At 40.3% G+C, this 144,179-nt stretch overlaps 2 protein-coding genes and 4 non-coding genes across 7 annotated transcripts; 2 read left to right on the top strand and 4 right to left on the bottom strand.

Annotated features, from left to right (window-relative positions):
* Positions 1–14,678: 14,678 nt before the first annotated feature.
* On the bottom strand, positions 14,679–23,800 carry LOC139285738 (T-lymphocyte activation antigen CD86). 2 transcript variants are annotated; one of them, XM_070906378.1, is made up of 8 exons: positions 23,797–23,800; positions 21,053–21,078; positions 19,882–19,946; positions 18,466–18,765; positions 17,715–17,990; positions 16,756–16,881; positions 16,562–16,613; positions 14,679–15,791 (listed from the first exon to the last, which is right to left on the bottom strand). In XM_070906378.1, the coding sequence occupies exons 1-8, from the start codon at positions 23,797–23,799 to the stop codon at positions 15,743–15,745; spliced, it is 897 nt and encodes a 298-aa protein (XP_070762479.1). In that variant the 5' UTR covers position 23,800; the 3' UTR covers positions 14,679–15,742. The 2 variants fall into 2 exon arrangements, with proteins under 2 accessions (XP_070762479.1, XP_070762480.1); XM_070906379.1 differs by lacking the exon at positions 16,562–16,613 and having other exon boundaries at positions 15,723–15,791.
* Positions 23,801–28,276: 4,476 nt separating this feature from the next.
* On the top strand, positions 28,277–130,433 carry dync2h1 (dynein cytoplasmic 2 heavy chain 1). The gene is made up of 94 exons (XM_070905187.1): positions 28,277–28,459; positions 28,623–28,796; positions 29,190–29,325; positions 29,695–29,813; positions 30,220–30,364; positions 31,124–31,269; positions 31,482–31,568; positions 32,321–32,455; positions 32,644–32,757; positions 32,866–32,977; positions 33,324–33,448; positions 33,736–33,911; positions 34,221–34,416; positions 34,529–34,624; positions 34,934–35,095; positions 35,279–35,377; positions 35,657–35,796; positions 36,142–36,370; positions 37,177–37,304; positions 37,942–38,057; positions 38,256–38,383; positions 38,766–38,915; positions 39,137–39,342; positions 39,723–39,878; positions 40,007–40,121; positions 40,460–40,630; positions 41,113–41,271; positions 42,946–43,014; positions 43,252–43,406; positions 43,874–44,006; positions 44,109–44,226; positions 44,342–44,454; positions 44,668–44,781; positions 44,987–45,137; positions 48,164–48,369; positions 49,528–49,710; positions 49,909–50,091; positions 50,465–50,688; positions 51,057–51,172; positions 54,079–54,278; positions 54,482–54,613; positions 55,075–55,207; positions 55,355–55,562; positions 55,684–55,813; positions 55,955–56,110; positions 56,383–56,642; positions 57,738–57,984; positions 58,260–58,411; positions 58,571–58,715; positions 59,764–59,890; positions 62,222–62,368; positions 63,982–64,106; positions 64,417–64,665; positions 64,985–65,093; positions 65,708–65,821; positions 66,287–66,429; positions 66,885–66,966; positions 67,358–67,518; positions 67,916–68,053; positions 70,721–70,834; positions 71,002–71,162; positions 72,198–72,321; positions 72,468–72,589; positions 72,723–72,809; positions 73,862–73,988; positions 75,123–75,264; positions 76,099–76,208; positions 77,274–77,372; positions 78,130–78,253; positions 79,379–79,542; positions 79,976–80,095; positions 81,541–81,675; positions 83,001–83,144; positions 86,212–86,301; positions 90,571–90,636; positions 90,745–90,927; positions 91,214–91,345; positions 92,022–92,094; positions 98,430–98,590; positions 99,614–99,739; positions 103,035–103,145; positions 105,754–105,823; positions 106,342–106,427; positions 111,550–111,625; positions 111,926–112,152; positions 112,981–113,085; positions 117,396–117,512; positions 119,362–119,469; positions 120,057–120,158; positions 125,020–125,109; positions 127,985–128,094; positions 128,174–128,255; positions 129,386–129,502; positions 129,855–130,433. The coding sequence occupies exons 1-94, from the start codon at positions 28,277–28,279 to the stop codon at positions 130,014–130,016; spliced, it is 12,993 nt and encodes a 4,330-aa protein (XP_070761288.1). The 3' UTR covers positions 130,017–130,433.
* trnam-cau (transfer RNA methionine (anticodon CAU)) lies at positions 94,220–94,292 on the bottom strand. The gene has a single exon. It is a non-coding gene; the product is annotated as a tRNA-Met (tRNA).
* trnam-cau (transfer RNA methionine (anticodon CAU)) lies at positions 94,987–95,059 on the bottom strand. The gene has a single exon. It is a non-coding gene; the product is annotated as a tRNA-Met (tRNA).
* trnam-cau (transfer RNA methionine (anticodon CAU)) lies at positions 96,450–96,522 on the bottom strand. The gene has a single exon. It is a non-coding gene; the product is annotated as a tRNA-Met (tRNA).
* trnat-agu (transfer RNA threonine (anticodon AGU)) lies at positions 105,561–105,634 on the top strand. Its single transcript has one exon. It is a non-coding gene; the product is annotated as a tRNA-Thr (tRNA).
* Positions 130,434–144,179: the final 13,746 nt, after the last annotated feature.

Genomic DNA, 144,179 nt, shown 5'->3' with positions numbered 1-144,179 from the left:
ACCAAACTATGATACAAGTCATAATAAATTGGAATTAGTCATGACGTGACATCACAAGTTGAGATGCAACAAAAGGGGTCTGACTTTACAGATACTGTGACAGCGCCCTGGGGGATGTTCCACATATATATGGGTCACATTATGAATCAGAAATAGCCTCATGGGTTGTTCAAATTTATTGCGACTGTTGCTGTGCGGTGACCCAACAAGGCCTATGTTAAATTTGACATCTGGACTCAGAGTCGAAAAGAAACTGAAGGTTTGAAACAAAGAGAGACAAAAAGAGACAGACAGAGAGACTTCAATAGCGAGCTACTTGTTTGATCAGCCAAGGGGAACAGTGGTTCAAAAGTGAGGCAGATGAATGTGCGTATTGGATAAAAGCAGGAAAGAGAAAGTGAAGGAGAAAGAGAAAGAAACTGATGGAGGTAGAGAAAGGTGAGAGGAGTGGAGAGTCATCTGTGGTTCCCATGGTCCAGAGAATGAGCTGTTTGTGCTCACATTTGTGTGTGTGTGTGTGTGTGTGTGTGTGTGTGTGTGTGTGTGTGTGTGTGTGTGTGTGTGTCATTAGAGTCCCCCAGAGCGCTGAGACCAAAGGGGTCTCACCGTGACACCTATTATCCCCCCGAAACATGACACACCACCAGGGAGAGAGACAGAAAGAGAGAACGTGGGTGGAGCCCTCGTTTCACTTGTTTCCGTTATAGTGGCTGCTTGCCTGTGCATCTGTGTATGTGTGTGAATGTTTCTGCACTTACCAGCATCTGCTGTGTGTGTTAATGTGCACACACACACACACTGTCTGAAACTGAGACTGTACTGTAGTTTGAGTTTATGTCTGTGCGTATGAACTCCCCGTGTGCATATTTCTGTGGTAGGAGGTGAAATGTAGCAGATCACTGCACTGTGCCAGGTGTTTGCCTTGGCCACACTTCTAAGGCCCTGACACACATTTTACAGAGTCCACGGGGAAATAGTGTAAGAGTTTTGGGGGTTATGTGTTTTGTATGAGGAGTGAGAACAGTTTAAAGGAAGGGAACGGGTTCTTTACTCTTATTTTTTTTTCCACTCTCACTTGAGAGACGTCCTAAAGTCACGAAGCTGTATGCTAAAGCCTTGATTTCTGCACTCCTTGTAATTTCAATGATCCAGGAGCTAGATTTGATTCTACTTTTGCCTTCAGTCACAAATAGGTGACACTGTACTTCAACCAGGGACTTGTTTGTTTGTGTTATTATTTTTAAGGTTTTACACAGCATATTTAAGGGTCTGTTCACCCAAATTACAAAAAATAGATTCTTGCTCAGTAGTATCTAGCTACCCTATCTACCGAAGAAAAAGTGCCTATAAAAGATTTTGTCAGTGTGGCCTTGCAAGGGGTAAATGAGAAAACCTGTTTTCATGTTGCCTATTTTGGGACCTGTAACATGGAAACCATTTTACTTGGGTGTTTTATTACCACATACACGATACTTCTATCCATGCTTCTGCTTTGCATCTGATTGACTCTGTGCCCTTTGTTGACGCAAACACCAGTAACCAGAGCACACTGAATGCACGACAAGAGTAATTCAAAACACTGACACATAACCCAGTTTGCTTAATCAAGTTATGGTTACTGTCATTGTGACCATGAAGCAAGTGAGATAACTTGGTTAAGGTGTTTACATGGCATTAATCAGTGTATTTACAATAAGCAGAGAACTGCCTTACTCAAATTATAATCAAATTATTACGCAGAATGTAAACACACTAACTGTAATTCGCTCTGGATAAGAGTGTCAGCTAAATGCCTGAATGTAGATAGCATGTAAAAGAAAGGGAGAGCGGCTTGTTTGGGGTTTTCAACAGGCTGTGAGGTTGGCTGGAGAGGATGCTGAGGATGGAGGAGTGTTACTTTAAGAGTGTGTGTATGTGGGCCTGGAGTCTGGAGCTGGGAACAGTGGTTGGAAAAAACCCGGTGTAGTTGTGGCAGAGATGCTGTAGAAGTTTACCGGAGATAGAGGTGGAGGGTGCTTCGGGTCTCAGGGTGCTGGAAGGCTGGTTGGGGGGAATGTGTGTGCGTGTGTGTGTTTGGGTGGGGTGGGTGTACGGTTGATATAAGTGGAGGCTGTTTGGAGGGGGTGAGACATTTTAAACCCTGGCTCCTCTCTTTCTATAGGCCTTATCAGGTTTCCAAAAGGCTGCCAGCAACGAAGCAATACAGAGCCAAAAAGTCGAAGGGGTGTAGAGTGGTTGCAGGGGTAAGAGTAAAGAGGGGTAAAGTGAGTTCGGAGGGAGAGAGGAGAGGAGAAGAAGGGGGGAGGAAAGAAAAGGGCATGGGGAGTAGGAGGGGGTGAGAGCGGAGACGGTGGAGGAAAATAAGTGAGGAGGGAGGAATGCTTAAAAGGAGGGAAAAGTAGAAAAAAGAGGAGGAAAGGGTTAAAGAGGGGCAGATGAAGGAGAGATAAAGGGAGGAAGTAGGAAGAGGAAGGCAAGGAAGAAGGACAGAAGAGGGAAGATGGAGATAGAAAAAAATTGGGGCCCATGTCTGAAAGTCAAAGTAACCCCCGTCTCTTTGTCTCTCTCTCTTTCTTTCTCTGGGAGCCGTCAAAATAATGGATTGTCACGCTAAATGGCCGGATACAAGAGGGCAAAGGGGTTGCCTGGGCGGGGGAGCAGGGAAGGAGGGGGTAATTGTAGGAGGCGGGGGGAGGAGGGCAGTTTGGATAGACAGGGGGGCGGACAGACTGACGAGTCGGGTATGCTTCCAAGTCAATTTATTCCTCATTATTAAGGAGCACCGCCAAAAAAAACAACATGAAAGGCCGATTATCATTCTGAGATCAGGTTTTCATCAGTTTTGCTTTCCAGCTCATGTGCTCCCTTTAGAAGAAGTGAAATGACTTTTAGAAACACACTGGTAACCCACAGAAACCTCACATTGACTGTTCAGGGTTTGGTAAAAACACATTTGTTTTCCGATTGACGGCAATGTATTTTTGATATTTGACAATGCTTTTTCAGTGGTCTGGCTCAGACCCCAGGTCGCACAACCTTCTCATTATGTTACAGTTTAAAGAAATGGCATAAATGGAGACACAAGGTTTTTGCAAAACACCAAGACAGCCTTTGGTTTCTTTCAGTATTCTGGACGGGCGCTTTGTTCTTATGAATATAATTTGGCAGCCGCCTGTAATATTTCTGAACGTGTAAAAATGTGTCTTGGCTGTTGTAGTATTTTGAGCAGAGTTTTCCGGGCCCAGCAGTACACTTGCCATTTTGTGGAAGCGTTTGGGTAAGATTGGCTTTGAGTCAAAAATAGTGACGAGCTACACAACACATGCTCTCCCCATCAGAAACAAATTAATGTCTGTGTTTAATAGACAAACTCTGTCTTCTCCACATGAACTACTCAGCTGTCTATTCTGGGTTCATTTCTATTTATTTTATACAGTGTGTTTTTATCTGTTAGTGTTCTTATCTGTTTAATGCCAGTTAGTTCACAATCTGGCTCTTTGGGCACTTATGTTTGCCAAGCAGAGCTCCCCTGCCCATAATAAGAGCATGTGGTTATAAAAATTGCACCGTTTAAAGACTCCATTGTCTTCCATTGGACATTTTTGAACAAAGCACTCCTCCAAAAATGCTCGCCAGAGCACCAAGACAACATATCACAACAAAAAACAACATGGCACAAAGCTAGGATGTTGCACTCTGAGGTTTTCAAGGATGCTTTTTCTGGTCAATTATGCATGTGTTTGTGTGTAAAGTTTTAATTTATTGCACCCACAGTGGCTGCAGTGCTAGAAGCAGTATATGGATCATGCTAAAAAATGGCTCACACGTCTTTTTTTTCTCCCTCTGTCTCCCTTGCAAGTCTTGGAATCAATGTGGCCCTTTGATGTATATTTGATGTATCTCAATATCCAAACGTCAAGATATCTCTATTGTTATTCCTTCTGACAACCCAGGATCAATACCTGACAACAGACTGATGGCCTCAAGGAGAGAAAGTTGCTTCCAGTGTGTGTGAGTGTGGGGAGCAGGAGAAAGAAATTCACGAACAAAAGATAGTCATAACACACAGTGAAGGGATACTACAGTAGATGACAGCAAAAATGTAAAATCTAAATAAAATGTGTCTATGTAGTGCTTTTGTAATATGCTTACTATTATTAACACTCATCCAGCGGTCTGTCTGTAAGACAAAAAATAATAATTTTTGGCCAACCCAGGCCAATAGAGATGTTGGCCTCATAATCACTCAACATTGGATTTGGTGGAAAGGTATGCAGTTCATATTTTTCATTTCCCCAACCTCCCCTCGCACATGAAAAGAATGAAAACAAAGGGGGAAGCTGGGGGAAGGAGGAAAAATACAATAAAATAATACAGAAAAATGTAGTAAAGGACAGTGTACATATTTTAAAAGACAATTTTACAAAAGCAGGCAACACCAGTTTGAACAGGCTTAAAGACCTACATAGATAGATAGAGTTAGTTAGATACTTTTACTGCAGTACAAACTGGGCTATAAACTCCAGACACTATCACTGAACTTGGACATTTTGAGTTTTGTTTATAACTAAGATAATAATTTCTACTGTCTGTCCAGGATCGTAGTGCTGGCACTGATAACAGTCTTGTTAAACATACATAGCAGAGGCACGGCACACCCAATGTGAACAGGCCTGTTATACCAAAAACCTTTGACACAGTATTGCAGCCCAGTATTATTTAGAATCTGACTGCAAATTTGTCTCACTCCCAGTTCTGGCTTCCTGTTATATTGCTTTCCACTCATGAAACCTGCTTGCATATTACATATTCACACTATGAATCCATAAATTGAAAGTTATTATTATATACAATTAATTTTCTTCATCTCTGTGACCCTGGCCGCCCAGACTCTACAGAAACACATTCACTGGGATGTAAAGAAGTAATGTTGAATATTTAGTTTCTACCTTTTGTTTTGAGAGACTTGTTCATATTCACAGACGTGGATGGAAACGTCTCACCGGAACAACAAAAAAGTCTGATTTAGAGTAGCCACAAATGTGGATATTCCCCACTCTCTTGTTATAAATTCTCTGTTTCGATCACAATCTTCCTCCCCATCCTCAGGGCTTCTGATTTCCCCTGGTCTGTTTGCATATCTCATGCCTGTGATTTACACCCAGTCCCTTGTGAGTGTGTGTGTTCAGTGTTTGTTTTTTCCTCCGGCCTCAGAGTGAATGCCTGCATGTTTGGGTGCGTTTGTCTCTGTGAACGTACGACTTTCTCAGCTATTTTCTGGGTTGTGAAACAGGAAGGTGAGCCTGACCGTGTCCCATGGTGATGTACTTTAACAACGTCTATTCTGCTTCCAGAGATTTGTCTCACTGGAACTGTTGGGAGGATCAGCCAAGTATGACCCCCCCACCCCACCCACGCCTCCTCCAATGCTCTGTTCTGCTCTGAGGAAGATGAGGTGCTGCAATACCTTTATAATGGATTGATGGCGCCTGAGGGCTTCTCAGCGTTTTGAAATGCAACCAAACATAGTCTCTGTGCGAAGTTTCAAAGAATGATGCTCCTTTTGTTCTGGGCATTTATTCAAACAAGCATTCAACTTTTCTGTGTAACAGCTCCAAAGAAGACCAAAGTCCTCATCAAGCAAAGGTTAACTCCGACAAACACCATGTTTGGTTGAAACCCTGTGCCGAACAACTCACAGAGGAAGCATCAATCTAATGAGAGCTTGTTCTTCTCTCTCTGACATTGCCCCGGACCTTGTATCTAGTGTAACACCTGCTGACTTGTTGCCATGCACAATTTACTTCTGTTGCTTTGCGCAGATTAGGAACCTGCCCAAGAGCATCATTTTAAGCAGAGACTGCCAGCACAAAAAAGATTCCCATGATTGCACTTCAAACATATTCAGTCTTTTTCAACAGTCCCGCTTGTGTATGCCAGTGACAACATGGTCTACTCACAGGTCAGGAGGGCTGAGTGAAGGCTTTGTTCATTTGATATGTCTTACTGTTTGAACATTATATTCTCATATATACAGTGCATCCGGAAAGTATTCACAGCGCTTCACTTTTTCCACATTTTGTTATGTTGCAGCCTTATACCAAAATGGATTAAATTCATTTTTTTCCTCAAAATTCTACACACAACACCTCATAATGACAACGTGAAAAAAGTTTTTTTGAGATTTTTGCAAATTTATTAAAAATAAAAAACCTGAGAAATCACATGTACATAAGTATTCACAGCCTTTGCTCAATACTTTGTTGATGCACCTTTGGCAGCAATTACAGCCTCAAGTCTTTTTGAATATGATGCCACAAGCTTGGCACACCTATCTTTGGGCAGTTTCACCCATTCCTCTTTGCAGCACCTCTCAAGCTCCATCAGGTTGGATGGGAAGCATCGGTGCACAGCCATTTTCAGATCTCTCTAGAGATGTTCAATCGGATTCAAGTCTGGGCTCTGGCTGGGCCACTCAAGGACATTCACAGAGTTGTCCTGAAGCCACTCCTTTGATATCTTGGCTGTGTACTTAGGGTCGTTGTCCTGCTGAAAGATAAACCGTCGCCCCAGTCTGAGGTCAAGAGCGCTCTGGAGCAGGTTTTCATCCAGGATGTCTCTGTACTTTGCTGCATTCATCTTTCCCTCTATCCTGACTAGTCTCCCAGTTCCTGCCGCTGAAAAACATCCCCACAGCATGATGCTGCCACCACCATGCTTCACTGTAGGGATGGTATTGGCCTGGTGATGAGCGGTGCCTGGTTTCCTCCAAACGTGACGCCTGGCATTCACACCAAAGAGTTCAATCTTTGTCTCATCAGACCAGAGAATTTTGTTTCTCATGGTCTGAGAGTCCTTCAGGTGCCTTTTGGCAAACTCCAGGCGGGCTGCTATGTGCCTTTTACTAAGGAGTGGCTTCCGTCTGGCCACTCTACCATACAGGCCTGATTGGTGGATTGCTGCAGAGATGGTTGTCCTTCTGGAAGGTTCTCCTCTCTCCACAGAGGAACTCTGGAGCTCTGACAGAGTGACCATCGGGTTCTTGGTCACCTCCCTGACTAAGGCCCTTCTCCCCCGATTACTCAGTTTAGATGGCCGGCCAGCTCTAGGAAGAGTCCTGGTGGTTCCGAACTTCTTCCACTTACGGATGATGGAGGCCACTGTGCTCATTGGGACCTTCAAAGCAGCAGAAATTTTTCTGTAACCTTCCCCAGATTTGTGCCTCGAGACAATCCTGTCTCGGAGGTCTACAGACAATTCCTTTGACTTCGTGCTTGGTTTGTGCTCTGACATGCACTGTCAACTGTGGGACCTTATATAGACAGGTGTGTGCCTTTCCAAATCATGTCCAATCAACTGAATTTACCACAGGTGGACTCCAATTAAGCTGCAGAAACATCTCAAGGATGATCAGTGGAAACAGGATGCACCTGAGCTCAATTTTGAGCTTCATGGCAAAGGCTGTGAATACTTATGTACATGTGATTTCTTAGTTTTTTATTTTTAATAAATTTGCAAAAATTTCAAAAAAACTTTTTTCACATTGTCATTATGGGGTGTTGTGTGTAGAATTTTGAGGAAAAAAATTAATTTAATCCATTTTGGAATAAGGGTGTAACATAACAAAATGTGGAAAAAGTGAAGCGCCGTGAATACTTTCCGGATGCACTGTATTTCTTTTGCATGCAGTAGCTACAAGGTAATTAGGTTGTACTTTAAAGGCTCCAAATATAATAACAGGAGGGGTGTGTGACTAAAAGTCAGACACTTTTGCTTTACTCACACTGAACACTGAGACAAAAATAGTAAACTTTGTAGGCTAAATTAAAAGGGCTTATCCTCTGTACAGTGGCCATTTTAGGGACAATGTTTACATGCATGTTATCAAGTACATTGGAAGGAGCTGGAAGGAGTTAGATTTCTTGATGGTGGTAGCAAGCAGAGATGTCGTGCAGAACAGTTTGTGTGTGTGTGTGTGTGTGTGTGTGTGTGTGTGTGTGTGTGTGTGTCTGTGTGTCTGTCTGTCTGTCTGTCTGTCTGTCTGTCTGTCTGTGTGAAGGAAGGATAAGAGAGTGTATGAAACGTGACGATAAAACAATGTCTGTCTGAACATGTATGAAGATCCATTCCAGAGAAAATCTATGGATGTAATTATCAAGTATAAATTGCCTCAAAAAGAAACACATCATCACTATCATCACTACACTACTACACTTGGAAAGATCATTTTCAGACTTTGATGTTTTAACTAAATGATGTCATCTGTCATGTCAATGTTCCCATTCACTTCAATTGTCTTGTGAGTGCTGCTGCATGTTCACAGAAAACTGGTCACAAAAAGGGACTTTTTTCTGAAGGAAGGAGTCATTTCTGCAACAAGAAGCTTTGCCTGCTGGGTGGTTTTCTTTTACTATGATTGCTGCCCTGCATGGTGAGTCATTTCCCATCTACATGTGTGCTGCTTTATAGGCAAATTAAATACTTTAAGGCTCTCCTCAAACTCTGCACTGAATGAATACTTGCCTTATAAGGACTGCTGAAGTCATAATTCAATAAACACAGAACAGGGCATCTCTTTCCACATCATCTACTGCTGCTCCTTGTAAACCTGTTCACCGTGCAAACTTACCATGCTACACCTCATTAAAAAGCCACAGTCAGTGAGATATATATTGATCAGCAGCTTTATGGTATGTATGTAACTGTGCCATTCGAAATAACTATGGATATGGATAGTTATGGATATTATTCTTCAGTTTTGGATTTTGAGTTTGCATCTGGGGCATGCATGAAGGTAAACATACACTCACAAAAACACACAAAAACATCTCTGTATCTCTCTCCGTAAACCCATACACATTTTATAGTATAGTATGTATTATTTTGGGGCCCACACCTGTTGAGAAAGACACCGTTCTTTAACACGTGTTTGGTTGCATCTGTGTGTGTGTGCGTGTGTTTGCAAGTGTGCATGTAAGCAGTGTGTAAAAATGTGGTCTGCAGCTCTCAGAAGCTGATCTGAGTCTCCAGCTAGAATTTATTGTTTTGACAACTATAAGAATTTAAACCACGATCACACCTCTCAGCACTGGCATGACTGCACACATAAACACACACACACACACACACACACTGTCCCCGCACGCATTTGCATGCATGCGCAGGAATACATTCACACAGCAGATGCAAGCAGTGCCAAACAAAGGTATGGGTGCTAATGCATTAGTGCAGTCATGCAAACACAGGCTTGTGCACTACAAACAAGTGTGGATTCCCTGTCAGTCTGTTGGGCTAGCACTATCCCTTGGACACACACACACACACTCACATAAAGAGGGAGAGTTTGTGCCCATCCCGTCCTCTCTGGTCTATTTCTGAGGCGACGAGAAAATGATCAAAGCTATGTGACCAGACTCCAGGAATGACCTTCTAACTGTCTCAGGTGTCTCTTATTACAAACACGCAAATACACACACACACACACACACACACACACCTTCATTTACATAGTCAAACTCTTACACATGCAAGCCCATACACAGGTCTTTGCACTGATAGATACAGGGAGAAAACATACACAAAAAATGTCCCTACATAAACTGCCTTGTATTTCAGCTACATTAGTCTCTGTACACTGTGTCCCTCCTCAAATCCCTCACCATGTCTAGGGTGTAGAGATAAATTTAAGTGGAGGTTGCTGCAGGGACCTGTTGGTGTCAAGTATCCCCAGCTTGCACAGCATGTCAGCCATTTTTCTTCACCTCTTTTCTCAGTTTCAGTTGTGTCCCCTTCACCTACAGCTCTTTAGTCCAAACACACAACATACTTAAACTTTTTTTTTTTAATTTCCCATCTTTTCATCCCTCGTTCTTCCTGCAGCAATCGATAAGCAGAAGATAAACTGTTGGATAATATATATAATAATTGGATAAATGTCACACAGCTGTTGCAACAGCCATTCCCAGAGGAGATTCCATGCATCCACAAACACACACAGACACCAAACAGCTTGATCATCTTTCAGTGCCATAACTTACATATTCGTAGTTATTAAAATAGGTTAATCTGCACATCTGCTAACATAGTTTGTCTACACTAATTGAGGAGGTTGATTTTTCATCAGAAAAGACTAAATAATTAATTAGCAATTTGTAATTTCATCCAAACAATATGATGTCTTGACTCTGATATAGCAGAGGAAAAAACATCCCAAATAAGGGTTTTAGTTGTGGCCTATTGTTGTACACTGGAGTAATTAAATGAAATAGTAAATGGTAAATTATCTCACTTATATAGCGCTTTTCAACCTTCATGGTTCCCAAAGCGCTTTATAGCTAAGTCTCATTCACCCATTCACTCACATATTTACACACCGATGGTGACTGAACTGCCATTCAAGGTGCTGGTCTCCATCAGGAGCAACTTAGGGTTCAGTGTCTTGCTCAAGGACACTTGAGGATATGACGGATGGAGCCGGGGATCGAACCCCCAACCCGCGCTAACCAGCTTTACCACCAGCTAACCACTGCTCCACCATGCCGCCAAACTCCATTTTCATTGTCTGGTCTCCAATAAACCCTACTGTCTCTTAAATCTGCACTGGCTTCCTTAATCATGTGCATGAAGAAAAAAGCAAACAAGACTCTTCTAATTTATGACTGTGCAGTTGCCTGTAGTGCAATAGAAAATGCCCCAGTAACCAAATAAGGTCAAAGTAGTGGAATCTTCACAGTAAGAGGCTGTAAAATGGAAACATCCATCCTTGGGTATAACACAGCAACACAGAAAAGTACTGTGGAACAGCACGTAGCAGACATCATGTTGTATTATGATGTCGCTTAACGGTCTTTCACAATGGACATTACAAATACTTTGGATGGTCTCTAATGTTCAGCCTCTGCAGAAACATGAAGCTGCCAGCCGTCTGCAGCCAACTGGGCATCTCACCCACCAATCCCTCATACTGGCCTCTGTTCTACTCGTTGGCTTCCCTCATACGATCCTCCCACAGGACAGTTGGCTTCAGTATGATCACCTGTCTGAGTGTTTCAGGCAGCAGAACAATGTCTACTGTACAGATAGATAGATGTATAAAGCGTTCTCTGAGTATGTCTGTGTGCAAAAGTAAAGGTCACATCTTAAGCAGTTCTATAAATATTCAAAGGAGATGTGACTCCAGTCAATGCCTGCTCAGATTTCGCTCATCTACACACACACACACACAACTTTAGATATCAGGTCATAGTCTGGTCGAAAAGGCCTTGGCCGGGAACTCCTTTGGTGTATCACCATTACAGAGAGGTGTTAATAGTTCTATTGGGCTCCAAGCCAGCACACATCCCTCTTTCCCAGGTTGTTTCAAGCTCTTTCAAGTCTCTGCTGATGGCTTTTGGCTCACCCAAACCGAGACCACACATATACTCCGGCAATGTTTTCATCTTCTGACCAAGAGAAATATTGTCATTGATGCACACTCATGAAGTCCATATTGGTTTCCAACAGTTGCATAAACCAGCGAAACTCATCTCATGAACAATGTAATAAACCGTTCTAGTTTACAAATTTCATATAACAAATAATTATTGTCGCATTGGTCACCCCTTCCCCTGTGCCTTTCTTTATCTTCTCCCTCCTTCCCTCTCGTGTGTCTTTTCCCTATCTCAGGCCTCAGGTCATGGGTCAGAAAGCACCGAGGTGATAAATGCTTCCAGGTCACCTCTCCTGTCTCTGGGGGTCAGGGAGAGGGTTTCTGCAGTGACAGCAACAACATGATCACTCAGCTGAAGCACCAGAGCTCTGAACCTCCTGACCTGCTCGGTCCCTCACCGTCTCTGCTCCATCAGCCTCATTGTGTTTCTTCCAACTACACCATCTACAAAAGGTATCTACTAAAATGTGCACGCACCACTAAAATTCAAAGACTGGAACCTACCAGCTGGTCTTGTAATTCAGGGAAAAACATTAGACAACAATTAAATCTAGGTTATTAATGTTTTCTGATGCTTCTGAATATTTGAAAACCCAGCAGGAAAACATGACTATATTCTCAGTTATGATCAGTTGACAAACACTAAAAATGCTTTATTTTTTTGTCTCCATTTAGATGAATTGTGTATATGATTTACATTATTTTATATGGTCTGTCTTCAATCCAGTTTTCACAATTGGGAGACAAAATCATTATATTTAAATGAGTAGCTCAGTGCAAAATGAATAAAATGCAATGAGATTTTAGTATTTCAAAAAAATATTTATATTGTGTATACACAATACAAAACATGTTCACATATATGCAAGCACACACTTATCTGATTCAGATATCAGATAGTGAAATGCCTAGTGTTATTTAGAGAATGTAAACAGCCCAATCGCCCTCATGCTGATCAGCTCCCCTCTCCCGCTGTGAATCGATGCCTTGTGCTCCGGCCCCTGCACACTAAAACTAATCTAGTTGACTTTCATAACTAGTATAATCTGATTATAAATCCCCTGGTATGGACGCCACACAGAACAGTGTGGCAGAGGTCACACGCCTCTTGCTGAGAAATGCCACAGGACTGAAAAGGTTCTCCATTAAGCAGGAGATTACACACTCTGTTGCGTCACTGGAAAACAGAACAGTCTGCTTTGATTGTTCATAATTATTAGATCAACTGTCTTTGCCTGGACTCCTAATGTGTCTATAAAAACTTAAGTTCTTACATGCTTAATTCCATTTGGAAACAAAATGGGAGCTGAAGTTCAGACCTCAGTGTTTCTTTCCACTAAGATGTTTATTTTTAATCTCACAATAGATTTTATTCATATATAAAATTAGTTTGCAGCATCAATGGTATTCATCAAAGAATTCAAATTAAATTCAAGGCTCTCCTCGTAGTAAAAGGTCTAAAAAAGCTTTTTTTGTGCAAAGCAAAATTTTGTAGGCTTTGTAGGTTTTTAACTTGAACAAACCAATCGAAAATGGCTTTTTATTGTTTTTCTATGGAGTCCATTGGTTTTAGTCTTTCTTTGATGCAGTTGCCCCATTCCAAAAAATATACATTTGCCAATATACACCAAAGTATGCTGTTCTCTGCTGTGATGTTTGTGTATACAGTGGTACGTTTTAGAATTAAGATTTCCTAATGGTAGCCCTTTCTCATGTTGAACTTAAGCGCCTCATATCCTTTTCCAGTACCTCAAATTGACTAATGTTTATGTTTAAACCAAGTCTGACATGTGGTGTGTTTCTCCTGCAGCCACCACAGAGGAAAGTCCTCCCTGGTTTGTTTGGGTTAGACAGCAGAGGAATGAAGGAGGGAGGACAGAGAGATGGGGAGAAGTGGGAGGTGACGGGATGATGACAGGGGAATGGGGGGTGTGAGTGAGCTCGGACAATGCGCTCTGAATTTTAAAGAGGGGATAGAAAAAGGCGATGGGAGAAGGGGAGTGGAGGTTCAGAGGAGAGAAAGGAGAAAGGGTGGGTAAGAAAAGAGTGGCAGAAGGAGAGGAAGGGATCTCACGAAGGGATGGGGGTTGATGGGGCAGAGGGGAGGATAATTAGAGGGAGGAGAGGAGCGGAAGAAGGGAAATGACGGAATAAGGAACAGAAGGAAAGTGAGGAGAAGGGGAAGGAGTGAATCTGTGCAATGAGGGAATAAAGGAGTGCAAGAAAAGCGGTGGGGAGTGGGGAAAAGAGGAGGAGGAGGGCAGGGACCTTGGGGGTTACATTCCTGAAGTGCAACCAGCCTGGTGCTGCTCTGCTGCCCAATGTAAACACACAGCAGAGAGGTGGACTGACAGCCTGTCACAGTGACTCATGAGACAGAGAGAAAGCAAGCGAGGAAGAGAAGTGGAGGTGTGTTTTGAAAGAATAAAATGTGTGAAGAAGGAGAAAGAGAGTGGGAGCAAGAGAGGTATAAAGAAGAGTGGTGAACAGTTTGAGACGTATATACAGAAAGGTTAATGTGAAGTGTATATCTATAATGTTAACAATATTCTATGTTTTCCTTGATATTCTATCTTCTTCTCTCTGCTCTCATAGACTCAATAGGTTCATGTGAGCAAAGGGCCTTACATCTCTTCTCCTCCCCTTGATGTTTTCTCACATCCAGCCTACAATCCTCTCTTCTTTCCAGCTCTTATTTCTTTGCTGTACTCCTTCCTTCCTTCCTCTGGCAGGTGACCACATATTGAGGTCAGAGAGACATTATGTATCCCGGTTTAAAGGGATTGTGCTCACATTGCTTTGATTACACTTCATGTGCTGAATGCATAAACATTGTGTTATTCCCCGAGGAGGTGGAGACTAAGTTGCTTTTGCAGGCTAGCTGACAAATGTGATCGGGCTCACGGATGTGGTTCTTCACAGTAATATTCTGATGTTATAGTATACCAACCACCACACCAATCAGCCTTGACAGCAGGAGACTCGTCTTGTCTCTGTGGTGCTAGTACTACATCTAGTGGCAATGAAAATGCATTGCAACTGAAAAGAAAAACTGTTGGGATAAAGATCTACAATATTTATCAATCTACTGCAGAAGTTCAAATAGCATGTTTTGACCATATAGTGAAATGAGTGAAAAGTAATTCTTCCCGCAACACGATAAAGATTAAATTAGTTTAATTGATTTTACATCACAATACCAAAGAAAAATGAGATCCCAGACAGGATTGTGATGTGAAATGACAAACAAACAAACAAACAAACAAACAAACAAACAAACAAACAAACAAACAAGACAAAGTTACAACAGCAAGACGGTTGTTTTGTACAAATTTAGGAAATGAGAGCAGCCGAGTTCTCCTTACTCAAAATAACGTAAACAAGTTAAACAATGTTCAGTTTGATGTCGAGAAAGAAAAACATTGAAATAAATAAATAGTAACACATCATTCAAAAAGGTTATTTCACATGAGAACAGTTGCTTGAAACAATATGTCAGAGTTGTGAAGAAGACCAAAATATTACTCGTGAGGGTAACGGTAATTTATTTTAAAAAGAAAAAACCCTTTTGCTTTGTATTTAATATTGCACCTGATAGGGGAACACTGGAATCTACTGTAGAACACTTTGATGAAACAGCAAAATGCAGAAAACTCTTTTTCACAGCTTCTGCTACTGATAATTTCTGACAAAACTAAATAAAGAGTAAAACCCTGGACACAAATTAGGCACCATAGTGCCTTTCGATCACTTTCAAACTAACATTGACTGTTCTATTGTGTGCTTCAATAAAAAAAAGAAAATCCATAAAGGGCAATTTTAAAGTGCAAAAACAACATAATTAACTTTAAAAAGTGACACTTATAGCTAACAGATCCCACTTCTCCCCATAGAGGTCAGTGTTACAACAAGACAATTATTTCTTCGAACTTTAAGTGCAGTCTTTTGTGCTTTTGATTTCACTGCTCACAGTGCTGAGAAGTGTTTCCCTTAGAGACTGTTGCCCAGTATACAACAACAATCTCACCACAAACCAGTGGAAAAGTCCTTTTTCTCAGAAGTAACCTGTAACCTGTCAATCTAATGACACACTGTGCTGTGCAGTGAAGGGATACTGATAAAGAATACTTCCTCAAACACTGTCCCAGTCAGTTACTGACACCCCCAGTCGCTGGTCACTCCTGGCTTCTATGTTGCTGTCAGTCACAAATGTAATGTACACTTGAGTGACATACAGTTTCAGTTCTAGATTCTAGACACGTAAGATTTTTGGCCTGAGTAGAAATTGGATAATCTTCTTCACCAATTCAGCACTCAAGATGCCTCTTCCCCTCCTTCTTGTTCATTGAGGGATATTACCTCCCTGGAGAAAATGAAAAATAGAAAGGAAAGACGGGCTAAGGTTAGTGGTTACAAGATTGTAATCATAAACGAGAATTATCGCCCTCCACCAACCAGTCAAGTTGCAGTTTACATCCATATCTGTCCAGACTCATAATATATGTAGATAATATATGTGAATACTTGGAAAGACCTGAATAAAAAGGTATGAAGTGTATTTTTTGGCTAAATGGAAGCTATCACCATATTATACTATATATTATATATTATATATTAAATGTACTGGCTAAACAGGTACACATGTACTTGATTACAATGTAAAGATGGATTCTCATAGCGTATAACTAAACAAAATGTGGTGCTTTCGTTTTCTCCTGGCATTTCAGGTGTAGGTGAAACTCACTCACTGACTCACAGGATCACGATTAGCTAGGCGTGCTCCAATATGTTGTTTGTAGTCAGGTGATTCCCATGACGCTCGCAATTAAAAACGAAACAGGAAGTGAAAGGCAGAATGGACGAGATGGAGGAAAGCCAGTACTGCGCTAGTTACTGTGTAACATCTGGAATTCAATCTTAAATTATGGCTAAAAAAACTATTTTGATGTCACAGTAATCTTTGAAAATGTTGAGGCAACTGGGACTTGTGTCAACAATCATGAATAGCAGCATTTCGTCATCACAGTCGTGCCTCATGGAACTCTTCACCAGCTTAAATGTTACATTACTTATGAATGAAATCAAAGTATTGTGACCTTTGTGGGTAATTGTGTCAAATAAACGTCCACTTACTCCTCCCATCCATTTACTCCCATCTCTTGCCTCACATCTACTGCTGCTGCTCCTGGAAACCAGCATAGAAACTGCTGTGAGTTTTTGCCCATTACTGTAGAGTCATTCATACTGGCATCTTTGAATTCTTACAAACAGAAATGCAAGTGTGTGTAGAACAGCTACACTGTGACAAACCTAATCTTTATCCTTACCTTTCTGTCCTTTCCTGCATTTCCAACACAGCAGCAATATCACCATAATGAAACTGATAACCACCACTGCACACATGGCTGCTACTATCACATTATCCTTTAGTTCCTCGGGATCCAGGGGTGTACCTTCAGATGAGAACAAAACGTCAAAAACGTCAAGTCAAAAACATCACAGAACATTTTTCTCATTGTCAACAAATCCCATTAAGAAAACAAAACTGACAATGTGTTAGTTTGTCCTCCTCTCAATATTTTCACTACCCTATCTGTGAGCCCCAAACCCATTTGTTCCTACTGAATAAGTCAATCAACACGTCACAAATGTATAGTTTCTATTGCATTTTTTATATATATATATATATATATATATATATATATATATATATATATATATATGTATATTGACCCACTAGTCAGTATTTAAAAATACTTGTTAGTAGGATCAGTTCATTGTTGGTTTTATTCTGTTATATTTGTTGAAAAAATATAAATCTGGACAGATTGACATGAAATTATGTACAGATATTCATGGTCCCCAGACGATTAATTAGAACGAATTTGCTAATTAGCAAATGTTGGCATGCTAACATGCTAAACTAAGATGGTGAACATGGTAAACATTATACCTGCTAAACATCCGCATGTTAGCATTTTCATTGTGAGTATGTTGTCAATGCTAGCATTAGCATTTAAGCTTAAAGCACCACTGTGCCTACTTACATCCTCACAGAGCAGCTAGCTTGTTTGAGCTTAAAAGTCTCTTCACTGAAACACTCTAAACTCTTCTTGACAGAACGTAAAAGTAAATTTCCCTCACACATTCCGAGTAGTAATCAAAGGGGATCTATGTCGAGCAGTTTCCTATGCCTTTCACACTTCCCAAAACTTGCCCAGGGGCTGAAAGCATAAAACAGATTTTGGAGTAGAAACCATTATGTCTTTTTTAGTTTAGTACTCACAGACTGAGAACATGTTTGAGGTGACGTCGCCCACAAAGCAGCTGAACTTCAGCTCTCCATTGGAGCAGTTGAAGTTTGCAGTGCTGGAGCTGTTGACCATCATGGTGTATGGATCGTTCATTTCACTGCGGTTCACAACTTTCCAACTTTCATCTTTCTGACTCCCAGTTACGTTCCACATCATCTTGTCGCCTGGGTACCCATGTGAAGCACACGTCACCGTGCAACTAAGTCCATCTCTACAGTCCATTGTGGCTTTAGGTTTGCTGTAGCTCGCTAGAAGACAGAGAGAAAAAAGAGCACTGTCAGGTGGTGGTTTGTATCTCCAGCATGGCGTTGACTTTGTCCTTTGTCATCCCAGTTGTTAAAATCTCTGCAGCACTATAGCTCAAACGTCTGTGCTGTTTGATAAGCGGTAACCCACACAAGGATTTTGTTGATGATGTACTTCTAACTCTTTATTTCTAGCTTTTGAAACAGGTCTTCCAGAAGAACAAAAAAAAAAAAAGATTTCCATAATCTTTCAATTTGACAGATTTTCACATATACATGTTCTGCCTACATCTAATCAATTTCAGGTGGAAAGACTATTTGTCACCCACAGTGTTAGAAAGGCGCTAGAGAAGTGCATAATTCAGAATACTATACAGTATTATTCCATCACAGTGTTGTAAAGTGTTAGAAACTCCTATCAACCCATAACTTAAACAATCAAACACATATTTGAATGTTAATTGTGACACACTCATACCTGTGACAGTGAGGTGTATGACAGTTGCAGGTTGAGTGTGACTGTCACTGATGATATGACATTGATAGTCACCACTATGCGAGATGTTCAAACTGTTCATGTGCACAGTTGTTTTGTTGCGATCCAATTTGGTGTTCTCCCATGCCTTGTCTTCTATATTTTTTGATGCATAGTATCCATTAACGAAGACCTGGCCCTTCTGAAGGTAGAACAATTTAATTGGCGTTGGTTTGGCAACAGGGCAGCGGAAGGTCACATTTCCACCAACCTCCCCTGTGAGCTGAATCTGAGCAGCAACTTCTGGAAAAGATAAGTAAGCCGGAGAAAAGGATCAGAGCATGCTGGGAGACCTCTCATGAAACAGAATGAAATTGTCTTAAGGGAGAAATTAATGCGAGACCTGGTGTAAAATCAGAAACAAATAGTTTCACAGGAAGCCTATTTCCAGCAATGAATATCATAAAAATATTCTGAATGTCTGCGTTGGTAGTATTTTTGTTAAGTACATTATACAAATAATGCACCATGAATGTCTAGTTGCCTAAATGGAAGTGTGGATGGAAAAAAATTAATATATGTAGTGTAATATGAAAAGCAGAAAGGAAATTAAGCGGGGGGGGGGGGGGGGGGGGCAAAGCTGTTTGGAGTATTACTGAGTCAAGCTAAAACACTGATTTGTTATGTTGCATGTCAAAAACAAAATGGTTTGCCATTTTTATGATTTGAAACTTGAAATCAACAAAAGCAATATTCAGTGACCTGGTCTTCCTTTAGACTGTGGGTGGATGTGAAGGTCAGGGGTTTTTGTTTTGAGAGCTCCACTTTATGACGTAGTAGACTCGTCTCAGTTCCTCTTCAGCCTTTTTGCCCTTTCTTATTTGTGTAAATTACTTAGCTAGTAGTGTCCCTTTCATGTTTTACGTGATCTAAAGGTCACAATATTGAAAGTTACAGTCAGCTAAAGGTTTTACTGTTAATTTTTCAACTTGAGTGTGGGTGTTTTTGGTCACCTCATGAACTCTTTAGCTCTGTTTTGATTGATTCCTGAGAAAAAAGCCTTTAGCTTGCCAGATATTCCACTTTCTTCACCAACTAGTGAAGGTGAAGGTGAATTTATTCCTTTAAATTATTCCTTCAAAACCAAAACAATGAGCTAAAAGTTGCAGAGTTGGATGATAATTCTTAGCGTGTTCATCTCTGCCGGCGAACCTCTCACATTATATGTAGTTATTTCATTTATTTGGAGCTTCAACACTGCTGGTTTGTATTACAATACATTTGGTGTTGCTTCATTCATGTGTGACCATGCATACTGCTGTGATATCACTAGTCATCATGAGTTATTATTTAGATAAACCACTGTAAAACCGAGATGCAGGTGTGTTGTTGATGCAGTGATATGACAGAACTGCTCACCTGTGACAGAGGAGTGCCACATCATATTCAAAACAGCCAGCAGTCGGAGGGAAAGCTTTAGGTTTCTTTGAAGACAGGAGGAAGAATTATTAATTGTTTACATGGTTACCCAGGCAACACAAAGAGATACATACACACAATAAAAAAAACTGTGTCCTCACAGCACAATCAATACTTTCAAATTTCCCTGGCCCTCTGCCCAGACATACTGTGAGCGTGTGGTTCAGTTCACAAATCTGACTGAACTCGCTCTCCTCTGTCACCAACCGTCATTCTTTCTAAAGCTAAAATGACTGTGCCACCTCTCCCTTTACAAAAACAAGCAAACACTCAGGGATGTAATGAAGGTGAAGTCCCCACAGACCCAGCTCCAGCAGTATGAATATGCGAGTAAGTTTCTCTGTGGATTCATAAGGTGCTTCATATCAATTGTTTGTCCTAGAGTTTACTTCAATTTCGAGTAAAACACCTAAAACGTCATTTTAAGGGTTTAAGAGTTCTCAGTATCCATGCTCTTTGAGTGTCTATGTTGCTGACATACATTTTTAGCACCTGGGATTCAGATGATGACCCTTGACACAGGCAGCAATAGTCCCACTGAGTGAGGCAGGGTCACAAACTGATTGTGTTATTGTCAGGTTTACAGCTTTACATTGGAGTTATGTTGTAAACATCTGGATTACTTCAGTAGCAGTACAATTTAAGACTTTATCACAACAGCAACAAAGCAACATTGAGTCTTAGAATTCTCAGCAGAAACTAGTTATCTCTGTAATAATAAAACTTGTATGTTTCAGTTAGTTGTTTCCTGGCAAATCTTTTGTGGTCTGCTGCCAGCATTTTGAATGGAGAGTGTGTTTGAAACAGAAAGTATTCACTGTCTTGACAGTGACACCCACATGGACCACAGTAATGCTGATTTCCATGACTACATCACTGGCTGTTCTATAGGAAGCCTCCAAGGCACCCCACCCAAACAAAAATACAAAAGTGCTGATGAGAGTTAAAGTTCAGGTCATGCTGTTTCCTGATTCTCCAACGCTGTGAACATGGAAGATGCCAGGGCGCAGACTATTTCAAAATAGTTTACAAGTGTGTCACAGCATTGTATCATCCACTGCTGACTTTTAAAAACCATAATGACGTAATAAGAGATGGCAGGGGTACTTACAGGAACTGCGGGTTGCAGCGTGGTGCCTGTCAAAAAGACAAACAAGTTGATCACTGTGTTAGGATTGATTATCGTTTCATTTAATACATTATCTTTTAAATCAGTACATAGTATCATTAAACAGGCAGGAATCCACTGAAAAGGCAAGTTTGTGAGTGTTCATGCAAAAATCAAACTTGTGTTTTCTGTATCAGATAAGGCCAGTGGGTCATTTGCTCTAAATTAGCAGGTGACTGACTGATTTTCATAAATCTACCACCCCAGCCCCAGAAAATTGATTTTGATTTCTTTAAATGTACATCCATTGAAAATGATTATTGAAAATGGTCTTGTAGGTGGAATCTGTGTTTAGTGAGAAAACATACCATGAACACTTCAATCTAAACACAAACAAAAAGGAGTCTTATCTGAAATATATGACTGGCCCTTCACAATCAGTGATGAGGAAGGAACATGATTTCTGTCCTCCTGAAAGAACACATTCACAAGTGTTTTCAACAGGCAGCAAACTAAAGGAAAGTCCCAGAGAGAAGTATCAGAGAAAGCCTGTTTATGTTGATGTGCAGAGGGGTGTATTCCTGTACCTGCTGGGGGAATCTGCCTTCACACTTAAGGCAGTGCCTTCTACTTTTCTATTATTTTGTATGTAGTATTATAGAAACCAAGTGCATTTAGTTCATATTTCTGTGTGGTAGTGTGTAAAGGGTTTTCCCTCAAGGAGAAACACTGTTTTTATAAGCTTGTAGCCACCAAGACCCCAAATCTCAGGAAAGCCCCAGGTGGCAAACAATATATGAATTGTTTTAGTTGTAGGTTATGGTGTAACAGATTGACATACTGTGTCTTGGTCTCTCCTTACTCATACTGTACATACTGTACATACTGTACTGTACAGTCTACATAGGCTCCTCTAACTCTGTTTTGAGAAAAGTTCTTTGTATTGAAAGTTTGCATTAAAAACACAAATTCATTGAATATTGAGTACTTATAAAAGTAACCTTTATACACAAAGAGGATTTCCATGGGAAACACCTTAAAGCAGCAGTCTCTGTCCTCACCAGAAACCACATCTGAGGGAATTCCCAAGGGCCATATGATTACCTCAAGTACTGGACATGGTGTCTTTAGTTTCAGGAAAAGTGATACCAGATTGTGAAAGGGATTATATATTAATAACTATGGAATTCTTGATTCATCATGAGGCAGATGAACAGGCATCATTCATCATTCTTCTACGGTATTAATTGAGGTTTAGTTTTCCCCAATATCCTTGACTTTTATTTGTTACACCAGCATCTATTATATAGTAATTATCCAACCTAATGTAATATCTCTACATTAAGTACTGCATTTGTGAGAGCTTATGTTGATTTTCTTTGTTGAGATTGTGTCAGAGAGGTGTTGAGCGAATTCTATGGCATTTTTTGAGGCTACAGTTTGTGGTTTTAATATATCGTACTGCATTATATTGAAAAGTTTTTCTAATTGTTTGTCCTCCTAACTTATGTATGGGGGTGACAGGTCTTCCTTGGTAATATGGCATTATAGTTAATGTACTGTTACATCAAATGATTTACATCTTTTTGTGGTCATGGTAATGGCACACCTACATGCGTTAATAACAATACAATATACAATATATACAAGTAAGTAAACTTAAGATAGCAATGGCAAAGCAAAGAGCATTGTGTTGTGACTGACTGTGTGTTATGAATCAGCCTATGTAAAGCTGTGTTTACTATTACAATCACTACAACAGTTATAGTAGTAATCAAATGTTTAAACAGTGAGGTTTTATTAGTATGGGGATTCCCACATGACGTAACAAACGCATGCCTGCCATTGGGTTTTGGCTGTCAGATACGCTGCCAGAGTCACTCACATGAGTTTCATGTCTTTTTAATGTGGAAGCAGTGTGATACTTCATGTGGGTAAAAAATAGAAAGGAGTTATCCGGGTAAAACTGGTTAAATTAAGGTGAAACACTTGTGGCAGGTGAGGTTTATTTATTTAGCTGCTATTGCTTCACAGCTTAAGCTTCTCTTATCACTTTCAAGAAAGACAAAACACAAGCTTACTTTCTATTTCCTTTCTTATTTTCAACCATTTAGGACTCCACAAATGATATACTGGATAGATAACTGTTTCATGATCAATTCCCATTCCTGTAGTATACATATCCTCCCTCACCTTTCTGTCTTTGCTGCTGTGACATGTAAATTTCCCCGCTGTGGGATTAAAAAAAATCTCACTAAACCAGTCATGTATGAAATCAGCAAATACATGTCTTCAAAGTAGCATTGATTGACACTGTGAACACGCACTTCACTCTCTGTCTTTGTCCCAAATATTGTTGAATAAACAAAGCTGAGTAACTGTCCAGATTCTTTTAGTCAAGGAGCAAATATTTGCACATACCATTCATTCTGTAAGATAGTCAATCTCGCAGAGCCCAGAAAGATTTTCTGACATGCATGCAGATGTTAGTTTACTAAAACATATTTTATTGTTGTGTTTACTACTTCTGCTGCCTGCTACAATACACACACACACACACACATACACATGCACATAGTATTCACGGGTTTCTGCTCAATGGTGTTTCTAGTATTTCTTTCATACAGAAAACTATGTTAATGCATAGTTAGTCTGAAAGTCCTCCTTTCAACATTACAGATAATAATAGCCTTACTCACAAAAATAAAAATCAGAAGAGACATGAAAGAGGAAAAACAAGCTCTTACCATGTTGCCGTCTTGTGTTGTCTGTGTATCTGAGAGACAGAGTGTGAGCCACTTCCTCCTCATACTGGCAAGTAAGCTTGATGGGTGGAGCTGTATGAACTTTTGGAACTTTTAATCCTTTTTATTGAAACCACATACAGTCAGCAATCTAGGATGAACAATGTAAACCTTAACCAAACCTAAAGCTTTCCCTCAACCTCAACACAGTCCTTTTTTAGTTGTACAGAACTTGTTGTATCTTTAATGCAACATAATAGTAACAAATGATACTAGTAATAATATAGTAATACTGCATGTAGCTGATGTTTGTTTTGCTGAGATTTTACTTGAATATATAACTTACTGTTGAGCAGCTTGAAGAGGGCTTCCACAGAATTGTGTGTGTGTGTGTATGCGCTCACTTCATTTATGATGCGGCACAGAAGACATAAGGAAGCTGAACAACTTCCCTGTATGCTCATTAAATCAGTTTCACCTGGTCATGTGACATGCATTCTTTGGAAGAGATCACAAACATTTACTAAGACAAAAACAAGAGTGTTGCATCCATATAATTCTGCTGCTGTCTTTGTTTTTTGACATGATGTGTTTTTGAATGTGTCACAATTGATATAACTGCGTAACTCGTAAAGACTGCTCAGTGAGAGGGAAGACTTTGGACGTGACTTATCTTGCTGTAAAATAAGCCACAAGGAAACACTCTCTACTCACTACAAGTAAAATAGTCTTCACTGGTTAAAATGTGACTCAGACATAACAGGCAGCTGGAAGAGAAATGTTTTACTTGTACAGCTGATCGAAGCTGTTATAAAGACAAATAATCTTATAGAGTGTGTTTGCTCATGAGAAAAGACATGAAGATCAGTGTTGTGTGAGTTTTTGTGTGTTTGAGTGTACAATGGATTACTGTGAACTGTGGCTTTTGGGTTGAAGTGGCCTGTCTTTGATATTTTGTTTCTCGAAACAGGTGGTGCGCTATTTTCTCAAAAATGGTATACTCCCACAGCGTAACACCTCTGTCGCTAACCACAGTTTCATATTCAAATTTTGTTCTTTGTTCTTTTCCCACATTTGAAAGAACAGCTTTTCATCTGTATTTCAATTGCTTTGTTATAGCACCATGTCTAATGACAAATGCTGGAATAAGTATAGTCGATCCATTTATATTACCCACTTAATTGCCATTAAAAAAGTCTACAATTTGTAAGGTTCCCAGCTAACTGAACTAACCTGGATGTAAGAACTGGACAGAATCTCTAATGTATCAACTATTTTAATCAAACAATAAAGTGTTTCTGACCCACAATGCATGTTTAGTCACCCATGTTAGCTCAGTGAGATTCTCTTTGCACTCTGGTAGTCTTTTCTTAGCTCTCTGTAAGTTCTCCTTTACAGCTTTCATTGACCTCATGATACTTTCCACTGAAGTCAAGGAAAAGTGGTTTTAAAACAAAACCGTATGTTTCGAGATTAGACACCCGTGGCTACAGTTGGGAAGGGGTCTAACCCAGCTGGGTGCAAAGCAGGGTCAACAGTCTCTAACAGGGACAAGCAGTTATTGGTACACACATTTCCATAAACAAGTCTATTGCACCTGGCCAACATGCCTTTGGACTGCAGAAAAAAGGATAGAGGATAATAAGAACATAAATCAAATGTTTGGGGGGAAATGCTAGTACCATTCCTGAAAATTACATAGTTTAGGGAAGAAATGGTAAGCAAGGAATTCCTGGGGTTTTCCATGTGTGTCCCTGATACATTTGAGAAAACTACCCAGAGAGAGCCTCCTCCTCATTCGCCCATGACTCAACCCAATTATTACTATTAAGCCATTTAACACTTTTTAGTGTCCTTTTGAGTCATTAGACTGCAAATATTATCAGTTCTTATCAGAGGGGAAATTATCATTCAGTCACTCTAGAAAACACAACAAAATCAAAATATAAATATAAATCAATCGCATGCATATGTATTACAAAACAGATTAAAAGGCATTATAGAAGATCTTCTGTATACCACAATGTAGACTCATAAACACCCTCGGGCTAGTGAACAGGAATGTGTTGGCCAGTGGGCAATATGTGGGAGGAAAGACTCTGAGATTGTAACCACATCCCCGAAATAGATAATAAACAAATCAGTTCTCATCATTCAGGGGGATTTTGAAAGTCAAGATTAATCTCATTTTAACAACTACCAGCTTTCTGCTGTAACTTCCCATCTGAAAAGTGCTCCCCTTAATTGAAGCAAATGCACAAAATCTCTGTTAAAGAATAATTTTACAAGAAAATATGAAACTCTGTATGATGCTGCAAAGTCTGCAGTTGGTAACTGTCTATCAGCTATCTGCTTGTCTCTCTAAAGCAGTCTAAATGTGTTTGTGCTCCAGAAATAGTAAAAATTATTATGATTTGTCAAAGTCAGTCGCTTTTTATGGCCTAGTAGAGCATATCACTACTTTAGTAAATATGGGAAGCTTGGATTGCACACAAAATTGGATCGTAACCAACTGATAGATCACAGGGCTGTTTTGCGAAATGTATAAGAGGAGATATTGTTACCAGTGTTATTGTTAATCCTACTGGTCAACAATGAAGATAAAGGCCATACTGACCCCACTAATCTCCCAGAACTTTAAATATTCTGGAAACGTGCAGTTGGGTGTGAGGACACAGCGTGACAACAGAGTTTCCTTCCATCTATATAAGGTCAGTGACAGAAATGAAACTCTACTTACACGTCAAGGAATCCCTAAATATTTTTAGCGTGTGTGTGACTATGCATACTTCATGGACTATGCAGTTTTTTAATGATTTCTGGATGAATGTTTTGCTATTTTTTACATAGGCTTTGATTAATCTTAGTTCTTGATCTTAAAGTTCCTGACACAAGATTGAGAATTGTGCAGTTTAACCTAGGGATTAATCCCAAATAATTATATGCATGCAACTAAATACTAATAATACACACACATAGCATTCATAGGCTGCCGCTCAATGGCGTTTCAAGTATTTCTTTCTGTTTTGTGGCAATTTGATCAATTTTATCTTGTTTGCAATATTGGAAGATTTATTTACAAAGCAACTGACACGATAAAGGCCTTAAGGTAGGTCCTTCTTTATTATCTGACACTGAAGCCCTGTCTTGAAGAGGGGCCCAATATCAAATTCAAGTTAAGACCGTTGTTTCTTACATGGACCATATTCCTAAATTAAATTGTGTTAAAATAAATGACCCCACAGCAAACCTAGGGCCAGGTAATCCAGTATAGTAAACAATGCACACAGACGCCAGGGCCCTCGCAGTAGGTTAACATGATTACAGAGGAGACAGTCAATTCTGTGCTATCAATTGTGAATGGACGTACTTTTAGCCCTTTCAGACATTTTGACATGTCACATTGTGAAAAACACAGGTATAAATAATATGATTAATGACTCGCTGTCACGGCTTATACTTAGACACTTAAATTGAAGTTTAGATACGGCTGAAGCGATCGAAAGAACAGAAGCTACCTGGCTCGGCTCTGCACCCGTCTAAGTAAATTGCGTAAGTAAATTGCGTAGGTTTCAAATTCCGCTGTACCATGAATCGTAGTTGCTACCTGGTAACCGCGCAAGCATAATCCTGGAGAACACACAGACACGAGCAACAGATTGCTACAGCTTCACTCCATTAATGAAGTTACCAAAAGCTCTGAAGAGTAGAACATTTGGTGGCAAAACGGTATGAAACCAAGGTTTCTATTAGTTCGCTAGTGGGCTGAAGTCCGTCCAGTTAGCTAAAATGCTTAACTTAAATCAACAGAGGCTGTGAGCTAATGTTAGCTGCTAGCTAGCTGATGTTATTCACCATCCTATAGTATTTCCTTAGCTATAGTGCTGCACCATAACATCAGCGTTGTTTTATTTTAGCATGCAAATAGAAGAAGCTGCTTAAACATGCTGAACGCATGTTGCTTTTATAAGCTAACGTTGTTTCAACACTAGCACATTTAAGATATTAGCTAACCGTTTAGCAACGATATCAGCACTGATAGCACTGCTCTGACGCATCACCACAAAGACGCTACGTGTTACTTAGCCTTTAAGGCAAGGCAATTAGTTATAGTTGCATTGACAGTGAACCGGGAAACTTGAACTGTCATGTGGTTTGACGAAAGTTTGACTGTCTCTAAGTGTCTTGGTCGGCAGAATACAAAGTTATAATATGTATTAAGTGTTAGGTTAAAACGTAACTAACGCTAGGTTTAACTGAAATTAGAACCTGATATGCAACAATAACTAGCCTCGAAGATGCTAACACTTAAAATGAGTACGGTTTGAAAAACGGATTAGTCTGTGAGACTTTGTAAAGTATCTGTTTTACACAGTAGGTTAGCTACCATTAAGCCATAACCATCCCATAGTGTGGTCCTTTACCATATTGTTTTTTGTATACTTCATCTTCCTCAGCATTAGTACATTATTGCAGCTGAAAGATGCCCCACGGTTCAGATGATGCTCGCAAGAGGTTTATCCTGACCACAACTGGAAACTTCTATGGGACGAAGCCTTCGTCGTCCCTAGCTGACAGCCCAGTGCTCAATAACTTCTTGGACGATGGAAATGAATTTGTCCTGTGTGTCAGCAGACCTGACAATGACCTTCACTTGTCAAATAAGGTAACACAAATGCTTAAACCATTATTACAATGTTTAAGTTTCCTTGAGTGGAGCAACATATCCATGTGAAAAGATTTGCCTCAGGGCTCTTTAGGCAAAAATCCTAACCTTAAACTAATGTTTATTAATTGTCTTTTTCAAACATTATGTCTTCCTTTGTCAGATTGAAGCATCGGGGGAAAGCAGAGACAAGGTGTTGGTGTTCTTCAAGCTGCATCCCACAGTGATTACAGAAGACAACCTTCATCAGAGCCTCCTTGTGTCGTCCATGCTGGAGTCTCCCATCAACACTCTCTACCAGGCTGTAAGACAAGTCTTTGCACCTGTACTGCTGAAGGTGAGCCCATCCCTGTGTATTAAAGAATTCCATAGATGCTTTTTGAAAGATGCAGGCTTTGGTAGTAACATCAACCACAGTGGAAGCAAATGTGAGGCTACAGCATTTCTGAAGCAACTGTTTGGAACATATTTCAAGTTAGAATTAGTCAAAACATTTCCTACATTTGTAGTCAAGTACACTCTACTTCACCATTGAAACTGAAAAGGAAGAAAAACCTGAAAGAATCGAAAACTAATTATTGTAAATAAATATTACACCACCACTATGATAGATACATAAATTACTTTAAAGTGTTTTCCCCTACAGCTTTTAATAAGGGATTTGGGGGAGCAGAGAACAAGACTATTTAGTAAAAAATGTGAAAATGTTCTCCCTTTCACTTCTCTCAAGAATGAGCGGTGGCGTTCAGCATTTGACCCTAAGCTGGCAGGCCTGCTGAGTGAACTGGAGCTTGGCCTGGGCTCAGTGGTTCGCCAGTCTGGAGCACAACACAACAAGAAGGGCCGCACGGAGGAAGATGTCCTTGGTATGCATAAATATATTTTTGTGGAAAGAAATACACAGGTCAGGTCATCTTGCTAATATGCATAAAAGGAAAGTGTTTACCATACTTATATATTATTTTGATGTGTTAATCCATACTGCTGGAACCTGTAGTGACATGCTCTATCAGCTAAACTTAACTTAACCCTTTGTCTTAAGACTATATATTGTACTAAGACTGATATATGCATACAAATATAATTTGTATGCATATATCAGGAAGAGTGTATTGCTAAACATGATTTGCATTTCATAAAAGAAGTTGCCTTGTAAAAATACAAACAAATTCTTAACTGAATCTGATAAGAACCAGGACCATTATGGTTTCCATATTTTTTTCCACTCTATGCAGGCATCCTGAATCCCAGTGATGAGTTTCAGTACTGGGACGATCTCTCTGAGTCTGCGGAGAAGAACAGTGTGAGAGAACGGGCTACACATTTCACTGAGCAATTTAAACCCATACAAAAGGTATGCTTGTGAACCTTGTAATGTATCAGGACTGGCTATATTAAACAATGAAAATTAAAGTTATTACATTTACTACTTATTGTTTGTATATGTTTACAGAGTGGTTGTTAACTGAATTACAATTATTGAGATGTGAACTATAATCAGTAACTTTTTAAAGCAATGATTCCACAGATATGTTGGTAAAAGAAAGCCCTTACATCTTGGTATATTTAGTTTTTTTTCAAGTTTGAAAACCTTATAATTGTGAGTCTTAACATTAATATTATTTCACATACTGTTTTGAACAGTGTTTAACATTATTTTCTAGAAGCTGATATTTAAATTTCCTGTGAACTAACTGGAGGAAAACTAAAATCTGAACCTAACTAACACACCAAACCATGTCTCTTTGTGTTTCCACCAGGAGTATGGTGGTCTTGATGGCTTGTCTATGTCTGATGTTGTGGATCTGGTGGAACAGAGCAGAGACATTCTGGATGATGTTTGGAGGCAGACTGATTTTGAGCCTTATCCAGAAACACGCATGGTCCGACTCATGGATGTTATCGGTAAAGTAAAGTGATCTAACTTATATAAAGTGATCTAACTTATATAGCGCTTTTCAACCTTCACGGTTCCCAAAGCGCTTTACAGCTAAGTCTCATTCACCCATTCACTCACACATTCACACACCGATGGCGACCGAGCTGCCATGCAAGGTGCTTGTCTTCATCGGGAGCAACCCAGTGTCTTGCTCAAGGACACTTAGACATGACAGGGGCAGCCGGGGATCGAACCCCCAACCCCCTCTAAACAGCTTTTTTTGTATATGTGGGACTCACATGTACTCAAACCAAAACCAGGAAATGAAAACAAATATTTGCTGATGTTGTTTTTAAGATACAATGTGCGTCAAGACTTCTATGTCACGAAGATCATTTAGCTACTCTGGCTGTTGATGAAATCTGATCTTTTGAGAAATGAAACTGACTTTGTTTTCCTCGGAACTCCTCAGTGAACACCTACTGTATGGCTTGAATGACAGAACATGGCTTGTCAGTAATTAAATATTGAAATGCTTATTTATTAACAATGTTAACTCAGTGTTAAGGACATTTACTACGTTTACTCTAACTTGTAAGAAACATTGCTTTGCCTTCAACTAAAATGTGACAAGTGGTTTGGCCATCCTAGAGTAACAGCGTGTGCATGTGTGTAATTTTTCTGTGTTTATTTCTTTGCATGTGTGTCACTGTGTGTGGGTGCTTCTGTACATGGCAATTTTGTCGTCTTCTGTTTTTGTGGTTGTTTGTTTATACATGTACAAGGTGGAGCCTTGGGAAGGTATGTGCAGAGGAAGCTGAGCGGTCTTAAAATATTTGAGGAGCCATTTGTATCGGTGAGAGAGAACCTGAGAACGGGCGTTGCCATCTGTGAACAGTGGGTGGTAGCCTGTGAGCATCTGACTGGACAGGTAAGGAAGAGATAAAAAATGGGGGAAAAGTATGCATGAAATGGTTCCAAAAATCAAAAACTTTACCATTTCTCTCACAATTCAGCTGGAAAGAATACATTTAAACATAAACTCTGACTGTAAATCTATCGTGTAAAATAACAGCAAGACGCACATCATCTGTTTGATTGTGGTAAACACTGGAAACATGTTTGATTGCATTTTTTTCTCAGGTGTGGAAGAGACATGCTCCCCATCCCTGGAAGGGAAACAAGCACTGCCCACAAACCCTTCATTGCCTTGCAAAAAGATTGGACGAGGTAAGATAGGAAATGCTTTCTGTAGAATAGAAACACCTTCTGTAGAATAGACATTATTTAATAGTGCATATTTCTCCTTTTTCACATGACATTGTGGCACAAATCAGTACGGATATATTTGCAAATATCCATTTAGTTGTCTGTTCAATGTTTCTGCTGGTTTGTAAAGGAGATGTCACATTTAAGTGGAATTTCCACTTCATGTTTATTTTGAAACCAGAACAATCTTTCCATTGCCACCTCTTTAGACTACTGCTTTACTGTGGTACAGACCTATGATACTGTTATGACCTTACTTGACCTGGCATTTTATGTAATATGGTCCAGACCAGAGGTTTTCAAACTGTGTGGCACGAGTCACAGTGTGTGGGTGGGCTGCCACGGAATTGGTCCAGAGACATGTAGCCACTGTGACATACATACAGATGCCTCTTTCCTCTTTACAACAAATTGGATAATTTCCCGTTTCCAGAATGTTAAGTGTGGGAGCTATCTAACATCTGCCCTGTTAGCATTTTCCATTGAAAGTCTGACATGGACGTTTGTCAGTTTAGCACACTTATGGACATATCTTTATTTTAGAATGTCCTACAATTAAATGTAGAGCCTAGGTGCCTCCCCCCCCTCACGTGAATAAGTCAGTCACAAGTAAGTGATGATGTTGATGCCTGTGAGCCTGATAACCACACACATAAATACAACAGTGGACATAGATAACATGTGAATACACTCTCCCTGTTTATGTCTACAAGGTTGTGACGCTGCGTATGGTTCATGAGAAACTGCTGCGTCTGCTGCCAGGGGGGAAGCAGCAGGCTCTGACTTCAGATCGTGTGTTTGAACCTTTCTCTGGACTCAACCCTCTGCATTACAACCCCTACACTGAGGTTAGTTGTGGGAATCTCTGGGAGTGCGCATGAGTATGTGTGTGTGAGACTTCTGAATTACCTTGATTGAGCCTTCCTCATGCCTGTACTTTATTTCAGTGACTCCATGCAGGCACAATATGGCACAGGTGCAGGTGAAACATCCCTCTTTATCCCGTGTATGACTGTTTGTTGTGTGTTTTCTGTAGCCACTTTGGAGAGCGGCAGTGGCTCAGTTTGAGCGCCTAATGGCTCCGTCAGAGCAGGAGGTTGCTGGCAGACTAAAGAGCTACATTGCTGATGTGCAGGACAACCCGCAACAGGTAGTGAAACATACTACTTCAACTCAGGTTGTAAAATATTGTGTGTGGGTGTGTTGATGTGGGATCTTACCCTATGTGCTTGTGCGTGGGTGTTTTTTTCTTGTCTAGCTTTTGCAGGTGTTTCAAAAGCACAAGGAGTTGATCAGACGTCCCACCATCTGCAAAGAGCTGCAGTCTGAGAGAGAGACCCTACTGGCCAGAATACTGGACTACAACAAGGGTACACAGTTCTGCCTCAAAGCACCTATGTCTGTTTCTGTGTCAGAGATAGTGCGAGAGTTATTGTGTCTACACAGGCGAGCAAAATACATCAAATCTGAAAAACCAAGTCCTTTAGTTTAAATGGGGCAGTAAGATCTCCTAGTAGTTGGAGTGAATGTCCTGTCTCGGAAAGGCTCTGTTCCTAAAATAGCAATATATTCTTTAGCTGAAGCACTAGCTGCACACTCATAGTAAGTGACTTGGAATAAAAGTGCAATGCTAAATGTAAAAATGATGTGTGTGATGTAGGGAAAGTCAGTGTTGCTCCTCATCTTTGACCCCTCTCTGCTGTCTGATTTTCTTAGGCCTCAAGACTGACTTTGAGAGTCGTTGCCATGGAGGCCTTGGAGACAAGTCTGGGCCTCTTATTGGCAGGAACCTCCCTGAGGTGGTCAACAAAATTGTCTGGGTCCGACAGCTCATACACAAGGTAAATGTGTGTGTGTGTCTGTGGATGTTCACATGTGCACTTATACTGTACTGTATGTGGCCACCAAAAGCATTGACTTTTCAGTTTATCAATGATTTCCTTGTGTGAGAAATGAGCTTTCACCAGATAATTAGACAGATAGTGATGATATGAAAACAACTGACCTACATAGAACTACAACTTTTTTTCTGATGTTACAAATACAAATGATTCCTATCACGATGAAAAGAATAGTGTGTACTGATTCCCTTTTCTTTTATATTCCTGTGATTCCATTCTTACATCAGGTTGAGGACTCTGTCCGCATAGCTGAGGCACTGCTTTCCGACTTGTCTGGGTTCAAAGGGTTCCTGCATTTTTGTGATGATCTGCTGGAAGTTCTGAGGGCATATGAACAGGAGCAGTTCGAGGACTGGTCAAGAGACATACTATCTGGACTGGCTGACCCAAAGTCAGGGATCAGGTTGGAAACACTGCACACTGTGACCTCAACTAACAAGACACTGAACTTGTTGTTTGAAAAAGTTCAAAACACTGAATTTCATTTGCCACTGATAGCATTTAGATCAGTTTATGAAACAGTGTCTTAGACAGCAACATGCATACATCTCCTCAATAAACTCTCATTTGTGAATGAATACTGCTGTTTTTTTCCATGTTCATCACCTCATTTAGCACATTGATCAGCTGAGCACTTCAGCTGGAATGGGTGCTGGTTTGAGTGGATCTTACATTCTGTATTTCTCCAATCTAATTCTGTCCCTCTGTATAGTCTCCAGGCCAGTAACCGCGTGATGGACCTGGACCATGTGGACGGCAGGCTGAAGATCCAGTATTCAGACAGACTGGTCAGTCTGCTCAGGGAGGTCAGGCAGCTCTCTGCCCTGGGCTTTCCCATCCCAGCCAAGATACAACAGGCTGCTAATACTGCAGATAAATTCTACAGACAAGCGATTGTACTAAAACAGGTGAGACACACACACAGTTTCTTTCCTCATTTATTTTTTTTATTTCAGCCTCATTATTTATCTTTTAGCTTGTCTCAAGCTCATATTGTAATCGAGTGTCACTGTGTTGCAGGTGGCCCATTTCTACAACACCATTGACCAGCAGATGATTCCCTCTCAGAGACCTATGATGCTTGGTCTTGCCCTGGCCTTTGAACAGGTCATCAAGGTACTGCAGATGAAGATGTTGTTATATGAAGATATTGTTATAATCATTATGTTTTTTTAAAGTCTAATGGAATTGGAAGCTGATGACTTACCAATGCCTAATTTTTATTGTGAGCATGAATCATACAAAAAAAGATGATGATCCTTTCTATATTTTAACTTTTTTGTACCTTGCAGAGATTTATAGGAAATACAGTTCCTTAACACTACAACATATTTTAAACAAAAAACGTACTTGTCAGCTAAATTCTGCCTGGCATTGATTTTTGTATCTTGGGCTGGAGATAATCTCTCTGCTTTTATTTGTCAGAATCCTCGCTCTCAGTCAAAGGAATCAGGTGGTAAACTGCAGATCACCTGGGACAACCCCAACGAGTTGGAAGTCTACATTACCAAGCTGCAGTCTGCAGCTGAGAAACTCTCCACCGAGAACAGGAAGTTACGCAAATGGCACACTGACTTCATTGACAAGGTTGTAGCATGCTGTTATATTTTGACCTCAGTTATTTTACTAAATGATTGAATACAGAGGCAGTTAGTACTAATTTGAATTATTTGTTGCAAGCACATTTCTTCTGAACCACGATCTGAGATTAGTAACTAACGTCTTGCTCTTCTGTGTGTTTGTTTACACACCTCTGGGTACATTTCTCAGGTGGTGACACTGATGAATGTGGACCTACTGAGACATCAGCAGCGGTGGAAGGATGGCCTTCAGGACCTCCGTACTGGCTTTGCCACTCTGGAGGCTCAGGTATCAATTACAGTCAGACGTATGCGTGTCTTTGCTGCTGGCCTTCATGTAATTTTATCAACATATTTTTACTGATTAAATTATTTCTATATTCACGACTATAAACACTTAGAGAAAACAAGAAAGTGCACCAGGGAGCTCTGTGGTTACTGTAACTATCAATGTAAATAAGCATGATTCAAAATGATTTTGGTACTCATTACAAAGATTTTCATTGGGCATACACAACCTGTACAACACATGTCCTTGGAAAGCTAATGCATGTATGTGTGTGTAAAGGGCTTCAGGTCTGATGACATGCGGGCATGGCGTCAGCACTGGAACCATCAGCTGTACAAGGCTCTTGAACACCAGTACCAGACAGGACTGGAGGCTCTGAACAAAAACCTGCCTGAAATACACATAGACCTCACTTTCAAGTCAGTACACACACTTTTACTCAGTTGTCCAACTTTCTGTCTCACTCTTTGTGTCTATTCTTATACTGCCATCTGTCTCTCTGCTTTGTAACTCTTTTTTTTGTGGGTTGTCATCTTTTTCTTGTTCTCTCACATGTACAGTATTTTCCTCTTATCTTGAACCACTAGCAGCAACTTCTGACTTTCTTTCCCCACCCCCTAATTCTCACACTTGGCCATGTCACCATTTCTCTCTTTGCACATCTTTCTCTTTCTTTCTCTCCTACAAAGGCGTTATTGATTAGTGTTGATTAAAGACAAAAACATATCTTTTTTTTTCATTTTTCCTCTCCTTCCTGTGAATAGGCAGGGCCGTTTGCAGTTCCGTCCTCCGTTTGAGGAGGTGCGAGCACGCTATTTCAGGGAGATGAAGCGGTTCATCTCAATCCCAAACCAGTTCAAGGGGGTCAGTGCCCAGGGGGAGGAGCTCATCTTCAGCGTCATGATTGATAGAAATGCCTCTGGGTTCCTCACCATCTTCAGCAAGGCCGAGGACCTCTTTAGCCGCCTGCAAGCTATACAACTCAAGTTCAAGGTGCCTGAACAACAGATGATTTTGACATTAAAAGTGATTATGACTACATTATTAGTCAACTGTCATGTGAAAAAGCAGCTGTGTTGTGCCAAGAGAAGTATGACAAGGGTTTTTATTTGTAGGGTAATTATCACTATACAAAATGCATTCATTCAGTGCATTACATTCTGTTGCCTGCTGTTCTTTGTATATACACTAAAGAGAGTTTAGCCTGACATCAGAGGTCAAAGTTGATAGTACCTAAGAATACAGTAGAATACAATTTGATCAATAGTTTCTTCTGGTAGTTAAAAATTTGTTTTTTTAAACACTTCTTATGGCTCTGCTATGATGCTGTAATGCAAGATTGATTCATGTATTTTACACAAATGTTAAATGATGAACCCTTTTTTTCACCTTTTACTCATTGAAGCATTGCATTGAGCTGTTGCTGTGATGTTTTCTTTGAAAGAGGACAACCTGGATTAGTCATGCCTCTCTATTTATGTACTGAAGCTCTTGTTTTCATTGTCAGCATTTTCCCCCTTTGTACTACCCTGATTGAACAGAGAGCACATTATGCTATCTTTTCTCTTCTCTCTGCAGTCATGCATATCTAAATTGTAGGGGGAAGCCCTCAGCCACAACAGACTTCTCTTTTATCCCCCCTTTAGTTCTGTTTTTATTTAGTCATCTATGTGTTGTTACATGTAGCTTCTGTCACCTTTGACACAGACACATTCAAAATTGGGAAATGTGCACTGCACCAAACCACTGTGTGTGTGTGTGTGTGTGTGTGTGTGTGTGTGTGTGTGTGTGTGTTGTAGGAGTGGGTGGTGCTGGGCCAGGTTGATTTAGAGAAGTTAGTGGAGAAGCATCTCAACTCAGTGCAAGACTGGGAGAGAAACTTCAAGGCCCTGAAAGCCCGGGGGAAAGAGTCAGAACGTCTGCCCAGGTACACTTAATAAACACAAGTGCATATAACAAAGTTATACCTACTCAATAGAAAACAAACACAACCAAAATATAACACTTTTTTCAAAAACAGTGTTACTTTTATCAAAAAAACATATTGGAAAAACATTGCAAAATTGGGTGAAAACCACAACATTATCACACTATCATCTATTTTGATACCTAAAGGCAGATCACTTTTTAAGAGTGAATGATTAATAAAGCCTGATCATATTTTGTTATCAGTACAAGTTGAAACAGATGACAATGCAACAGCATGGGAAGGTTTGTTTAATCATAGCACTGAAGACCAGACATCAAACTTGGCATTTAATTTTTTTTTTAAGCTCACTGATTGCTCATTTCCAATGGTTTATTATCATTTTCAAATCCCTTTTCTTTTTAGCTAACTCATCGTCTTAATCTTGATTCTGAAAAGTCTTTGTTCAACTACTAAGAAAAGACCCATATCTCATTTTTAGTTCTACTGTACTGTACTGTACCCGTAGCAGGATTAAATTCACTTATTTGATTCAGTTCTTAAGGTGAAAGGTCACATGGTGACGCCACAATTACAGGAAATATACACCCCAACAATTGTGTTACAGACACTGACCCTTTCCTTCTTCCTCTGTCAGTCAGGAGAAGGTAGACTGTATCACAGTCAACTGTGAGCCAGTAAAATCCGTCATCGATGACCTGATCCAGAGGCTGTTTGACATGCTGCTCTTATCACTCAGGAAGTCCATACAAGGTAAACACAGACAACTCGATTGTGTTTTTCCTTTCTACAGTCTTTACAGCATCATAATTGCATTTTCATATGAAGTCTTTCTCTGTTCTTGTTTATTTCGATTTAGTTTTTCATTCTTTTGGCTCATTTGGACATCCCCTTTGCTCTCACTTTCTTTTTCCTTTTCTGTTTCCTTACCTTATCTTCTCTTGTTTTCAGGCCACACACAGGCCATAGACAGTTTTGTTTCAGAGTCAATGGAGGCCTTGTCCACTCGACCAGAGAGCATGGAGGAGATTGGTGCGGCCAGTGGCAAATATAGCCAGATACTAGCCCGCAAACCTGAAGTAAGACAATCACACTTCGAAACTCTGGCTAGGAACTTTCTATCATGATAGTACTAATGCTTGAGGTTTGTGCAAATAGGTTTCTCCTACTCCCTCATTCATTTAGAAATACAGGTTAATTTTTGCTACCTGTCAAATACATTTAAAATAAAGTATTTGAAATTGTTGTGCAATTACTTTTGTCTTTTGTGACTTTTCAATGAGTGAGTCTTTTCATGTCAGTATGTAAACTATGTTAGCCACTACTGTCAATAACATTCATGGATTCTTAAGTAAATGGGCATTTATGCTGCATGTCTTGTTATATTTCTGATGTTTGATATATAACAGTGTCATGTAATTCCATGTGGGATGGGCCAAATTTAACTCTATGTATGTATAGATCCTACCTCAGTTCCAGTGTGCTGAGGAGAAGAACCGCTTGCTGCGAGCAGTGGCTGGGGCCGGCCTGGACTCGCTGTCCTCACTGAGAGCCAAGTGGGACAAACTGGAGCTTGTCATGGAGAGCCACCAGCTCATGATCAAAGAACAGGTTATACAAACTCACACATGTTGGATCATGGTTTAAAATCTTTCCTTAAATCTTCTGTAACCGCAGCTTTCTGCTACCACTTATATATCGAAAATATTTCAGCTCTTCGTTTCTCCTTTTGTCTTTCTTTTCCTTTGTCCATTTATCCCAATCGCCCTTCCTTTCTGTCTCTTCCTGTGTTCTTGTGCTACTTGCTTCCTCTTGCTCTGTTCCTCCCTCAGGTGGAGGTGATGCGAAGTAATGCCACTGGTCGTATTGCCGCCTACAGGGTGGATCTGGAGCGGTTTAAGGCCCGCTGGGACCAGCTGAAGCCTAAAGATGAGATGCTTGAGACTGGTGATCATGCTTCACTTCTTGCATGTCTCCAGACCATCAGGGACAAGCAACAAGAGTTCCAGGAGCTAGAGCTTGTGCGCAGTAAACTACTGTAAGTTTGTTCTGAATTTATAGTTTTTTCTTTACTGAAAGAGTCAGCTGATAAGATGTTTAATGCCCTCGTCTTTTTACAAAATGCAGTGGTTAGATAAAATATGGTTATGTTGTGGCCAGAGAATAGCTTATATACATCCTTTCTCTGTTAATAGGGTTGTTAAGTGTAACTATACTAAATCTGATGTGATCAGATTTGCCATTTAGATTATAGCCACAGAGCTATTGTGCAACTTCTATAAAAACCTACTTCTAAGTCTCCCGTTCTACCTACAAGACCAAGTTTTAGTGCCTTGTATGTCAGGTCTTGACACAGTCATTATTGAACTTACTCTTAGTTCAATAATAACATCCTCTCCTCTCCTCTCCTCTCGTCAGTGAGGACTGTGTCTATTTTGACCTGGAGGCTCCAGATTTCTCTCTGGCAGAAGAGACAAAGCGAGACATGGAGGAGTACAGTCAGATGTGGGGTCTGTATGAGGAGTGGCAGCAAGGCTTCACAGAAAAGGCCCAGGAGGACTGGATCACATTCAGGTAGGGGGTTATGTTTAGGCCTGCTGTTGATGGATCTCAATCTTCTTAGTTTGGAACTATTCTTAAGGTTTTTGTCACTAGTCTGTTTTCAATTGTGTGTTAATATGAAGGTTTCTGTTGTTTTACAGGAGTAAGACATATGTGTTTGAGGAGTTTCTGTTTACATGGCAGGACAGACTTAGGAAGCTGGAGCAGCCTACTGCCATGTCTGTCAAACTGCAAGGAGAAGTGGACAAATACAAGGTAGACAGTAGTACAGTTGATGGATTCACCTTGAGTATGGTTGTTATAGAGGAATAAGGTTACAAGTATTGTGCAAGACCCTCGAGCAGGGCTTAGAGGCTACAATGTTTATTACACTCAACAATGTGAAAGGTTTGGACAATATACTGACAATTCAGCTATTTTTAGCATCTGCAAGGGTGTTAAAATTTTAGGTTAGTTGTGGAATCACCAAATTCAAAAGGGTTCTTCTTTTCATGGCAAATAAATACTTTTTTTGTAATTTTGATCTTTGAATAGTTTTTAGAATTTTTTTGTAGTTTGTTTTCACACTTTTCCATCATATGCTGCATATCTAGAACATGGTCCCAGTACTGAAGTATGTGCGTGGGGAGCACCTGTCCCAGGACCATTGGTTGGACATGTTCCGTTTGCTTGGCCTTCCAAGAGGGACGACTTTAGAGAGACTCACCTTTAATGACCTCCTTGGTGTGGCAAATACCATTATAGAAAAGGCCTTGGAGCTCAAGGTATGCACACACACACTCATGCAAATACATATATATACTGGATGGAAGCACACACTTAGGGACTGTAGGACACACACCTCTAAATTATTCAGATTTTGTTTGGTCTTTATAGGTATGGGACAATGATTGATAAAAAATATAAATCGTTATGGTTACCAACATCACCACAATAAGTGGCGAGGGACACTAGGGGGCAGCAGCAAGTAAGAAATTGCACATGTATTGATACTGGAAATGCGCATGTACTGTAGGTTTACTGACACATTCACATACAGTATAGAATTAAGAGTTTGGCATGAAATATAAGCATCTTTTGTGTTTTTGAACAAATCCTAATTACAATTTAAGACTGTTTTTACCTCTCCTCTTACAAATACATTAATATTTAGATATTAAATGTATATAGTGAGAGTGAACACAAATGATCTACCTGTGTGTGTGTATGTGTGTATGTGTGTGTTTGTGTGTGTGGGTGTATTTAGGACCTGAACAGTCGTGCTCAGGCAGAGGTGACAATCAGAGAAGCTCTGAGGGAGCTGGATTTGTGGGGAGCTGCAGCTACCTTCAACCTCACTGAGTATACAGACAGCAGTAGGCGCACTCTCACCCTCATCAAGGACTGGAAGGATATAGTCAACCAGGTGGGCACACAGAAATAAACAAATATGGAGTGAATATGAACAAAACACATTTGGTGGATAATGTCACACTGAGTCAGGGTTAGTCTTAAGCAGTCACTAAACCTTAATCAGTAAAGTAAATTACAGTTTATCGTAACTGGTTATAGTTTTATTGGCCATACGTTGACCATAACCAACCTTCACAAAGAAGATGGCATCCACCCAAATGAGAAGGGCGTGTTACTGTTTTCGTTAATTCTACATCCCCACTAACTCTAGCTCTCAGCCTGACTGACATGCCTGCAACCAAGGCATTCCTCAGCATCTGTCTTTTTTGAGTAACTTCCAAACACTATCTTTTAGCTTTTTACACCAAACTCTAGTTCCTAATATCCCTGTCATCTGTAGTAACAGGTCACATGATTACCTTCCTGCACACAAGCACTCTGTAATAAGAAATCATTTCATCCATATTCAGCAGGATGACTGCTTCACATTTTCTCCATCAAGATTTTATTGTTTCAAATAAACTTTCTTTCTTTATTACTGAAGCTGGGCTGGCCCCCTAGATATAATTGACGTACATTATATGCTGGGAGAGTGTGAGCCAGGATGTGACTGCTTCAATGTTCTTTATTCTGGCTGACTTGACCGACTTGCTCCTCATAGGATGGGGAAGCTGAAAAATATGTCTCTGCCTTGGTTAATTAAGAGAATGCCGTAACGTTGAATGCAGACTGAGAAAAACTAATTTAAATGTTCACGTTGATAACTAAAAGGTTTATTAATCGGTTTAACACAGCAGGTCAAATGTGAGGGCTCAAAATTTTCATGATTTTATTGGAAAAAACAAAAATAACTCTGAAGTGCTTCTCAGTTTTAAGCGCTGTAAAAGTGGTTACAATTCGTCACACAACTGAGTCATATTGTCACACGTTAAGTTATTTTACTGATAAAGTTCTTACAACAAGAAAACCCCATTTCTCCACAGTCCTTGATGGAGACCATGGCCAAGGTGAAGCACATTCTCCCAACCACATACCTTTAGGAAGTCTTTGCAAAAATATTAGTAGTTTATGTTCTTGCTTAATTTAAATATGCAGTTGTTGAACCCATTTTGAAGAAAACAGTCCTGAATTAGCTGTTCTGTTTAGCACATTAGCACGTATCATACTGACTTTCCTATCTTTACACTCGCTACCTTTGAGTTTTAGATTTTAAGATGCTACTGAACACTTCTAAAGCACATCTGTGCCTGGTCCCTGAATATAGTTAAACGTTTTCTACCCCTTACTAAACAGGTTTAAGTGTGTGGGTATCTTGTGGACCACAACATGGTCTGATATGATAAAATGTAAAATAATGATACTGATGATATCCTGATTGCAGAATGGTTTACTGTCATTTTCCAATAGGATGCCTTTTACATGTCGTGTTATATATTTTTATATAAATGTATATAAAGTTGTCTCTAACCCTTTACCTTTTCTGCCTCTGATAAAGGTGTGAGCCTTCAACTGTTGTTGTCCGTATTTACATTGTCGGAATTCTTTTCAGTCAATTAAAGAAGCTAATTCTAGTGACTACTTTGTAGATAGAAGGCACGAAAACAACTTTAGGAAAATGCAGGCATATCTACTGGCACCATTAAATGAAATCTTAAGGATTAGCAAACATTGGTTTGTGCTCATTCAGGTGGGAGATAACCGCTGTCTGCTGCAGTCTCTGAAAGACTCTCCCTACTACCGCAGCTTCCAAGACAAGGTCAGGTCAAAGGCTTGAATCTATGAATACACTTTTATAATCTTTAAGTGCTTCATTTTTATTTATGGAAAAAGTAAATCTCCCCTGTTTATTAAAGATACAACATGTGTTAACTTAATCAAATGAATTGCTGTAGTCTTGTGTTGTTGGTGTATGGTTTTTGTTATTCGTGGTTCACCCATATGGTTTATAAATCCTTAATGAAGCAGCACTAACCAATGTTACATATATATCCAGGTCAGTCTGTGGGAGGTTCGTCTGTCAGACTTAGACGAGTACCTGCTGAGTCTGAATGCCATCCAGAGGCGTTGGGTTTATCTGGAGCCTATATTTGGACGAGGAGCATTGCCCCGAGAGGAGGCCCGCTTCAAACGGGTTGATGAAGACTTCAGGTACTCTGTGTTTGTGTGTGGCTGTATCACATCTAGAGCTTTTTCTTTATATTGCAAATTGGTTGTCAGCTAAAGTAATGTAGGTCAAACTTTGATCTGTTCAATTTGACCAAAAGACAGCAAGAGCACTGCCCACTCCCAGAAATTCCCAGTCTGAAATTAAGCACTATTCATTAGATGTGAATGTAAACACCTCAAATTTAAGCTCAAAGTTGGCATCTAAGCATCTGTCATTTTTTAATTCCATATCCTCTGTCAAATTTTATACCTATATATCCTATACTCATGGTAAAGTTGTTTTTTGCTGCATAGCACATATATTTTAGGTTTATTTTTGTTGATATTCAGTATAACATGAGGATGGTGTGTCTTTTGCTGGGAGAAATGGACAAATAGAATTTGTATTACAGACATAATGTGTTTTATGCACACTCAATAACAAAACACTTTCTCCATATGTGTAACAGGTCTATAATGTCCGACATTCAGAGAGACAACAGAGTTGTTTCTCTGAGCTCAAGGGCTGGCATCAGAAACTCCCTGGTCACCATACTGGATCAGCTGCAGCGCTGCCAAAAGTCGCTCAATGAGTTCCTGGAGGTACACACACACACGCCTTTTTTTTGTGCAAACACTACATATGTGTAACGTGGGTAAGCATCACGACTCCTTCTTCTTCTATTGTGTGTGTGGTTGTCACAGGAGAAGCGTTCTGCCTTCCCGCGGTTCTATTTCATAGGAGATGATGATCTGTTAGAGATTCTTGGTCAGGCAACCAACCCAACTGTCATCCAGTCACACCTCAAGAAACTCTTTGCAGGTCAGAAACTCTCTGTTTTCTTCTCTTCTCCTCTCTTCCTGGTATCCCTTCCTGGTATAACATAGCATATTTTGTTAGACAGTGAAGGTAATCTGTGCGTGTATTATCTGTGCAGGCATCCACAGTGTTGTGTTTGATGAGCAGTGCCAGCACATTGTTGCCATGTGTTCCTTGGAGGGAGAAATAGTATTGCTCAGAAACCTCATACGTATCTCCAGCCTCGTGGAGGTAAAGCTGTTGTGCAGAGTTTTGTGTGAATGTATATAGTGTATGTTCTGTGTTGTATGTACAGTATATTTGGTTGGACGTTTGAAGCTTTGAATGTGTGTGTTTGTTTCAGTGTGTTTGAAATGGAGCACATTGTATTATTATTAAAGACTGATCACAACAAACATTTATTTTATATTACTTAATCTATAAGTTTTGTGTTCTTCTTTCTAGGTGTGGCTAAGTGAGCTGTCTGTGGAAATGAAGGAGACTCTGAAGCATCTGCTGTATGAATGTTTGTCAGCAGGGAAGAAAGGGGAGGTGGACCCCTCACGCTTCCCATCACAGGTACACACACACTTTTTATACAATCCATTTGTATTTTTAAGATAAAATTTCTATTTTATATTTGAGGTAGCAGAATGTTTCTTCAATGGCAGATCCAAGACCACATATGTCAGTAATTTATGACCCAGGATGTGAAATAACAGCATTTTTCGGTAAGAGCATCTTATTATTCTGAAATGTCTGAACTTTCTTATTTCTGGTGTAGATTTTGTGTCTGGCTGAGCAAATCCAATTTACTGAAGATGTGGAAAGAGCTCTAAAAGAGCAAAATTTGCAGCAGCTGGAGCTGGAGCTCAATGCCAAATTAGAACACTACACTACAGTGGATACCAGCTCCGATGATCAAGCCAACACAGGTAGTTCTGTCTGTGTTTGTGTGCATGCATTGGTGAATATATGTGTGTCCTTTCAGACTGGTGTAACTTCTCCCAGAGCTGCTCCAAAGGTGAAGTTATAATATTATTTTTAACCAACAGCTGCAGTTTAGGGACATGGTTCACCTGAAAACTTTGCTGAGATAAACCTCAAGTGGTTGTTTTTTTAACTCAAAGCTTCACTCCCACTTACGCCTTACTTTGTTTGTAGGAAATGATCACAGACAGCAAAAATACTTCAGAGGTCAAATTCAAATAGCCAATGTACTGACTTAAAGACATTAGTTGTAGCTGTTAGCCAACTAGCAACATGCACGCTGACTGTGTAAAAGAGCAGGACATCTCAATTTGCGCAAGTAAGAGAGAATCTGCATGTTTGTGTCAACTCCCATTTTCTCAGTGACTTTGTATGTGATCACACTGCCTCTAAAAGTTGGTTCACGTTCAGTCTCAACACCTCATAACTAGGCAATAGTTTGCTAACTTGTTAACCGTAGCAACTTTTTAAGCTGATAATATGTCGGGGCTGTGTGAGTTTTTCTGACCACTAGTGATCAAAATAGATTTATGCAGTTTTAATCATGCACAGCTGACCAAATGGCCTGGATGCATTTCATGCATGTTGAATATAAATAGCTGAATGAAAATTGTGTGTGTAGGTTGTGTGGGTTAAATATATACACACCAGGTTATTGTCTGACTGATTGTCATAACCTCTGTCTGTCTGTCTGTCTGTCTCTCCCTCTCCCTAGTTTAGTTTTAGTGCATACAAAACCCTCTTACCTCATCCTTAAATGTATTCAGCCATATACTGTATCTGTTTGTGCTGATAATGACTAAACTCTGATCGTAATCTGGGATGTCATTCAACATTTAGAGGATGACACAAGCTCTGATGTGAGACTAAATCAAAGAACAGAAGGAGCTGGGAGAAACAGTACCATACGCTGTGTGATGTTGTTTGTCAAGAGGTCATTCAACGTTTAGATATATTTGTAGCATGCTAAATGATGCTCAGGATGTTGTCCTGCTCTTTTACCCCTATTTAGTTCTTCTGCAGTGTTCCCTTTTTCTCCTGCTTTTTTAGTTGCTTATCATATTCCTGATCATTTTAACCTCTCCAAATTGCTGTGCTGTCCTTATAAACAGTTGCTACTTGACATTTGCTTTTTGTTCCACTATGAGATTCCCTCCTGTGTTGTTAATGATTGAACTCTGATCAAAGTCTTGGGTTGTTAGTTACGACTGAGAGATTAATGCCGAATGACTGCTCTTGTGTGAATCTCTTGATAGCCAGTCATACACAAGAGGCTGCAAAGGGGCAGTACCCTTTAAAGCTGCCGATGCAGTAGCTGGCAGGCTAATTTAATGACTCGGGGCTGAATATATGGCTACATAAAGCATGACAGAGGAGTTTTTTCACAGAACTTGAATTTGTAAAAAGGACTTTAAAATTTAAATGAAGGTTTCTTATTCATGCATGAGATGAAAAGCTCCTTCATAACCCTGGTGGTGGCATCATTTCACGGGACATTGCTGCCAAATTCCAAATTCCAAATTTCTGTGCCATATGAAAATGTATCTATGAAAGCAATTCTTGTTTCACAGCGTTACTGGGGCCAAATTTTCTTTGTCAGTTACTTAGACTTATGACTTTTTGACATAGTTGGAGAATACCAGACATTTCAGCATGGCACTATGATGGAGGCTATTAGATGTGAAGATAATATGGTTCATTTTGTGACTGTTTTGCATCTAAAACTCTACCAACCATACTTGAAATAGCACTCATTTCCATGATAACGTCTCATTAAATTACTGGCCCTCTTTAAACAACCAGGTAGACTGAAGAGGCTTCGGAGTGGCAGTGCTGATTAAAGCAGCCAAAGTAATGGCAAGAAGGATAATCTAATTACCCAGTCTACATAAATGGGCCATAAACCCAGACGGGGAGTGGGAGCTTTCTCCCCTTTGGCACAGAGACGAGACAGAATAGTGTACATTTGGCAAGGTACTTTCTACACTTCTGGGGCTAGGCTGACATCACTGATGCATTCCTACTCACAAGGCATTCAAAGCATCTACCTAACACATAACAGTTGAACCCACTATAATTTATAATATGAAATCCCAACTCCAGAAATGTAAAAAAAAAGCAATCCAAAGAGATGATTTCTGATTCAAAGATGGACTGGAGTTTTGCAGTTGTTGCTGGAGTTTGGCAGTAAAATGAAACTCTGTTCCTGGAGCGTGACGGGAATGTGTTTGCTCAGCTGTGACACTGCTCTCTTTGCAAACTACAGAGGGTACTGAATAATTAGGACTGTCAGACAAGTTAGTAACAATGACACTGTTTCCAAAGTCCATTTTGTGTAGTCATTTGACGGTTAAGCCAGTAGTGGTTGGTGATATTGATTTTCAAGAATATCAGTGTGGCAGTGTTCATGTCTGACAAAATTTCCCTTTCTAAATTGTTACCTGAGATGTTGATGTTGGGTTTGTTTACACAGTGAGTGGTCCCATTTATTCTTCTCACCAATCGATACAATTTTTAAGTTTTATGGTAACATAAAAAACAAATGCCATTCTGTCTGCTTACAATAAAAGCCCACCATCTATTCACAGCAATGCAGCAAAAAGAGCGCCTGGTGTGGTTAACTAATGGCCATGAGTTAATATTAAGCCCAGAACACTAAGTAAAGTAGAAATTAATTCACAGTTTTTAATGTAAATGTTCAGAAGATTCTTACATATTTAATGTAATTCAAAAAGGCAGAGAAAATTAGATTACAGAGATCAGCACAGTGTATAATATTCAATAATACAAAAGTTAGTGTTTACTTCTTTGCATACGTATCCTTTTTTTTTACAAATGCCAAATAGGTTTGGCCTTGTTGAGTACTGTGTATGACATTTACAAAAATAATCCTCTTTGATGATCAAGTTTGTTGTTTGCGTAACTTTACCAATTCTGCCATCCCGATATTCATGCACGTCTTCCTGCACAGATTCCAGTGTCCTGCAGCTGAAGTTAAAGGCCTTGATCCTGGACATTATTCACAACATCAGTGTGGTGAAGCAACTTAATCAGGAAGGAGTTACCAGCCCTGACGCCTGGGCCTGGAAGAAGCAGCTTCGCTTCTACATGGGAACAGACAAATGCTGCCTCATACACATGGTGGATGCACAGTTCAGCTATACATACGAATACCAGGTGTGTAAGCATGTAGATATATGTTGGATACAATTGACCAAATGAACACTCCAAAACACGGACTGATGTTTCTTGGGCTGCAGTTATCCCATATTATAGTTTTTTTAATGATCATTCAGAACATAAAAACAACTCTGTAAGTTACCACAGTCCAAAGTGTTGAATCTGCTTAGTTTGCACTCATTTTACAATGACTTGGAAAGAAGGAAAGCAACAAACATTTCCAAGTCATTTATGAGGCAACTAATTTGCCCGATGAACTGAACTGAATTGGATTAGCTAATTCTTTGGAAACTGACTTACTATTTGTTGACTCACATTTCAGCTACCTGCAACGTTTTCTATATAATCAATCTGTGCATGCAATTTGTATTTTCTTAATGCAATTCTTCAACAAATACATATTGATGATATTGAGTGCTCATATATGCACAGTCTATTTTGCCAAACTATGATAAATAGACATACATACATACATACATACCTTAGTCACTTAACACAATGTACTATCAGACACCCGTACATATTCGTACATGCTATAGATAGTTGCATATCTTTGTGTCTCTTTTGTGTAATTTCCCCCCGGGGATCAATAAAGTATTTCTGATTCTGATTTGGATTCTGATCTGGGCATCAGTGTGGTATTGTAAATATACAGGTTATGTGCCTTTTCAAGAATCTTCACTGATGCCACCACAATCCCTAAAATACACAGAGAATTTTAATGGAACAGGATCTTGAATGCTATGAGAAATTACCATCTTGTTATTCAGTCAGGGTCTTTTTTTATGTTCCAGGAACATACTTGAACCTTCAGTTTTTTACCTTTTGGGGGCACTGTTTATGCAGAGATGAGGAGCACTGAAGATACTGTGCTTTATTCCCCCTCTGCAGTTCCTTTAAAAAACACAAGCTAGTCTCAGTCTCACTCATTTTCTTTGCCCGTCCTTCATTTGTTTTTCATTCCTTCCTTTCCATCATCTGTCTGTTTGTCTCCATCCTCTGCTGGCTTCTTCCCCCCTCTCTTGTGCCCCTCTCCTTCCCTCACTCCACATACTGTATCTTTACTTCTGTCTGGTCATCTCACTCTGTTTCTGTATGTTTCTTTCTCACTTTATTGCTCACTTTCTTCTCCATCCTAACTCTCCTGTCTCTCAGGGGAATGCGGCTAAGCTGGTGCACACTCCACTGACTGATAAGTGCTACCTGACTCTGACCCAGGCTATGAAGATGGGACTTGGGGGGAACCCCTATGGGCCCGCTGGCACAGGCAAGACCGAGTCGGTTAAAGCACTGGGGGGGCTGTTCGGACGCCAAGTGCTGGTGTTCAACTGTGATGAGGTATAAAGATTCTCCTAGAGAGTATGTGACAGGTTTAACTTTATATTTGTGATCATTATTCTGAGAGCATCACACATACGCATTGAACATATAACTGGCCAACTTGTGACCATACACACAAGCACACACAAAACAAGGCTGGTAATTGAGAACAGATGAGAAGATCTTTTTTCTGGTTTGCATCTGTCTTTTTTTCAGGGTATCGATGTGAAGTCAATGGGACGAATCTTTGTGGGCTTGGTGAAGTGTGGAGCATGGGGCTGCTTTGATGAGTTTAACCGCTTAGAGGAAGCAGTGTTGTCTGCAGTTTCCATGCAGATTCAGGCCATTCAAGACTCCCTTAAACATCACAAGAACACATGTGATCTGCTGGGGAAGGAGGTCAGAAAATAAGAATAGATGCAGACAAACACATTAATGTTTCTAAGTACTGATGCCAAAAAACAATTTCTTCCTATTTCTCAAGCCCACTTTCTGTCTTTTTCAGCTCTTTCTCAATTATTATATCTTTCTGTTTAATTCACATGCTTCTATATACACACATAATTAAACACACATAGTGCAAGTTTGTTACCTTTAAACTTCAGTTCTGTCAAATCAACATGTCAATAAATCAATCAGATATTTATTCATCCGTTGTGGAGGAGTTGGTTGGGTCATTAATCATCAAGCAATCAATCAGTCTATATTCATGCCAGAATGACACACATATTATTAATGACAATAACTTTGACTTCTTCTCTTCATCGTCCAGGTGGAATTGGACCCAAACTCTGGGGTGTTCATCACACTGAACCCAGCAGGAAAAGGCTACGGAGGCAGACAGAAGCTTCCAGACAACCTAAAGCAGCTGTTCAGGCCTGTGGCCATGAGCAGGCCTGACAATGAGCTCATTGCTGAGGTCATCCTCTACTCTGAGGGCTTCAAAAATGGAGAAATACTGGGCCGCAAACTGGTTGCAATCTTCAACCTGGCCAGGTAGAAATTGTGTAGTCTTTTTTCGGTTTCAGTTGGGGTTGAGTTGCCGGGAGAAGGAATATCAGATTTATTACACTGTCCATTAACTTAAGACTACTAATTATACTGTATGTACAGTATGTGACCTCACCAATCTGGTCTTTTTGTCTGTGTGGTTCACTAAGTGGTGTTTTTTGTGCTCCAAACTGAATCATGCTGTGGGTGTTACCTATACTGCCACTATAGTCTATTGCAATATATTGATTTTGTGGATAAGTTATCCTCTACCTCCTACCCATTAGCAGTACACCCAGAACTACAGTCAATTCAGAGTGTGTGAGTATGTGTGAAAATGAAAATGTGAAAAATGCCTTTATTTGTGTGTCCAGGGAGCTGTTGACTCCCCAGCAGCACTATGACTGGGGTTTGCGTGCTCTGAAGACAGTGCTGAAGGCCTGTGGCAGTCTCCTGCAGCAACAGAGGAGGAGTCATGACAAGGACAAGAGTAAGACCCCCTCTGGCTATTTTTTTATTTTAAGGTACAATATTTCTGCGAGGCATTTTCACTTTTCCAATAGTGGAGCTTGATAGGAAAGTTAGGAGAAAGTGGGTGTCTTTGGCCATGACCTCCAGTCACATTCATTGCTGCCAAAAGAATACACAGTACCATCATTTGTTCTGTTGGGAGAAACACAACTGCTTTTGACAAATGTGACAAATGCAGAGCAACAGGGTTTGTCGCTTGAAATACACTGTAACATGTTGGGATCTACAATCACATGCTAGCTGTGATAGCGGGCGGAAAAGGGGCAGGCTGTCATTCTAATCAAACACAACACCAGGTGATTTCACTGATAACTTCTTCCTGTCTGAAGTTGTAGTTGTGCTAATCAGAGAAATTGTTTGGTGTGGACTATGATTGAAAACTAATACTTAAAACAAAAAAAAGAGAAGAGAAAGCTCTCATTCTTCTGCTGCAAAGGTTCATTTTTGTTGTTTTAGGCAGGGAGAAATCTTTTTCAGTGACTAAGACTGTGATTTAGTGATGTTAATATCTAAAAACTATAGCCTGACCTGTACTGGATTTTTTTAAACATAAAGCGATAACATAAACAATATTGATATGGACCCTGAGATTATATTTTTTGTCACTGTGACCTAGACTCATACTGAGTGGGACACTTTACAGTATAAAATACAGGTTTATCTCCAACAAGCTAATATCCCCCGGTATATCGGCCTCTGTGGTTTATTGGTCTAGCGCTGCTAAAAACTGTAATGTTCTCAGTGAGGTAATCCTTTTGTCAGCATAAAACACACAGCAGGATGCACAATCAATGAGCAATCATTCTACCCAATTTACCCAGTGTAAAGTCTTCATGTCTTTTTGATATGTCTTCAGTACTCAATATGAGAATTTAATCATGCTTCATAGGTAGAAAAAATTATACACGAGTAAAGTAGAAGTCCATCAAGTAACACAAATCGACACAAATAACTAAACGGCCATTTTACATGCAGCAATGGTTGAAATCAAGTTTGAGAAGTTTGGGAAGGCTAACACATTTGTACATATGATATATGTACATATTTTGTGCTTTTTTACTTTTTCAGAGGATTTGAATACTTGTCTAAAATCTAGATATGCTAACCCACCAGTGGTGACTGTAGCCGACATCAGTCTACCGCCTCATAACTCTGATCACCATCATAAAAACAGGGCCATTCAATTACCAGATACCTAATTTATGCGTTAAGAGCTGACTGCAGGACATCAGCCATCAAATCTGTTATATTGAATTAGTTCAAAAACACCTCCAGAAAGCTCAGTGGTAATGAAGTAGTATTTTTAGTGATAACCTCTAAATAAAGTCATCGTTGATTTGAACATCAGCCACCAGATGAGATAAACAAATCTGTGAAAATTCTGCTCAGTGGTTCAGAAACCTCTTGAATCAATTAAGGCATTAGAGTTATGTGATTGTTGGTCGCTTGTGATAGCCTGCTCAACAGATCAGAAATGAATATACCACAAAGGTAGAATAGTCATTACTATACTGTCATATAACATGCTGCAGACAGCCAAAAGCTAATTGAAGATCATCAACATTTAATGTCTTCATATGGTTTTTTATCAACAACTCATATTCTCATATTCATTATTTAACAGTCAAATCAAACTGACTGTGCTATATTTACTACTTATGAAGTTTTAATTGTTCCACAAAATGTCAATAATTTGAAAATGTACTTTCTGGTCATTTGGTCGAAATGTCTCTAAAATGTGTCCCCTGAGAAGTGCTGAAACTGTTGCACTGATAGTAAGTGTCTGACCTGAGAGATAGAAAGCTGTAGAGCTGATGAAAAGGATTAGAGGATAAGGTGATAGTGAAAATTCGGCTGGTTTGGAGATGCTTATCCTGTACCCAACAGGGTCACACTACAAAATGTTTTGATAATCCGTGTCTCTATGTGTGGATATCTCTTAAATGCTTAAATGTTTGAGAAACACTATGCATGAGTGTACTTGAGCGCCCAAAGGCTCTCTTGACCAGCACTTTCTCTATACACCTGCTGTTGTCCTTGCCCTCTAAATCCTCTAATACAGACACGCCATCAATTGACATTTAGCCCAAATGCTCCCCTTAAAAACTTTTCTTCCCTTGGGCTTTTCACTTTCAGTCTGTACGTTTGTCCTCCATTCTTTCGTTCCCAAACATGTTTTTCCAGAGTTCTGTTGTTTACCTCTTCAGCACCTCTTTCCCCACCTCCTTCCCCGTCCTTCTGACCTCTCATTAGCTCTGTCTCTCATACCTGGCTGTCGATGCCCCTCTCGTCCCACTCGTTCTCACTCGCCACCCTCTGTTTCTCACCCCCATATCCCCTTCATGTCTCTGCTTTTCAATACTTTCTCCCCTATCACTCTCTTCATTTCCCCCTCTACCTTTTCTTGAACCCATCCCTCTCTCTCTTTCAAATCCTTCTGTTCCACCACCACCCCTTTATCCGTCCACCGCACACACACATGCACACACACACACACACAATAGTACATGCACCTCCTGTCTGTCGATGAGTCCCCAAGGTTTTCTTGTGTTTGTCCCTATGTGTAGTTGGGCCAAGTGTTCCCCCTCCTGTGCTCCACATTTGTGCCTACAGGGAAGGCCAGCATTGTTGGTGAACAGAACAAAAGTATTGACAAACTCTTAAATCAAGACAGGCTTTGATAATTAGCACTTTTATAACAGGGGCCATATGCAAGAGTAAAGCAATAATGGCTGGACAAGAGAATCAAACCTGTATTTCTTTGCTTCTCTTTCTGCATATAGTCTTTTTTCAAGTATTTTTTACATGCCTATCCTATTTCAGATTGAAATGGAAATTAAATCAATCTTTTTCATCTGCATGCAGTTCAGGAGAGTAGTCTGGTGGTGCAGGCACTGAGACTGAACACCATGTCCAAGCTGACGTTTGCTGATAGCTCCCGGTTTGATGCTCTGGTCAGAGATGTCTTCTCTGGGGTTAATTTCACCGATGTGGAGGACCAGATACTAATGCATGCACTGGAACAAGTCTACAAGGAGGCACGACTTGAACTTATACCCAGCCAGGTGTGTGTATATGAAGACATCTATTTTTATTTGTCAAATATACACATTATTGTCATGATTCATGATGTGAACTGGTATTCAGCCAATGTTTTGGATCACGCTATACTGCAAAAAGTATTTTACATTAACAGTTGGATAGTTTGTTAGAAAGATGGTGGAAACATCATCGATTAATCACGGACTGTTTTTCCATCTCTGCGTAGCTGAAGAAAGCATTGGAGCTGAATGAACAGCTGAGACAGCGCATGGGTGTCGTCATCGTAGGGCCAAGTGGAGCGGGGAAGTCTACACTGTGGAGGATGCTCAGGGCTGCTCTCAGCAAGACGGGCAAAGTGGTGAGTAAGAGACAATCCGCCTACCTGGATTTTCATTCATCGATACATGCTGTAGATAACACCTAATTTAAAATGAAACTTGTGAATTTATAATCAAAATACTATTGTTGATGTTAGTTCGATGTTACACGTGGCTGCAGTGTAGATGGCATGCTTCCTCCTAGGATGCTCTTTTGTTCTCAAAAACTTTTCAAAACTAACTTTTTGGATATGCTAATCTATTTATTTTCAAAACTATAACAAAAGTACATTTCTCAACATAAAAAACACTCCATCTTTACCTGCCTACGGTCAACAACCATTGACCTCCCTGTGCGCCACACCTGAATCAAATTAGTATCTCACTTAAATAGGCTCCTGTGGTTACTCACAGCGCCACTCAATAGCCACCATTGAAATGGCTCCAACAGCTATAAATGTACATTGCCCATCCATCTTTGACTAATGCTGTATTTTTGTAGGTAAAGCAGTACACAATGAATCCTAAGGCCATGCCCAGACAACAGCTACTGGGACATATAGACATGGACACCAGAGAATGGGCTGATGGCGTCCTCACACATAGTGCCAGGAATGTGGTCAGAGAACCACAAGGTGAGAAGGAGACACCACTCAAATGGTGCGAATAGGTCACTAACAGTCTGTCCTGCTTATACAGACAACTGGGATGAAGTTACTTTAACTGGAAAAGTTCTTGCTGTATGTTTCTACAGTATAAATATGTATTTTTGTGTTTTCCAGAGGTGAGCTCATGGATTGTGTGCGACGGCGACATTGACCCAGAGTGGATTGAGAGTCTGAACTCTGTGCTTGACGATAATCGGCTGTTAACCATGCCCAGTGGAGAACGCATCCAGTTCGGACCCAATGTTAACTTCCTGTTTGAGACTCACGACCTTAGCTGTGCCTCACCAGCCACCATATCCCGCATGGGCATGATCTTTCTCAGGTCAGTCAGCCTATGCAGGCAGTCATGTGTTTTTAAGTCTTTAATATTTGTACCAAATTCCATCTTTCCCAACTAGATTGTCTCACCTTTTTATTTTTTTACCTGCCCTTTGTATCTTTAGCGATGAGGACATTGATGTGGGTGCCTTGTTGAAGTCGTGGTTGAGGGGTCAGCCAGAGGAGTGTGACAGTAACCTTGAAAACTGGCTGGGAGACTACTTCCAACGAGCCCTGGACTGGGTCCTCAAACAGGTAACCATTGTCCTATCCAACTTCTACACACTGGCTCAAAAACAGTCAAGCTGTTACACTTACATACTTGTTTCACCCCATTTATTCCCAAATTGTATTCAAACTTGTGTATCCTCCTCTCTTCTTCTTTCCTTTCATCAGAATGACTTTGTGGTGGAGACTAGTCTGGTGGGTACAGTGTTCAATGGTCTGTCACACATCAACGCTGTGACAGAGAGAGGTCAGTTCATCGTTGGTCTTCTTAGAGGTTTGGGAGGAAACCTCAACCTCAAAACACGACAGGAGTTTGCCAAAGAGGTGAGGACCCTTGTGGTTTTTGTATGGGCAGAGGGCGACTGTAAGAACTGCTTAATTTTAGGATTGAATTTTATTCATGTCTCAACCTTAAAGGCTCGTTTCCTACAGTAAGTCTTCTCAGCTTTAACTGATAAAAAAAATAGAAGGATGAGTCATCATTCAAGTACTTATGCAGCATGTGCACCTGGTGGGGAACTTCTGTAATGCCACTTGTCAGAGAGATATCAGTCCTGGTTTTAATGTGTGCTCTTATTTTCTTTGTATTTCTGTAGTTGCTGAGCTGGGCCAGGGAAAGCCCACCAGACACCAAAAAACCACTAGATACCTACTATGACTCTGATAATGGCCATCTAGCAGCCTACACCTTCCAGCGTCCCGAGGGTCTCTCACTGGAGCAGCTCTCTCATACACACACACTTCCTGTTATTGAGACTCCAGACATGCAGAGAGGCCTGCACTGCTTCTCCCCATGGCTCACTGCTCAGCACAGGCAGCCCTTCATGGTGGTTGGGCCAGAGGGCTGCGGAAAGGGGTAATTACACACATGCAGAGATGCATACACAAACAACATTTGCACATCAACGAGGGGCCATTTGTACACGCACTTGCAATATTATGTATATGGAGACGCAAACCCAAAATCTGGAACCAAACACCAAAGAATATATGCTTTTTTAAAACATTAATTGAAAATTAATTGAACTCATTGTTGTGATTTCTGAGTAACTATTACATTATCTTACATTCACTAATATAACAACATTGCCATGATTGTTTCATATATTTTATTAAGTAGCAGTCTGTGTTTCTGTAGGCACTGTTCCAGGCAAACCTCATGTTGGTCTGCTTGCGGAAAAAGAGTTAGTGAGGTCACAGTGAAAGAGCGTGCATTATGGATTGTGAGGCAGAGGCACTCAAATGTGGACACTCAAAATGACACAGGCACACAATCAACACTGATTCTTTTATTCAAGACTTGACCTTTCGTGTAAAAGCACTGGCAAGTCAGAATAAGGATCAGATCTGCGTGGGCATGTGTGTGTGATGTATGTGCCCGGGCTTCTGTATGTGTACGTGTCGTTGCCTCCAAAGTAATTGCTTCCCTCCTCAGGGGGTTGAAGAACAAGGGTCACTCAGTTTGCCTTTTACACTCCAGTTGAGTCTCACTCAATGTCTCTGTTTCTCGTCCTCTTGTCTTGCCTCACTTCGCCTGAAAGGTCACTGTGCCAATGAGGCACTGGGTTTGTCAGCTTACTCTTTTGATTTCTAATTAATCTACCCACACATACACTGGAAGGAGCATACATGCACATCATTTACTTTCCAATTATTTTCTCTCTCTGTTTGCGCCCTCACAAAATGTCTCTCTTTGCCTGTGGGTCTGTTCTGACAAACGTTGCTCTCTAGATGCCAAGTAGCCCCCTTAAATACAGCGCTAACACACTTTTTTTCCTGTGATCCTTTCCTGCAGTCCTGGCACCATCCTAAACATATATGAGATGTATAAGAGTCACAAGATTTATTTATTTGGCTGGAGCTGTTAGACCCTGTCTTTTCACACTTTCTAAAAAAGAAGTGGCTGTGTGTTTCGTGACCTTTTTATCTCTATGTATTGTTTTCTGTCTAGCATGCTCCTGCGCTACGCCTTCTCTCGGCTGCGATCCACCCAAGTCGCTGTGGTTCACTGCAGTGCCCAGACCTCATCTCGCCATGTCCTACAGAAGCTCGGTCAGACTTGCCTGTTGCTCAGCTCTAACACTGGTCGAGTCTTCAGACCCAAAGACTGCGAGAACCTGGTGCTCTATCTAAAAGACATCAACCTACCCAAACCTGACAAATGGGGGACCAGCAACCTCACTGCTTTCCTACAACAGGTAGAGAGAACACATAAACCAAAAGACACAGATACTGATTAGTGAATGGATGATGCAGTAAAAAAAAAAGTAGTTTCAATCCCAATGTCCACCCTCAGCTCAGACTTTGATACGGGTTCTGATCACACCAGTGAGGACTTCCATGTAAAGTACTTGGAATCTCTCTTAAAGACTTTTTGAGCCCTTTGATAAATGTCTCGCTTTCTTTCAACTCCTATTTCTTCCATCTTCTTAATTATATCTTTGAGCTCTTTCTCTCCCCGCCTTTCCTCCAGGTTTTGACATATAAGGGATTCTATGATGAAAATCTGGAGTGGGTGAGTCTTGAGAACATCCAGGTGGTGGCCTCCATGTCAACAGGGGGTTCTGTAGGGAGCCATTCGCTCACCTCCCGCTTCTCATCTATAGTTCGTATCTGCACTATAGAGTAAGTATGGTGCAAATATTTTATTTCCCCAACATCACCCCTCATCTCTCTCTGTTTTTCTGTTTCGCTGTTGGTCTCCCTCTCACCCTGACTCTGACCCCCTCTCCTTTTATTTCCCTGCATCCATCTGTGTCTCTGCTTCTTTGCCTCTGCTTTTAGCTATCCAGACAGGGAGCAGCTGCAGACTATCTACTCAGCATACCTGCAGCCAGTTCTCCAGCACAGCCTGGGCAGCCAGGCATCCTGGGCCAACACAGGGAAAACACACCAGCTGGCTGGGTCTCTTGTGCAGCTCTATGAGCAGGTATTGACTTGGACAGGGTGTTCATTCATGTTCACATTTGTTTTTGTTGCAACACAGTCTTGTCTGAGATATTGAAAACATAAACATTTAATTGGAGACTCTGATTGGAATTTTAGTGATTCCACATTGGTTGTGAAGAAGAAAAGCACACACAGGCTGAACACTGACTGATGAATGTGATCAGGAAGAAACCACTTCTCACATTTGCACCACAATAGCACTTCCCAGGCCCTTGTATGCTTTAAAAACAAATGGCCCTTCTTTGAATTCCAGGGTTTTGGTTGAGCAGCGTTTTGGAAAGCACACCAGATTTTTAGATAACTATTGCAAGTTGACGGTTTATAGAACAGGTACATATATTGAGTATTATATTATTATTATATTATTATGTATAGCACAACACTGTAGTCCAGAATGAGATTGGATGGTGAAAATGTCAGAATGAACTTTGTACATTTACGGTTGATAGAAATCAATTCCATTATCATGTGTGGCTTCATATTTAACCTCATCATTTTTTTAGGCATCTTACTCTGAATCACACTTACATAATTGATTATGTGACACTTTCAAGTAATAATTTGATACACTTGTTTGTTGTCTCTCAGGGGTTACTTGCCACCAAAATGTGTGCTGTATGTAAAGGTTGGCTGACACAGCAAACATTTCTCATTTCTGTTGGTATATTTTTTCAACCAAACTACAATATATATATATATATATATAGAGTGTTAGATAGAGTTCTGCAGGACAGTTGTTGTATTCTGTCTGGGACATTGTACAGGAACAGGCTGTCAGTGAATAAAGCCCCATATGGAAAGTTCCAAATTGCAACTATGGATATGGACACACAAATTGTGCTTTCAGAGGTTAAACATCTGTCTCATGTTTGATGCCGTTTATGCTGATGAAACAGACATATAAAGGAACTTATTTTGGTGAATTACTGTAAATTTAATCATACATTCAGCATATCGTCAATTGCCAATGAATTTTGTCCTTTAAATATGTATGTATCAACTATCCCCCCGTGTATCTTTACTCTCAGGTGAAAGCCAAGTTTACAGTGGATGACCACAGCCACTACTTATTTACCCCCTGCATCCTCACAGAATGGGTCCTCAGCCTGATGCGATATGACCTCACTGCAGGTAACCAAACACACATGCAAGAATGCACACATACGGTATTAATATGTGTGTTTGAACACATATTTTTTTTGACAGGAATAAGATTGGTATAATAACCAGGCACGCTCAAATCTTCGCTAAGTTAAGGAACAAGTAAGAACTTTCATTGGGACCCAGACTCGTAAAAATATCACTGTTGTGAATAGGGAACCCTCAAGAATCAGACCCATGGCCCTTAAGGGACTTTTTTTTACCCACATTTCCAGAGGCACTGCTATACGCAAACAAAAACAGAAAGTTGGATTTTCTACTAATTCCTCAGAGTCCTCACGTAGAATAATTTTGCTGCCGCTGAGGAACATAAAGCATTAATAACTCTGTCAGTTTTGATGCCAGAATCAAAAAGACAGCTCCAGATGGCTTAGTTTCTTGTCAGTATCCTTTTAGCTCAGAGCTACTGTCTTCAACTCTCACCTTTTTCTTCATTCGATCCCTCTCTCCTTCCCTTCTCTCTCCTCTCTTTCCTCACTTCCTCTCTGTCACTTGTCTGTCTCCTCCTCTTTTATCATCCTCTCCCTTTGCTGTCCTTTCATCTCTTCCTCTGTCACTCTTTCTCTCCTTCTGCAATGTGTTCCTGCTGTGATAGTGAGTCAAATCATTTATTTTAATTAAACACGTCAGCGGACAAACTTCACTTTTCCTATGCTCATCATTTTTAACTTCTTTCTCCCTCTTTCCCCTCTTGCTGCTTACCTTCTTCTTGGTATGTAACCCCCCTCCCCCCCCTCCCCCGTCTTCATTCTTTTTGTGTGACTGTGTTGATGTTTGTGGTGAGTTTGAGTGTGCATGTGATCACAATGAATATCTTAACAAAACGTCATAACTTGTAGAAATTTAAAGTGGCTGTAACCAATGTTTTACAATAACAATGTATGACGACATGAAAACAATGTGACAATGTGTATGAGGTTGTGCTCATACTGATGAACCTACAGAGAAATATCACTCAAATTTGCAGCGCCCCTCGGCTGTACAGAGTTTTAGAGCGAGTTTCATTGCTTAGCTGTCCGGTCTGTAAATTTCTTGTTGTGGTTCACTCTCATTGCTCTTGCTTTTCAACTTTAAAGGTGATGATATGTCAATGCTGTGTTCACAACTTGTTTTCCCCCAAGTGGCCCAAAAATTGTTAAATTCAAAAGAAATTTAGACTTAAACACAGAAATTAATCCCAATAACAGAGATGACACTAACTTTGAATTTGTGCCCAAGACCAAGCTTAGTTGTGTATTCCCCATGTAAACGAGAAGGGGGTAATTTATGATATCATCAGCCAATTTAAGCTTATCACAGATATAAAAATGGATATGTCAGCCAATAAATAACACAAAATTACATTCAATTTAATTTTGTGTTCAATTAATTTAGGCTGTCCACCAAAGAGCATGGACAAGTTTTTCAACACTTGGTCACAATTCTAATAACCAAATTTAAGGGATTATTATCAAAATTGTTTGTCTATATTATGTGTTTTTATTAAAACATAAAAATTGTTAACACATTGTTTTAATTCTCAAATATTAATATCAGTACCTTCCTAAAAAATCCATAATCAGTCAGGCTTTATTGTCTTTACTGGCTCAGGTGGTAGAATCACCACTGAGGTGGGTTTTGGGCAGGGAAATCATTTGAAAGCCATAGGCATAGAAAATGTTTAGCATGGCAACTTGGCACAGTGTCTTCTTTTCCTTAGTGGTCTTTAAAATTTAATATGCTAGGAAAACCCTGGAGTGTCAACTGTGTCTCTGTTTGACTCTCTTCTTCAGCTCTTTCAATATAATGTGACAGACACCGTTGAAGCCAGAGGCCTATGAGACCACGATTCTGGCTTGTCCCTATAGCCCTCTCTTTTTATCTTGCAGCACTCTGTTGATTCTCGGGGGAATTTAGTAAATTTAGTCTCACCCTTGGAGGTGCTTTTGTCATGCCTGATCTCGCCAAAAACAGCCCTTTGACTCATGTTGGGGCCTGAGTCATAGTGTAAATACTGTGCTGTGTCTGTGTCTGCCCTTTTTGAAACTTAAACAGCTATGACAGATATGGACAGACTACAAAATGCTCATTGTATGTGTTATGGTGTAAGTGAGAAATATAATTTCAGATGATTCATTGAAGTTTGTATGTAATCACCTTTTTTAGTCAGTCTTTGTGCTGGATGTTGTATCAAAGTTCTGATTAGAAACAAATATTCAAACAAAATCAACAGATCTCATCTTGTGTGTAAATGCAAGCATGTGCATGTCTTGAGATATCCTGTTGGGTATTATTTATTTATTATTTATCTCATTTATTCCTTTTTAGCTCAATCTAATGTGACAGACAGCGTGTTGGAGGTGGTAGCATATGAGGCCAGGAGGCTGTTCAGAGACCGGCTAGTTTCCTCCAAAGACCTTCACACCTTTGATAACATCCTATCCTCCATCATAAGGGGAGACTGGGGATCTGATGCTCTAGACAACATGACTGGTATGAGATGAGCTCTATTCTCACTGACATACACCTTCATTCAAATCTACATACACATAGAACAAGTGTTTGCAGGCTCAGATGGATTCAAAAGCCCAACATTAGTGCAAAGCAGGAACGATTCCCTAACAGATTGACTACTTAATGCAATTTTCAGGTAGCCACTCATGTCTGAATAAAAGTAATATTTGATCTGCTCGGTTCTGCATTTATGGCACTTTCTCAGCTAATGGTCTGTTTGCTTATTTTAAACCAGCATGACTTGGATAAAGACTTTCTTCTTTTCAATTGGTTTGTCTGCTCCAAACCACTTGAAATTGTAAACAAAAAACCCACACATAACAATGTTTTTCACTCACTGATCAAGAACATAGTCTCACCCACAGGTAATAACATTTGTATTCCTAGCAGGTGTGAGATGTTGGCCACTGGTTTTAAATCCTGGTTGGGGCTGGCTAGACTCCAATGCCACACTTGCCTGCCAACTCCTAGTGTGAGATAAATGAGAACAAAGTCATACAAGAATCAAGTGTTATACTAGAATGTTTTCTAGTGTTGTCCACACTATACAGGAGGTCCCCTTTGGACCCTAAGAGGAACGAGAGTAAAAAATAAATACAGATCCCACCCTCCTTACATACAAACGCACACACTGTGGTAGTAATACTATTGTGCTTGGTAATGATCTGCACAGCAGTACCTGGCAAATGCTGGCAAGAGCAAGCCATAGCCAGTTTTCAAACTAATATTGGAGGCCAGTTTTAAAAGCATGCAAAGAAAGCTGGCTCAACTCTGAGAGGTGTAATGATCAAGAACAAGTCCTGACTGCTGAATAAACACACTGACATATCTATAATCAAGCCCCTTGAAACTGCTAAACAAAGGCTTACAGTGCTGACAGTTAGACTAAAGACACTAGAGAGGCAGAGGCCTAAAGGATAAAATATTCTCATCACATCAACATCCAAAGTGGGCTTCCAGCCACAGTGTCATACCAAGAAACAACTCACCATAAGTTTAAACTTCACGTCATTGGAGGAGCATACTGATAACACCAGTTGACTAAGAGACACAGAACTGCAATATCTCAGAATGTGGCATCTGGCAATGATTGCAGAGACAGAGCAGTACCTTGCAAGTGAGACAGCTTTTTTTCTTGAACATCCCTGTCATACTGCACATCCTTCTCCACCAACCTATTGCCAAGGCATTGCCTTGACTGCTGAATATAAACATAAGCACTCTGCATTTATATCTAAGCTGTGAGAGATCAGCTGAAGGCTGGTGTAGCCTTAGTGAGAAATGCCTCTTCCAAACTGTGGCCAAAAGTGTAGTCTGCATGCAAAATAAACACCTGCCTACTTCTCTACATCTGGTATGTCTGTGGGATTTTAAAACAAATCAAAATGCCTTTTGCACAGGTTTAACATGCAGACACACATTCTTATCTAATTTTCACATGTATTTGACTGATATTAGTTTGTTTTTGTGACATTTCTGCCTTTTGCTATGCTCATTGTTTTGTGTATTTTGTCTCATTTCTGAAGACAGCCTCTATGTGCACATATGCTGGCGTGTTACTAACAGTCTGTAATATTTCCTCCTGTGTGCAGATGGTTTCTATGTGACATGGGGAGCCTCTGAAGGGGCTATAATGGCTCCAGGCCAGTCTCTACCTCCTCATGGTAAACAACTGGGACGCCTGGATTCTGCTGACCTAAAACAAGTTATACAGAAGGTACACAGTGAGGAACTGTTGTCTGGTGTGGTGTGTGTGTGTGCTATTGATATTTATGCTGATAAAACTAAAGTAAAATCTTGAATGCACGTATTTTTACACTGGTGGTATTGGCACTTTACCTTATTAATTTAAGGATCTGAATACTTCTGCGTCTTATATCAGCTGCTGCTTTTATCTTCGTGTCTCATTCATGTGGTTGTGTTTCTTTGTCTTTGTTCTTATTTTTATTCATTGTATCTGTATTTGTATTTGAGTGTCTGTGGTGCAGCTCCTCACCTGTGTGTGTTCCTCCCTTCACTTCCTCCAGGGAGTAGTGCTGTATAGTCGAGATAACAGGGAGCTGGATCTGCTCCTGTTCTGGGAAGTGTGTGACTTTGTCTCCAGGGTGGATCGTGTCCTGAGCCGACCCGGTGGCTCTCTGCTTCTGGCGGGCCGGAGTGGAGTGGGTCGGCACACAGCCACGTGCCTGGTGTCACATATGCTTGGATACACATTGTTCACGCCCAAAATCTCCCGTGGTTATACTCTCAAGCATTTCAGCAATGATCTCAAGACGGTAAGAGTGGATCGTCTTTTTTATTGGCTCGATTGTTTCACTTTGTGCCAAGCTAATCACTTTTGCAGAATGCACTTGGAGATAATTGCATTGTACTGGCAAGCTTTTTAATTGTCTTCCCATCAACACTTAGATATACAGATATTTTTTCATATTTAAATTGCCAAATTGATTGTTGAGTGGCATCTGTACATAGCAATTAAATCGTAAATGCACAGATTAAACTTTGGCATCAGTCTAGCTGTAATGTGTCGTGTTTATATGTATATCGAACTTATGTGTATGTGTGATGGATGTCTACTGTATGTGTTACGTGTAGGTGATGCAGCTGGCTGGTCTGGAGGGCCAACAGGTGGTTCTACTGTTGGAGGACTATCAGTTTGTTCACCCAGCTTTCTTAGAGATGGTCAACAGCCTGCTGTCATCTGGTGTGTATTGTGTTTGTGTGTTTGTTTTCCATGACTTCCATTTTTATGAGAATTGATTTGACTTGTTGGACTTGAAGGGGTTACAACTTCTTTTTAGGGTTAAGGTTAGAATTTGGACTAGGTTAATGTAAGTGATATTTAGTCATGGAATACGCTTATTTGCTTTCTTGCGGAGAGTTAAATTGGATTGATACCACTCTAAATATGTAGCTGGAACCAGGAGTTGGTTAGCTTAGCTTAGCATAAAGACTGGCAACAGGAGGAAATAGCTAGCTTGGCTCCGTCCACAGGTAACAAAATCTGCCTACCAGCACCTCTAAAGCTCAATAATTAACAAGTTAAATCTTGTTTGTTTAATCTGTACACAAACTGAAGTGTAAAAACGTGGTTTCACTGCTGACTTCCTGGAGTCTCTGCTGGTTGCCTGGCAACCTCAAGTGAAGACAACACTCTAGTGAGCACATGTATTTTCCAAAATGCCAAACTATTCCCTTAAGTTCTACATATAAAGCCGGTTCAGGCCTTACTATCTTATATTAAGTTTCTTCTAAGAGCTAGTGTGTAAGGAAACATGGATCAACTTTCTGATTGTGTTTGTGTGTGTTATGTTTCAGGTGAAGTTCCAGGTCTGTACACCCCAGAAGAATTGGAGCCTCTCCTTTCCTCCCTCAAAGATGCTGCTTCCCAGGATGGATTCAGCGGACCACTCTACAACTATTTTTCCTATAGTCAGTACTGTTTATTTATCAACAGCAGAGTCCCTCTGTCTGTCATTACTGTAAAAGTCTACTACATGTGTCATTTCTTTCCACTGATTGTTCTTTCTGTTTTCTTCTGTGATTGTACAGTATCTGACTTTATTCCTCCCTGCTATGCAGTGGTGTGTGTACTGTAGAAATAGTGTAGTGTCACTGAGGATGAGGCTGCTAGATAATCAAATCAATAGCTCTATTATTGTCAAAGTAAACCCACTAAAGAGCTCCCTGCTCACCTTCACTATCCACCTCTGTCAGGGAGGTACAAGCTGAAAGGGACAATATCAGTGACACAAAAAGTAGTGCCTGTCTTCACATTGCCACTCACTGTCTGTTTCCCTCTCATTTGCTGTGTCTCAAACTGCATTTTGTGATCAACTCCTCCACTGTTTTGTTACCCAACTATTTTGCTATTCTTTGTGTATCACACTCCCTTAGGGATCCAGCATAACCTCCACATTGTTCTGATCATGGACTGCTCCAACTCCAACTTCACCATCAACTGTGAGAGCAACCCAGCTTTCTACCGCAAGTGTTCTGTCCAGTGGATGGAGGGATGGTCTGAAAGCAGCATGAAGAAGGTTAGTGGAGGAAGAGGACGACAACAATAACAGTGACACACTATTAAACAGATATTAAATCAGCAATTGCTGGTAAGGTTCACACCAGTATTAAAGATCAATGATTCTGGCTAAGTGTTGAGTATGGAGATTTACATATGCCAGGAAAGATTGAAAAGACAGACTTGTGTAGCCCAGACTTTAATAATGTTTCTGGCAGGCTAACAGCTGCTCTGCTGTAGCCCCATGCATATTTGTATGCTTTACCAGCATCCAGTGGCTCCAGAGCCAATATTGACCCTATCGCTACAGGCCTTAAGAAGTAAATTTGCTTACCTGTGGTACCTGAAATTTGAAATTGAAAACTTGATACTTTATTTTTAAAAAGCAGGTGAGAGAAGAAAGTTTGTAACGCATGCATCGATGTTTTCTATCTACATTTCACATCTGGTGTGTGTAAACCTTTACCGTGTCAGATTCCCGAGCTGCTGCTGACAAAGACAGAAGGAGGAGGGGAGGAGAATGAAAGAGAGAAGGCCACAAAGGGGAAAAGCTCAGGTAGGAGCACATGTACGGGCGAAAGTCTGTAATTATTTAGAAAATGACCAATTTTGATTAGATAACAATTTGAATTGTGTGACTGTGTAATTTTTGTAGTTCATCCCTGTCATTTCCCCAATTCTAATTGTACTACTCTTCTGTGGATGTGGTTTGTAGACATTTAATTTAATCTTACAGTCTTCCAGTTATCACAATTACAATCTTACTAGTACTGTAACTTCAAAAAGCTGAAAATATTTTTTTTTTGGCTAAGTGCATTTGAATCAGTGTATAGAGTAGTTACTCAAAGGATAATATTATTTTTTGCTGTGTTGTATGTTATGAAACTGACTTCCTAAATTTAAACCAGTTTGTGCTCACAAGCTTCTTCATGCTCTGCTCCCAGCAGGGTTTGCTCAGGGAGACCTATGCCGTTCATTCCTGATGGTCCATGAGTCATGTAGAGAACATGGTGCAACACCCAGCCAGTACATGGCCTTTCTTCATGTTTACACTGCATTATATAGTCGGAAGCAGAGCCAGCTCACCACGAGACAACAGCATCTGCAGGTACAATATCAGCTATAGTTCAAGCTCCATATACACAAAGAACTAAGATGCATGGAAAAATGCTCACACCAGGTGTTTGTTTGATTGTTTTCCACAAGCTCATTTGGTAGACAGCCAAAGACAAAAAAAGTAGCCAGGTTTGATGAGTTTTTGTGTACCTCAAAATATAAAAGTAAAAGTATATTGTTTAGCATGTTGAGCACTGATAAACCCTTATTTCTATGTACAACAGTCTTGATTTATTAATTACTGAACATTTCCAATCGCAAATGCAGTGTCTGTAAGTCAGCACACTGAACTTGTTTTAGTTTAATTTTCTAGGTTTGTTTGTTTTGGCTCATACATCGGACTCATATTTCATGTCTCACATGTTATGATTGACTACTTGTGTCTGCAGGCAGGGGTGTCTAAGCTAAACGAAGCTAAGGCATTGGTCGATGAGTTGAAGAGGCGGGCTGCAGAGCAGAGTGCACTGCTGAAGACTAAACAACATGAGGCAGATTCTGCCCTGCAGGAAATCACCACCTCCATGCAGGTGTGTGTGCTGTGTGTGTGTATGTATGTTTGTTTGTGACTGTGTGTATTCCAGTGTGTAACTTTGACACTCAGTGGCAGGCAGGACAGAGGTTTTGCAGGGTTTCATGTCTCCTCCAAGTTGCATATATCCTCATCTCAACTCTCACTGCGGCCCTCCTCCCTGCTGGCCCTCTTCTGTTCTGCTCTCTTCTCTTCTCTTCTCTTCTCTTATCCTCTCTTCTCTTCTCTTCTCTTCTCTTCTCTTCTATTCTCTTATCCTCTCTTCTCTCCTCTCCTCTCCCCCTCACAGTTTCATATCTTATCTTTGACTCTCTCCCCTTCACTCGTCCTCTCCTCATCTGCATTGTATTATACAAGCAACTTTTTCTGGATTTCCCACAGCGATGTCTCCCCTGCAGTGAAGACACTATTTATTTAGTTTGTGTGTGTGTGTGTGCGTGCATCTGTTTGTTCTGTGACGTCTCATCCAGTGTTTTTCTATCTCTTGATCAGTGGCGTAGCCAGAAATGAAATTGCAGCTGCGCCTGAATAAAAGTGGATGGGCCACACAATTAATTCCATAAAGAGCTCAATATACGGTACATTACAAGTGCAAAGGTGTTCTGCTACGCATCATACTGACATCCCTCAACAGCCCTAAAAATCAAACCAATGCACTCTGTTCAGTTACTACAACAAGACACAATGTTCTGAATCTGAAGCACCCCATAGCAGATGTAGGGACAGTAAAAACAGCTTCACACACAGCGACTGCATATAGTATTAAGCATCAAAGCCAAGCCATGTTATTTAATACATCTGCAATGCACAGCCAAAGACACAACATTCACAACCACCTTCCATGTCATCACTATTTTGGTATGATGCCAAAACACACAACAGGCTTCAATGACAACAGCCTGACAAATTGAATACAGCAAAAATAAAAAATTAGGCCTACCTTTGATGTCTTCCTGGGGTCATATTAATCCATAATTAGGCCAACAGGACGAGGCGTAGACGTCAGGGCTTCTTGTTGAGGATAGATATGATTTCATCATAGTTTGACAGTTCCGGTTCAAAAGACAAAAGGGTAAAATTGTTCAGGCGAGATGTTGACATTGAGGCTCTCAGTCTTGTTTTTATCAGATTTGTTGTTGAGAAAAGTCTCTCCACTGTACATGATGTCATTTGCAGGGTTACAATACCCCTTAGCAGTGCACTGACATTGGGGAAAATCTCTGCTGGACACTTGTCAAGCACTTCCATTAAAGGTGGATAGTTTTGTCCCGCATCCATTTTGCATCTAATCTGTTGTATGAGTATTCAGCTTCTGTGATGGATATGCCAAACCCTTTGCTCGGGATCCTCAGCTGCTGAAGTTCACCAAATGTTGCGGATCCAGGCAGTAAGGAGGCCGCGGCTCGCATGATTCTAACTTTTCCTGTCCACTTTCTTCTGAAAACTCAGCCAGACTCAGATCAAATAGCTGCAGTGTTTTATTTACAGATGCTGACTTGGAGCTCCATCATACATCAGTAGCTCTCTCTAGCTCAATTAGATCCCGATTGTCTTTCCTTTTGCAGTTGCATGATTTGTTTTGCCATTGTTAGGTTAACTTTGTTGGTCACCACAATAAGCTACAGTCACATTAGCTTGCTTGAGAACAACCAATTTGGTGTACTGTGGTAGATCTCAGTTGGCAACGCCATTCAAACTGTCAATTGCAGCACATGTCACACATGTTTAAAATACAAAGATTTTTTTTCGGTTGAAATAAATCATAGACAGATTGTTTCCTCCTCTGTCTGGAGGATGGATAGATAGATGGATGGATGGAGGGGGAAAATGGAGCTGAACCCTGTTCATTAGTTATGATGTCCTTCTGTCTTCCTCACTGTGGGGAATCTTCTGTGTGAGATGGAGGGAAGGAGAGAGAGGGAAGAAACAAGAGAAGGAAAAACTGTCAGCAGAGTCAGTTTGCAGAGTGATAATTAACGACTAGACTCATCCCTTTGGGCTGCAGTAACCATGTCTCCTGTAGAGATGGAGGCAGCAGGGAGGGAAAAAAAGAAGGAGGAAGACTGGGGCAAAGAGATGAAGAGTTGAAACAAGCTAGGTGGAAGAGTGATAGAGGCTTGGGGAAGATGGAAACATTCGGAGTAGGAAGCAGTGGAGGAGGAAGGAAAAAAAGATTTGGCGAGGGAATAATGATAATGTGTGGTATATAGGAAGGGGTCAAGGCTTGACAAGGGGAGAATTCGAAGGATGGGAAACAGTCAATTAAGAGATTAGCTTTGGGTGAGGGTGATATGTGATAAGATGGATAGATTCTTGGGATATAGAGGTGAGAGGGAGGAAGTGTTGGAAAACGATGCTGCCAAACGTTCATCCCTGTGTCTTATTCTGACTGTTCCGAAACCAAATCTTTCATCTTCACTCAGAGGAGGACTGGGACTGTCTGACATATCTCAGGATTGAAATACTAAAAAAGAGACTCATTTACATTTTAAAAGGTTGTTTAGATTGAAATAAGTTGCACTATCTCTAGGTCTTAGGTCACGTTTCCTTGGGGAATAGCAAGTTGAATACTGTATATAATATTCTTCTGTTTCAGAATTTGAAACATTTGACAGTTTTTTCAGCCCAACACAACAAACATCACATGATCTTTTTGATTATTCAGAATGCCAGTGACCAGAAGACAGAAATGGAAAAGATAAAAGGGAAGATGGCCCAAGAAGTGTCCAAGATTGAAGAGCGAAAGGCCAAAATAGATGATGAGCTGAAGGAAGTACAGGTAAGTTGTCTGCTTGACTTGTGCAGTCAGTATGACATTCTCTGTCAGTTACTGAAATACACATACATACAGCTGCCCTCCACCTTTTCCAAACTTGCCATCCCAGCTGTACTTATCCCTTCTTTATCTCTGTATCCCTCTCTCTTCTTACCATCGCGGCCCCCTAGCCTTTGGTAGATGAAGCAAAGCGTGCAGTTGGAAACATCAGGCCTGAAGCTCTGTCTGAGATTCGCTCCCTCCGCATGCCCCCAGACGTCATCAGAGACATCCTGGAGGGGGTACTAAGACTGATGGGCATCTTCGACACCTCCTGGGTCAGCATGAAGAGGTGAGAGGGGAAGAGATGGGAAGAATGTGTAAAAGGATAGACAGAAGAAGGACGAAAAAAGAAGGCTGGATAGATAGATATAAGAGAGATATAAGAGAAAGTTACCCCCGTTGGGAGTAATTAAACTGATGAGGATCTCCCTCTTGGGTTATCAAAAAGAGGTGTTCGGAGGTGATGGGGTGTTAAGGGATGGATTGGGACAGAGGAAGAAGAGGAAAGGTTTGACACAGCTGGGAAAGAATGGAGAGAAGAAGAAATCTTTATACCTGGGTTAACATGAAGAAATGTGATAACTTTAGCACTATCTGTGAAAGAATAAATTGTAATAAAAAACCCAAACCATTAATTTCAGATAAATATGTCAAAATACGTATTTGTGTGTGCATCTCATGTACTCACATATGTATGCTGCATTACTGTGTCAATTCGTTTATGTTTTAATGTAGATTTAAATTAGCTTTTGCCACCTTCAGAGGGGATCAGACAGACAAAAAATGTTCTGCCCTGCTAATGACTCGTATTAATTGGGTGAGTGAACTCCACTCTGAGTACTGCAAGTAACAAAGACATTGAGTGAATGTGGGGTGTGTGTGTGTGTGTGTGTGTGTGTGTGTGTGTGTGTGTGTGTGTGTGTGTGTGTGTGTGTGAGAGAGATTGAGAAAGAGTGAGGAGTGGGGGGGTGGGGGTGGCAGAGATGGATTTGCTGAATATGAGTAACAAAGACAATACGTTGCAATTGATTGTGCTCAATTAGAGATGAAAATCTTTAAGTCTCATCATTTTAGGCTTGAATTAACATTAACTTCCTCATTTTCTAGATAAAAATTCACTTAATTCTATGTCTCTCTCTAATCATCTGTCTCTCTATCATGTCGTCACTTTGCTTTCTTGCCATGACATGTAACATCAAACTCTCACTCACAACATATTGTCTGTGTGCCTCTCTTTTTTTCCCCACTGCTTTATTTGTCTCCTTCTCATGTCCACATCTCTCTCTCTTCCTTGTGTTTTTTTCCTTTCCCATTTTTTCTGTAGCTTTCTGGCTAAGCGTGGCGTGAGGGAGGACATAGCTACATTTGAGGCCAGGAACATCACCCCTGAGATTCGCCAGAGTGTGGAAGAGCTGCTCAACAGGAACAAGGCCTCCTTCGATCCCAAGGTCAGCTAGTCACGATAGCAGAATGAGAATTAGATGTGTGGTTGTTGGATGTTATTAACCCCTTGTTTATTTTTCTGCTGGCTGAAGAAGATGGTATTGTGGCTATAACTGAGTTGTTTCTGTGATGCTGTTGTTTTTATGGTCAGAATGCAAAGCGTGCAAGTGCAGCAGCTGCACCTCTAGCTGCCTGGGTCAAAGCCAATGTCCAATACTCCCACGTCCGAGAGAGGATAGAGCCACTGGAGAGAGAGCAGGCCGGACTACTGGAGTAGGCACACACACACACACACACACACACACAAACACCACGATGGTACGCATAGACACACTCTTCATGATAAATATAGACACACATGAGATACCTTACTGTGTTTTGTGTGTGTGCGTGTGTGTGTGTCCAGAAACCTGAGGAAAACAGAGAATAGGAAGAATAAGCTGGAGGACCAGCTCAACTCTGTTGGAGCCAAAGTCAATGAGTTGAAAGAGAAGTATGCCTCCTTCCAACTTTCCATCTATTCTTCCTGCCTTTGATCTTTCCATTTCTACTGTATTTCACCTGTAAAAAATATTATGGTCGTTACATTGTCATAAATTACCCATGTAATGTTTTTGTAATAAACCATAAGACTTCAAGTTGACTAAGATAAGAAAAAAAAGAAACAAACAGATGCAATCATCAAGTCAAGAACTTGCTCATTCTGTCTTATGGTGTGGTCAGACCAGAACTGGCAAAGCAAATTTTATTTCTACGCTATAGTGAAAAGTATGGCTGGAAATAATGCAGCGAACAATATGCTTCTGGAGGTATCTCAGCTAGCAGGCTAACAATAGCATTCCACAATTGAGAAATTATATACTTTTTTGTAGTTGCCTTCCTTTTCACTCACTGCCAGCCATGCAACATCCCTCCTTCTCTGCTGCTTGTATTCTTCCACCATGTAGTTATATAAACAAGGATACAAACAATCAATAATGCCTGAAGGGCAGGTCTTTGCCACCCTCTTTTAAATTGGCTGGACATTGGCCAGTCTCACTACGTATCAGGTCATAGTTCAACAGAGGTGAACTTCACACTGCATGTGTCACTGAGTCCTTATGCTCTCTCTGCTGCTCTTTCCTCCAACATCTTCAACCTTTGCTCTCTTGCTGTCTGTCCTGCCATTTATCTTCTTGTCCATCCCTGTTCGTTACAATCAGCTCTTAACTGTGTGCATTGAACTGAAAGATTTCTTGCTTGCACTGGCCATTCCTTTCCTCTCCCCCTCTCCTTCCATACTTTCTTGGTGCCTCACCTCGCCTCACCTCACATCACACTGTATTGTATGTAAAATTCCATGACATGCATACATATTTGTTTTGTACTTTCAATGGCATGGAAGCAGCTACATAGATTATACATCAGAGAATTTTTTAAATGTTTACGATCAATTTAATGTATCTTTAGAGATTAAACAAATTTCAGAATATCAGTCTTAGAAATTAACATAGATCCCATATCAAACACGTGTATCTCTTTTCCTCCTTCTTACTCTTTCCTCAGGTTTCAGTGTTATACTACAGAGGCAGCTAAGTTGGAGGCTGAGGTGACAAAAGCTCAGGACACGATTACTGCGGCCCAGCAGCTCATATCGCAACTGGACGGAGAACACACGCGGTGGAATGCACAGGTAGTTTGATGCATGAGAGTGTTGATGTGTGTATTGGTGTGGGAGGTTATACACATTTACTAAGAAAGGGGCTCATTTACCATGTAAGAGCAACAGGAGGTGTGTGAGTGTGAGTGTGAGTGTGTGTGTGTATGTGACGGGGATGTATCCTGCTGTCTTGAGTCCCTTCTGGCTGTTTTTACTCCTCTCTACAGCATCTGTCTGCACCTTAATTAAAACACTCAATCTCTTCCTGACATACACACTTGCACATACACCCTCACACTCACTGCCTCCCTCAAGGCCCGCACCGAAGAGCCAGTTTACTCTCAACTCACGTATTTCCATATACTCACACATACACACACACTGCCCATCCCTAACACTATGCAGTAGTTGTGGTTTACTATATGTTAATGCCTCTAAGTTGTTTAAGTTTTTTAAGGGAAGGGAGAACCACATAGAGAGAGGGGTACTCGACTACAGAGTAAGTGGTGCAGAAATAGACACACATTTTGAGTTTATGTGTAGAATGTGGCAGGATGTTTGCCAGTATTGATACAGTAGACCAGAGATGATATAGTCCTGAAAACCTGCAGCCTCAAAGATGTGGGCATTCAGGGGCCATGAGGCTTGACAATTAAACCCAATGCATGGTTATTAGCTAAACACCTTTCACCTTTCTGTCTTTCCCCGCTGTGGGATGAATAAAGTCTAAGTCTAACATGTGTTTGTGCATTTGTTGATCCCCTGACATGCTCCTAGACTACCTCAAAGGAATCCTGATCATCCTAGAAATTACAGCAGTAATGTCACTTTAGCTCATAATGACCAAGTGTGTTCCTACATTTGTGGGTTATTTCTATCTTGTGTTCTTCTCAGAATCAGTGCAGACATTTGAGGATTATTTGGAGCTCTGAGATGGGTTTACGGTTACTTACCTTTCTTTTTTTTATTTTTCTTCTATCTTTCTCTTCTTTCATCTCAACCTTCATTACATTCTTCCCTCTGAATCCTCCCAATCCCCATGTTGCCCTTCCCTCTCTTGTCTTTCTCTTTCCATGCTTTTTTCACCCTAATCACCTACCTGTCTGTCTACCCATCCCCGTCCTCTATCTCTGTTTTTGTTTCTCCCTGTGTCTCTCTGTCTGTCAGATGTCTGAGATAAAGAACGAGTTGGACACGCTCCCTATGAGGGCTATGCTTGCTGCAGCCTTCATCACCTATCTGTCTGCTGCTCCTGAAGACCGTAGAAGACACTGTCTGGAGACATGGATGGCTCAATCTGGACTACAAAGTAGATATACTCCTTCTAATACTAAAGGCCAACACACTAGTACCAGGATATGCCAACTCCTATATTAAACAGCCTACACAAACACACGACTATGACAATTCACTGTGTTGATACATATGGTACATATGCAATACTTTCAAGGTCCTGGGTCTACTATATATTAGTGCTGATTAAATAATTCTGAAAGTGCATAGTGTTAAAATTATGCAATTAACTACCTAACTTCCTAATCATGTTGGTATTTTGTCTTTATTTTCCATCATGCGAGTAACTTAAAAAGTACTTAAAAAAGAAAAAATACTCACACTCACTCATTAAGAATTGCACTACAGAAGAGTTTTTCAGCACTTTCTGGATTTCATTTCTCAGATGCCAAGCGTAATCACCCTCGTTTATCAGCTGTCTATTCAGACATTAATATTCCATCCACACAAATGAACCTTTAAATGTGTGCAAAGTCTCTTCCAGCACTAATTGTTGTGTCATTAATAGCTCTGACCATATAATTAGGCCTGGCAACCTCTTTCCCAAACGGTTTCAGATGTGCATCTAAATCCTAAACAGTTAAGGTCCACTATTGCATCTAAATCCTCATGTCCATTGAATGGCTTCTCCACAAGTTGGTTGTCAAGATTACTTAGTGACTCCACTTAAAGTGTATAATGTGTTTAGACACTATTGTTAAATTGGGAGTTGTTGTCCTAGTGGCTGTTGGAGGGTCCAGTAACTGAGGTATCTGGGGTTTGATTAAAATGACCAACACTCCCTTGAGTGAGCAAATATAAAGGCAACGAATAAGCATGTGTGCATTTATGTTGTGTGTGTTTGTATCAGAGTTTGACTTGCGGTCATTCCTGTGCTCGGAGAGTGAGCAGTTGATCTGGAAGAGTCAAGGGCTGCCTTCTGATGACCTCTCCATGGAGAATGCACTTGTAATACTACAGGTTAGACATTCATTTGCCTCTCTGTCAAACCTTGTTAATCTCTCTGCTTTTGTTTTAATTCCCTTGATTACAAATCTGCTTTGACACAGAAGGATGCAATTTAATCACCAAAATCTATCTTGTTTTTCTCTGCCCAGTTCTTTTCGTTATTTTTAGGCTGAAGTTATTAAATGTTTTTATATCAGCTTACAATAAGTCTTTGTCTCTGCATTGAATGCACTTTCTAAACTAAATCAAAGTACAATATAACTACAGCATTTACTTGTAACAATAGTCATATCAAAAATTCTTCCCTTGTTGCCATTCATCTGTCCTCCATTTGTCTGTATTGTGTTTGTGTGTTGTTTTTACCATTGCTGCCTTCAGATAAATGCACTCAAGTTACGGGTAAGAAGTTGTTCCATAATTCATCCTTATAGCTCACACTTAGTTTAGTTTAGCCTCTCTGTTTCTTTCACTGTCTCTGTGTGTGTCTCACTGACAAGTTTGTGCTTGTGTTTCTGTGTGTGTATATATAGGAAATTGCAGTGTATTTAGAAAAATACTTCAGTAATAGTAGTAAATGTTTATGCTGGGTTAGTTGCTGACTATTAAATAGACAGATGGGATATATGTGTGGATGTCCATGACACACACACACACACACAAAGCAACAAAGAAAATAGACCAGGGTTACTTCTATACGTACGCAGAGTAAAAGAACTCTGGGGGGAATAAACAGACAAATAAACAAGTTTGAGATGGTTCGAGAAAGAGAATCCTTGAGCAAGAGACCATGAAAGAGAAGAGCACAGGATGAAAGGAGGGTGGTGGACTTCATTCCTTTATCTGGCATGGGAGTGATGCTGGGCGATAAGCATGACAGCAATGAGACAGGACGGAAAACGCGCGCGCGCACACACACACACACACACACACACACACACACACACACACACACACACACACACACACACACACACCTCCACACCTCCTTTTCCTCAGTAACTGAGCCTCTTTCAAAGTAAAACTATCCCAAAGCAATGTAACCTCAAACACAGTTCTTTATCATTGTTCTATACTCAGAGTGTGGCCTGTCCATTCCTGATCGACCCGTCATCCCGAGCTACAGAGTGGCTATGCACACATCTCAAACAGCACAGACTAGAGGTTATCAACCAACAGGTAAACACACTCACAATCACACACACACATATTTTATAAAGGACACACAATAGAGGTCCTTAACTATTCCGTTGCAACTCATTTTCACACACACACACACACACACACACACACACACACACACACACACACTGGTGATATGTTCAAATCAATCAACCCTACATCTAACCTATGAGTGAGGTAACTTTTATGACTGCAGGAGCCTGTAAAGCAATTACTGTCGAACATTTATTTGAAGTGTTTCCTTAGATGCCCTTGATTGATCTTTTTCTTCCTGTCTGATGAATCCAAGTCTATTTTAAGTCCATTAGTGTATACTCTTATCATGTAGTTGCCACCACAATTTGACAGAGCGTATGATAAAACCACCTTTACCTTCCTCCTCGATCTGTCCAGTTGTTGATTTTAACAAATTATATGATTACCTTAATCAATGTTGGACTATATTACTCATTACTTACTAATTATGAGTTAGTAATTGCAAAATTAGTGTCATTATGTATTACATGCTTAAAGCAGTGATTTAGATTTTGTGGCATGGTGCTCTTAAGAAGATTAATATATATAATTAATATGTCCTTTGTCTTTCTGTGTGTCTACTATGTTGTATAGGCCCTGTAATCACTGCTCTGTCCATTCTACAATGTCTATTCACATTTAATGAAAAGAATATACAAGTAGTGTACCCAACCAATACTGGAATTCAAGGTATTCTCACAATTGTGTGAGTCTTTGTCTGTGTGCCTGCTCTCTATAGGATAGTAACTTCATGACATCCCTGGAGCTGGCAGTCAGATTTGGGAAAACCCTTATCATCCAAGAGATGGATGGAGTTGAACCTGTGCTCTACCCACTGCTGAGGAGGGACCTCATAGCACAGGGTACGCATGCACTCGCAAATACCATTTCCATAAAACAAGTGGGTGTGGTGGGAAAAATAACAATGATCTCTTTTGAGCGTAATTTAGAGGGCTCACCAACCACCACCTAAAAACCTGACTACTCGCCCAGTTTTTCGTGTGTCAATTTCCATTATTTGCACAAGTGCAGAAATAGACCCTTCAGAGACAGGGTGGTTGTTTCTCAGTAGGAGCTCATTTATTGCGTTACCCTGAATTACTTAGTCTTTCTTCCTCTCGCTCTAGAATGAGTGAGCTTGTAGAAGAAAGCTGTAAGTATACAGAGCCAATGATATACAAATCCATTATTTTACACTGGTGCCGTCAGATTTACACACACATACAGTACATACACACACCAAACATGTCCTGGGTGACATACTTCAAACACCCTTTCCATGGTCATGGTAAGTAGTGATGGTAATTACATGTAGTATAACCTTACTAATCCAAAATCCTCAGAACAAGTGGTTGTTTGAGCCACTGAAGAATTCAGACAGCTGAAATACTTTGAAGTCATTAGAAATTAATATTTATTATATAAAATCAGCATGCAGGTGTGCTCTGTACTGCTCTGGTCATTGAAATCCTCTAAAAAGAGATCCACAAAAATACATCTTATGTTCATGCATGGCTGTCCTTGAATCTGCCCTTAAGATTTCACTTGTGATATTTTAGTTTCTTGGCTTAGATAATTGCATACCAGTCACTGTTGCAAACAGCTACTTTAATCAAAGAGGTACTGTAAACAGAGGTTGGAAACATACCTGTAAAACTGAGGGTGATTCATAAGGCTATGAATCATCCAGGGAGAGGTGGCTGCCTATTGGGAGCTGAATTAGAAAGAGTGGGGGCAGAGAAAGTGTGAGAAAGGGCAAGTTATCCACTTAAAAGTGGTGTTGAACAGGATAGAAAAAAAGAGGAGAGACAAAGGCATGGCAGTACTGCATTGCAGACATCTAAAAGACAGAGAGTAGAGGAGAAAGTAAAAGGGTGAAGATAGGATAGTGGCCACTGAGGACAGTTACAAGCTTGTATGATACAGTATACGTTGTTAACAGAGACTTTTTCTTTCTGTCCAACTTTGACACATATGTGCACACACAGGTCCTAGATATGTGGTTCAGATCGGAGACAAGGTTATTGATTACAATGAGGACTTCCGACTCTTCATGGCAACACGGAATCCCACCCCCTTCATCCCCCCTGATGCAGTTTCCGTGGTTACAGAGGTCAACTTCACTACTACAAGGGCGGGCTTGCGAGGACAGGTAACCTACGTAACCCATACTCAAACACAAACACATAGGTAATCTACTATAATAGCCCAGCAGTAAATGGTACCTTTGTAAATCTATGTTCATTTTTGTTGACACTGTCTTGGAGCAGTGTTGATTAAACTCCATGGTGTGTGAGGCCAACGTCTGTGGTCGTGTTTTGTAACATAAAACAATACAATTGAATGAAAAAATGTTGTGAAGATTTTGTATCCTCCTATTGTGACAATAGCCTCAAATATCCTGCAGAGTTTCTGTCTTTCAGCCGGGAACTGGACTCAATTTAGTACTTAGTGCTTCATGAGCAAAATCCATGTTGAACAAATGTTTTTCATATTGGAATCATACAGTCATGCTGTGTGTGTTTCATTAGTCATATTGTATGTCCACTTGCCCATTTGTTTGTGTGTGCATGTCTGTGCGTTAGCTGCTAGCCTTGACCATCCAGCAGGAGAAGCCAGAATTGGAGACTGAAAAAACAAGACTACTACAACAAGAAGAGGACAAGAAGATACAGCTGGCTCAGCTGGAAGAATCACTGTTAGAGGTACACATGCAGACATACAGCATACACTGTGAAAACAAAGTAGAGGAGAATTCTACATTTTGGAGTACTTGTACTAGAGAGCTTGTTTTACATATATTACAGTACCCCTACCATTTGTACCTACAAAAACACAATTATATACCCCAGTGATAGAAATGTACAACTCCCTTTTCTCTTAATTTGGAATTCTCAGTTACTAGTGCTGCAACAAGGATGTGATCTGTCACCAGCTTCCCTCCCACGAACACTGCCAGATTTGTTTGATTGAGCACTCAGCCAAGCTGGAAGCACCGCTGTTGGGTTTTGAACCCATGTCTATGAGGTGGTGGAGGAGTGCTTTTATGGAAATCTGTACCTTAAACAATCATAAACTATTTTAGAGCTTTATGGTGAATCAAAACGTATGCAGCTGGGGCCATTATGTTCCTGTAATGGTACATCTGCATGCATCTAAGTAGAGCCTGTCAGCTTTATTCTTATGTTCTGTCAATGCATATCCAATTACTGGTTTGAGAACTAGGTCTCTTTTGTACCTGCAAAACAGATGGCAAACACAACTATAGCAAAATTGTCTCCCTGCAAATGTCCTCTTAAATCTTCCAGAAGCCTTAGGATTTGAATAGCAATGCTAGTAGGGTGTAAAATCACAAACTTTCTTATATTGTATTTCTTTTCACTTATTCATGTACTTCAAACCTTTGAAATTTGTAGGCTGGCAACATGTTATTTTACATCCACGGTAGAGGGAATATATGGAGCCAAAATACTTACTGTCCAAATACTTAATGGGGCTCCCTGTACTTCCAGGCAAAACCATACAGAACTTAATACATATATACTTTCACAATCAAACACACATACACACACACACACACACACACACACACACACACACAGTTGATGGACATTGTGATGCATGGACACTCAGCCTAATGATCATTTTTTGTTCATACAGTCTAAGGGAAATTTGGACACACACACACACACACACACACACACACACACACACACACAGATAGTGCCAAGAGCAGGATGTCAGTGCTTCAGTGGTACTAGACATGTAATTATTCTAGAATTGTAGGAGCATATTCGACTTGACATTTCCATGCTCCAATGCTTTCTCATCTGTTTTATTTGAATTTATTTGAATACATTTTATCAGTGCGTTTCACAGAATAGATTCCACAGGATGCAGTGGGCGAGTCATGGCACTCAATGAAAGCTCCCACATCAGGCTATTCTAAAACGACAGCTCTTGCTCCTGCAACTTTTATCAGATCACAGAGTTCAGCCAATTTATAGATACATAACATACTCTCTATTACTTCTTGTGTACCTGCCCACCCCTCTTCTCTCCTTCTCTCTTACTTATCAGTTACTCCCTTTCTGCCCCCATCTAATCCTTGCCATATCTATTCTTTGTACCTGTCTTTTTCCTGTGTCAGACTCTGGCTACAGCTCAGGGTAATATTCTGGAGAACAGGGAGCTGATAGACAGTCTGAACCAGACGAAGGCCAGCAGTGCCCTGATCCAGGAGTCACTACTGGAATCACACAGGCTGCAGGCATCCCTGGACCAGGTACTGTACTCAGACACTCACTACACCACATTTATGTGGTGTAATTCACTTTTAAAAGCTGTTTTGGTTATATTCATTATTCAGAAAAAACAAGGTAGGTATATATGTGACAACTTTTATCAATCAATCAGTTGATCTGATCTGATCAATTTTACTATTTCAAAGAGAATCAGCCCCCCGCGACCCTGCAAAGGATAAGCAGTTACAGAAAATGAATGGATGGAAAGAGAATCAGTATTAATCCATTGACTACTGTAGTGTAATAAGCAAGCATAGAGAGAGAGAGAAAGAGAGGGAGAGAGAGAGAGAGAGAGAGAAAGAGAGGGAGAGAGAAAGAGAGAGAGAGAGAGAGGGAGAGGGTCAGGAGGTAGAGCAGTAGAGTTCGATCCCCAGCTCCTCCTGTCCACATGTTGAAGCTTCATTGGGCAGCTAAACACTGAATGTCAGTCCAGCACCTTATATTGTAGCTTGCTGCCATTTGTGTGTGGAGGCAAAATGTAAATACAATTGGATAAAAGGGCTATATAATTGCAGCCATTTACCATTTATATTTGAATGCAGCAATTTAGAGAGAAAATTTAGATTGAGGGCTGTGATGGCAGAGAGGCAGAGAGACTGAGGTAGAGGGAGACATATGATAGAGGAAGACGCACATTACGTAAAATGTGTTGAATGTATAATGACATTTATGTCCAGTCTGCAAATGTAAGATGACTCCACTTTTGTACTTTTGTGTCATTTGTGGAACAAAGCATCATTTTATACTCAGTACTTTAGTTGAAATTGAAAAGTTTAGACTATTATCTACAATGATGCAGTATTATCTTTTACAAACAGCCACAAACATTTCAGCCCACTCGAGTGGTCTACAGATAAACAAACTGACAGCCTCTCACTGCACAAACTGCTGCAAACATCAGATTGCACAGATGCACAAGCATGGAGATATTGTAGATGCATTATATAATCATCCTCTAGGGTGCAGTGTTACACCAGAACGGTTTTTTGTACTTTTCTCTCAGTTGTTTTTATTTATTTATCTCCTTTTTTCTGTCTTTCTCGTGTACACCTTATCCTGTCTTATCAAACCTCATGCTGTCTATCATTTCTCTCTCTCTTTCTCTCCTTCCATTTTGATTGAAATAAACATTTTCTATTTTACGTTTCTGCTTATATATCCCCATATAAATCCCTTTCTCTGCCATCCATCCATCTGTTGTATTTTCTGTAATTCTCTAAACATCTGTGGTTCTCTTTCTGCTGCTCCTTGGTTTCTTTCTCTTCCCCTTTTTCTCCTTTTCTCTTTCTCCTTGTTTTTATTCCAGGAGCGGGATGCCTACCTTCCTCTTGCAGAGAGTGCCAGCAAGATGTATTTTGTCATCACAGACCTGTCAAAGATCAACAACATGTACCGCTTCAGCCTTGCTTCTTTTCTGCGCCTGTTCCAAAGGGCTCTTCAAGCCAAGAAGGTGACTGGATGCCACACAACTCTTACAGCGCTTCCATTTTCATCCAGTACAACATGTTTATCTGGCAAAATTGTTCCAAATGATATGCCCTTGAACCGAAACCAACATCAATAGAACACCTTCACAAAACTAGACTGATAAATGAATAATTCAATAGATACACAAAAAAAAAATACTAATTCGTACACTCAAAAGTACACACACATTACAGTTTGGCATAAAGGGTAACACAACTTGATGTCACACAGTAAAGCTTGGGTGAGACCATATTTTACCTAGTTCCACAGTAGAAGAAAATCCTCATTGTATTTGTTAACTGTGAAAGCCAATTTTTCTCCTTTGCATTTTTAGGAAACTATCTAAAATAGCAATGCTTCCCTCCTAAAATCTGCTTTAAGAGTAAACTGTGCTTCTGTTAGTGTATTTGATGAAATACAATGTCACAGCTGATGACTATTGACCTCACTCATGAGACCATGCCCACATCCAGGAGCAAACGTTGCCAAGCATTGTGGAGGATGGTCTTTTTCACCATCACCACCATGCTTTGGTATTAGTCCAAGAGAAAAGTTGCAGGAATATTATCCATAAGACAAACTGTAGAAAAAAACAAGTAAAAAGTAAAGCAAAAAAGTAAAACTGTGCATGTTGAAAATAATGGAAAGTAATGAACAGAATATCTAGAATAGTGGCAATGATGCAATGTTGCATAGTTCTAATTAATTAGACATTGTTTTAGTGTGATGCCAGCTGATTAATGCTAAGGTGGTTAAATCTGGTGGATGTATCATGTGGAATGGGCCATGTGGATGTGCATGGATAAAATGACATAAGTGCAGCTTAAAAGAATAGTTTGGGGAAATACTTGTATTCCTTTTCTGGCAGAGAGTTAGATGAGAAAATTGATACCACCTTCATATCTGTATGTCAAATGTAACGCAGCAGCCTACAGCTTGCTACCTTAGCTTAACCCAAAGCGAAAAAATGTCAATTTGCCATTTTACAGGTTATGTGCCTGACTATTTCTTGCCTGACAACTGCTCAGAGGCCAGAAACAGTCCAGCACATACCCCCTGTAAGTTGTGTGCTTTTACAAGTCCTTTTTCGAGGATTGGCTAGACAAAAAGAAAATTCATCCATGATGGTGGGGTTACTTTTTAAAGTACAAATAACAACATAATCTTCATCCTGGTGTCTCCTGCTAGAAGAATGAGTAGGGTTTTCCTAAAAAAAAACCAACTCTCAAAATAATCCCTCTCAATCATTGCTTATGACCCACTAGAAGTGTGTGTGCCTGTATTTACAGAGACCCTGCCCTCTGCCTGTATTTTCTTATTTTGCTGTGTTTGGGGTGTTTCTGGGCATCAACCTTGGGGCAGTGGGCCTGTAGCCCCCAGCCATTAACAGTGCGCAGGGTGTGAGGGCGGGACTCTATAAAAACGTAGCATCCAAGTACCAGATCTTAAGAACGCTTCCAAGAGGAAGCTACTGGTGTGGTTGAGCCGAGGAGGAGAGGCCAATGAATGAGTGAAAGTGCAGCCATCCTTACATTATGTGAAGATGTAACAACACATGAAATTGATTTTGTGTAGTTTGATGCATGCGTGGTTGCATACTTTTATAGTGTATCTTCAGAATCAGCTTTATTGGCCAAGTATGCGTACACATACAAGGAATGGCTTTTCTTTGCTTGTGCATGAAGAGGAACAGCAAAAATGGTTATTATTCCTTTATTTTAGGTATAGACAGAAAATCATGTAGTGGTATTACTCTACAATATATTATTATTTATTTTTGATAAACTAGGCTTACTTCCATTTACTTTAATTAGAATATTTTAGGATATTTTATTTTAGTTTATGTCCGCTTGATTTATTTCAGCTCATTTTAGTTTCCTTCAGCAAGTTTATCTCAGTCTGACCTGTGCAGCTGGATAGCATCATGCACTGTCTATCGCACTGCTGTTCTCCATCTGAGCCCAAAACACTGTCTGATAATCAGAGCACACACACACACACACGCACACACAGACATTGGGTTGAGAGATTGAGAACTAATTCCCCAAATCCTGTGTGGGTTGTTAGAGCCAGTGCTGTCATCCAAGAATGTCACCAGGCAGCAGCTGGTCACCACTGTTCCATGTTTGCGTGTGTGTGTGTAGGTGGGCTTGTGGACATATTCAATGAGTGTGGTCAGAATACTGCATTGATTCATGGACTCCCCCTCCCTTTATAGCTTTTGGCTCTTTGTTGTATTGAATGAGCAAGTTTAATTTGCCATGAGCCGCAGATGGTTCCCGAGATCTGGAAAAGAATTTTAACCTCTCATGTCTGACATAACACACCGAGCAGTACTCTTATTTGCCCACACACATACACACAAACACATTAGCAGACACACAGCAACGTCTACACTCAGGCACTGTATACACAAAGTGCTAACTTGTACTCACTAAACACAGGTGTTTACATGAACTACATGCTTGCAGAAAACCTCGAACAGAGGTTCAGGCAGGAGAAACAGGAGGACAGAAATCCATCTGGAATTTCTCTCATTCTCATGCTCTAATTCTTCTGTTTTGCTATTGTATCTTGCTTTTCCTATCTCACATTTGTGTATTTAATTAATGTTTCTATTCCATACTGTATATACATTCTCTGACAGTTTTACTGCTGTCCCACCCTATCCTTAAAGATACTTAAAGGGGAACACCAACTTCCGTCAACACTCTGGTGCTTCAAGTCTGATCTCTCTGTGGTAATTTGTATGTCGGAGAGAAAAAGAATGAAAGCAAGAAAAAAGAATACAGGTTAAATGTGTGTCTGTGTGTCTGTGGCTGTTGAATGAGACATTCAGGTTACCCTGATGTGACAGAAAGAGAGAACACTTTCGAATAAAAATGTCACTGCTAAATGTTATAATTTTTTAGCTGAGAAAAAAACCTTTAAAATCTCTTTAGTTACAGCATATCCCACATGTCTCGTCTCACCAGTTTAACTGCCCCTTCTCTTTTTGTCCTTCCCCCTCTATCATTGTGTGCATGTGTGTGTATGTGCGTGTGTTGAAGGAAGCAGAGAATACCGAAGCCAGGATTTCTGCTTTGGAGACCAGCTTGAAGAATATGGTGTATGAGTACGTCTGCCGGTCGCTTTTCAAGGTAATACACACACTTATACACAGAAATAGAACAAATATGGTTTTGAGCATCTCTGTCTTCACTCCGGTGATATGTATAAGGGACAAGTGGGTAGTGATGTGAACTGTCATATGGGTTTGCATTGCAAAATAGGATCAAAATATTTTGAAATAGGCCTCCACATTTTTATGGGATCTGAAAACAATAATCGGCCGTGAACACATCCCTCATCATGAGCCAAACGCACAGCTACAGAGAAATTCCTTTGCCAAGCTACCTAATGTTGTTTTCAATAAGTAGGTCAATGTGTTCAGTTGACACGCCTGACACTAACTGTTGATTCTGCAAACAAAGTAGACTTAATTAATCTTACAAACACAATTTACTTTTTTTGGCTCAATAGGCAATTTGGCATAGCATAGCCTAAACTGAAATATAGACTGAACAACTGGAATACAACAAGTGCCTCCAACAAATATTAAGATTTATTCTATTCTATGAGAGATACTAATATAAGACTATTATTATTATAGTATTATCATGGCATGTGGATTTCTTCTCCTGCATACTCCTGCTTTACTCCCCAATCCTCTCCCCACTATCACAGTTTGTTGTATCTGGCCTTCCAGCCTATACATAATACATAATGCAAAGTTGAAGCTGACAGGCTAAAGGTAGTAGGTTATATTTTTTAACAGTGACAAGGTTGGTTTGTCTCCAGCAGATGCACTGAAATCTTTGTGATTTAGTAATATAAATGAGCACAGAAGTATTCGTATTGATTGTTTAGACCCAATGCACAATCAGATAAACACATACATTTACACACTTCTGCAATCAAACCTCTGCAACTAACGCAGTAATGAAGTGTCGAATATTGACCAACAGAGCAATCATTGCATCGATCAGGCAGTAAATGGTAAATGTAATTTCTCTGTCTTCTGTGTGTGTGTGTGTGTGTGTGTGTGTGTGTGTGTTGCCTGTAGTTTCAGGTAGAGCCAGGATGGCTGTTAACTGCTGATCACGTCTATAGGCTATCAACACTTGCACACACACACACGTACATATAGACAGCAGCAGTCCAGTTATTAGCAGATAGGAAACATAGGACTACATTATCAGTGCTCCTGTCAACACCCCCATCTGTGCTACAAAGGAGATAACTTCAAGGAGAAGAGGAGAGAGGTGGGAGAAGGGGTCCAATGAAAAGATAAAGGTGGATAATGAGCGAGAGAGGACAAAAAATGGGATAAAAAAAATAAGCGGAGAATTTGAGAGGAGAAAACAACATGATATATACATAATTGGAAAAATAAACAACCCACCCCATATTTTTTGGAATATTTGTATTTTTTATGGTAGTGATAGGCACTCAGACTATTCTGTATTTGTGTTGAATTCCACTACAAACACAAACTGATTCAGTTTTAATAAGGTATTGATTGAGCATGGCTGACACATCAAAGCTGTGATAAAGAATCAGGATTACGCCACCAAATATAGATTGTTGAACCTCTCATGAGCAAAGATTGTTTTTCATTTATTTATTTATTTTTATGGATGCAGACTTGTTAAGCTTATGTTATTTAACCTATAATGAGATGTTTTATATTTTGAACAGCTTTCATTTTCTCAAAATAAATGTCCTGATCGACTAAACTATACTGCCTGAACATGCCCATGTAAATTTAAGCTTAGTAGTATCTTAATTGATAGGATAGTATATTTAAATTTGTATTTGTACTGTCTACTGAGGTTCCTGTCCTGTCAGTGTCAGTATGACAGCAGTTCACACAAATACTCACAGACTTTTATCCTCATTGCACTCTGTTTGCTTCATTTCTCTCTGACACATATATGCACACACTCAGAAACACACAGACATACACACAAAAAATGGGTGTGCTATCCTTTTTTTTGATCAGTCATATCACATTGCTCGGCTCTCTCGGTTCAACTGTGTCCACTGTCACTTCAGTAGATGGAGTTGAACTTGGCAGCTTGGTGTAAATCATCCAGACATCGAATCAAGAGACGAACCATGGAGAGGGTCGGAAAGAGGGCATGGTAGTGAAGAGTTCTAGTCCAAATGTAGCCTGAAGGTTAGACTCACCGCAGCTCAAGCTGGTGCTACAGCTGTTGGTAAACGTACAGAGTGTAATAGCAGGTGACAGGCAGAGATGTGCTATGAAGGTTTTTGAAGATGTGGATTTTAAATGGAAGAAAAATATTGGATTATTTTCTATTTGTTCAGTTATAAAGAAAAACAGATTTTTAAAAACTCAGTTCTTGCATGTGCCTAGATGCCTACCACCGAATAATATGAAGCCATTAGAAGCTACTTTTATTTTGTTACACAGTTCTCTCACACTCCGTTATAGTCTTAAACCTTTATCACAACTAAGCATAGGTTGTAAGATCAAAACACATCGAGCTGAGCCACTGCTGGGAGGGAAATTAAAAAACTAGGGAAATACATTGAAAAGATATTGTGTGTCAGTCTGTGGGTGTGGACACTGACACACTACCTGACCCATGTTGCATGCTCGGATCTTGTGATAAACAGCTTGACACAGGAATATTGTGGGTCGTGCGGTTTGGTGTTAAAGGGTCCCACGTGGCTTGGTCCTGTGTTTGGAAACGTAGATTGAACACAGGAGGTACAAGCTTGGATTTCATTTGCAAATTGCACTATAGCACTATTCCTCAAGTATTACTCTAGTGTTCTTGCTAGTAGTACATAGTTTAAGATGCTCTTTAAGGTGGTTGTAAAAGACCACCAGGAGTACAAGTCATCTAATTTGATCATTAGATGCTGGTGCCCTTTGCAGTGCTGTCTACTTGACTAACATGTTGTAATCTCATACAATAATGCTGCAATTCAGTAAATATTCAGCAAGCATCTGAATGATTATAGCCACTGTGGTTGCAAAAGAGGTTTTCTTCATGTACCTGATTTTTCAGCAACAATGCCAACATCCCGTAGCAGTGATAGCAGCTACTGTGAATAAACAAACTGATTAGATTGACAAAGTCATTTGTCTTATTGCCACAGTACAAAACACAACATTGAGAAGTATTACTGAATTGCATGCTTCTTCTAATTTGGTTGTCCTTGCCCATCAGTTGTTAAGTGCATAAAATGAGATTTTCATAAATACACTCTACATGACCAGCACAGAAGCGGTGTGGCTGTATTTAAATGTGAATGTTATTAGGGGTACTGTCTGTCATTAAGTGAATAAGTATTGCGGTATTATTACTATTTGGAGCAAAAATAATCGTACTGTAACTGCAGACACATAAAAGACATTAATATAATTATTTTTGGAGGCCATTTACACCACAGAGGTTAATTTAAAAAGTCAGGTATGTAAGGAAAAGTATATTGTTCCTCATTTTTAGCTAGCTGTGCTGCAGTATCGTGGTTACTGTAAAACTTGAGTTTACATGCAGCTGGTGAGTAATATCTGTCTTTCGGTCAGGCTTTAAAATCTTGTACAGCATGTATTTGATTGTTTACAGGTTTTTCTTATTTATGAGTTTGTTAAGATAAAAAGAAAGCTTTGGCATAAGCAGAGGGTTTAAAGTTGTGTAGAAAAAAATTAATCATTGAACAAGGCCTTCCCGCATCATCCATTTGGTGTGTGTGTGTGTGTGTGTGTGTGTGTGTGTGTGTGTGTGTGTGTGTGTGTGTGTGTGTGTGTGTGTGTGTGTGTGTGTGTGCATGCATGCATGTGTATACATTGCTGTATGTGCGTGTATGTAAATGTGTGAATATTTGCTTTCTGTATTCTTTCTTACTGCATTCTCTCTGTTTCTCTTTCTGCCATATTTACTGCATCCAACTGAGTCTCTTGGTCACTGTTTTTCTGTTTCTCTCTGTGGGTGGCAGTGGGATAGGCATCTTGATTAGTTGCTGTTTCTGTTACCTCTCCCAAACTCCACCAGCAGATGAGAAATAAAGAGAGACAGGCACAAAGAGAGAGAGAGAGAGTGTGTGTTGGGTTGATACAACAGCCAGTGTAGTTCTTGAAGTCCCTGGGGCTCTTTTGTCAGTATGTAGCAGCCCTTTGCAAGCCCTTTAGTTTGGCAGGCTGAGCTGCATGTCATGCAATGGGAATATGAGTGTGTTTGCCCTCGGTCTGGAAGAGATGGTAACATTTTGTGCTCTACCATGACTTTCTTTGTTTGTAGTTAAACAGAGCAGGGCAAAATAGCATGAACTCTTATGTGACATATTCCATCTGTGTATCAATCTCTCTCTCTCCGTCCTTCTCTCTGTCTCAGGCTGACCAGTTGATGTTTGCAATGCACTTTGTGAAAGGCATGTACCCTGAACTCTTCCAGGAGAGTGTGAGTATCTTTGTAGATTTAGTATCTGCATTTTTAGGATGTCATCCTGACTTCAGTAGATCTTTCAGCTTTGGACCGACCAAATGTTAACACTACTCTTTGCTGTAGGAATGGGATGTCTTCACTGGATCCATCGTAGGAGAAATGTTTAAGAAAGAGGTAAGTGTGCAGGGTTTATTTCTGAGAGCAGCAAAACACTGTACTATATCTTTCTTTAACTTACCCCTCTCTCGACAGGAGTTCCCTTCTTGGATTGATCAGGAGAGGCAGGGAGCAGTGGCCATTTTTAAAGTAAGCACAATGATATACACAAACAAACACACTCAACACAAAACATGTACATTATTACACTGTGCTCTGCATATGATATGTGTAACAAAAGTGCAACAATACAGAATAATGCTTTATAATGTAAACTATTATTTTGACTTTTGGATATTTTCTCCAACCAATAGACATCAAAACTAATAACTAAATGCGATTTAAATAGAATGCCAGTCAAGCAGTCTCACTGTGCTTAACATTATTTCTTGACCTGTCTTTCACCCTTTTAACTTTAACCATCCCTCTGTCACAGGCTACATTCCCAGCCCTCTACCAGTCCCTGTGTTTGAGTGACTCAGACCTTTGGCTGTCCTTCTCGCAGAGCTCGCAGTGTGAACAGGAAATCCCATCCTCCATTGCCAAGAAGATTACTCCCTTCCAGCAGGTCAGCTTTCAATCAAAAACCAGTCATTTCATCACCCAAATGGAACAACTAATCATTATTTACCGAGCATATCAAAATGTACACACACTTAAAACACTTTATGTATTTGTTACCTCTGCCAAGAACTTATTTTAAGCTCAATTAGTTTGATTGTTTCTCGGTCAGTTAGCAGATTTCAGTAAAATCCATGGTAAAGTTAGTTCATGGGTCAGAGAAAAACTGATGAGGCTTTACTGCAGATAGCGCATCCATGCATTTCATTTTGGCTCACTCACATTTTCTTTTTCATATGCCACACCATTTTCTTAAATAATAATAATATTTGGTAAAATTATCAAACAGGATTTAGTTGAGTGATATTGTTTATCACTAATCTTATTTAAATAATTTTCCCATAACACATTTAGAGGACAGAGCAGCCTTGGCAGAGGTGTGCGCTCTCTAAATCCTTTCTAGGTATTACTGTGGTGGCTGTAAGGACAGCCCATTAAACCTATTGTTACTTTTTTCTGACAAAATGTAAAAAAAAGAAAAAAAAGAAAAAGAAAGCTGACTTTTTGGATGTATAACATTTTCGTTTGATGCGAGAAGGATTGACCTTCTGTCTAACACATTTTAATGGGTACCTGTTGTTTCTTCCTTCCTCAATTTATCTTTTTCTCTTTGGTCTCCCCAGCTGTTATTGGTTCAGGCAGTCAGACCAGACAGACTGCAGAGTGCCATGGCAGCATTTGCCACCCAGGCCCTGGGTAAGTGTTTCATATTAGGGCTTTTCATTTTTTTTATTTTTTCAATCAATGTTGCCTAAGTGGGCTGGAGTTAAGCTCAGTACTGTTCTACTGTGGTGGACCACAATGCACATAAAAAAAACATTTATTATTCACAATTCACAATTTCACACTACAAAAAAAACAAATCACATTCACAAAATATTCATTCCACCCCCTAGGCACCTAACCACTCTGCAAATGGGTCTCATCTTTATTGATATTTTACAAGGTTTCTCTTCTTTCCTTATTTGCTCTCACTTGGTCAGACCAACACCCTAAAAATGACATTAATGAATATACATGTATCACTTCTTATGGCCACCTTTTAAAGTGTATTGCAGAACAATATGTTGGCTGAAATGATAAACTGAAGCTGTGTTTTGTACAAAGCAAGACAAGTATGATGCGCAGTGTTTGTTCTGGTGAAAAGGCTCAGTAAATCTTTCCCGCTCTGACTTTGACTGTGATGGTTCTGAATAATGAGCTGTAAACATCATGAATGACTAGATCCTCCTTTACCCCTTTTACTTCCTCCCTCATTTTGCTATATAGAAATATGCTTTCTATAAAATATTCTCAGACAAGGCTTTTATTCTGGATTACTACTTCAGTCATCAATGGTGTGATTTTTTTTTTTTCATGATAGTCCTCTCCATCATTCTTCTTTATGTGTCTTTCATCACTGTGAGAATGACACTATCATTGAGAGAAATCCCACATATGCACACACACACACACACACACACACACACACACTCACACACACTTCTCTCTGTCTGTTGTCTTTTCTCATTGTCTTTCTCCGACACTGACAAAAACACACACATACAAGCATGCACTTGCTCAACCAAACACACACACACACACACACACACACACACACACACACACACACACACACAGTTATGGTATTGCTAGGGAGTGGTTAGTTTATTGTGTTTAATGAGCTCATTCATTCAGTCCAGATAATCCTAATGGTGTGTTGGCTTCTTACTGCATTATCTGCTAATTGGTGTCAGGTGAAACGAATATGCAGGTATTAATATGTGTATAAAACACATTTTCAGTAGTGTGTGCTGTGTGACAAGACATGCTAATTGACTTCTGATGTCTTTTAGGTGTATCGGTTCTGCCTGTGTTAGCTGTGTAGCATTGCCTCTTGTGTGTGTACATTCAACTGTCCGTCAATATGTCAGCATTTGTGTGTGCGTGTGCTTTTGGCCATTTTTTGAGCTTTTCACGATCCAGTTAATCACTAATGCCTAAAGTAATTTTCCAGACACTTAAGCTTGCGAGTTAAAACAAGACAAAACAAAATTCTTATAAGCTGTTACTCTGATTAGATTTATAAAACATACGAAATAAAACCATGTGAAACACATTTACAACACACAACCCCAGTTGATCATTATGAAGCTTTCCTTGCTTAGCAAATTCTGGGTTTCCCAAATGGTAGGTAAATGTCTGCCTTTCTGAACATCTCATTCAAAATATTAAGTGGCCTTCCTAACATACTGTTGTAAAGGTTAATATCGACCTTTATAACAGCTTACATAACAGCATTTAACATAACTTAAGGTTTCAGTTTTCGTCTGTTCAGTTGCGTATTTGAACACAAGGCCAGGACTCTTTATTTCCATTACTTTCTGGTCCTGCAACTGCCTTTGTCAGTCATACAGTATACCAAATACACATATGCATTTTAAAAAGCCTTACTGGATGTGCTAACCTTGGGGAAATCTATGTGCTTTGGACGTCAGCATCTTTGTCATATGAATATTCATTAATGAATAAACAATAATTCAAGGCCAAACATTCTTTATTTTAATGAGAAAACCCACCCTAAAATATAATTTACATTGTGCTGTTTCAATGGTTTTTGACAGTAAAGTAAACCTGTATGAGTTTGTGATGTCATCGGATAACAGTGGTCCAGCGATATTGAGTCATTTTATGTTTGAAACTACAACCAAATTCATTTCATTTGTAAGTGTCTTCACTTGACTGTCTTTGATAGGAAATGGAATTTCATGCAAACCTACTGCGGCCCTACTTTTAACAGTACATATACTATGTCACCATTGTCATTTGATTTTAAAACATCTGCCCCGTGTGAGGCTCGAACTCACGACCTTCAGATTATGAGACTGACGCGCTGCCTACTGCGCCAACGAGGCCTGAAAAAGTGCTTATGTGATTCATCAATTGCAATGTGGACTGACATGACTTTTACCAAAAGAGCGAAGGTTGAAGGACACACACGACTAAGAATATAGCTATAACAAAGAAATGACTGGCTAACTGAACTAACACCAGCTACAGTTAGTGGTTACTTTAAAAAAACACAAAGCTGTCAATCAGGAAACTCCGCTAATCATCGGGAGTTGAGGCAGAGCAGCTGAAGGACATCTTCATGCACCAGAGGAGTTTAGTTAGTGGTGAATGTGTGCGCATGGATGAGTGTGAGGTATGGTGTCAGAGATTTATGTTGGATAGCGTTAAACAAACAAAGATGAACAGGAGTGACACTTTGTCAGTAACAGCTGTATGTCTTTCGTAGACTGTTTGGAACAGTGGTCAGAATCAGAAAGACTTTATTGATCCCAGGGGAGAAATTACACATCCAGTGATATTGAGTCATTTTATGTTTGAAACTAAAATTACTCAATGTTTGAAACTACAACCAAAACTAGTTTACTAAGATTAGTTTACAAAAGAAGCCCTCACTTGACTGTCAATATAGTTGTATGTTTTTGATAGATTGATTGGAAATGGATTTTCATGCAAACCGACTGGCACTCTACTTTCAACAGCATATACACCATGTCACTCCCCCCATTGTGATATATTATCACCAGATTTTAAAACATCTGCCCCGTGTGAGGCTTGAACTCACGACCTTCAGATTATGAGACTGACGCGCTGCCTACTGCGCCAACGAGGCCAGAAATGTGTTGTGTGTCATTCATAGGAGTTGTCACAGGCCACAGCATACGTGGACTAATGTGACTCGCTCTGGCAAGAGTGATGCTAAACTAAGAGCAGCTGTAAGACAATCACAGATGCACAACCTATAATGAAGCAACCATTGATCTTAACAATCTTAACACGAAACTTTGTTCCAAACATTTTGGAACTTCTCATCTATGTTAGCTTAACAGTGGACTGTTCACGGTCACACTCAAGGTAGGCTCGCATAGACCTCTGTCCACACTGTGGAGACAGGTCTGGCTCAACCCATTGTCGTTCTGGGATAGGGGTAAAAAAATGCTCTGGATTGTTTGTTTTTCTTTAAACCAATCACAATCGTCTTGGGAAGCACTAAGCTCTGGATGCAGCGACAGTGCCCTTGTAAAATAGTGAAGGGGTATGAAATAGTGACGGGGGAACATTTGCATGTGGGGAGGCGAGTAGGCCTCCGTAGATGTCGCGTGAGCTTTGAGATTGCACAGAGGCGTTTATATTCAACCGGCGATCCATTGCAGTATGGTACGGGCTCGGGCCCATGGCCTTTTCTCCCCATTAGTTTTCTTGGCATCCTCTGGGTCAAAGAGGCTGGCAAGGCCATCCCCCCTCCTCCTTAATTTAGGATCCATTCTGTATGGTTCTGTATTATTAGTTTCTAATTCTGTAATTATTAGATTAGTTTCTGGTACATTTTACGACAGTAAACTAAGAATGTCATTGATATGATATTATTGAGATTATTTCTGCATATGTACCCTGAACTCCATTGAAGCTGCGTAGTGTATCTCCTTTTCGTGTTTTGTGATTTGACTTAAAGAGCTGCCACGTGTGAGGCTTGAACTCACGACCTTCAGATCATTCAACTGAGATGCTGCCAACCCCACCAACAAAACCTAGTAAAGTAGAGATATAACCCTTACTATAGCTTATCTTGTTTTCTTAAAACAAAATCACCCATGTTTTTTGAAAATGATGGGCTGCAATTTTAGTGTAGTATTTTTCTCAACTCTCAAGTAGTTTCACAAATGTTGTTAAGAGGACATTCAAGAGCCCCAGAACGGAAAATGAGTGGTCGCAAAGAGAGACAGAGAGGGGACTTTGGTGAGCCACAGTACTCTGACTGCCTTGCTTCCTACTGATAGCAAAAGCTTTATTGACTGAATCTCATTGTCAGCTGTTGTGCAGCTGTTCCAGAGTACTAATAATAAGACTGACTCATTGAGGATGACTTTCCAGTTTTTGTGTATGCCTTGTGCATATCTGCATTTAGGTGTTTCCATCAGTTAATCTCTCCATAGTTGAAGTTGTGAATTATGAGTGCGCAACTGAGTTTGTGAGCATCATTCTATATGATTTTCTTAAAACTCTGCCCCGTGTGAGGCTCGAACTCACGACCTTCAGATTATGAGACTGACGCGCTGCCTACTGCGCCAACGAGGCTGTATAGAGGTGTACTACAGGAAGAGTTAAAGAATAACCATTCAGGATGACACGTCAACCCTTGTTTGTATGTCTGTATGTAGCTATCTGTTCTCCTGAGTTTGTTCTTTAAAAGTATGTGTCTGTGTTTCCATTGTCTCTTCTTGTTTGTCTGTGGGCAGCTACAATTGCTCCATCCTGATAAAGAGATAGTCCTCATACTCCTTGAATGCCAAGTGAACCCATTGACGAAGGTGTAGTGTGTATACAAGTGCGTGATGTGGGTGAGAGTGTGTGTCTGAATGAGAGGGAGAGGGAGACAGACAGATAAAAAAAAAAAAAAAAACAGGAGAGAAGACGTTTTTGTGTGTATGTGTATGTGTTTTTGGCTGTAAATCAGTATGCTAATGAGGCATGGTCTGTAATCCTCTTACAGCTAATCTCACTCAATCCCTCCAGTCCAGGCCTGGGCACTGCTCACGCACACAGGCATGCCTGGGTGAACACAACCGCACAACCGCACACACACGCACACACTTGTGCTCACTCACTGGCTTGCTCACTTTGCTTCTCAAAAATACAAACCCTCTTTCACATACACATAAAAACATTCCTTTCTCTTATCATTCTTAGGCTTATCAATAATCATACAGCCAAGAAGACACCCTTTTTTCGTTTAAATAATCAATCTATCCCATCAATTACAGTGATTTTAAGACAATAAGATATTAATAGAAAAACCTGAATGCCTTTGTGTGACTACTGTAAGTGTCTGCTCATTAATTCTTAGCCATTCAGCGTTTCCTCCACTAATCAGTGTTTGAACCATAGGGAGACTGTGGCACTGTCTTTTTCAAGGCCCCTCTTTGACCTGATTGTGTGTCATAAAAGCCATGGTGAACTTTGCTATTCACTGACAGAGGATGCGGGTCTGCTGCACGAATACTGATTACCTGCCCATGTCAAAAGGTAGTTGTGTATGTATTTGTGCACGCTCACGTTCTGTAAATGCTCCCCTTTTTGCAGTCAGACATCACAAGCCATGTGGTCAGATGACTGTTTTTCTTAGTGTTGCCATGGTGATGCAGCAAAAGGTCGCTCTGAGATGTTCTCTACCAAGACCTTGTGCGCATGCATGTATGTGTACTTGGCTGCAGCAGATTGCACTTGGCAGCAGACACCAAAAAAAGGTTCAGGCTGGGGCAGTTGTCTCAACCAGAAGAGACAGCACTGTGTGTGTGTACGTACGTATGCGTGTGTGTGTCTGAAAGAGATATTGGCTGATACATGTGTGAATAACGTCACAGCGGAATTTCTAACACAGCCACTCACACTGTATGTGCCTGTATCACTGCTTGTGTGTCACTATTAAATCATATCTGATTCGCAATTCAATATATTACAGCAGGATTAGAGCCTAATGCTCAGTGAGGAAACGCACACATGCAGACACACACACATTTACACAAAGAGCCTGGCTTCTTAACACCAGGGGGCTGACAAGGTATTCTTCTGCTATGTGTGGTGCATACTGCTGCATACCTAGCACTCAGTATGCATAGCACATCTCCTTTCTAATCTCTCTCACTCCGTCTCTCTCAGTGTATTCCTCTTATGCCCTCTTTACCTTTCTCCATCATCACCTCCCTTCTGCTCTGCCTCTTCTTCTACTTTTTTTTTCTTTTCCCTAACCTCCCTTCCCCATCATGACCCTTTGGGCACTGCCCCTTTGCTGCTACTTACATTTAGCATTTACCTCCACTTCTTTTTTCCTGCTTTCTTTTTTGCCTTCTCTTTGACCCCTCCTGGTGTACCCTCTCTGTGCCGTATATCCAATCACTTTGACTTTGACTGGCATATCAACTTTAAATGAAATGTTGCAACACACACATAATTATCTTCCTTTCTCCTTTTCCTCCTCTCTGCAGGTATGAAAGAGCTCTCCCCCCCACCTCTGAACCTGCGGCGTCTCTACACTGAGACATTGGAATGGGAGCCAGTGTTGATCATCATCTCTCCAGGGGCAGACCCGTCCCAGGAGCTTGCAGAACTAGCAGCTGAAACCGTGGGCAGGGACAACTATCATGAGGTAGAGAATAACAGGATTAAATGGGGAAAAAATTAGCAGATTAGCAACTGCAAGGGGACTCTTTCAACAGAATATCAAGATCAGATCTACAGAATAGTCTATTGTGCACCTAAATGGGGAAAATGAGAGTGATACAGCTTGTTGAATGTTGTATTGAAACACAGTTTTGAAGCACAGCTCTTGATAATGTTCTTCCAGTAAAGTTCATCAGTTGTAATACATTTCCAAACAGCCCTTGCAAGACACTCCTACACACCTGCTGTTATTCAATATGTGGTTAATACAGCTATGCAAGAACAATACTGGTATTATTTTTATCTTTTTGTAATTATTAACAAATCCCCCGAAGACACCAGAACCCACATAAAATTTATCTTAACAAGTGTTGTATGGGTTGTCAATGTCTGATATACGGTAGCCTATGCCCCCGTGCCATAGAACTCTACTCTCTTCAAAAAGCATCATTCATCACAGTTTGAAGGAACATGTTACAGTTTGGCTTATCCGTCAGTTGTGTGACTGTGACAAGACCTTTTGTATATAGATTAATATTGAATTTTTTCCAGTCAGCTCACAGTTTTAGAGCTCAAATTTATTTGACCATATAGCTAATATGTGTTTTATCCAAGAATATTCAGACAGTTAATGTACAATACTATAAGCTATATACATAAAAGTGAACCTATATATGGGGCACTTAAGATGTACACACTGCATTTCGCTCATACGGGTGCTGCATATAACATTACTATAAGCCATATACAGTTACATATTAATATAAATCAGATTAGTTTTGAGTTACTGGCCTCTATGTGGGAACTCTATTGATAGAAATCACAATGGGAATCTCACTTTGAAAAGTATTTGATAGTTTCTTCCACTGAGGAGTGAGATGAATTAAAATATTGAATCAGATTATCTACCTCTAACTTCTGAGAAATTACAATGTAGAATCCAATTTTCCATCCCCCTGCCTCTGTTTCTCTCCCCCTCCTACCTCCCCAACTCTTTTTGTCTGTCTAGATCTCTATGGGTCAGGGACAGGCTGATGTGGCCTTAGCTACGCTCAGAGAATGTTCCCGAAATGGAGAATGGCTTTGCCTGAAAAACCTTCACCTTGTCACTACATGGCTACCCCTCCTTGAAAAAGTAGGTAATTTGTGTGTGTGTGAGTATTTGTGTGTAGTAAGACTTTTTGGTTGACAGGGGGTGGGGATAATATTCTGCTATGAGTAATTATTGGATAATAGTACCTGAGAAGGACCCTTTTTGATCAACTCAGGGAGAGACTCTGCTACCCCACAGAGATTCTGGATGTGTGAATGTGAATGTGTGTCTGTCCACAGTAGCATGGCATTAACTAGTATTGCATTAACTGTTGAAATGAAATTATACTGCAGCCACATTTGTGGAAAACCAGGTGTGCAGTAGGAGCCGTAGGTTGGGAGAAGGCAAATTACAAAACTAATACTTGAATTATAAGACTTCCAAAGTAAGTCAAAGAAAAGGATCCAATTAACAGTCCATTGGAAAAAGTCCAGTGGAATAAGTCCTGTAGGCTAAGCCCCGTGATACAAGCATTTCTTCACATCATCTCCAGCCCACAGTGCCAGGTGGGTAGAGTTTGGGTTAGGTGGAAAGGTCAGTGAAAACGGGGAGCCTGAAGGATGTTGTGTGCTTTAAGTGTCTGTGTAATTTCTTGTTTCACTCCACCTGTCAGTGTTTATCTATAATATTACAATAATAATATTAGAATATGTTATTATACAATTACACACACACACACACACACAGGAACACAAGAACACATTCTGCTGGCTGCCCAAATTTCCATATCTAAAATTACCTTCTGTCCTTTGCCTGTTCATACACATTCTGCTTTCTACCTGTCGGCCCACATTAGTCTCTGTGCTGTTGTGTGTGTGGCAGTATTTCTTACAATGTGTGTTTGTTTATTTGTCTGCCTTTCTATGTGTGTGCGTGTGTGTGTCTTTGGGCATACATGTGTGTTTGTATCGCATGTAGCAAGTGCATATCTGTGCGTGCCACCCATAGAGCTCATGTTTCTCGTCCTGTATGATTTTATTATTGTGTATGTGTGCTCATGTTACAGTTGGTGGGTTAATATGTGTCTTTCACTTTCTTTGTGTTTATTTGTCTCCACATGCTTTTCCTGCGGTTCTGTTTAGTACTGTATCACTGTAGCAGGTCATATCTCACTGGGAGGCACAGCTGTTGGCAATGATTGGCCTGTGTCTGTGTGTCCGCCCTCACCTGTGTGTGTGTGTGTGTGTGTGTGTGTGTGTGTGTGTGTGTGTGTGTGTGTGTGAGAGAGCGTGTATGTGTTTTTTGTGTGTGAGTGCATGTGTGTGCCCTGAGGTTAGCCAGAGATCCCTCCTGTCCAGAGTTGTCTGTGCCCCTGTAGTGACTTAAACCATAGCTTATTACAGCTCTCCTCTTCTACCTTTATCCTTCTCCGTTCTACTCTCCTCACCTCTCTCTTTTCACTCCTCCTAGTATTTCATTTTGCATTTTTTGTCCCTGTTTTTCTCCATTTGTTTCCACCTCTATGTCCCGGCTGTCTTCTCACTAGTTTTAACTCCCTTTCTGTCTGTCTGTCACTCTTTCTCTCACTGTTTCTTTGTCTTGCTCTTTGCCCAGCAGCCGATGAGGTCGGGGTCTCGGCAGTCGAGCTTGAAATGAAAAACTGATGCAACAAGGGGAACGAGAGAGAGGCAGGGAGCATAGGAAAGGAAGAATGAAGACACAGTGGATGTGAAAAAAGGGAAATAGGGAAAGATGAACTGAGCCTCAGCAGGCAGTTGGAAATTCTACCAAGAGAGGGCTTTGTTTTAGTATCCGCCTCTGTTTCTGTAGCTGTGTCCATCTGCTCACTCTTACTGTATCTCTCAATGTAGTTTCTAAGTTTTTCGGCTTCCTTTTGCTATCTGCCTCTCCAGTCCTTCCCTCCTTCACTAAACCAGATGGTCAGTTAGAGAGAGGAGAAAGGAGGGAAGAGAGGCAGAGAAGTAGAGAGCGGTCAGTGTTCATAATTGAAGTTGGCAGTGCAGATGTCCTCTCATCCCTGTCTACTTGTATTCTTCCACTTGCACTGTTTTCTGTCTCTCATTTTTCACATCACCCACTCCTAAATGTCTCTCTGTCTGCCAATGATAATAACGTTAAATAATGACATATATTTTCATGCTGAGTTTTGTATTACAATAAATAAATGAAATGCTGTCATTTGTTCCAGTCGAATTCTGGTTGACAACACATCAGACAGACACACACACACACACACATTGAGAGACAGGAGTTTTCTTCAAGGGATGTCAGTTTCTGTGTTCTTTGATTTTCTGTGATCATGTGTTCTTCCATGAGAATGAATTAGGTTCCAAATGATGCAGAAACACATTGATTACAGTTGTCAATGTGTGTGTGTGTGTGTGTGTGTGTGTGTGTGTGCTTGTGCTTATGTGCGAGTGCCCAATCAGATGACACAAGACCCTAAGGTGCCAGCATGCTATTTTTAACCGCAAGTCTTTGAGAAACATAGAAAGAGAGGGGGAAGGAATGTAAGAAGAGAAGTGAGAGAAAGAAATCTGGAAATTGAGATGAAGAGACAGCGATGGAGACAGTTAAAAGAAGAGATGCAGAAGGAAAGAGAGAGAGGACAATATATAGAAGTGAGGGGAATGGTTTGTCATTGTGGAGAATTTCTCACCGTGCAATGATTCTAATGGAGAAAGGACTACATGGAAAAAAAGAAGAGAGGAAAAGAGGAAATATGTTTTATTTGTTTAGTATATAGTATTTATTTTCCTATACACACAGGATACCCATGCAAAAGACTTAACAGCTGTCATTGGACAACACTGTATAAATAAAGGTTGAACTTTTGTTTTGAGTGGGGGTTTAGTTACATTTACACTTAAATTAAATTCAAATGAAGAGATTAAAAATGTGCTTTTAGTGAATCTATGGAAGTCAATGAATTGTTCCAAAATTGTGCAACAAAAATGTTCAGTGCAGTATAAAGTTATTACTCTACTCTTGTGTGAACTTCATGGTTAGCGCTTTTACTTCACAGTAGGAAAGTCCTGTGATTAAATCCTGTGTTGCGGATGTGCTAAGATATACTCCAGCCCTTTTCAACCCCAAATAAGATAAGCAGTTTAGAAAATTGATGGACCTGCATGATACAGTGTCTGGACAATATGTGCAATCAAACACTGAAGTCTTCTGTAATTGTCCCAACTAAGTTTCATGTTTTGAAATGCAGTATATTTCTGTGCGTCTTCGTACGTCTGTGTGGGTGGGGAGGCATGTGAAAATGAAGACCTCTGATACTACTGCACAAGTAGTCTGGTCTCATATTTCTCTCATATTCCTGTGGTGATCTCTTAATGTGTCTAATGTGTGTACTGTCCTTCCTCCACAGGAGCTAAATGTGCTACATCCCAAAGCAGGCTTCCGTCTCTGGCTGACAGCAGAGGTTCACCCCAGATTCCCTCCCATACTGCTGCAGTCCAGCCTGAAGATCACTTACGAGGTACTCACACACTTGCATTCACCACCACACACATACAACAAGAACATCATAATACTCATATCACACAACTTTGCATACAAACATGCACCCATGCATTTTTGCAGGCACACTATGGACAAATGCTCATTAATCTGTGTTTTGTTTTTACATACAGTGTTGAAACTTGTCCTTTAATTTCCCCAAATATCGACTGTTGGCCTCTCTGAATCTGTACAGAATGTGGTCATGTTTGTCTGAGCCCCAGTCTCACTGATGTGGTGTCGGCCATGGCTATGATTATGTGTGTGTCTTTTATCGTCTATATAATGGCTACATATGCAATGCAGCCACATATACTGTACATTTGTAAGGAGACGTAGAAGCCCTGCAGCTTGTGTGTTAGTGATGCGTGCTTTAGTGCTCAGTGTGTTTCTGATGGGAGTCATGCTCAAGGGGTTAGCTGCTTCAGCAGCCAAGCATGCTGCACAAACAGCCTCTCTCTCTCTCTGTCTGTCTTTCTTTTCTCTCTCTCAGACATAGTCACACTCAAACTTATTGACATACTGTATATGTAGGCACACACATCCTTAACATATCCCCAGCATTAACCAAGTTACTGTAATATATAGTTTCTGGACTGTAGGACAAGTAAGTGTCAAAGCAAAAATGCCACACCTCAGATTAACAGTATACATACAAACTGATACACAGAGATTGTTTTGTGTTTCTCAGTGTGATTGTATTAGGATTGTACAGAGATGATCTGCAAGACTGGTGCTGGGGCTGATCAATGCATTTTCCAATTGATCCATGTGAGATATGTAATCATACATGACATTGCATGCCACAACCACCACCACACACATACATACATACACACACACACACACACACACACGCACACACCATAACAGATCCTCCACAATGACTCTGATCTATAACCCACTTTTCACTCCTCTCTGCAGTTTAGTGTTGAAGCTTCAATAAGTAAATACGTCTAGTGCCTTGTTGGCACAGTTGTCAGTGCATTAGACTTAAAATGTGAACCAACAGCTCAAACCGCCTATTGAGCAAATATTACTAACTAATGTATTTCAAATGGAAATACACAGAAACAGAGTGCAGTAGTTTCATGTGAGAATAAAAAGTGATAAAAGGGGAAATTGAATTGTTAGTGTCTAAAAGAAGAGTTAAAATATTACTGTCTTAAGTGTGAATAAAAGCATAACCTGAACCTTCAGTAATGCACATGGGGAAACTGTTCTGCTGCAGCTGAAAAATTCAGTCTGACTGTGGATGTACAATGTAAAACACAACTTACAAATACGTTTAATCTACTGAAGTTGGTAGCATATGTAGTGATTTTGCCAATTTTGGCAAATTTAGCACATATGCATTACTGGCCGTGTATTATCAAAACCTCCAGATGGAGGTACCAAATGTTCTCCAAAGCTGATAATGTGTGAAGCTGACAATGTATGCTCATTGTTTCTATTATAAACAGAGCACGTTGTTGCCAGAGGAATCATCTCATGTACAGAGAACTGTTGAGAGACACAGTATGTGGTGACTCACATAAAAACCTTACCAACTAAAGTACAGTATAATCTACTATATATATATATATATATATATATATATATATATATAGGAATACAGCATTTATATACACATATATTCAGTATAATGGCTGTTTGTATAAAAGAGCACGAACAGCACGCTGTGGTCCTAATCCTCCCCATGGTAATCACTATTGGGTGTCCAACCCTGACCAAACAATGTTTATTCGTAGACTCTTGTTCTAATTCCCAGAGACACTGATGGTGGGCTACAAATGACTTAAACAACAGGTAGTCTTTTGCATGCAGAAAAAGTCCCTAGCCCTCTTACTATAATCTATTTTCTCTGCTCTCGCTTGTTCAGTGTCTCCGTGTTGTCAGACCAGTCCGGTTTGTAACAACAGTATTATGATTGAATTTTGTAGTGACAGAAAGGATTTTTACATGTGATCAAGTGTTTGCTGGTCCTGGGTACTGGCTTAAGCTAAAAACACAAAACAACACTAAACAGACTATGAAATGAAACAACATGACATGAATTGCTGTCACAGCCTCTTTTTGGTCTTGCCAGGCACACATATTTGATGAAGTGGATTTGGGAATCATACTCTTTGGGATGTCAGGATCAAACGTAAACCAAATTCTCCCAATTCAATTTCCCAGTCTCACAATAATATAAGCTGACATGCTGCTACAACATAGAGAGATGTTTTTTCCTTTCATATTTTAAAATGCTACCAACACACTGAAACTTTGGAATCTAGATCTGTAATAGCTTCCTGTCCAGGTAGTATCTCCTCCCCTTTGTTTTACATACAGTACATTCTGATATGATTTAATGAGAGAGCACCCGCTGTAGCCAAGGGAGTGGCCAGAAGGCGCCGTGGCTTAGTTGGTTAAAGTGCCTGTCTAGTAAACAGGAGATCCTGGGTTCAAATCCCAGCGGTGCCTTTTCCTAGTGCTGCCCATCATGTCCCAAATCAATGTTCTTTCTTCCCCTCTATCTGTCTTCATCTTGTCCCTTCCCTGTCTGTCTGTCTGTATGTCCTCCCATTCTTTCCCCTTTCCAGGCTCCTCCCGGGTTGAAGAAGAATCTGATGAGAACATATGAGTCCTGGACTCCAGAGCAGATCAGTAAAGGTGGCTCCTCTCTTCTCCTCCTGTGTAATTTTATGATGTCGGTTTGCTGTTGCTTCAAATGTTCTCTTGCTTTTATTCCACGCAATGATGTACAAACATTTTTAATAATGCTATTATGTAAATTAGTGGATTAGTGCTTTACTTTTTAAGGAATTCATATCTTACAGTACATCCTACATCTAAGGTAACAACCAGATACAGCTAATGAGCTGGCCCTGCGCTTAGAAATTGAATCACTGGTAGTGATATCAGTACATGATTATTAGCTCAGGCTATGAGTCCTATGAAAAAAGAAATCCCAGCAAGCTTTGAGGTTCTGGGACAGAAAATGAACAGCAACAAATGGGGCTACAACACAGCTTTCCAAAAAGTCTAAACCATCATAGCAGAATACAGCATGTTTGATTGTCCTCTCAGTCCTCTCTGTTGTATTTTGTTTGATGAATAATAAAAGATAACTGCCCTCAAGGTTTAAAACATTTTTTGGTTGTGATGTGTTGTTGATTGTTTGTGTGTAGGAGGCACCCTGGCCAGAGCCCAGTCTCTCTTCTGTCTGGCTTGGTTCCATGCTGTCTGCCAAGAAAGACGCAACTACATACCACAGGTAAAATACACAAACGCCCCCATATAGACCAGAGTGGTCACAGTTCTACAATTTCACCTCAGGACAATAACCTCAAACAACTGTAGCATTACAATGCCATTTAAAAGAGAAAAGAGCAAATGTTGTCACAGTCCTAGATGCAGAACTAAGACAATGACACACACAGACAAACTAACCAGCTCCTTTTCTTAAATTTTCCTGCCATCGAATTGAAGCATTTTTTTTTATCATTGCTATTGGCATTAGCAGCTGTCGCATGTAGATACCTAACTTTCACAGTGTGATAATGTGCTTTAATGCCCTTTGAAATCACAAGCTTTAAGTCGTTTTTACCTACTTACCCAAAGATGTCTCTACGCACACTGACGCATACAGTATATGACCTTATTTCCACACTAGTTTGCACAGGTACATAATTACCGAGAGTAATTCATATTCACAGCACACATCTATACACAACACAGCTATGCAAATGCAAGATTTATTTATTCCCTAGCTAGTTAATGACAAGTATAAAAACCACACACAGATTGATGTCCACAGGGAGGAAGTCACACTGACATAAAAAGTCATATTCTACACATGGACGCCCACAGAAAGGGTAAAAAAAAAAGAAATACTCCAGAGATCTGTTTTCTTTGTCCTTACTGACCAGCGTAGAAAGCAAATGTGTTTGCTCTTTGTGCTGTGCCTCTGGCAGAGTCTTTGTATGCGTGTGTGTGTGTGTGTGTGTGTGTGTGTGTGTGTGTGTGTGTGTGTGTGTGTGTGTGTGTGTGTGTGTGTGTGTGTGTGGCTATGTGTGTGTGTGTGTGTGTGTGTGTGGCTATGTATGTGTGTGTGCAACTTTGAATATTAGCCTTTGTTGTAAACTTGCTTGCTGGTCAACACGCACACAATATACACAACACGAAACACAATGTATAAAACAGCCCCCACATGATGATGACGCTTTGCTACTGCTTGTAGACCAAAGGGTTTGCAATTACCAGTCTGGACAGTGGAAGCGTGGGAAATACAATGCTATGATGTCATACACTTTCAAGGGATTTTAAAAAGATTTCATTGACCTGCTGCATGTGTGCAAGTGTAACTCAGCTTTAAGAGTCTCACAACAGCTCTGTATAAACCAAAATGGTGTGTTTCACCTGTGCCAGAATCAACTCACAATGTTTAGAAACTGAGTATTTCCTCATTTGAACTACAGCTCTGGTGATAAATCATCTGCATAACAAGATAGAGGGTGTAAGGAGTGACATAACTTGCATCCCTATAGAGAAAACCAGACTATTATTTTCTCACTTGAACCCCATGGCAGAGATGAATCAGCTAATAGATAACAAATCAAAAAACATTGAAGGAAATGATGCTGAAAAATAGCCAATAGTTATTAGGCTATTGGGACCCTTATGTCCAAAAGTAAAAAAATATAATGTGTACTTTTTGTTTCAAAATCTAAAAACGATTTAATTGCTGTTTTATGTTAATAAGGAAATTAATCAAGCTGAAGGCTGTGATTAACCGCATCACTAACATAATGAATCACTAAATAAATAGACTAGAGAAATTATTTCAAAATGCCCAATGATGCAGCCATTACCCATGAAAACAGATATCTCCTGCGCAGTGGGACATTGGGTGATTCTCTGTCTCCTCATCATCTACATGTCACATAGTTTTTTGTTAATTGTGCGAAGGTAAGAAAGTATGCAGGGTTTGAACTTCTCTCTCATGCTCTCTTTTTTTCATAGATGTATTTCTGTCACTTTTCATTTGTACATTCGAGTGCATAACAATGAATGGCTTTCAGGAAAAACTGTCCGAAACTGTCCGCTGTTATCCCCATATTTAAACGATTATCATGGCTCGCCTCTCTCTGTGAACAGGATTTTCACCCTGCCTTGGACTGTGACTGTGCAGAACAGCTATAAATGCTTTGACTGTCCAACATGGCTGGACAACATGTTGTACGAACTAGTTTGTTTTGAGCATAAGCCTGCAATCACTAATCGTCTTCCTATCTTGGTAAGTCAGGGCAGTATGCCTTGATATTATGTAGTGAGTAATAGAAGCATGTATTGGTGTGTTTAAATGTCTTCAACCAAAGTGGGTCTTTACATAACTGCTTTTTGATGTCTAGTGCTCATTTTGCAGTTAGGATGCACTCCAAAAACTTACCATATTTTTCAGGCAAACTTTGACATCTGTTAGCCACTGATTACTTGTGCTTTCAAAACCTAGCATAAAAAGATTCAGTGAAAATCAGTCTTGACTTTCTGTGTTCTAACTTATGGGAAGGAACACAATCAAGTCCACTTAATAAAGACTCTTGAGTCTGTGGCTTTTGCCTTTAAGTGCTGGTTTGCTTTTGATTGAGCAGCGTGAGTCCAAACTAATCAAATATGAAAATGCTGAGACAAAGCAGATGTGGTTGCACCTGTAATTACATGATACTTGCTGCAGTTTGCCATGTCATGCTTCCACTGGTCAGCATAAAAAATTGCTTTTACAGTTTGGTTGCATGTGGGCGTCTGGCAGAGTCTCAAGATGCGGTGGGACTCATTTGTCTCTGTGTGTATCGCAGTGATGCCTCGGAGTGGTCTGTCTAATCGAATAATACGACACGTCTGCAGTTACAGCAGAAAGGTATCTCTTTTTGTCTGCTAACCAGCACGCAATCAACACTCTCCCAGTGTACCCAAACACTAGGGAGAGCTGTAGCAAAGAACATGTTTTTGTAATTAAACTGCCACAAAGTTTGCACACTTGTCTCTCCTCTCTCTGTCTCTCCGATTCCCTCAGGCTTGGTCCCAATTCTCCCCCTTAACCATTTCCCTCATTGTAGAGTTGTTTGGGAAAAAAAGTATTGATTGCCCTGTAGGAGAATGTAAACCTAACATGCAGTATGCCCATGTCTTTTGAGTATCTTGGGGATCTGTCTCTCCGTTCCTCCTTCCTTAAATTCCCTCACTTTACTCTGCTTACTTGTTTTCTTCCATAATTTTCTTTTAACTGACCTCTCTCCTGGGCTACTGTCACCCTGCCTCTCTCTCTCTCTCTCTCTCTCTCTCTCTCTCTCTCTTCTCTCTCAATCACTGAATCTCTGGTAAGTGTTTTCATTTGCGATGGTAATGTTGTTCCTCATCCAAGAACATGATCGCCTAATTATTGAAACAGTCACAGCTCCTTTCGTCCACTCCGCCATCACTTACTCCCCTCTACTGTCCTCCCTCCTTTTCTCATTTATTCTCTCCCTGTTCTCATCCTTTCTGCATGCCTGTGCAGAAACCGCTTCATTTAAAAGACAGAGGAATAGACATTGAGAGAGAGAAAAAAGGGAGAGATGAAAACAGAGAGATGCAAGGTAGTGTACATCCTCAGAGAACATATAAAGCCTCTTTCACACAGTTGCCAGTAAATTACTGGGATAACCTTTCAGGCACTGCTAATGATTTTCACTATTCACACATGCAGCTATAGTCATGAACATTTCTGTCTCGCGCCTTTTCACACATGCTATGGCAATGCCGGAATAGATGCCAGGTCCTGTAGATGGCGGTAATGCAACACATATGGATGCCAACCACCATAAAACTCAACAGAAGAAGATGGGGGGCAAGGCCAGATGTAGGATGTACGGCGGAAGACCTCTCTTGTTATTTTCAAGAACATGGCGGGCGAGGAGCTGTTTTTGTCCAGTGCCAATGTTCTTGTAATGTATTTAATATTCAACAAATCACTAGCAAAAGCATTGGCAAATCAACCGTTGCAGATTCAAATACGTCATCAGTGGAGTCTGTGATTGTTTTGCTCGCTCCACGTGAAAGCGTCTTTCATCAGACGGACGTAATCCTTTATGTGCTTGTCCCTGCAATGCTTTCATTCACAACGCATTCACGCATGAGCCCATGCAGGAAATGTTCCTGAACATTTCAGGGATAGACTGCATGTGTGGAAGGGGCTTACGTGTTCATGTGTGTGTGAGTGTATGTGATCATAGCAGAACTCTGCAGCAGAATTAGGGTTTTTGATTGATGTGCACGGGAGAACAAGAAGAGTGGCCAATTATAACTGGTGAGCACACGACTAGGTAGCACACTTTCTGAATTGTAGAATAATTGAAAACATATAGACAAACAATCGAAAACCCATACATTTAATCATTCACTGAAGCCACTGCACATAAAACAAATACATGAGCATAATCTGCAATCTCACTCATACACATGTAAGTACATTTGTCAAATGCAGTAGAAACATGCCCCAACACAGTCTTGTGTACACTTTTACTGAACAAACAAAACGCACTTAATCATTCAGAATTACTGAACATGCCTACACAGTTTTCCTCCGCCCCTCACCTCATCCACCTACAGCATCAGTTGGCAGATTACAACTGCTGATTGAATAGCAGTGAAGTGCAACAAACACACACTCACAAACTGAGACCGCCCTCAATTATGTTTTAACACTTATGTTATTTTCTTCTGAGATGGTCAATGTTGTGATTCTGTGTGTGTGCGCTAAACTGTGTGTGTTCTTTTGTACATACGTGTTGTCTGATTGCAGCAGGCTTGTTTTTTTCCCCCCATGAAGCCTCAGTGCTAATGTCCCCACTCTCTCTGCTCAAAGGTGCAGCGTAGCATATCTTTGTATTGCTTGTGACCAGACGGTGGGATTGAGTAAAATCGAGAAAGTGAATAGTAGTCAAATAGCCTTCACTCAACAGCTACTGGAGATTTCCTCCTCAGCAAGTTATTGAGGCATTTTGTTTATCGGGGCTGTATTACAAAACCTTGGTTGATATATTGACTTACAAGACACTCTTTACAGATTAGCATTCAGCTATCGTTACCTTCTCAGGTTTGTGTATTCCATCTCTGGGGTAGAAAATATGGCAATCATGGTAATTAAAGCTACACTTACACACAGTTGTCAGAAGATTAAGAAGAAAAGGGAATACGTGTGAGGGATAACACTTTATTCCTTTAACAGGTTTTGAATGCCATCTGTGACTGTTTGGTTGACAAATTCTAGATTAACCCCTTAGTACTTCTTCTTTAGGTAGTAAAATAAATATATTGTCATTTTTGTACTTATCCTATTTCCTCTGTGCTTTATCCAGGGTTGGACTAAGTTCTATGAGTTTTCTTTGTCGGACCTCCGTGCTGGCTTTGAGATCATCGACAGGCTTTTTGAAGGTAGGAGGGCTGGTAACAAACATTACAATGCAGCGGAGAGCTCTGCTCTGCAGCACATATGGTAATGAGAACTGGAATCTGTGGGTTCTTTGATCAATTACCTCTTTAATTTACACTACCCCTGATAGAGTATGACCTGGGCGACTCAGCATTTGCATTTCTATGCCGTGTATATATGTGAGCACCTGCCCTTTGTTGTATCTCCCTGCCTTTCTGTATGTGTGTGTTAGTGTTCTTTTGTTCTGTGTGCACTCATTACACATGTTTGTGGCTCCCCCTGTGTGTCTTGGTATCCCCAAGGTGGTAAATCTTTCCAGTGGGAGTTTGTCCATGGCCTGTTGGAGGGTGCCATCTACGGTGGACGCATCGACAACCCCTCTGACCTCCGCATCTTACGCTCCTACCTGGAGCAGTTCTTCTCTGCACATCTCCTCTCGTCCTCCCTCTCAGCCGGACATAGAAAGAGCAGAGGAGGAACACGCTTCTTTCCACCTCAGATCAGCCTCCCAAACTCTTGCTCCATATTGGTACGTTGTCAGAATGACACAGTGGTGTAATACATACAGTTGGCAAGCACACATTTTAATACACAGTTGCAGGCATAGGTGCTGGGGCTCTGAAAGATGTTCAAGAAATGAGTTCTTGCTACACAGAAAAAAAGGAGCACTTCTATATTTTTTCTGTACCTTAAAGCTTAAGCTGCAATGTAGTGTGTGCACATCCAAATGGTCTGGCAGAGAAGCAAAAACAATTCAAAGAAAGGGTACTGAATTAATGCTCCCAAGCTTTTCACTGACTCGATTTACCATTCATGGTTTGGTTTCATTAGTCCATGTTGTGTTAGCTTCATTTTAAGTTGGTTTCATAAAGTAGCCACTACAAATAAATCCAATTAGTTAGCCTCAAGTTTACACAGTTGGTTTTGTTCTTTATAAGTCTGTGTAAACTGTGCATTAGATGTCTGTTCATTTGAAGTCCTATTACATTTGGTGAGCAAAAGAGGTCAATATGTAAGTTGAGTTGGCAATCTTTTTAAATTAATTTAACAGTCAGTAGTAAGTGGGAGTTTAGTTTTAGTAATTTAAGCCTTTAAAATGCTTTTTGTGCCAAATGGATATTGTTCGAGAAGTTGCATCACCTAATTAACGACAATACGGCATTATTTATCCTATACTCCCACATAACAATCTAACAAGCATACTACAAGTTTTAACTTTTTCAATTTAGCATGTCTTGCTTGGAAATGCTAAAATGTTGTCTGAGAGCTGTGATAAAAATAGGCAGCAGGCTGACATTCCCTCTCTCTCCTCATATGTGCATTTCTGTGTGTGACCTGTGTCTGTGTGTCTTCCCAGGACTACCGCAGCGTAATAGAGAATCTCCCAGAGGATGACAGACCTGCATTCTTTGGTCTGCCTGCCAACATAGAGAGATCCTCCCAGAGAATCATCAGCTCCCAGGTGCACCCACACACAAGCACACACACACACTCATATACACACAGCCACCTGCTTATTCCCACAAACACACACCCTCCTCCACAACCTCCATCTCTACCTCACAGATGCAGAAATACAAACACAGAGGCACACACACATTTATTCCCTTACACTCACACAAATATGTAGATGTATACTCTCTCAAACTCACAGATACACACAGGAAAGCACACAAGCACATACCTTAGTACACATGCACATGCGCTGCTCATGCTCACAGAAGCACATGCATTCACATGGATCGTATGAAGAGGTGTAGCCTTGGGGCATATATATGTGGCCCAGGGGCAGAGCCCTCGTTTACCACCGCAGACCTTGGGTCTGATCCCTAGTAGCGCTACCTCTGCCTTCGGTCACATGTGCCATTCAGGTGCATTCAGACTGAATGCAAAGCAAATTTTCATCTTGCTTTATTTGCACAAATGTGACAGCCGGAATGGCTTTGCAGTCTGTGTTCATTTGCTACAAACAGCCAATGCAGCACAGATGTTTACTTTAGCTTGCTAAGAACATGCATCGACTCTGGGTTTGCGTGGATTTTGTATGTGCGACAGCTCAAAGTCACACTGATTAAAAAAAGTACCAGGAACCAGGTGGTTCTGTTGTTTTGAGTCTCCTTTTTCCTCTTCTTTCTTGGTTCATTCTGAAAGTTTAACTTTTCATATCCATTTCCCTTAATTTGTGTGTCTGCATCTTGTTCATTGTGTGTATTAGGAATGGCCTGTGCTGATCGGCAAAATTAGGTGTCAGAACCAATCAGAGCATATTTTAATTGATCCGTATGGTTTATATTAAACTGAATAAAATCCAGATTGTTTGTTAATAAACCAGCCATTTAAATCAAGATATCCACATTGAAAGTGTGTGTCAACATAGATCTGGTCAATACATATACTGGTGTTTTCCAGGAGCTCAGTGTGTCAGGTCAAAGGAGTAGTTCCTGCCAAAAGGAAACTTTGTCATTTTGGCAGCCATTTTTTGCCTCGTCACAGCACTCTTTGTACAATAAGGCAATTTATCTCCTAATTACTGTTCAACTGTACCGGATTGTAGGTGGAACCTGTGCAGTTACATTGTGTGACATTGTAGTTATTTCTGTTTTATCAGTCTGTACTCTGTGTATGTGTGTGTTTGAGTGTGTGACTTAAAACATATGTGTGTGTATATCCTTCAAACAAACCCACAACCCCAGTCATGTTGGGACCCACCTCCATTCAGGAGACATAAAAGCATTTTATTTTAGAGTCAGGACTTCAATTTAAGGTTAAAGCATTATACCAGGCAGCCATCCGTTTCCATTTATTTCACTACGAAATACAATTCACCCTGCAAAGACGTGAAACTAGGTTTAGATGGGTAATCCATCACAGTGAATATCATGTCTGCTTTTATTGTTGTCAAGGTTATGTTGTCATTGTAAGTGTAAGCTGATTTTAAAAAGTCTACAATACTGCAATAATGTGACTTTAACAAATGTTCAACATTCTGCAAACAGGGAAAAGATGATTTATTTAGAGTATATTACTGGCCAAAAGGTTGGGGTTAGACATGCAGGTATAAAGGTGAGGGCGGAGATTTTCAACCTTGGATTTGCTTGATATGCAGACTGGGCCATCACAAAATTCTAGGGCTAATATATTTGTATATGTTTGATATAGAAGAAAAAAAGAAAAAGGCAGGTCTATATAATCCATTTTTGAGCTCACAACATGCACTTTAACCATATAACTTTACATCTCTGTAACTACAGATCCTAGGCCACAAACTGGGGCCATGCACAAGAGTGTTGAGGGACTCCAGATTAGAGGGTAGGGTTAAGCAATGGACATGTCAGTGTGTGTGTGTGTGTGTGTGTGTGTTACAGATTATTTTTGACTTTCTATCTGTTTGCACTGTATGTGCTAACTATGTTTCCAATGACAACACGTGAGGTTGCAGATGGTCTGCAATATTTATGCTCATGTTGTCATGAATAGTCATCAATTGTGAGTGTGTTAACATGTGTGAGTATGTGCGTTTGTGTGTGTGCGCGCATGTGTGTAGTGGTTGATGGTCACTGCAGATTCTGATGTAACTCAACGCAACACAGTCTCACACACACTGTGTGTGTGTGTATGAAGATTGCACCAAAAGGAAAGGCTAGAAGATAAAATTGTGCAAGTGAAACCGGATGTTGAGTGAAAGGTTTCTGACAACTTTTTTTTTGTTTCTTGCATGATTCACACAGAATGGCACAAACACACACACAGAGTCAGCAAAATCACTGTTTTCATAACAGAACTTCATACACCTGTTCATAGAAATAGGGCAGAAATGAAAGGGAGTGATGGAAAGGACAGAATGAGATGGTTTTGTGTTAGTATGTGTCTTTCTGTGTGCAATTATCCTCTGCAAACAGACTTAAACCACGCAGAACCATTACAGTTTGTGTCTGCAGTCCCCATGTGTGTGTTAATGTATTTAAGTCCATTCATACTGTCAGTGTGGTCTGCTGATCAGTGCAACCACCAACCTAGTTTAATTCACACAAATCCCTCAAGGCCGTGTGTGTGTGTCTCTCTCTCTCCACCTATCTCACCTACTTGTGATTGTCTCCCCTCCTGCTGTCATTTGTCACTGTCACATTCATGCTCTCTCTCTCTCTCTCTCTCTCTCTCTCTCTCTCTCTCTCTCTCTCTCTCTCTGTCTTTTCCCTTTATTTTATGTCCTCTCCTCTCCCTAAAGACCCTTGTCACTTTCTGTGGGTTGGGCACTTAACCACACACACACACTCAACAGCCCAGGGGACATTCATTGGTTTTGGTGGATGCCATTTAAAATAAATGCACAAGCGTAGTGTGAATGACTCAAAAAGGGTCAGAATGGTCCTAAATGTCTACTGAGGATCCCCTTGGGCTTACACGATGTATGATGTGCGTGTGCATAATGTGTTTTCTTGTGCAATGTAGAAAATTAGTGAATATTTTGATTACAAGTACGAACTAGCAAGTGAAAATGTATCATTGGGGTGTTATCATAATTAAGATAATACACAACTTTGTAAATGAAGAAAGTATCTTCCTACCCATCTTGTCCGAATAAATGAGCTGTCTCTGATTGTGCTTATGTTCAGTTCAGTGCGAGTGCCATTATATGCCTGGCTTTTTTACACAAAGAGGTATATGTCTTTATTGAACATCATCTTGACTAAATCCATGAGAAATAGTCCCCTGATTAAAAACCCTGAACCACAATCCCAGATTACATTGAATTAAATTGAAAGCCTTAACTAAATTGACTGTACCCAGTGCGATTAAAACTGAACTTCCTTGCACATAGACATTGTCTAGTAACTTTTCCTTCCCAGTTGGTTATGATGGTAAATGTAGTTGCTGCCTAGTAGTCATTGGTTGAGATAGAATAAATCTTAATATATTTAAATCCCTATATATTTGAACCACAGTATATTTCAAATCTCCATCCTCAGCTGCCCTCATTTCTACTGCAGTCAGGGTGAAGTTCTAGATTAGCTATCTGGGTTTTTTTTATCCACCCCCCCTCTCTGTCTCTCTCTCTCTCTCTTTTCCATACAAACACATACATGCATGCACATACATATATACACACACACACACACACACACTTTCCCTCCTGAGCAGAGAAGATAAAGCAGGTGTTAGTAAAGAGTTCTCCTGGCCCAAATGAAAGCCATTTATCAGAAGCTTTGCCTTCCTCACAACACACACATATATAGAAACTCACACAATCACACAAACACACACACTGAGTCAAGATAAAAGCACTATCCAGGACTCTAAGCCTGAAGCTAAGCATGCTTGATTAGGTGTGTAAGGAGCTGTTAGGAGATGTGTTTGGGGTTTGGCCTTTTTTCCACTTGTAATATTCCAGGATCTGAAACAGTGTTGACAGTCACTGGAGAGTGTAGCCACCAGTGACTGCCAATGACTTTTTATTACATCATTTTAAGAACAAACAGTGATTTATTTTAAATCATACATTGCTTTTTGGTGAAATTAGCAAAAGTGCATATTTATTCTATTCAGATTTTACCTTTTTTTTCTACATAGTGAGGGTTTTTATCATCAGTCACACCTCTACATCCAGTTATATAAAGGAAGCTGTAAGCAACATGGGCTAGGTGCTACAGGGCCTGCATAAACAAATGCAACACTCAGATTACTAATTCATGAAACAGGTACCTCTTTGCCACTTCTACAACACCTTTGCTAAATTGATTCAGTTGTTTGTGTTTGTAATTGATTGACTCACAGGTGATTTCCCAACTGCGCGTCCTGAGCCGCTCAGTAGCAACAGGTTCAAAGTTCGACAGGGAGCTGTGGTTGAATGGACTTTCACCCGTCCTCAACTTGTGGAAGAAACTCAACCAGGTCAGTTTTTTTCTAGTTCACCTTTCCCACTCTTCTTATTCCCCTTCCTAAACTAAAAACTCACAGTACTGAGTCTTCAGCAAGAATCAAACCTCTTTTATGTTGCCTTTTTTCTTCAAACCAAAGCTGGCCCTATAAATTTCATCTTGATTTCATCTTGATCAGCTAGGTTCAAAAGTCTCGCCGTGTCTGAACCTTAAGATCATATCGTAATTTCCACATCACACATACCCTCAAACTGTATAAATGCTAAATGCCTACATATCTTATATCAAACTCATAGTACCTGCTAATTATCTATTAATAGATTTGTTTGCAGTTCTTTTCAAGCTTTGACGATTCCATGCTAATCTTTCTTTGTATGTGAAATCATGTTTTTACATTGCCCATGCAACAGCAACTAGCCTGAATTAAAAGCTGTGAAAGCTAATTGGAAATTAGTAGTCTAATTGAGCACTGTGTGTGATAGCCACTGGCTTGTCTCGTCAGGCAGCACTCCTGTGTGTGGTTGCTTGGAGACCGGCACCTTTTCAAATCAAGAGGACATCTACCTCTACATTAAATAATTTAGCCACCATATTCCCTCTCTCTCTCTCGCTCTGCCTCTCTTTTATTCGTTCTCATGCTGTAAATTACACATGCTCTCCCTCTCCTTTTCTCTCAATTGCACCCATGCCTCCTTCTCTCTTTCTCTCTGCCTCTCTCTCTCACTCTCTCTCTCAGTTCCTTGCAGGCAGAGTTGTTTTGTACTTACTGAGAGGAGAATGATTGACTGTGTTAATTGTTGCCATTGTATCACTAGCCTTCTTCCCATAGATCACAATCTACCTCTGACTGCTTTCAATTAACTGGCACCTTGTCGTCAGCTAACCCTCAGTGTTTGACCATGAGTGGATGTGAGTAGCTTGAATGCACATGCTTGTGTGTGTGTATAAAGGTTGGTCGTCAACTTCAGTGTGCGTATGAGTGTGTATGTGCATGCTTTTGTGTGAGTATATATGGCCATGATGTGCATATCCGTGTATGCACTTGCCTTTCTGTGTCTGTAAACTATGTGTGTGGAGATTTATTTTGACAAAGCTTTATGTAGTCTGGATCGAGGGAAGAGGCACGAGACAGAAGATACTGTTTATTTAAGTTACATTTTATATACAGTAGAGACAATAGCAGAGCTGTAGTCAAGCTGAATTTTTTCTCATTGTCTCATTTATCTCTCGCTCTCCATTGTCTCCATTCCTCCTCTGCCTCTCGCTGAATAAATGCAAGGAAAATGAAATAGGGTGCAGATACAGAGTGTGATATCTGCAGAAAACAACAAAATATCAGTGTTTTTGCCTTTGTACACAAATACGGACACAACCACTTGGTGTATTTAGTTTATGTATGTTCAGTCAAGCAAACCTACAGGGAACACTGGGAAGATATACTGTCGTAATGGAAGCAGCAGTTACAAAATGCATTATACATCCTCTATGCATCATTATACTCTAAATAATACTTTGTCCGTGCTACTGTGTAGCGGCAAATTTGAGTAGTTGATGTGGTGCTAAGAATGTTCCAGTGATAAGAGGGACATAAAGCAATGCCAGGACAATGGTACAATATTACTCAGCAAGCCTTGAAGCACTACAGCCCAAGGTAAAAATATCTATAGCTCTGAGGTCATTATAATGAGGATTATGTAATTACATGTGCTGCACCTCCTTCCCTTCTAGCCTCCCTTTGATCCTCCTCATTCTCTGACTGTCTCAGTCTTGAAAAATTACGTTTTTTAACATGACTCTAACAATCTATCAGTCTATCCTGTCAACATGCTAATATGTCGGTCTGTCTGTCTATTATCCATCAGGGTTCTACTCTGATCCACCAGAAGGTGGCCCCACCTACAGAAGGTCACGGGTCACCTGTCCTGTCATTCATCGCTCTGGAGCAATTCAACGGCATCCGCTTGGTCCAGGTGTGTCAGACAACCAGTGCTCTTACTAACGACAAATATTTTTAGATTATTTTATAAATGGTTGCTACCCCTGTGTTACATTGTCAAAAAGGAAAACAGTGTTTCCGGAACATTTGTAATTTGGCACAAAGCTTTCATCAAAAAGCACAGGGCTTGTACCTTGAAATATGAATGAGATGGATATGTTAAAATGTTGAGAATGATGGAAAATGGGATTATGTTTTAGCAGGAATCAGAAACATAATTATATATCCACAGGTGGCACTAAAAATGCACGCTCACAGTAAAAAAGGCCTTAACTGTACTGTATAGTGTTATGTTTCCATAAGACTAGTGCATGTGTACTGAATACTTTCTTCAATGTAGATTTTTTTAAGACAGCAAACTAATCAGATGGAAATCTGAAAGATAATTAACTACATTTCTGGTTACTGAGCACTCCACTAAACCCAGTCAGTCAAACACAGGACCTGTCATAATGAGCCAGTTCACAGCAATCAAGTGGAAAGATGTCAAATGACACCCCAGATACCCATGCTCTAAAATGTTGGCACAGTATGTACACTAAACTGTAAGTGTTGTAACAGAATATCCACCAATCCCTGGCTGCCCTGAGCAAGGTCATCAGAGGGACCCAACTGCTAACTCCTGAAGTCCAAAAACTGGCCACTGCTCTGCTCAATCAAGAGGTAAGAAAGGAGAAAGAAATAAAGAAAGCGAGTAATGAAATACATTGAGGTATGTATTGGTAAAAACAGTTTGTGTTTGTGCATTTTCAAGACAAATTATAATTTGCACAGTTCTGTCTTTTTTCCACTGACAGTTCTGTATATTGTTTGGATCTTTGATTCATCTCATCATCAACAATTAGGTGTGTCTCCTTGACTTATAGTGTGAAGTGAATCTTTCTCCTCACAATATTTTCTAGAGGTGAAGTGTAAAATGTTCCCCTACTGCCACAGGGGCAGGCACACTTGGCTGACTTGTAGATGTCTAGCAAACACAGCATGTATCCTCATGTATGTCTCCATGCTGCGAGGAGGACAAAGGGGATATGATGAGGTAGAGGAGGAGAGATACACAATCAAGCTTTTACTCCTTCTATGTTTGTAATCTCCAGAGAGAGGCCTCGGGCGTAATTCCTTCTTCACTGATTTCCTCCTCTCTCTTTTTATATTAATCAGCAGGTCTTTAGTCCCATCCCCATCTCTCTCCCAAACAACTTTCTCCAGTTTTCGTCTCTCATGTTTTCCTGTGTCTTTCCTGGTCTCTCACCCCTCTAACACACATAAATAAACATACAAATCACAAATGATATAATCACGGAGACATTCAATCCATTGAACTGTAATCTATTATAATGCATTATATAAGACGTTTCTTCTCATGTGCAAAACAAAAACGTAAAAGCTAAATGTCTATTCTAACTGTATATCACAACACCCCAAACATAGTTCCAATCGACTATTTGCTTACCCTGCTAAATCAGTGCTCATGGTCGCATTAAACCTAGGACACTCATGTTAGCCAAAAAGATTTTTAAAAATCTATGATTTCCTTGTTTCTTTTAAGTGTCCATCTGGCATGAGTTTCCACAAATAAGGACACCTCGTAGTGCATACAGAGGAGCTCTCATTCTTCTTTCACAAATGTATAACTCCTTCCCCCCTTTTTAATTGAACTGTTAAAACACTTCCCATGGCCCAAAGTAGTGAGAACCGCTTTTTTTCCTTGATCATTTCTAGGATCCATTTTAAGACGTTCTCTCTGTTTGTGTTGTGCATAATCAAAATGCAGCATTTCAATGAGTTGTTTGATAATCAACCAGATGCATTTAGTTAGTTTTGTAGGGCAGTACAACTTTGTAGAGTTTTACCATAGCCTGTTTTATAAATTAAAATGATTAATTATGATCCAAAATATTGGCGCAGGCCTGTTTCTATGCCATCTTCTTCCAGAGAGGAAGTGTTTCTACAGAACCAGGTCAGTGTATTGAACAAAAATATACATAGTATCCTTTGCTAAAAAAAGGTTTTTGGACCTCGAAAAAGCAACAGCAGCTTTCATCTTTGTTGATGCTGTATGTTCTGGAAATCCACAAAATCCTTGACTCATATTAACCCCAACTGGCAATGATTTACATCCCAGTTGTAAAGTCAAGCTGCTTACTCCTCCCTTAGACGAAAGAGGACATCTATATTGCGACAAAGTGAAATGTAAATTATTTTTTTATTTACATTAAGTTGACATTAGCATTCATCTTGAGTGTTTTTCTTCCCCATAACTTTATTAAGTGTGTAGATGCTATGAGACTCTTTAGCATTACAATTTGTCACAAGTAGAGTAAAGCGGTCTTCTTCCTATCTTGTCTTTTTGTCACAAATAAATACTGCACAACATTATCATTCTCCAGTATCAATTATAGCAGAATTAATTTGACAACCTTCCACTGTCTGCAGTTACAGTGCCTATAGAAAATCATACCCTGTCAAAATCCTAAGCATTTGTCCTTGTGCCCTTTTGAATGCACCTCTCCAACCGTGATGAATTCTTTCCATTGTCATGCACTGCTAGTAATGAAATCCTAAGTGAACAGCTGGTTTTATTCTGAGGTAATCAAAACCACTACAGTTGATGTCAGGTGGAGGCCAATTAGCCTGGTGTGTGATCTGCAAGGTGACTGGTTTTACCTGAGCAAGTTTATAATGCTTAATCTAAGGGGCTAATGTCCTGTCCAAACCAAGTATTTTACTAATTACATTTCAAGAATTGTTCAGCATTTTCACTTTGATGTTGAGGGTTATGATAATATAAAAAATACTTTATTTTCATTTGCAGGGTGTAGACAATGAGGATTTTCTATAGGAACTGTATATTATGTGTAGAATGATTTGGTAGGAAATGACAGTGAATCCTGGTCCACACCACCTCAAACAAAAGAAATGCTAGACAGAAGGAAATAGTTTAGTAAAGTTTGTCCGATAGCGCTGAATCCTGGCATTTCACTGTATACTATATATCATTTAATCCCATGCAGATCAGGAGACATTATGTATTCAACTTACTCAATGAATAACTCAAAAAAGTCACAATTTCATGTAATATTTCCATATTAGTTAACAGGTGGCTGTTGAAAATACCATTACAACACAGAATGTAAATGAGATTAGGAGTCTTTGCAAACCAACCATCACTGATTAGGCCAGTTTCAACCAGAGAAGTAGAACAGAAAGAGCCGGTGATGTGATTTATATATTTGGAAAATGGATCATTTGGGGTTGTAATATTGTAAAAAATATGGCAGGCACAACTCTGGAGGGATCGGCTCCATTGCCCCTCTCCTCAGCTGTGCAGTAAAAAATAATTAGATACTTGGAAACTACCCAAGCATCAGAAGAGAGAGTAGTAAGCAATGCTGCAAAACAGAAATAAATATCACTACTGCCTTTAGTCAGTGGAAAGATCATAAATACCAATGCAGAAATGGCTTTTTGATTAAAGGTTAAACAATCTCTAGCATCAGTGAATCTTTCAGTGCTAGTTGTATAATTAGCGCGACAGTACTGACTGTTTTTATTTTATCATCACTTTCAAGCAAACTGGGTGTCATAAGCAAAAAGTGATCAAAGGAATCCTCTTATTCAAAACATTTGCTCACCAGCAGGCCTCCACCAGGTACTTGAAAAAATCAGCAAGTTACCCATGAGACTGAATTTGCACCAATTAAATGATCTGGCAACATACTGCAATGCAAAATCACATGTGAATTCCTCATGAGGTAACATGTGTAATCATAAGCATTGGTTGGGTGTGAGTCAATTAAACAGAAAGAATATGTTGGTGGGAGTTTCAAAATAATTAAAGAGTGCTCACTCTTGCTCATTTATTTGCTTTGTGTGGCCTGAAAATATACTAGGCTTTTAGATTTTTAGGTTTCACGAAATTAAGCTGAATAATAATTTTAACATTTATTTTCTGGCAGCATTAACATTGATCATAAAATATTAACAAATATTTGCCAATGTCAGTGACATAGCTTAAGCCTGTATGTTTATCCCCTCACACACTTCAGTGTGACACACAGCAGGAGAGTGACTGAATGGTGACTTGCAGCTAACAGACATCCAAGGTTGAATAACATCAAATTTGTAGTCCTCAGTCTCCCACTGTGCATATTTGTGCTTGTGTGTAAGGCACTTCTTTGATCTCTTGAACAGTTGAAGCAACATGGACTGCTTAACCTGTTCCAGAGTTAACAGTTGTCTCCTGAGGGAAGCTTTCCTTTGCCACCCACACACAATCATTGCATTTGTCAGTGCCTTCCAAAATGAACCAGTGTGTGTTTTATAGTCAGCCCCCTCTTTGGTTAAGGTATGGTTAAGGTTAGGCCACTAAAACTACTTAGTTAGCATTCTTGTCATTGTTAAATGAAAACTTGGCTTTACTTTTGTACATTCATCCACTCCTCCTCCCCCAAACTTTTTTTTCTGCACTATGAAAACATCACACTACTTCCTGCTTTGAAGTCTCTTTTTAAAAAATGAACAATTAATTTGTCGTTTTTCTGTTGTTCTGAGGATGTGGGTTTTTTTGTTTTTTTTTGCCAAACCACTGAGGCAGTGCAACCTAGGAGAGTTAAATGTGCTTTCGCTACAGTTTCAGTGTGAGACAAAGGGCATGGGCAGATGGGTAAACAGACAAAAGAGAGTTAAAGGAACTGTACCATGTCTCCTTACATGATGAGCTGTATTTGTGTACGAGTCTTTTGTCACTGTGAAGCTTGGGCTAGCATTTCAGTTTAGTGTAACAAGTCATATCTACACATATATATATATATATATATATATATATATATATACATACATACACACACACACACACATATATATATACATACACACACACACACACACACACACACATATATATATGTATCTCTGACGTCGCAGAAAACATGGACATAGATTATGCATTAGCCTTCAGAGGGAGTATGCCTTTTAGTGACACACACAATGTTAAAATGTGTATTTGGAATCGTTTGAAGGTGACCCAACAGTGTTGTCAGGTTTATCTGTCTGTCCGAAGCCTTTAGTGATAGTAGACGGGACAGGACACATGGGGAGAGAGGGGGGCGACATGCAACAAAGGTATAGGGATGTTGTGGTCACGTGGTATGTGATGCTATCTGGACACCCCACAATTTTAGTGACTTTTAAGACTGCTTTAGCAACTTTATTTAACAAATAGCTGGGAGACACAACTAGCGACCTTTTGGGCAGACATTAGCTTCTTTCCCTTGAAGAATGTCTTCAGCACAGCTCAGTGAATCCGCTGTAGCTCTCTGGGTTGACAGCTGTGTTCAGTGAGTAAGAGAGAAGCATGTTCAGTCGACCACACAGCAGCCTGACTGAAGCACGTTGCTTACTGATTGCAGAATGTCCACAGCACAAAATAATATGGTCTACTTTACCTTCTTGCTGACCCTTTTTTGTTGTCATGTATTTGTGTATTCATGTATTCTCTTCCTCTCTATGCCTGTTCTCCTCTCAGTGTCCTTTAACATGGCAGAATAAATGGGAGGGACCAGAAGAGCCAATGCAGTACCTCAGAGCTGTAGTAACACGGGCGCTCGCTATACAGGTAACACATGCATCTGTATATGTAAAGAGACGTCCTCAACTCTATTCTCTGTTCTCTGTCTCTCTCTCTCTCTCTCTCCCTCCCTTTCTCCACAACAAATAAACATGCATGTTCATCATGTAAGACAAACACACACACATCCATCTTTAGATAAGTCAGTGCACTTTTTTTTTCAAGTTTTTGAATAGATAATTTTCCTAACTTTACACAGCGTGAAAAAAAATATACTTCTTTCATGAAATTATTAAATATTTATATAAACAGTGTGTCTGTGATAGTTGTCATGGATTTGTTTGAGTTATTCCTTCAGGGACAGAAATTCACACAGGTCTGCTACTATCAGAGGACTTTTGTCTTCAACAAAAAAAATCACTGGTACATTTTTTGTGCGATAACTGGTAGTAAAGGCATTTGCTGACGACCTCACTGATTATCAAAAAAACCCAGACGCCCCTGGGAATCCTCTTTGGTACTACTCTCACTGGAATGAGACTTAAGAGGCCTAAGAGTTTTCTAATCAGCATTAGCATAATGATTGAGGGATCCATTTAAATCCATCGTGCATTTATATCCTGAAGGAGCCTCGTCCTTCAGTTGTGATGAAGGATGTGATGTTAGGGGAGGACACTTTTGGATTTCTTTAGTTTAACACGATTGAAAAATGACCTTGCTCCTCAGAATCATGGTGGCCCCAGACCTTTTTCTGGTGTCTCCCTTCATGACAAGAGTCCTTCAGCTGAGCCTGGGTCGATCCAAGGACCAGACTAAGTACTTTTGGGTTATGGCTCAGACTAAAATTATTCATGACTGATTTAGGCAATGTGTTGACTAAAATCATGCCAGAAAAATTCTAATGTTGTTTTCAAAAGCGCTTCATAAATAAAAGCAGATTATTATATAAAAGCATGAGGTTCTGGGAAGTGTTTGCCCTAGGTTGGTGCCAGGAAAAAAAGGTTCTGGCTGAAACTCCTCTCCATCTCCTCTCGACTGTGTCTGACTGTACGCCTACCTCAATATGCTCTGGCAGACTAGAATACACACATACACATACAAGCCCTGAAATAATTTATTTCTATGGGAATTTGATGCATTTCATTATTCGTGTGGGCGAGCCTCACTCCCTGTGTCTGTCTGTCTGTCTGTCTGTTGGCCAGCCTGCCTACCCATCTGTTTGTGTGTATGTCTCCTTGTCTGCCTGCCATTTCTCGTTTCTTTCTGCACCCCATCTGTCTTCATGTGTGTCTATCTGGAGGCTGCACTGTCCTTAACTGTCTATTTCTGCCCATCAGTACTGAGTGATATCTCTGTTAGCAGTGTGTCTGTGTCCTGTTAGCTAATCAGTCTAATAAAGGCGGAGACGGTCAGAGCTGCTGCTGTGTGGAGCTGCTGAAGAATAAAGAGCTAACAGCGCAGCAGTGCACCCCAGACGCGCAGGACGACCTTGAAAACGCCCAAATACTCACACACACACACACACACATGCACACAAATACTATGCATACAAGCATACACACACACTTAATACCCAAACTTCTTGGTGCACATGTCTGCCTCTGTGTGTGTGCACGTGCATCTGCCTGCAAGTGTGTGAATGTGGGTATGGGCTTGCGTGCATATTTTGCCTTGGCATAATGCTCATCCCTATTTATCTCTAAGGCCAGTGCAGACTGATGAAAAGGAATCCATTTATAATAGAGATTGGATCAGATGTTTGTTCATTCTGCCTCTATTTGTCAGCAATTTTCTTTAACTGACCTCCAAATCCATTAGTTTCTATGGCGATTTAGAGAAAACTGCCTACCTGTTTAAAAAAAAAAAAAAAAAAGAAAGAAAGAAACACAAACAAGGGATAGAATAGATCAAGACTTCAATCTGAGGTCAGCTCTCTCAGTTTGGCTTAAAAAGGGACAGTGAAATGTGTTGTTGTGCAACATTTCCCCTCCAAAAAAGAAAGGAAAACTAAGATGAGAGCTAAGATTGTATTGTGAGATATCATATCAGGTTAAGTCCTTAGCTGTGCCTTTGACAAAAATAACTAGTATGCACAGTGACACAGAAGGAGGCTGCTTGTCTGATCAAAGCAGATGTTGCTGAATAAGGCAGACTGGATCAACACATTAGATAAGGCTTAGAGGGGTCTGCCTCCATACAGAGCCACACTGTAGCATTTGTTGTATTTTAGTATGTACGTACACATTGCTGTCTGTGCATGCATGTGCCCATGTATGTCTTAAGCATACAGTATATACACATGCTCAAATGGGACTGTGTATGTTTATGCCTCTGTGGATGTGTGTGTGTGTGTGTGTGTACCAACTGTATTCCCATTAGCAGGTAATTGGGGTTCCAATGTTATCAGCTTGTTGATGTGGCGATAAAAGGACAAGGCGACATTAAATACTCTATTGGCCACACATTTTTATTGATTTTATGTTTTGCCTTGTCCCTTTGTAACCCTTTTTATCTCTCATTGACAAATACACACTGACTCAGACAGAAATTATGATCATTCCACTCAGATTGATATTCTCTATGAGAAATTAGCCAAATACAATACAAACATTGACTATTTGTATTCTCAAATAAGTCACCAAACTATTCATGGTGAGAGAGGGTGTGAATATTTAGACAAATATTTTAAGTATTCAGAGCCAGCTCTATTTGTGTCAGATTTCACCACTTGAACTGAAGAAAATTGTGTGTATTCTCATTATCTTTCATTGATCCACTAAATGTTTTGCCTGACTCCTGTGTGAAACTGATTTTATGCCTGAGTTATGTGTTATCTTGGAGTAGTTATTTGTTATTTGCTAGGTTTCTGGTTCATTAATCTGTGTGTGTCTGTGTATGTTTGTCTATATGTCTGCGTATCCAGAGTTGGGTGGAGCGTGCCGGCAGACAAGCTCTTCTATCAGACACCCTAGATCTAGCTGAGCTCTTCCACCCCGACACCTTCCTCAACGCTTTGAGACAGGAAACTGCCAGGTAACTGAATGCTTGTGGGTTCATGTGAGGCAGAAAGAGAATGCGTGCCAAGGTTTCTAACATCTTTTTGTGGTTTTAGGTCCATGGGTTGCTCTATGGATAGTTTGGTGTTTGTGTCATCATGGAGGAGTCCCATTGCGCAGGCCAAGCTACAAGTCAAGGTAGAATTACAACACACATTAATCTACAGATCACGCACGCAGACACCAGACACATACTGCTCCCATCCAGCTGCTGAATACTGGTGCAATAAACAAGGCAGACTCTGGTTGAGTGATAATTTGAAAATAATGGAGTAAAAGCCTGCAAGAATAGAATACAGATGCAGAGAAGAAGGCAGGACCTGGAACAGAGAAGAAAACAAAGTTAGAAAGAAAGCAAAGATTTTGCTGCATATCCATTAGAGACAAGTCTGCTGCCTTTGACAGTCATCTCTAGTCTCCTGTGCTTTTTTAATGCATTTGATGGGCACAAATACATACAGTTAAAAGACTGGAAGCACCAGTGTTCATTTCATTGCCTTTCATGCTCTGACTTAAGGGTGGTATAATTGTATTGTCTACTATTCAAATACTTTTAGGCATTTGTTTCTCTTCTGTCATGCCAATAAAACTTGGCACAACTTGACTTGCACTTTAGTTAAAATATACAAAGAGAGAAGAGAAGGGTGTGGGTGCTTAAAAAGAGGCTGCAGCTGCAGGGAGGGAAGGGGAATATTCAGACATCTGACAGAGAAAGAGAAAGGGGATAATTGTTGTGAAGCAATGAGCTCTCTTACACACACACACACACACACACACACACACACAATGTAGCTTTTTCTAGGTTTGTCTCTCGCTCACTCTCTTGCTTTTTCTTGCCCAGATTATGGTGATTTAGTAGTTGTCTGTGTATGTTTGACTTGACGCCAGAGTTCCCTTTATTGTCTGGCCTACCGTGGAAAATCCCTGAGTCACTGGACTGAATTGCCTCATATGAACACTCTCATGTACAATGTGCATAACATGCTAATTAATCTGATGACGGCAGTGTCTGTCTTCCTCTCGTGCTCTACTTTTCTCTTTGTTTATATGCACTCTGTCGTCTTTTCCTTCCTTTTTATTTCTCTCTTTATATCTCACCACACTTTTTGGCTTTGTCATCCTGTCCTCCTGTGTAATCTGCTGCTCATAATCTCTGCTCTCTCTCTCTCTCTCCTCGGTTTACAATCGCTTTGTTTTATTTTTGCCTTTGCCCCCACCTCCTTTGTCTCCCTTTGCTTCTGACACCATCTCTCCCACTCTTTATCCAGGTTGGAGGTCTCCAGTTGGAGGGCTGTAGTTTTGACGGTGTTCATCTTTGTGAGACTCAACATAACTCGCCCAGTGTGTCAGCTGTTCCACCTTGCTATATGGCCTGGGTTTCACAGGTATGTATTTGTGTTTAAAACAGCAGCATTTTGTTGCCTTCACCAGGTTTGTTTTCTGTCTGTCTGACATTCAGGTTTGCGTAAAACATGGACAGACAGGCTTTGGCCCAAAGAACCATATTTGTGGTGTGGTTCTATTGGATTGTTTATATTTTCTGATATAACCATGAAACTAACAGTTATCCTAAGGGTGTGTTTACCTATTCAGTCTGAAATGTAACAATTGTTTAACAATTTGATCACTGATTCGTTTTTGTGGGGTAACTGAGAAACACCTGTCATTATTGTATCATTCTAATACATGTAAACTACTTAAATCTACAATAATTGTGCAAACATGTGTTGATCTTAGAACTCTTCTGCTGACTCCGCTGCATCAGAGGAGAGTATCTGGCTGCCTCTGTACACGAGCTCAGAGAGGGTGAAGGTGGTCACGCATATCTGTCTGCCCTGCGGAGCCAACTCCAGCCAGTGGATACAGACCGGAGCCGCCCTCTTTCTCAAACAGCAGTGAAATGACGCCGTCTTGGTGAGGGCGAGCACGTAGAGTCTGATACCGACACCATAATTTTCTAATTAAGCACCTTAGACCAAAAACATGCACCAGAGGAGAAGAAAACAGTTTGCAAAAAATTGACTTTGCAGCGGTCAGCTTTTTGATTTAACAACATTAACACACTAAGACCTCTCTTTTCTGTTCATGGACCAGACTGCAGTTAATAAGATATAAACATAATATTATTTGGATTTCAGGCTGTAACAAGCTTTGATACCTCTGAGTTCTCCTACTGGTAGTCTCATAAAACACTACTCCACTCATCTTATACATTTCATAAAATACCGCAAAACTGTACATCAGTCATTCTTGTTATTTTGTTTAAAGACCTTGTGAAGAAAGCAACATTGTCAAAATTTTATGTTGCACACAAGTTTTTTTGCATTCAGTGTTTGTTTCACAGTTATTCTGTTGAGTGTATTTTTGGATCTTATTTATTCAAAATAAAGATGAAATAAATGTCATTATTGCTATAATGTTTAGTAGAAGTAGACACCAACATGTCCCAGTATGGCTGTTTAATTTCAGTTCAGCTAATGTATTATTAGTGTAGAAGTTGAGAATAATATTGCCAAAGCACATAGAGATGTGTGTGTGTGTGTGCTGGGCTGACCCTCCACCGAACACTATCAGTAGTCACAACTGTTCAGCAGTAAACAATACAGATCACAGTTCACTCCGCCTCGCACTCAAATCTGCTGAAACGGGCTTTACGGGCACACACACACATTCACAAGCACTCAGTCCCTAACCTCTGTGTGATTGGTTGTGAGTTGAGGTTGAGCGGAGTCAGTGAAGCTGTGATGGATGGCCACAGAACTACAAGGGAGAGTGTGAGGTTTGTAAGGTGTGTATGTTTGTGTGTGTGTGTGTTTATGAATCCAACCAAGAGCATCAAATTTGATTGATGGCTTAATTAAGTCTTTCTTTTCTCCCCTCCTCTCGTATCCTTCCGTTTTTTGCAGTTGTGTTTATGCAGTTGTGCAAATGTGTGTGAGCGCGTCTGTGTGTGCACTCTTCTGTGAATATGTGTGTGTGTTTGTGGAGACAGAGAAAAGGGCTGAAATGAGGGAGGAGCGGGTATTGTGTGCGCACTGCAGTGTGACAAAATGGGAATGAAATGGAACAGCAGGTTTAAAAAAGAGAGAGGATTGGATTTCAGCGAAACACGGCCCTCTGGGTCAGAGAGTGAAAGGGAGACAGAGAGAGAGAGAGAGAGAGAGGCAATAAAACTTGTTGGAGAAAACTGTAGAGAAACAGAAGAATGAGGACGGCACAGGTGACAGAGGTTGGGAGGAGAGCAGGGGTCAAAGGGGAAGCGATGGATGGAGAGAGTTAGGACAAGGAGTGAGTGAGTTATGGAAAAATGAACAGGAGGGCGAAAGAGCAGACTGCAGTACAGTGTCTATAACTGCTACAATACTGGGTTCATTTGTACAGTTCATTTGTTCTTCACGTTTTCTGCAATCTTAAATGATATAAAAAAAAACAGATTGTGCACACTTGTCACATATTGATTAAATGTTGCTCCAATGGGTATGAGTCAGAGCCAACTCTGAAGCCCGATTTCTTCTTTCTCAGTTGTTTAGCAATTTACCCTTCTTCTCAAAATTCTACATTGTTGTATAAATTGGATTCAAGTGTTCTTGCACAACTGGGAAATTAACATCAGCATCACAGCAAACAGGAAATCCTTTGCCAAGGGCTTGTTTCCAAGGTAATGTGTTCGCAGAGTTTGTCTTTATCGCAAATTAGCATGTCAGGTTTGAGAACCTATTGTGATAAAGATTCTGACTCTTGACGGCGTTCAGTAGCTGCTTTAGTAAGACGTTTGTCTGGATCTTTGATCATAAACCCACACAACATGAGTCCTTTCAAGAACAGTGATTTAAATGCACATGTGCAAACTCTGAACTTAGTGTTAAAATCAAAAACAGCCACAGAACCCACATAGGAGAGGAGCCACACACATGATAAGGAATATAATTTTAATGTTTTGTCTCCTTCTCGACATTCACCACACTTCACCAAAATTGTGTTTTTCTGTCTTCTATGTCTTCTCTCTCCTCTCCATTCCTATGTTTCTTTTTCACTTTTGTGACCCTCCTTCAATTCTTTCACAACTTCCTCCATTCATTCTTCTATGACGTCCACCATTCACAGTGTTTGGGGCTTTCCTGCTCTGTTTAACCTTCAATACAATACAATGCTTACGTAAAGCTTGCCTATGTGAGACATAAACATTTCATTTTCTATCTGATAATCTGAGTGATAAGTTGATTGGCTGCCTAAGGGTGGGACGTAACCCCCACACATTTGTAACATTTAGTCCAAATAAATACTTAAACATGAGGATGTAAACAGACAAGAACAAGACCTTTTCATTTGTTTTCCTATCCTGTAGATATGTAATCATTTCTATCTCAGAATGGAGTCAGATTTGTTCATTTAACAACATTTAGTCTGTCCTTACACAGCTTGTCTAATGCATCTGACGCTGGTATTTTAACTTTTGGCACCCAGCATGCTAACTGGGCCAACATCTGGTGGGTCCCCATAAAACCAGAGTGGTAAAATGTTTTGGGTTCCTGCACGAGGCTAGATTTCTCATTTGGGTTTCCGGATTTAAAATGTTAATCACTGCTGCATCAGAGCATGTGGCAAAGCCACATTTCAACAAGAGAACCACCAGAAACCTCAGACGAGCCACAGCCAGCTGCATGTAACATGAGACTGTGCAGAATTCACTGATTATGCAGCCAAACAGTAAAATCATCACTGTTAGCATCATAACATTGTGCATACTAGGAATGGAACACATTAGTCAGATATGAGCAAAAATGCACTCAAACCAGATGTGAGTGCATCAAAGTTTGAACGTTTTATTCGACACCAAGTGTGTTGTGTGAGGATTTTGAGAGGGTCTCTGGGGCACCTGGTGTTGACACCTCTGGCCTCTCCTACTGCTTCCATCAGCTTCACAATGGCCACTGTGTGATTACCACATTTCACTGTGCTTTTTCCCAGTAAACACATTGAATTACAAAAGATGTTGCAGTATATCCCACCTCAGCAGAGGGTTTTCAGGGGTGGAAAGTGAGAGGAAAAGCTAACGCCATCCACAGGATGCTCAGGAGGTGGATGGAAAAGTGCTGAAAATACACTGCAGGGGAGGCGAGTGGAGGACGTGTGGAGCGAGAAGGGGAACATCGCTGGCAAGAGGGCAAAATGTTAAAGAGGACGAATGGGACCAACCTGGTTTCCAGCAGGTCTGACGGACACAAGGACCAGTACCACTAACCCCCATTTGCTCAGTAAGTGGTGGAGTGTATAATACTGGGATATCCCAGTATTATATTCTGTATATAAACATGTTTCTTCATCTCAATGAGTCTGATGATATTTGATGTTTTTCTTGCTGTCAACGAATCTCATGAAAAAAACAAAACCAAGTAACTAATTACATTTACTGTAGTCGTATTTTTGTTTACTTCATTTTTCGTCATTTTACTTGTATGTGTCTTTTATCTCAAGTATTTTATTTTGCTACATTTCAAGTCACATCCATTACAGAGTAAGAACAAAAGTCACAATAAACCGTGTGAGAATGGAGCATGAGAATGAGCTTTTACCTTCGCTGAGGTGTGCAAGGCTTTTTTTGGCTGTTGTTGATGATCCCTGATGTGACTGCAGAGCCTCATTCAGTTCAAAATATTTGAAACTTGGAGGAGCCCAGTGGGACAGAGAGGCTGAGCGGACTGGTTATATCAAGCTTTGAGAATAAATGAGCAGAGAAGTTGAACGTGGAGCAGGTTGAGGAGGACTCCGCGGGGACGATGTGATGTTGTTCCACTAGTGTACATACTGTATGTTGACACGTTAATGCACTTTATTTTGTAACGCACAGGGGTTCTTTAATTTAACAGTCCTATCATATAACATTATCATCATCAGTAACGTTTACTCAGAATACATTTTAACTGACCTACTTCTACTTCTTTAAAGTCATAGTACTTTTACTTGAGTAGTATTCTAGTACTCTTCCCATCCCTTACAGATTCGATAGAGAAAGACAGACCTTCGATGGCTCTGCTGGTTTCGGCCTTTTCGTGGGATTTGTTGACATTGAAGAAAGTATAAAATGTTGCCCACCTTATCCTTTAAAATAGCTGATTAGGAGAAAAGCTTTCACAACACAAAGACACACACTTACATAAATGGTGCATATTTGCACATCCTGCATTTTTACGTTTTTTTTTATGGTTCATTAATATATGACAAACTACACATACGCACACTGTTTCTGATATACTGCGCTTTTATTTACATTCGTTATATCCTTGCTATTAACTGCTTCAGTGATCACACAAGATTTGTTTTATCTCGTCAAAGTGATGTAACGTTTGTGTCAGAACTTCCAGGCAGGGAATTGATCCCTCCATCTCTGTAGACATGTTGTAGCACTACCAACATTACCAACATTATATCTGTGATCCTGTAATGGACCTTTATTGCAGCTCTGTCATCCAGAATGAGAATATAGATTTTAATAAGGTAACCGTACAAGTGGTCAGCCCCTGCTTCAGCCAGCATGAAAATGTCCTGCTAATAACAAGATATGATCCCCAATGAACATTAAAATAATTGCACAGCATTTTTACCCACACTGAAACGATGGACGGTCCAAATGATCTCCCATCATTTTAGTGTGACAGGCACCGGCCTTGTAAGAGAATAAATACAGTGTAATCATGGCTGAAAAAAATCTTTCCAGCATTGTAGCTGATTCCTGTAATATCATGCCGTGCAGTTTGAAAGGCAGGAGAACACAATGTCAGCCATTTTCCAAAGGACCTTTTTCTTGTTAAAAAGTAGTGAAAACTGCTGAATTTTTTTTTTAAACATAATTTTTGAATGATGATTACAGGCAGAGTTTCTATAACCCTGTCTGCTGATGAAGGCCTGGAGATGTGGCTGAAAGCTCTGTAAAATTTCCGTTTTTAGTAATTTGGGTGAACCAATCCTTTAAGAGCTGGGAGTAATCTGTAGGATAGACTGCACAGTATGTTTAATTTATAACATCTACATAGAGCACAACATTTACACGTACACACACATACATAAGCCGCAGGAGACAGAATATGAGAAAGATTAAAATAGAAACGTTGACTGTGCTGCTGAGGACGTAATATGACGCCATCCTGCTTATTTATTACAAACAACACACAGACTCCCTTCAGTTAGGTGAAAACACAACAAACAAAGCTTTTGTGTTGTGCGGCAAGTTATTTTATGCCTTTGCTTTGTTTATATGTGTGAGTGGAAATGTGGGAGCACACATATGTTCTCCTGCTCTACAACGGGGCTGTGTGTGTGTGTGTGTGTGTGTGTGTGTGTGTGTGTGTGTGTGTGTGTGTGTGTGTGTGTGTGTGTGTGTGTGTGTGTGTGTGTGTGTGTGTGTGTGTGTGTGATCTTCTTTCCCTGGAGAGATATCCTGCCTCCAGCAGAGTCCAAGGGGCTGACAGATGATCACAAGGTCACTGTCTCTGTGATCTGTGATCCTCTCAGGAGGAACACACTTCATGGGAATTTCCTGCTCTTTTTCTCTCTTTGCCTCATCTCGCCTCTGTTTTCTCTCCTTCTTTACTCTGTTGTTTTCTTCTATTTCTCTGTAACTCGTGTCTCCTCTCAGTGCTCTTCACTGTTCTCTTATCATTTGCTCTACCTCCTTTTCTCACCCTTTCTCCTCTCCTGCTCTCTTTACAACTTCTCACTTATCTTTCTTCTGTGTCTTTGCTTCTCAGCAATCTTTTCCTGCGTTACTCTCTCTGTCTCTGTCTCTCTCTCTCTCTCTCTCTCTTTCCCACTGTAATCCATGATCTCCCTGCAGACTAAGGGGGATTATTGTATTATTGCTAGATGCTAGACAGGATTCCTTCAGGACTTCTTGCAGTCTCTCATACAGTATTTTGAGACTACTGACTGGTTAAAATGGTTGAGACAAAAACACATTTTCTTTCTTTTTAAACTGTAACCTAGAATTGTTTGTTCTATTGAAAACTGCCCTGCACCACAGTGAGAACAGTCTGGGTTAGTGTCATTATAATTAACATTATAGCCTGCAAAAACAAGCTTGGCTTTGTGATTATTATTTTTCCAATAAATAAGAAATCGACAGGTTTATGGCAATATGTGATGTAATGTGTTGCCTATGTGTGTGTCATTATGGTCTAATTCCCCCGTCTCTGCTTACTAATCATGCTCTCCCTGCAGACTAAAGAGATCATTGCATTACAACAGTGTATTGAAGATGTGAGTGTATAAATAGACTGCTGACTGCTCTTTTTTTTAAATCAGCACTCGTAGGTGAAAGTCCTTTGTCGGTAACATACTGTATAGCTGGTGGATTTATTTCAATGAATAAATAAGCAGACATTATGACGAGTGTATTGAATCGGTTATCAGGAAGAAGCCTATAACATAACAAGGCCTGGTACTAGAAAGAACATCCTGTATGCACTTGCTTGTACAATATTGTATAATATTTTATACACACTGAATGGCGACATTACAATGACTGCTTGAACAAATCACATCATGAACAACCTCTTGTATGCTGTTATTTTGTCCAGTACAAACAATAACACAGCTAGCGATGACTCAGCTTGGCTGCAGTGTGGAACTATTCAGTGCATTGTGAGAGAGTTGTGTCCATTAAGGTGAAGAGCTCGCCCCAATAAAACAGGGAAGGCTGAAAGGGATTTTGTATTCTGTCGATACGCTTTCACTGGCAGTGCAAGAGGACCAGCTTAACACTGAGCTTGGAAAGTATCAAGTGATCCCTGTTCAACACCTTTAAAATGACATGTTGTGGTTTCCCTCATCACTGAGTTTTGTAAAGGATAGTTCGCCAGCTTCTCGTCTGAAAAGGAAAAACTCAAGTCAGTTTCCAAAATAGCACTCGCAGCACAAGAGTTCAACATCTCTAACGACAGGGAATGAAACCTTGGCTCTATTGGTGCCTCGTGCAGCAGCTTGAAACTATTTGGTTAGAGGTTTCTGCACTTCGCCCAGCATCCTTTTAAAGTCAGCTTCAGCAGTTTTTGTAGTCGTCAGTGCCGCCAGAAATGCTGTCTTTGCAAAAGCGTTTTCATTCAGTACAGATGCTCAACAGATGGGCCGGGCTGTTGCAAAGATCACTTAGCACTAGGGTACCATTTTGTACCCACTCGTTCCAAAGTAACAAACGCAGATGGATGTAGGATTCACATCCTGCTCTGAATTCTATTTATCTTTTGAGTAGAGTTTTTTTTTTAACGACATTGTGAAAACATAAACCTAAATCTAATCTCTCCACATTTATCTGTATTAATGTGTGTTTGATATGTTCTACAAGAAACTATAAATATAAAGTCGCAGTTGGTGTGTCAAAGTGGCCAGAGTATTCAGCCCGAGGTTTCATTTCTACATCTTCTGAATGCTTCGTGAGAGGAAGTGTTTCTCTGTACTCCATTGCTCTTTCTTTCTTGCTCTTTCTATAATCTTGTGCTGTTTAGAAATCCATGTGAAGGCGACAGAGACTTTTATCCCAGATATTGAAGATTCAGAGAGCTATTTGCAGTGTTTTTCCCCTTGCTGGATCGATGTCACCATCACTGGCCACACACACCCTCCAAAAGCTGTTTTCTGGATTGATTTTACATGAGGCCGTCAGTCTGAATCAATCAGAGTCCAACTTCTGGCCGCAAATGGTGTCCGTCCACTGATACAGTATGTGTTACTCTGTTTCAGTGGGCAGATTTAGAGCAATTTTGTGGTCCAACCAACCATCTTATTCTCTAGCATGCTTTCTTGTTGACTTAAATGCTAAATCAATCTGTAGCTCACTGTCCAGCAGATGTTGGCTGTAATACAAGTTGAATTATTTTCTTTCATTTCAACAAGAATGCAGCAGCTATAAACAGACGCCCTATAGCTACTGTAGGATCCTACTGGAACAGAAAACAATCTTGCAGGAGATTGGACTGTCCATCTGTCCTCCTATAAAAGAGGAAGGGGGTGGAGGAGGGGCGAAAATAAAAATGATTAAGAGAAGGAGATGAGAAGAGGGAGAAGGAAGGAAAAAAAATATAATTAAAGTGGAAAAAATACTAGACATTACCAACAGCCCCACTCTCTTCCTCATGGCCATGCACACACCTTACAAGTTTTATGTGTAGCACAAATATGCACGCAAACAGCGCATGCAACCTTTTAGAATAACTCTTTACTACTTTTTCTTACAACTTATGTGTTGGTTTTGCTCCCTATTTCTTTCCTCATTGTCATTTTATTTATTTACTCACTATTTTCATTTTTTTTTACTATTTTATTCACCTGCAACCCAAATATAACTTGTTTATTACGCTATTTTATGCTTTTTTCTGTATTTTTTTTTTTTTTTAAGGCACTGGCGTCTTTGCTGAAAGCTTGAAGGTGCATTCTAAAAACCAAACAAAAAAATAAATACTATTCCCTCAACACAACATGCTATGAAATTATTCTATTATGCAAACACTCTTTCAAATGCCTTTAAGGTACCACTGAACATGCTGTTTACTGGCTCCCACTAGTTTATTTTTGCTGTCACACTGACAGGGAGGGCAGGTGTCATCAGGATTCTTTAAAGGCGCTTGTCAGCTTAAATAATTGGCTCTAAATCCAGATAAATATATAAATAAATAATCAGGAGACTGTGCTGCCTAATAAAAAACAGTGAGAAACTAAAGGGGACAGGACAGAGAAATCTAGTGTTTTAGTGAATCCAGTTTGGCCCCGGTGATCCTCAGCGCTCTCCATCTAATATTGAAGAATGTTCCAGATTAGAAAGCTGACAGCAGCTAACTGACCAGCTGCACTAACCCCTCCCCTCTGCCGTCACAGCCAATGGAGCAGCGTAGATTAATGACCCCTCAGACCCTCGGCCAATCACCGAACTCAGCTCTCATTTCGAGCAAGGGATGCCCTTGAGCAAACTCACACACACGCACATTCAACCAGAGAGACACACACACACACACAGTTGGCACTCACAAACACACACTCACCACTTAATTCAGCCTCCTCCGAGGGCAGCGGGCCGCTCAGTGCCGATGTTTATGGTTTCTCTGAACCTGCAAATCACTGTGGTTACGGCTGGGCGGATTTATGACCACGGACCTGTCTACCAGCCCTTAGACAAACCATGGATCACCCACACACACTCACACACACACACACACACATTCACACACGCATTCTATGTGGAGGATGATACACATGCTCAGACAGCATAAAGGTTCTTTGTTGTGTTTTGTGGCTCACGGTTGTATGTAAAGTGTGTGTGTCAGAGCAGATGTGTCATGTTCACCTTGCTATTACAGTTTAGCATCCAATCTAACCTCAGCTCACCGAAGGCTGTGAAAAAAACAGTAAATCATCCACACTGTCAGATTTAAAGCTGATAAATATGCAGCTTTTTTTAGGCAAATGAATCTCTGCAGAATCGCCTTTTCCTTTTACACCCTGTAGTCTTGACTTACAGCAGGATGTCTCATCACTGAGCTTTAGTTGTAACTGGCCTCTGAAACACCAGAGGCTTTACGGTGTAAAATACAGAGATGAACGTGAAGATCCTTCCTGGATTTTGCAGTTTATTTTGTCATTTCTGCCGGCGAAAAGGGTCAATTTTCAGTGGGTCTTGTGAAAAAAATGGGCAACTCAGTCATTTTGTAAGAAATTGCAAGCTTTAAAGGGGATCTGTGTTTGTGACAGTGCATACTGCATGGTGGGGGTTTGCACCAGAAAAACAGCATTTTCGTCAGTTTCTTTTTTTTTTTTTCTCACCTGTATCCATTTTGTTTTCTGATGACTCATCATGACCTTGGCTGCACTTATGTGGGAGGAGAGGCACAGTCGGGGAAGTGTCAGTAACAATCAAGCAGTGAATGCCTGCCGATTCAGACCGTGTGGGCTGACACCGGCCAGTTTGACTCACAGAAATTCTTAAGATAAAGAAAATCTACCATTTTACTCCGTATATTTGCAGCGCACATAGTTATCCTACATAGAACCGTCAGTATGCAGCATGAGACACAGAGGCTGTTTACTGTATGAATATCAGGCAGTGGCTGGTGGATGCCCCCCTCCTGTGGCCAAAAATTGTCTTTATGATCTGCTGCTGGTTTCTAATATCGTTCAACCGTTTCCCACATCAGGCAGCCTTTCTCAAGGGACCAGAGCGGCACGAAATGTTTCATTTCCTCAAAAACTATTTAAGATGCTCTCACAAGTTTATTTACTGTAAGATGTGATTGTGCACCTCCCACGCTGCAGTAGGACATACATTTCCTCTCAAGAAGAGGTGATCTTCTTTGGGCTGTTCACTCTATCACAAAGTGGTAAGACACTATTGGAACATAGAGCACATTATTTCTAAAGGGAAGCAAAATAAGTTGTTTGATTGGCCATAATTGAAGACAAGCCTGCCTACTGACAGATACATTCCTTTTAATCCCACCATGTTTCCACTCGCCCTTAAACTGCACTCTGCACATCCCGATATATAACCAAGAGACAGTTGCAACTGTCATTATGAAAATAGTCCCAGGAGTCTGTTGAAGACGCCGGCTTCCTTTTCGAACTGCAGTGAAAATATTACTTGTAAATGTTGTTTGTCAGTCGTGTCAGTGTGTTCACAGGAAGAGGGTTTCTGCAGTCACGTAGATTATTTCTGAATACGATCTATTTGTGTCAAAAGTGAAGAAGGGGCTTGCCGCACACTAACAAACTCAACTCTTTTCAGCAAACCCCGTCTTCTTTTTTGATTCTTGTCTGATTCATTTGTGTCTGAAAAATCATCCGTAAACGCAACCAGCAAACAGAAGTGAGGTCCTATGCGTGCAAGCATTTGAGTATATAGAAAATGATTGTGTTTTATGTTTTCTGTGTGTATTCTCCAATGTGTTTGTGTATGAGAGAGACTGTTATCTTTGACTTTCGTGTGTATCATCAGCATTACATCAGCAGAGCAGTGAAGTGTTATTGAGACTCGTCCCAATCCTCAGTCTTGAGGAACACAAAACGAAAATCTTATTTAAGTTTTATTTTTGTATTTATTATTTATTTAATTTAATTTAATTTTATATTTTAAGTGTCTTAAAAAGATGGACAGCCTTGGTGGAATGGGCTTGTATTAACTTAAATTAATTAATTCCTTTGATGAAGAAATGTGAACATAGAGCCAGTATTCTACTATATCATATGCAACACATTACCCCCCAAATTTCCCAATTTGACACACACTTTTCTCTGAATTCAGACCAGCTCTCATGTGACTTCAAGGGTCCATGCAACAGAGTGTGTCTACAGTATGTTTGTATGCCTATCAGCCCGTTGGATATTCTGTCTGTTCATTTGTGTGTGTGTGTGTGTGTGTGTGTGTGTAATTTTACTAAGCGCTGTAGCCAGGGCAGGATTAGCTCAGCGTTTCTGTCACTAACATGCTTCATTAGTAAAGATGAACTCAGCCAAGCAGGCAGGCAGACGCAGTCTGACACAACAGCTGGGGAGTGTGTGGGGAGATGTGAGTGGAGACAGGTGGTGAAATTAGGGCTGGATAAGGTCATATTGACTAAATTTTACCATTTTTAATACGCATTTTAAATAGTCTACTTGCTGTATGTGTTCTGTCCATGTATGGTAATCTTAGTCATTTTATCTATGGGATGAAAAAATGTTTGAAGAAGAAATTAAGAAGCAAAGCTGACACCGTACTGCAGCTGGGGTTTGGGCCTTCAACACCGGACACAGAAATGGAAATATAGGGAAAAATAGAATTAGAAAGGCAGAGAGAGAGGCTTAGGTAGAGATGGAGAAAAGAAGAGAGGGAAATATGGGACACCATGAGTGTGAAAAGAGAGGAAGATAAGCAGGGGGGGTTACTATTGGCAGAATTTAACAAAACAGCCTACAGTGAAGAAAAAGAAAGATGGATGTAGAAGGAAAAGAGGGGAGAAAGCTTGATGGAAGTTCCGGCTTAAAAAAAAAAAGATTGGTAACATCTGCTTTAGAGGGAGACGAAGATGAAGAGGAGGAGGTGGAAAAGCAAAGACAAGAGGGATAGATTGAGGAAAATGACCAATTCTTCAAGGGAGGAGTGTGCGGTTGACTCATCTTCATCCAACATGATTTCACTCTTTCTATTAGAGACAGATACACAGTCAAAGCACTGAAACAGACACAGTGTCAGACTGCGTTGCTTTTAAAAGGCTGTGAAAGGAGAGAAAATGGTGTTAATGGCTCCAAAATGCTTTTAGCACACCACACAAGTCAGTCTCCTGCCTTCTCCATCTTGCTTTCACTGCTACAATTACAGGATAAGGGCCCCTGTTTGAAATTTAGGACTGCCCAAAATGGTTGCCTGCAAAGAGGAGCTGTGCCATCAAACGGAGGAAAAATTACGAGAAAACGTGATGTAACAGATACGTAAATCAAGTTTTGGTGAACTTTAGCTGTGCATGTTCTAACCTTTCTTGTGGTTGTTGTTCTTTTACACATTGACAGTTTATGTATATAGTGTTTTTCTATTTGCCAGGCAAGATATCTGCAATTTGAATCAAGCACACAGCACAAGCATTTAAAGCCACTCCAAATAGAAATGCACCACAACAATATGGTAGACCTTACAAGTTGTATGAGTATCCAGCAGAACGTGTAATCCATAAAACTTGTTTTCCTCTACCATGCGGTCACTGCTGCTCATTAAACCAAAGCTCTATTGCATTTCAGCTGTGATGGGCTACTGTTGCTATAGCTAGTACAATCTAAAGAGGTAACATATTTTGAAACAGAAGTAGAAGTAAAACACAAGCTACTGGATCGTTCTCTCTACTGCTTGAATATCTTGTAAATGAACCATTGTATGAATGTTTGCCTATAGTGTGAAGACAGATTTCTTTTCCTGTGTAGCATGGAAACAAACCTGATGTGGCTATCAGTCACCTGGGCTGTGTCCGAAATCACTCCCTCATTCACTCACTCACTACTCCCTAACTATTTCTGTCCCTTTTTGTGTGAATAACCGGGTCGGCAAGGTTTATTTATTATTTAATAATTATTATAATAATAATTATGCTCGTTGTAGCACTGTCTTCATATTCTACACGTCTCATATTCTAGAGTTGTGTTTTACTGTGTAAGAAAATGAAAGGACATGGATGTTACAAAAAAAACCTCATTCACCTCTGCTTAGTCATAACACGCAATTTACCCCTTACCATGAATTTACCCTGGGTTCAGCAAGAAGACGAATGCCACGTGACCAGAGAGGTGTGAGTGGTTCATAGCTTTTAAGCATGTCTAACACATAATATAGAGCAAGGCCTCTCAGTGCTTTATAAACAAGCAAAATAATCAATTCCAGTTTGCAATGAAAGCCAGAGATTAAGGGCAGGTGTAATAGATGGCTAAGAAAGTGATTGATTAGTGTCGACTACTATCAAGTCCACTATGAACTGTGCTAAGAGAAACTTGTCCTAACCTCAAAAAATGTTGGATAAATGTTGTCAGTTTTACGAATTTATCCATCAATATCCTGACAGTGTAATTAATTTAAAGTCAAATTTATGATGTTAAGTCTCCGACACCACTGGCTTGATGTTGACAGAAGCAGGACATACTGTATGACACATTTTGACACTGTGTCCGTGTGTAAAATATTACATTGACTTGTGTGACGGCAATGCTGTAATATTTTTCATCTGCTTCCCCGTAATTGCAATTTTCATAAAATGTGTGTGTGTGTGTGTGTGTGTGTGTGTGTGTGTGTGTGTGGGGGGGGGTGATGCATCTTGTCGCTACTGCCCAAGGGGTGCATACATTATACATCAAGCCTGATATATTCTCTGTTGGAATGTCTTAAAGTGCCATTAAATGACATTTATGATGTTAACATTTAATCAAATGACTCCTAGGTAAGGTAACGTGGATGTTAGTACTGCCAATTTGACTGAGAATCAACACCCACATCTACTGTTTGTTTGTAAATATGACTGACTCCCAACACATTTGTCATTGTGCAAGCTTTACATAGCTCAATGTGGC

Source organism: Enoplosus armatus, chromosome 5 (assembly GCF_043641665.1).
Source record: "Enoplosus armatus isolate fEnoArm2 chromosome 5, fEnoArm2.hap1, whole genome shotgun sequence".
Taxonomy (NCBI): Eukaryota; Metazoa; Chordata; class Actinopteri; order Centrarchiformes; family Enoplosidae; genus Enoplosus; species Enoplosus armatus.
The sequence above is the reverse complement of the archived record's forward strand: the minus strand, read 5'-3'. Positions and strand labels throughout refer to the sequence as shown.

Bases quoted from the DNA above. Each gene is read 5' to 3' on its own strand.
- LOC139285738 (XM_070906378.1), bottom strand. The intron at 17,991-18,465 runs GTATGAGTGTGT...TCTGTCTTCTAG, and splicing joins CATACACCTCACTGTCACAG to CGAGCTACAGCAAACCTAAA. The intron at 15,792-16,561 runs GTAAGTGGACGT...CATTTTCTCCAG, and splicing joins GGAGTAAATGGATGGGAGGA to GGAGGTAATATCCCTCAATG.
- dync2h1 (XM_070905187.1), top strand. From the start codon at position 28,277: ATGCCCCACGGTTCAGATGATGCTCGCAAGAGGTTTATCCTGACCACA. The intron at 77,373-78,129 runs GTAAACACACTC...TGCTCTCTATAG, and splicing joins TAGAGGTTATCAACCAACAG to GATAGTAACTTCATGACATC. The intron at 103,146-105,753 runs GTACTCACACAC...TCCCCTTTCCAG, and splicing joins GCCTGAAGATCACTTACGAG to GCTCCTCCCGGGTTGAAGAA.